Genomic DNA, 144,179 nt, shown 5'->3' with positions numbered 1-144,179 from the left:
GTTTCTCTCTAAAGCCTCACACCCCTGAGGTTGTATTAAATCCACGATCAAACAATAGAGGTCGGAATAATGGAATTGTGATCAACCATAGGGTCTCATTTGGGTTAAGTTCTGAAGCATTTGTAAGATGTGTGGAAAAGAAGACTCTGGCATTAGCTGAAGCTGCATCAACATCTATAGAAGAAGCAGAAAAGGCCCAGAGCGAAGAGGATCCTAGCAAAGCAGCGAGCAGTTCTGAGTGCCCTGCTCCTGAGACATCCAGTGAGGCACCAGAGACAGCAGTGGCCGACGAGGAGGCACAACTGCATCAGAAGCAGCGATCCATCACACTTGGTTCTAATAAGGAATTTAATTTTGACAATGCCGAAGGAGGAGATTCAGGCAGCTCTAATACTATTGGTTCCGACTGGTGGGCAAATGAGAAGGTTAGTCCGAAGGAAAATGGGCCACCAAAGAATTGGTCTTTCTTCCCTATGATGCAGCCGGGTGTTAGTTAACTAGTATACATCTTGCTCAATGCCTCCCTATCCATGGAGCATTGGAGGTAAGGCATGGATTTTGGTTTTCAAAACCGGTTGACGCTTAGTGCCACAGCGCCTCAAATTACCGACAAATTTTGGGTTATAGATTGGGAAATCTGTAGATGATGACTGAGCCAGGTCTAAAGCTGTTCTTTTTGTACATGGTGACCTGGAATTCAAGCTCTAAAGACAGGTATGGATAGTATAAAACCACAGATTAGTGTCAGCTTTTGGATAGGTTCATGTGTTTTATGCATTATAAATTACAATACAAGTAGATAAGGATGATGCTCCCATTAAATGAACGATAGTAGACTGCTAGTTGATGAAAGTTGTATCTTTGACTCATTTTCCTTATCGCATTTCTTACAACTCTAGTTTTGAGTCTTTTTAACGTCGGTTCACTTGATGAGTGAGATACTAACATGATTTTACTGGTGCATTCCTTCGGAATTAATTCGAGGGGAATTTAGTAGCAGCAATGTTCGGAATTAGTTTCCTCGAGAGAGTATATGGCTTTATGCGAATTAATCTGCATATCAATAGATTGATCCATACAGAAAACGTGTTCATTTGACACTCACAATTTGTATTTGCTGGAGAAATTGGTCGTTCGATTTCATTACGCTAATTTTGTTATATAATAATTCGTTGGCCAAACAAATCCAAATGGGACCGTTGACCACCTCGAGCAAATATTAAACATATGTATGGGGCCGAAGACCACTTAAACGTTAAAGGGCCCGTTTGGTAATAATTTGGTTCTTTCCATTTTTTGATAGTCTGTTTTTGCTCAACCCCTTTAACCCTGGTGGTAGTATTAGGCCATCTCTAACTGAAAGAAGGTTAGAGGGTTCTCTTTGGCCTTATAGCCCTCTAAGAAATTAATATTTTAATGAACAGTGCATGATCATATTTCTTACTATCTCTAACCGAGGGGTCAGAGGGTCATAGGCCAAACATAGTTATGTGAAAAAAAAAAACCATCTCCAGTCGAAGGCCAAACATAATTTATTATTTAAATTTAAAAACTACAACAACTTAAATTTAAAATATTGTGAAGCATAGTTTTCCAAGATACGTTTTTAGAAGTTGAGCCTATGAATATGAACGTAAAACGTTAAATACATTTTTCCACCAGAGGCTTAAGCAAATTTAGATACATATTGAGATCTCTATAATTGACAAAGGCTTGGAGCTTGGGAAATCACATTTTCCCTTTGGCCTGACCCTCGGTTAGAGACAGTTTTCGTGTCATTTCAAGCTATTTTTCGGCTCTTTGGTCCTCTGGCCGGATTGGTTGGAGATGGCCTTACCCACTTGATCTCTTGGGAAAGTGCAAAAACTCAAAACAAACAACCAAATGGATATAAGACAGACAACTCCCTATGCAGTAATAAGGATGCCTTCATTTTTCAAGTATGTCATCCTAAAACGTACTTTGATAATTTGATAGACTAATGACCTTGAAGCACGTTAATATGTTTTCCTTGAAGTGACATTTGCCCTCACTGTAATTTGAGTTTGCTAAAGGGTCTAAGTAAAATATTCAGAATACAACGAAGTTTGGAATTTTAGTTTGGCAATAATTTAAATTCCCTTAGACTCTTCTAATAAGAAACTATATGATTTTGTTGGAGGAAGGAAAGGAGAAATGAAAGAAATGAAAGATTGAATTGGATGTTGATGATGGATTGTGAGGTGGTGTCACTACTAAAAATCTTTGCAAAACATACTGCTTTTGAAGTGTTCCCATATGGTTCATGTAATCATTAGTTTACTTGCAGGACGAAAAAACAAAAGAAAAGAAAACAAAGTGATCATTTATCATTTTGATGAATTATTCTACGAAATCATCAATTGTGTTATCTATGTACATGTTCTCTAAGGGCATATTTACACGTATGGCTAAATGATCTGTTTATTGGAAGTGAAGTAGATCTTGTGCGAGATGTGTTGACGAGATATGTTTTTGACATGAAGACTAAATCATTGAGATTATCTATGCCCGTAGAACCTAAGCCAGATGCATTTTTAATTAATGCATATGGAAAGATGTAACGTTTATTCGTTCTATTTTTCTCGATATGTTGTTTCCAGCATATGGTTTATTCGTTCTAAGTTTTGGCTTCAAACTATAAGTTTTTTCCATATTTGTTTTTCTCTCCTCTAAGGGCATATTTACTTACATGGTATGGGTACGAGAAATAATGAGTATGAGAAGAATTGAAGAATAAGAATATAAGGAAAACTAATGAAAATGACTTGAAAACTTTGAGTTTTACCGATAAGAACAAAATAAAGGGTAAAGTGAATTGTACCATGATTTGACTTTTTAGTGTAAAAATATGATTTTTTGTTCAAGTGAACAGTATCGGAAGCTTTTCGTTAAAAGTTCCCAAGAATACATGGGTATGAGATAAACAACTCCTTCTATGGTGATGAGATATCTTCATTTTTCAGGTATGGCATGACTAAAATTTGAGTTTCCTAACGGGTCTAAAGTAAATCATTTTTAGTATATAACAAAGTTTGGAATTTTAGTTAGGCAAGAACTGAAATTTTCAGACTTTTCTAAAAAAGAAACTGTATAATTTTGTTGGAGGAGGGAAAGGAGAAATAAGAGATTGAATTGGATGTTGATGATATTTGGGTATTTATAGAAGAGAATGACTGACTACCATGTTGCGAAGCATTATGGTGCAGAGATAAGTGACTCTGTCTGGGTCGAAAGACCCCCCATCTTCGTTTGTTGGTATTCTGAACAAGGACGGACTACCATGTCCTCCTTGCTAGCTTTTGTTAGGAGTTTGTAAGACTATCTCCAACTGAAGGAGGGCCAGATGACTCGTTTTAACCCTTTGGCCCTCCAAGAAATTAATATTTTAATGAACATTGTAGGGCCATATTTCTTACTGTCTTCAACCGAGGGCCAGGCCAAACATAGCCCTGTCACAAAAAACCATCTCTAATCGAAGGCCAAAGGGCCATAGGGCCAAACATAATTTATTATTTTAATTGAATTGCTATGGTTACTTAAATTAAATTACCTCAATAATTTTATGTTATGAATTTTCAATAATTTTCATGTTGTTAAATGTTTTTAAAAATGTTGTTTAAGTTTCATGTTGTTAATTTTTTTATGTTGTTTAATGTTGTTTAATATTGTTTAATATTGTTTAATGTTGTTTCATGTTACTTAATATAAAAAAAAAATTGTTAAAAAAAAAAATCAAATATGACGTCAGCATGTGGCCCAGCCTGGGCCCGACATGTTGGCCCTTTGGCCCTTTTTTGTCTAGTGAGGTCCACGAGCTCTTTGGCTTGGCCCTCGGTTCGAGATGATCCAAGGGGAGGACCCTGGCCCTTCGTGTTGGGTCTCTATCCTTTCCCTTTATTTTCTCTTGTTCCTGTTGTTTCCAGTTAGCCTGCTATGGGCTCTCACATGTTCCTTTTGGCTGTGGCCCTAGTAACGAAGTTTCCAGTTCATTAAAAAAAAAAAAAAAAAAAAAAAAAGAGAATGACAGCCATTCAGAAGGTTGAGATCCAATCAATTTGGGTGAAAGTGTGCATCCAAAAGCCATATTCGTTCATTAGATAGAAATTGACATAGCTTATTAAACGATATCTTTCTTCCAACATCTATTAAAGAAAATCACGTCTTTCTTCATGTGACTGTTAAGTGAAGAGTTATATCTCTTCCTATTTTGGCACGAAGAGTTATACCTCTTCCTTGCAGATGAAGATTTATATTGTTTTACTAGTTGACACATACAATTAGGGGTGGACTCAAAAAATCGAAAACCGAAAAAAAGGGATTGAACACCAAACCGAAATAAAAAAACTGAAAATAAAAAAAACCCGAACCGAACCGAACCTTACTAGTTCGGTTTCGGTTTTGGAGGTTTGGAAACTGACATGCCTTAACCTCGATATCCCCAAATACCAGGATGAACATGTGCTGACCGACACCCGAGGATGACAAAGCCATTTTAACATGCATGCAAGTGATAATGGTAAACGAAAGTAAATAAAATATGTAAATATAAAGAAATACGCAAATGCGGAAACATGTTTAGAACATATAACTAATCAATAATATTGTGAAAGAATTATTATAAAAAGGTACGAACAAAGGAATGAGTCCTACACTGAGAAGACTCGAAGATACCTATATGGGAGTGCCCTGATGCCGGGATCGTACGCCTCGATTCTAAGTCCTTAAGGGGGCTCAAAACAAAACATGAGTTGACCATTGTTGATACACAAAATCAGTGAGGACTTTGGTATAACAGAGAGTGTTAAGTTTGTGACCTTCGCTAGATTGCTCCGGTCACTAATGTGGATAAGTATGTAAATGGATAGGGACAGGGAAATGGTTCACCGAGATTGTCTACGTCCACGGAGTAGAGGAGTTCTCATTAATTGTGAAGAGTTTATACAAGTACATAGGTTCAAGCTCTCTTTTAGTGAGTACTAGTGAATGATTTAGTACAAATGACATTAGGAAATATTGTGGGAGAATGATCTCCTTTTATAGAAGAGAGTTTCTAGCTTTGTTTTGACATTGACACGTGTCGTGTTGTGATTGGCTTCTGATTTTGACATGTTTTGCCTTATGATTAGCTTCTGATGTCGACACGTGTAGCGCTATGATTGGCCTCCTGGTTGGAGGGAAACTCTTCTAGGTCCTTGACGGTATAACGTTGACTGGTGCTCGATAGTTTCGAGATTGGTCAAGTATGGTACAAACAGTGCTCCCTTAAGTTCCTGAGTGAGGGAAGCTCATTGGTTGAGGACTTGCAAGATCCAAGCCGCTGAGTAATCACGAAACTTCTAAGTACCGAAGTGTGATATCGTTTTCACTTGCCTTATCTGTCTTACAGGTAGATGTGACATCTTCTCTGGAAGTACTTTTCCTCCAACCATGGGTGGTATCTTTAACCTGTGGAGATGCACAAGATAATGTTTCAATTTCACTTGAAGCTTACTTGTAGTTTCAGGCTTGGTCAAGCGCGATACAAACCATGTAGTAGGAGTCCCCCAAGTTGCCGAGCTAGGAGATCTGCCGAAAAAGGTGACATGCAAGATAAGCAATTAGAGCTCCTAGCAATCAGTCCCATATCAAAAGTTTGATTTCGAGTTCAGGCTGATTGTTCTCATTCTCCCTATCTTACAGGCAGCATGAAGGATAAAGAGAAGAAAAATGAGAAGAGATGATATGAGATACTTTTGCTTTTGAAAAAGTAACTTTCCACAGGCTTATTCTTGAACTAGGCTGGAGGGTTTTCTGGTTTCTTCCAGAGTATAAGGCCGACTCAAGAATTTGAGGGTCAAAACAAGTCTATCAAATCAAGAGTGCATTCGACCTTGATGATATGGGATACTTTTGCTATTGACAAAGTAATAGATGAAATGGCACGTGTTCTGTTGCGCTTGTCTCCACATGCTTCCTTGTATCCTTCTCACTTACCCTATCTGTTCCTCGGGCAGATGTGATATCTTTTCTGGAAGCATAAGATGTTGAAGATGAGTACTTGAGAGCAATGCCAGGTAAGTAATCAGGCAAGGGGTTCCAGGCAGTCAGTTCCTGACTGGAAGCTTGATTCCAAGTGCTGACTGATTGCTCTCTTTCTCCTTGTCTTGTAGGTAAAAACAAGGCCAAAGGAAAAGATAGGGAAAAAACATGATATGGGATACTCTTGCTTTTAACCCTGATGATATGAGATACTCTTGCTCTGGTGTGGCTTGTTTGCAGAGGTATTATTGGGGGGAAAAGAAGCTGAGTATTTCAAGAGACACTGCTGAGAGTGCCCTCTCGGATGTGAAGAAAAGTTGAGCATTTTTTTTATTTGCAGGTCTGCCTGGCTGTGGAGGATGAATGTCGACATATATAGGAATTGTCCCAACAACGAGTGGTAACGCTGTTCCTTTACCCTTCTCGGTTATAGCAATGTAGTGGGAGCTGCAAGATTTATGTGTTTTAACTTTGTCAGAGCACTTTGAAAAAGTGGTCTGTGGTATCTGGAAAGCTGATGCTGCGTGTGAAGATTGTAGACAAGCTTTATCCAAGGAAATCTAGCTCTCGAAGTTCGGAGAGCGGTGCCTCTTCGGTTTTTGAACAAGCAATCCTGTCAGGGATTTGGCTCTCGAGATTCGGAGAATGATGCCTCTTCGATTTTTGAGAAAGCAATCCTATTGGGAGTCTGGCTCTTGAGATTCGGAGAGCGGTGCCTCTCTGATTTTTGTACAAGTAATCCTGTTGGGAGTCTGGCTCTCGAGATTCGGAGAGATGTGCCTCTTAAATTTTTGAGCAAGTAATCATGTTGGGAGTCTGGCTCTCGAGATTCGGAGAGCTGTGCCTCTTCGATTTTTTAGCAAGCAATCTTGTTGGGAGTGTTTTCTCGAATGTGAGTAAAGGTTGGGCATTTTTGCCAGTTTGCCTTGCCACGGAGCATGGAGGTTGACACACATAGAGACTTTCCAATTATCAAGTAGTGGTGCTGTTCCTTTACCCTTGTGGGTAATAGTAGGGTAGCTGGACCTTCAAAATTTATGTGTCTAAACTTTGTCAGAGATCTTTGGCAAAGTTATGTGTGGTACCTGAGGAGCTGATGTTGCGTGTGGGGATTGTTGACATATTACTCAGGAAAATCTGCTTCTCGAAATCCGGAGAGTGGTGCCTTTTCGATTTTTGAACCAACAGCCCTGTTGCCCTTTCTTTTATAGGCGCACCAATTGTGTGCAAGAAATACGTTCAAATAGTTATTGCTTGTAGGAATTTTCCCCTTATTTTTGTACTTCAGAGATTTATTGCACCTCATTTCTCTTTCATCATTTCTGAGAATGTCTGGCCCATTCGATCGTCATTTTGACTTGAACTTTGGTAAAGAGGCAGCCATGCCCTCTCAAGACAACATATGGCGCCCATCTTTCTTATCCCTTACTGGTCCTCTTACCATTAGGGACTCTGTGATGAAGAATGATATGACAGCTGCGGTGGTGGCCAAGAACCTTCTTACTCCCAAAGATAATAGACTACTTTCCAAACGGTCTGATGAGTTGACTGTTAAGGATTCTCTGGCTCTCATTGTTCAGTGTGCAGGTTTTGTGTCTAATATGTCTCAAACAAGAGATCAGAGGGCACAAGCATGAGAATAAACAGTTGCACATGCTCGCACATGATCAACCTTTGGTGCCTCCTCCTTCTGGGGTTCTGCCTAATGATGAGGCTTCGAATAATCACCCTCCAGTACCTTCTCTTTCTGGGGCTCTGCAGATTGCTGATACTTCTTCAGGGCAACCTTTGTGAAGGCTCCCTCTTGTTTGTTTATTTTGATTCATGTATATGTACATATTTGTAACTTAGCGGAGATATCAATAAACAAGTTTTGCTTCATTTCAACGTATTGTGTTAAACACACCAAGACATTCTTCACTAAGTTCTTTGAGTTTTTTCTTTTGTTGAAGCTTGTATGTTGAAGCTTTGTGAGTGAAGCATGTATGTTGAGGTAGTGCTCCCTTAATTTCCCGAGTAAGGAAAACTTCTCGGTTGGAGACTTGAAAAATCCAAGTCACTGAGTGGTCGTGAGACTTTCGAGTATCATGGTGCAGTAGCATATGGTAGGAGTCCCCCAAGTCTTCGGTTGAGGGAGTTGACGAATGAGGCATTTCCTTTCTAAGTGCTAGCCCAAAACTCTTCCTTCATATATATTTGTTATGAAAGTTGTTAGACCCAAAGAAGATGAGGCCTATACAATTTTTTTTTTCGATTTTTTTTTTTGAATTTTTTTTTCGAATTTTCGAATTTTCGAATTTTTGAATTTTTGAATTTCCGAATATATATATATATATATATATATATATATTTTTTTTTTTAAAGCTTTGTAGGTGAAGCTTTGGTGTTGAAACTTTGTAGGTGAAGCCTTGAGGTTGAAGCTTTGTTGGGTACCATGAATTGATTTTGCTTGACACTATCTTGATCAAGATAGTGTGAAGCTTTTGTGTTGAAGCTTTGTAGGTGAACCTTTTGTACGTGAAGCTTTTGTGGTTGGTGAAGCTTTTGTTGGTGAAGCTTTTATGGGTGAAGCTTTTGTAGGTGAAGCTATTGTGGGTGAAGCTATTGTGGGTGAAGCTTTTGTGTTAAAGCTTTGTAGGTGAAGCTTTGGAGTTGAAGCTTTGTAGGTGAAGCTTTTGTGTTGAAGCTTTTGTAGGTGAAGCTTTGGAGTTGAAGATTTGTAGGTGAAGCTTTGGAGTTGAAGCTTTTGTTGGGTACCATGAATTAATTTTGCTTCACACTATCTTGATCAAGATAGTGTGAAGCTTTTGAGAATTTGTAGTTATCCTCCATTGATGAAGCTTTTGTTGGTGAAGCTTTTGTGGTGAAGCTTTGTTGGGTACAATGAATTGATTTTGCTTCACACTATGTTGATCAAGATAGTGTGAAGCTTTTGAGAATTTGTAGTTATCCTCCATTGATGAAGCTTTGTTGAATTTCCCAATTTATTATTACTATTATTATTATTATTTTTTTTTTTTGGAAAACTAGAAATTTGAAAATGTGGGAGAGACAACATAAACAAATTTTGCTTCCACACTGTCGAGCAAGAGATTGTGATGCAAGCCACACCTTGTAGTAGTAAAAGGTTTAGACAAACCATATAAATTGAATTTGCTTCGAACAGTCTTGATTAAGAGTGTGTGCAGCTTTCTACAAGTTGTAGTTGCCCTTCATTGATGAAGCTTTTGTTGGCACCATAAATTGGTTTTACTTCACACTGTCTTGATCAAGAGTGTGTAAAGCTTTTAAGAATTGTGGTTGCCCTCATTTGATGAAGCTCTTGTTGGCACCATAAATTGTGGTTGCCCTCCTTTGATGAAGCTTTTGTTGGCACCATAAATTGGTTTTACTTCACACTGTCTTGATCAAGAGTGTCTGAAGCTTTTGAGAATTGTGGTTGCCCTCCATTGATGAAGCTCTTGTTGGCACTATAAATTGGTTTTGCTTCACACAGTCTTGATCAAGAATGTGTGAAGCTTTTGAGAATTGTGGTTGCCCTCCATTGATGAAGCTCTTGTTGGCACCATAAATTGGTTTTGCTTCGCACTGTCTTGATCAAGACTGTGTGAAGCTTTTGAGAATTGTGGTTGAACTCCTTTGATGAAGCTCTTGTTGGCACCATAAATTGGTTTTGCTTCACACTGTCTTGATCAAGAGTGTGTGAAGCTTTTGAGAATTGTGGTTGCCCTCCATTGATGAAGCTCTTGTTGGCACCATAAATTGGTTTTGCTTCACACTATCTTGATCAAGAGTGTGTGAAGCTTTTGAGAATTGTGGTTGAACTTATTTGATAAAGCTCTTGTTAGCACCATAAATTGGTTTTGCTTCACACTGTCTTGATCAAGAGTGTGTGAAGCTTTTGAGAATTGTGGTTGAACTCCTTTGATGAAGCAATTGTTGGCACCATAAATTGGTTTTGCTTTACACTGTCTTGATCAAAAGTGTGTGAAACTTTCTACGAGTTGTAGTGTTTGCATTGTTACAGAGGGGAAATGTCTGAAGCAGATGGAATAGGGTTGAATAGCTTGATCTTCGTATGCCATGCACTGAAGTTGTTGTTGGCTTGCAATAAGACTTTATTGGTGACTATAATTCTTGTTGGGCATAAGTGCTCCCCTAGTTGAGTTATTAAGCTTGAGGGTTTTTGATTATTTGTGAATGCTAGGAGTTCACATGTACAAGTTGTACCACTTGTCTTCTGGTAGGTGGAATGAATGGTGAGTTGTTTTCATCACTTGGTTGGTGGTATGAAGGTAAGTTCCTTCATCACCTTTCATCACCTGGTTGGTGGCACGAGGATGAGTTCATTCTTCACCTGGTTGGTGGCATGAATGGCAATTTGCCAAATGATATTAGAGTACGAGTTGTACATTTCATCACTTGGTTGGTGGCATGAAGGAGAGTACGAGTTGTACATTTCATCACCTGGTTAGTGGCATGAAGATGAGTTCCTTCTTTACCTGGTTGGTGGCATGAGTGGTAAGTTGTCAAATGATATTAGAGTATGGGTTGTACATTTCATCACCTGGTTAGTGGCATGAATGACAAGTTGCCAAATGATATTAGAGTACGGGTTGTACATTTTGTCACCTGGTTGGTGGCATGAAGATAAGTTCCTTCTTCACCTAGTTGGTGGCATGAGTGGCAAGTTGCCAAATGATATTAGAGTACGGGTTGTACATTTCATCACCTGGTTGGTGGCATGAAGGAGAGTACGGGTTGTACATTTCATCACCTGGTTGGTGGCATGAAGGAGAGTACATGTTGTACATTTCATCACTTGGTTGGTGGCATGAAGATAAGTTCCTTCTTCACATTTCATCACCTGGTGGTGAGAATAAGGGCAAGGTGTCGAGGCACATTGTAGCAAGTGTCGAATGACACAAAGTATGTTGAACCCTTTCGAAGCACAGTTGGCTTATGTATGAATGTGTTGGAATATATGATTGAACGAATATATTGTGAAGCTGTTCGTTTATTTGTATAGTCTTATTAACATAGACTTTGTTTCATGTTGGAAGCATTCATGTTGAAGCTTTGAACCTGAGTGTTTCATTGCTAGGAATGTAAGAGGATTAGGATCGAGTTGTCTAAATCACCTCTTTATTGAATTCATTCCAAATAGTCTTCATTACATAGGATGCCGAACGGCTGAAGCTTAACACTTGTACAATGTGAGTTTACTCGTAATAGTACTTCAAGTGATCAGCGTTCCATGGATGGCCAATGGTCTTGCCATCAGAGGTTCTAAGCTTGTAGGAGCTAGGGCGACTGATGCCAACAACTTCAAACGGTCCATCCCAGTTTGGACTAAGTGTTTCTTCACTTGAGGCTCTGTCATAGAGTAATCTTTTCTTCAATACCCAATCCCCTACTTTGATAGAACGAGGTTTGACCCTTGAGTCATAGTAGTTGGAGATGCGTTGCTTGTAGGTGACATTCCTCAAGTGAGCTTGGTTTCTATGTTCCTTGACTAGATCTAAGTTGAGGGTAAGTTGTTTGTCATTTTCGTTTTGCACGTAGTTCTGGACTCAGAACGTTGCTTGCTCAAGCTTAACTGAGACAACTGCCTCTGTACCAAATGCAAGTGAGAATGGGGTTTCTCCTGTTGATGTTCGATACGAAGTGCGGTATGACCAAAGAACTTGGGGTACGAATTCTGGCCAACAACCCTTAGCCTTGTCCAAGCTGGTTTTCAAAGTTCGCTTGATTATTTTGTTGATGGCTTCAACTTGTCCATTAGACTTGGGATGAGCTGGGGAGGCAAAACATAAGTTGATGTTGAACTTAGAGCAGAACATCCTGAACTTATTGTTGTCAAACTGTCGCCCGTTGTCAGTGACTATCGCATTAGGAATGCCGAATCTGCAAAGGATGTTCTTCCATACGAAGTCTTCTATTTTTGCCTCAGTAATGGTTACCAAGGGTTATACTTCGGCCCACTTTGTGAAGTAGTTAACTGTAACGATTGCATAGCGAACCTTGCCCTTCCTCGTAGGCATTAGGCCGATCAAATCAAGTCCCCATTGGGGGAAGGGCCAAGGGTTGATCATAGGAGTGAGCGGCTCGGGATGGGAGTGAGGAATAATTGCGTAGCGTTGACACTTATCACATGAGCGGGATATTCTGATGGCATCTTGGTGGAGTGTTGGCCAGTAATATCCTTGGCGAAAAGCCTTGTGTGCTAGGGATCGAGATCCAGCATGATCTCTGCAGACTCCTTCATGTATTTCCCGAATGATAGTTTCCGCCTCTGCGGGCGTAAGGCATATTAGGTATGGTTGGTTAAAACCCCACTTGTAGAGTTGGTCATTAATGATCAAGTAATGGGTAGCCTGGTATCGAATCTGCTTAGCTTGGACTTTGTCATTTGGAAGGGTGCCATGAGCAAGGAATCTATAAATCGGGGTAATCCAACTCTCCTCCTGTTGTAAGTTGCACACTTCCGTAGCCATGGTGCTTGGTGCTGCCAACAATTCAACCTGAATTTTTTTCCCAATCTTGTCTTTCACTGCTGAGGCGAGGCGAGCCAAAGAATTTGCATGACTGTTTGCCGCTCGAGGAATTTGGGTGATCTGGTAGTGGAAGTGCTTGAGCAACAATTGTGTTTGTGCCAGATATGCTACCATGGAGCTATCCTTAGCGTCAAAGTTGTTGGTGACCTAGTTAACCACCAATTGGGAGTCACTGAAGATATCAATTCGTTTAACCCCAAGGTGTTTGGCCAAATGTAAGCCTGCTAGGAGGGCTTCATATTCGGCCTCATTGTTCGACGTCTTGAATTTGAAACGAAGAGCATACTCTATCGCCACTTTGTCAGGGGTCATAAAGACTAGTCCTGCTCCACAACCCTGTTGGTTGGACGAGCCATCAACATATAGACTCCATGCTGGGGCTGTTGGTTCTATTTTTTGAGCTTTTGAGGGTAATGAAACCACTTCTTTAGGCGTAGAAACAATGTCAACATGATATGTGAAGTCGGCCACTGCTTGGCCCTTCTCAGCTGGCTTTGGTTGGTAGGAGATGTCAAACTCACCCAATGCTATCGTCCATTTGATCATTCGCCCCGAAGTGTCAGGACTTTGGAGTATCTGTCGAAGATGATGATTGGTAAGCACGATGATTGGTAAGCAAGAGGAAAGCTATCTTTCGGGCATCCTTTGTTTAGGTCGATGTAGTCGACATACATTCTCCACAAGGCCTTTTAGAGCAAGAGACTTTCTTTGGTCGGATTTTTCTTAACAATGACCATATTTGCTACCCATGTTAGGTAATTGACTTTGCGGACGAAGCCTATGCCTTTGAGTTTTTTAACTTCTGCCTTCATTGCTTCGTATCGTTTAACGTTATAAGATCTTCGCTTCTATCTCACCGGCTTGGTCTTGGGGTCGATACTCAAGCGATGACATATGATATCGGGAGAGATGCCTAGCATGTCCTCGTATGACCAGGAAAAGACCTCAGTGTTTTATTGCAAAAAGGAGATTAATGCCAACCGAATGAGTGGTGACAAGGTGGTGCCAATCTTCACCTCGCGATCTGGATAATTTTTTGAGATAGAAACCTTCTCAAACTCTTCAGCGGGTTATGCTTGCTAGCTGAAAGAGTCATCTCGAGGATCGTCGGGTTGACTGTTGCCACTATGAAGATCCAAGTTGGCTTAATCTGGGCTGGTCTTTATAACTTGGTCATGTATAGACTGGGAACGGGCATTATCGTGGCGATACCCTTGGTTATCACGACAGTGTCCCTTACTCTTTTTACTAAAATGAGACTGGTGAGGATGAAAATCTTTCCTTTTTCCCTGAGATTGATATGTCTGTTGACTTAGCAAAGTATTAAGTAAGGTAAGGGGAGGCACCGCTGTCGTTTGGAAGGTTGAGGTATTCTCATTTGGGTGGGTCTGGCTTCCACTCCCCACTTGCTGATAGGGGATGGTTGTTGGGGGTTTCTCTTGGTATGTCCTTGTCTCGGTGGAGATATAGTTATATACCTGCGCCATCACCTCAGAGTAAGTCTTCCAAGTGTTGGCATTGATCATGTACTTAAAGAAACAATCACGTAGGCCTGCCGTGAAGGCTTTGAGGGCGGTCTTGTCATCTGCCTCGGCACAACGAGAATACTCATGGCTGAAGCGACCAGCATACATACGTAATGACTCGTCTGGCTTCTGGCGAATAGTGTATAAGTTATCCGCAAAGTGCAAGCGATTGGTCTGGAAAATGTGTTGAAAAACAAACAGTTTTCTCAATTCCTCAAATGAGTCTACCGTCTCAGGTGGAAGACGGCAATACCAGTTTAGAGCTTCGCCAGAGAGGGTAAAAGGGAAGAGAAGACATCGCTCTTCGTCGGTGTGCATCCGGTATGCCATGGTGGACTCAAAGAGGTTAAGGTGTTCAATCAGGTCATTCTTTCCAGTATAGAGTTGCAAGCCAAGCTTCTGCTTTGTCTTTGCTTGGAGGGGGTGTCGAGGATCCTCCTTGTAAAAGGGCCAGGCCTAGGTTGGTCCAATCTGGTATCTCAGCTTGTCGTTCGGCCTTCAACTTGTTTACTTCCTTAAGGAGTTGTAGGACAAGAGGGTCCTGAGTGGAGTTATGTACCACTGGAGCTTTCTTTCGTAAATCTCTATCTTCTCTTGGAAGTTGGAAGGTTTGATCAAGAGCATGTGATTTTTCCCTAGACTCGTCGTAGTGACTTCTAAGGTATGTCTGTCAGAACATCTCTGAGTCCTCTATACCTTCGTGTTTCTCTAGGACTTGTTGCCCCTTCCCCAAATTGGTAGCTAGCCTGAGACATGGGAGGGGACCGAGTCTTTCAGAGACCCTTGGGTCATTGATCTTCGAGCTTACCTAGATGGGATTGTCTCGACATTGCTTTAGGAAGTCTCGACAGTCGCGAAAGACGGCTTTCGATCCTTGCACTCATTTTGTAAGGAGGTGCCTTCCTCCACTCCTCCTGCTTCGGGTCAAAGCAGCTGGGTTGAGAGAAGTCTTATGTTGGTCACCATTTCGATGAGTAGCTCGCTCCTCAATAGGAATACCCATGTCAAGGGCAAATGACCCTCCGTGTTGGGGGCACCCAGTTGATGGTTAACTTCCATAGGGGTGATAAGTTCTTGTGTTTTAGTATATTTAGCCTCGTGGAGCATCTCGAAGACCTTCTCATACTGCTATTGGAGGATCTCATTCTTCATCACTATCTTGTTGTTCTGAGCGTCCAGCTCATCGACTTTAGCCTGAAGAACAACCTTCTTTTATTCCTTCTTTCGTTGCTTTGCACCAGGTGTAAGAGGGCTGTCATTCTGTGTGCTGTGGCTTCTTTCGCTCCCCGTGTTGGAAAGGGATACTTGGTCAAAAGAGAGTGTACAAATGGTGGAAACCAACTTAACAAAGTTGAAGAGAGTGGAATAAGTGTCGTTCCCACAGACGGCGCCAAATGTTGATGAACAAAATCAGTGAGGACTTTGGTACAATAGAAAATGTTAAGTTTGTGACCTTCGCTAGATTGCTCCGGTCATTAGTGTAGATAAGAATGTAAATGGATAGAGATAGGGAAGCAAACACAAGATGTACGTGGTTCACCCAGATTGGCTACGTCCACGGAGTAGAGGAGTTCTCATTAATTGTGAAGGGTTACACAAGTACATAGGTTCAAGCTCTCCTTTTGTGAGTACTAGTGAATGATTTAGTACAAATGACATTAGGAAATATTGTGGGAGAATGATCTCATTTTATAGAAGAGTTTCTAGCTTTGTTCTGACATTGACACGTGTCGTGTTGTGATTGGCTTCTGATGTTGACACGTGTCGCGCTGTGATTGGCTTTTAATGTCGACACATGTCGCACTGTGATTGGCCTCCTGGTTGGAGGGAAAGTTTTTTGGGTCCTTGACGATATAACGTTGACCGGTGCTCAGTAGTTTCGGGATTGGTCAAATATGATACAAACAACAGAGAAACAAAGCAATGGTGACTACAACCAGAAAGCCAATGCTTGAAAGTCAGCCAAGAAAAAGTAAACACACGGGTCTATATAAATATTGTCATTTGCTAATGCTCGAGAATAAGAAGGACTCGACTTTGTATACCTCAGTCACCATGTCGTTTTTAGTTCTCAATTTTAAATATGTGAAAACAAAAATTGAAAATTAAAAACGAAATAATTATCGAACAATCCCTTAGCTTTTTCTTAGTCTTTGGGCTTTTGGTTTTTGCTAACAAAATTGTGATCATTACATTTACAGGGGGGTAAGGGGAAAAAGAAAGGTGAGCCAAAACCAAGATTCTTCTAAACGAAGAAAATCTAGTTCAAGAAATGGACTAATGAGACCTTTAGATGGCTGTAATGGTGGCGACAATAAAGATCCATGCCCTAAGTTTTTGGTTTTAGGGGTGAATTCGAAAATTCATATTGTGCCAAGTGTTCTAGAATTCAGAAACCATGACAATTGTAGTAGTCAACAATGGTGGCCTATTGAAATTGTTTGTTTCTTAGTTGACTATTACTAAGTATCTCACTCTATTCTTCCTTTCAGGAAACGGAGCAAGTAATATGGAGTATAAATAACATTTCTTTTGTATTTTTACGAATTAAGTTCGTCGTGCATAAAAGTCAACCTAAATTTATTTTTGAACTTTTTGCTTGTAAAATATATTCCAAGAACACTTCGAAATTTGATACAATTTCCTATTATCCAAAAAGAAAAAACACTACCGCATGACAATTGTTGCTCTAAAACATTATCGCTTACACTCAATGCCCGCTCGATTACCTAATTCTCTCTCACGGATTTATTGGCACTACACTTTTTTTTTTTGGCAAGAACGAGTTATGATAGAATATGTCTTGTTTATCTCAACGAAATTGGCAGAATGGTTATTACAATTCCAAAAATATTCACGACTTTCAGTATCTTGTTAATGACTTCTCTTGCATTACCGAGCATGAGCGGTTTTGTTGCCAAATTGTTAGTTTTTTATTAGAATACTTATTAGTAAAAAATATCTTGAAATTTAACACCGTTTTATGTTACCCCAAAAGAAAAAAACATTCACTTTTCCACTCAATGCCCGCTTGATTACCTAAATCTCCGATATCACTTGTCCTAAACGAACAATGTAATTGAAGGAATTTTTCTTTCTGTTTCAGTTACAATTAAAATAAACATGGCATAATAAATTATTTATAATATTTACTAATTAATAAAACACTCATTGTCAACCAAAACCCTATAAAATTACCAATTTAACCTTCTAATTAAAATAGAACATGAATAAGAAATATGGGACATAAATGTAATTTCACACAACCAAATTTTATTGTTTTTTTTTCAAAGCCTCACTTACATGTAATCCTAACATATCTCTAATTAAAAAACAAAAAAACAAAAAAATACAACTTCCCACTCCCAAATTCTCCATCATTCTCTTCCTCTCTCATTCTATTTCAAAAACAAAAATAAAAAATTTTCTCACACACTTTGCATTTGCTCATATGCTAGTAATAATAAAAAAAACATGGCATAATAAATTATTATTAATAATGTTCTAGAAACCAAGTTAGAGAGGAGCATATGCTTTTCCTCTTTCCAGAGCAAAGCCGCTACTTTACACCACATACTTACATGTACTTACATGACGATCTCACAAAATTCATTACTCTGAACAAAAAGGGTAATGTTGAGGAGATCAAATTTGTAAGCTAAACGACGTGAAAGTTGACGATTAAATTATTACTTAAGAAGTGATAAATGTATTCATTTTCAATTGGTAACACATAATTTAGTTTTATAAATTTAGTTTTCAAATTTAATCTTCTAGCATTACCTGACAAAAAACTAGCTATCATTACAGCATATATATATTATATTTATTTTTCTTTGAAATACAGCTTATATATAATTAATTTATCACTTATATACCAAACTTCCAACCAAACAAGATATTAGTTATTACTACATGGTCCAAGTTGGACGGCTTCAACAACCGTTTTCGTTTGTTACAACAATAACAACTTTAAATTACCAATTTACCCCCATATAGGACGCCTGCCGCAGAGATTCCCTGTCTTCATTGACCCTTGACTTTCAAATCGTCGATACCCCCAGCAGGAAACTTCTTAAAAATGACACAAAGAAAACGTGAAAAATTATAAAATATGAAATAAAAAAAAAAAAAGAATTTAGGATTTTTTTTATTTTTTATTTTTTGAAGTTTTACTACCACCCATGGTTGACCACAAAACACAGAGAGAAAGAAGTTGGACCCCTTAAATACCAAACCCCCTCCCCATAACTTCTTCACCAACCAAACTCCACCTCCTTCATAACCTCCACCGCCGCCGCCCTTTTCCACTTTCAGAACCTACCCTTTATTCCTCAGCCCATTTCCGCTTCTGGGTCGTTGAGAAACTAGGTTTTCGAGGCGCAATTCGGGAAGAAAACATGCTCAAGTTCATGCCGCCTGCCGCCGATTCTGTGCTTCCAAGAAACGGGTTTAAGCATACCAAGTTGGAGTCCAACATCGCCACCATAGACGTCGGCGGCCAGCTCTTCCAGACCACCAAGCAAACCCTAAACCTCGCCGGGCCGGACTCGCTCTTCTCCCGGATTGCGGAGTCGGCCTCGGCTCATCTCGCTCCGCCGTTCATTGATCGCGACCCGGAGCTCTTCTCCATCCTCCTCTCGCTTCTTCGAACAGGTAATTTGCCCTCGAAGGCCAAATCCCTAGACATCCAGGACCTAATTTTCGAATCCCAATTTTATGGCATCGAAACGTTTCTGATGAATTCGCTGTCGAACCCATCGCATTTCGATGCTTTTAACCTGGAAAAGTCGTTGATTTTGCCCTTGAACGGCCGAGACTCGCCGTCGGCGATTGCCACGACGCCGTTTGGCTCGGTTCATGTAGCTCACGGCAGCAAAATCACGTCTTTTGATTGGTCGCTGAGGAAAAAGTCGACGATTTTGACCCAATTCACCGCCGTCGATTCTATGCTGGCGATATCGCCGAGGACGGCCGCGGTGGGGGCCACCGACTTCTCTGGGCTCCAGATTCTCGACCTTGAGAATGGGTTTGTTAAGGAGACTCTGAATTGGGAGAATGTGACTCGGTCCGGGTCAACAGTACAAGCAATCGGGTCGTCGCCTGAGTTTCTCTTCACTAGTTTCGAATCCGCTCGGAGGAACTCGAATTCAATAATGATATATGATCTGAATAGCTTGAGCCCTGTTAATGAGATTGGTCATTACGAAATTTATGGTGCAGAGATTAACTCAGCAATACCGGCCACGAAACTGAATTGGGTTTCGGGCTACGGTCTGTTGATGGCGTCCGGGTCTCACAGTGGACCTTCAGGAGTTTTGGGTAACATTAAATTTTGGGATACAAGGTCTGGCAATGTAGTTTGGGAAATACAAGAGAAAGTTGATTGCTTTTCGGATGTCACAGTTTCGGATAACTTGTCATCAATATTCAAGATTGGTGTGAATACAGGCGGGATGTTCTTTGCGGATTTGAGAAGTATGGGTGCGGAGAATCCATGGGTTTCTCTTGGGGAAGCGAAGAAAGTAGTTAACGGGAAGAAGGAAGGTTCCGGGTGCAAGATTGAAAGCCATGGAAGCCAAGTATTTTGTAGCACGGGAGGGAATGTAGAGCTATGGTCAGAGGTTGTGGTGGGTTCTAAGAAGAGCAGTAAAAATGGGACGGAGGAGGAAAGGCTCTTTAGGAAGAATTTAATGGGGAGAATGAAGGATATGGGAGGTTCGAGGATAACGAACATGGCTTTCGGGGGGAACAAGATGTTCATGACCAGGAAGGATCAGCAAACTGTTGAGGTCTGGCAGAATTCAGCTAGAGGTTTTTGATCCCAATTGAATTAGGGGATGATATTATTGATAAAAAAAAAACATCCAGAATGAGTCACATTTTGTTGTAACATTATTTTGTAGCTCGATTTGTCTGTAAATGGTCTTGTAGCTTGTGAAGTATGTCATTCTTTTGCTGTGCTAATTAGCAAGTTTACCAATTCTTTTATAAATCATTTTATTCAAGGAATTTAATGAGTTCAAATTATATCATTGATGTTTGCAACAGTTGTTTAGTATTTACCCCTTTCTTTGTTTCCTTGCACTGAACCTTCATTGACAAGTTTCAGTTTCTTTCTACATTTTTTATGATCATGACCTGCAGCCGGAGGGAATACAGTCCGCGGAGATTATGATATTATCGGATTCTGATGTGCTTAGCTTGTGACTCTGTTTTCATGTCTGTAATATTTTGTATAAAGGTTTAAGTAGAGAATGTCCTTGTTCCTTCTGATTGGGCTATTCACAGATGTTTAAACATTTATCTGACCATTATTTGTGTCCTCTTAGCTGTTTCCTTCGTATCCTTGTTCCTTCTGATTGGGCTATTCACAGATGTTTAAACATTTATCTGACCATTATGTGTGTCCTCTTAGCTGTTTCCTTCTTATTGAAATACTTCTTATGTCTACAAATGTAGTCCTCACCAGGCTGATCGGCGTGTTATTTTTCTGATACTGAAGCGTCGATTCTATAATACGCATGTCAGCTTCTGACTATGCCTATCTGCAAACATGTGGTATTTTAAACAGAAAGACACTGTTTACAGGAATTTTGGAAAGGTTTAGGATGAAAATATGGTTTTGGTTTCCAGTGTTGTGGTTTGACCTTTTAATTTCTCAACGGTTTTGTTCTCTAGCTCTATTCTTTGTCTTATAATTCAAACTAGCTTGTTTAATTGCTTGGTAAAGGATGTGTTACAAGGTGTCAAAAACGAAGAAGGTAAGTTGCTTAAAGGAAAAATAAGGTCTCTTCCACCAACCTTACAAGCTTCAAATTTGGAGCCTCGATGCAAGGGAACTGGTTGAAGGGAGAAAGGGCGATGCAGGAGGCACCACAGTTGCAGCATATCAGGTAGATTTTCTCGTAGTATTGTTTTTGCATTTTGCTTTGGGCGTGCCACTTCCCGATTAAGAGGCACCTGGAGCAGTTGCTCACATTATAAACACTCTTGATGTTGTGCAACACGGCAAAACGGCAAAACGGCAAGACGTGATGGTTTGGATGAAACCCAATGAGAAAATTGAATGTATTTAGATAGTACACATTCTGGTTGAACATTGCTGTCAAAATTCAGGGAAACTAGAGAATTCAAACATCTCCCCTGCTAATTGCTGCTTGTGTACCAGCGTAGCAATATCAGCATGATGTGATTCTGCGGCACTAATTAAGGGTTTTGATGCATGAGGTATGCCGTAATTATTTGCTTCATAACAACGTTCCTATGCAGATTTCGTTTTTCTCCATGCTGCTTCTTTCTTTAACTGAGTTCCTAATCTTCAAGTCATTCTGGTTTATCAAACTACTGTTTCAAGACCGAAAGCCCAATCCTTAAACACAAAACAATTGTACTGTGGTTGTTCATAGCCAGATTTGCTGTCGCGGAGCTGAAGGTTCTAGAGGTGACTGGGTTAGAAGGAAAACACAAACATAAGTAGTTATTGAAGAAAGTTGAGGTTCCACCATAAAACCAATTGACAATATGAGGAGCAGCCCAACATCTTATAAGCCCATGCAAAGTCTCTCTTCCTATCAATCTGAGACTCATTCTCGCCAAAGGTCCTGCTTCTAGTTGTTTGTAGAGGGCCTGCATATGTGTGCTGCTCACTTCGTGTTATTATCTTGAACTCTTGATTCTTGCATCTCATTATATAATCTTGAGTGAATCTACTGGGTGACGCACATACGTGTCACCTCACTCTTAGGAATCTATACTCTTTGGGATACAATCAACGTCGATGACCTTGTTTTGTGATTTAAATTATTGGTTTGTCATGTGTGTGCAAAAAACAGCAGAATTTGCTTGATGCATAAGAATATTGGAAGCGTCCTTAGACACCGGTTAGCAGTTACGATATATGCGATGCTGATCATTTTATCCAAGGATCACTCAAGTAAATTAGAGACCTTTGGCCATCCAGAACATGTGCAAGGATCCCACATCGGTTAACTCCGAAGATTTTGGTTCAGGTAAGAATATGTGCAAGACACTTTGTTGTATTCAGAATTCGAGAGCTCGATTTTTATCAGAATTCCAGCTTTGTGGATTCAAGTGTCAATACCTTCTTTCTTGTATTCAGAACTTAAGCTGTGATCTTCTTCCTGCTCTTTCGCCACCCGATTTGCCGGCCTTTAATATTCCGGCTTTGGTGAAACGGACTTTCATCATCGTTGTTATGCAGTTCCGCATGCTTTTTTGCAGACCAGATTTTTATGAGCTCAAACATGATGGGGTACTCAACAGCTATAGACTATAAACCGCACATGCCAACATGCTGTGAGTCTTTATTAAACCTTATATTCTCCGAAGGTAAATTTCTGGTTGCGTCCCTGATTGTGACTCGACTCGTAATAATTCTATTTCCGGTTGTTTATTTGAGCGATACAAATTTTTTCTTGTTATAGCTTTTTCACGAGAAGAGGTCGCACTTGGTGCGATGGCAAGTGCATTCGCCCATGAGCGGTAGGTCTCGGGTTCGAGACTTGGGAGCAGCCTCTCCATAAATGGGGGTAAGGCTAGCCGACATTCACCTCTCCCAAACCCTGCGTAAAGCGGGAGCCTTGTGCACTGGGTACGACCTTTTATAGCTTTTTCACGAGAGAATGAAAAAGAATGCTGATTGCCTTGCTCACTTTGTGCATCTCCCGTCTATTAGGAATATATGATACACACATGGTTAATCGAGATGGTACAAAATAACATTATTTTCAAATTTAGAGAGATGATATCGTAGATGGTAAATTGAGATGGTACAAATAGTAGCACAAATAAAAATATTCTAGTATTGAATATGGAGTGAGAGCTCTAATATTGGAGTTACAAACCCTCAATTCTGAGAGAGCAATTTAATTTACATAAAACAAGTTTACTGATAATGATTTCCCCGTCCTGCCCTGTGGATAATGGTTAGATGGCATTGCGCATTGGCTCCACATCGTAGCTGCCAGCTCGCCAGACCCCACGTTCAATATTGCATGTGGTTAAATAAAAGACCCAATGCAAGGTTATACTATGGAATTGGAGGGGGATGTTAAATTAATTCAGAGATTTTCTGATAAATTTTTCAAATTTTTTTTTCTCCATGTGCAAGACTAGAATATTCGAAATTTGACAGTGCTGCTATTTGTACTATCTCAACTGACTATTTAGTGTACCACCTCTTTGTTTTTTTTTGTTATGAAAGTTTTCCATGTAGTGGAGCCATTTAGTTTTGTTCACAGGTTCACACATGATTGATTGCTGCTATGAGAGAAAATAAAGAGGGCTGCTATTTACATACTTTTTTTTATTTTCTATACACACACTGTTAATTTCTGTCTTTTAATTATTTTCAATTTATTCGATCCGAAATCAATTGAGAAATGTGTGTAAAAGGTCAAAAAGGGTGTGTGGCATCACCCAAAATAAAAAGAGAAATCTTTAATTTCTTGGATGATTTATTTATTAAGGTAAAACTAAAATAACTATCTCATTAGAGAATTTTTAATACTACAACTTAAACATGAACAAACATCGAAAGCACGTGCCATTGGTGCCAAAGGGGCAACAAAGTCAACATGCTTTGGCAATTTTTTTTTAATTAAATGATAAATTTTGTTAGATCAGATGTTAGATTAGCCATTAACGGAGTTTGAATCCACACCGTCATACAAAGACTCAACACATTTTCACCACTGTGGTAGTGATGCAGCAAGAAGATAAACAAAGGGATCCTCACGTTCACCCTTAATCATTCATTTGGAATCCACCAGAAAAGTGAGAGAATTATCAAAGACTATATTGATTAATCTGGAATACAAAAGATGAAACTTAGAGCAACACTAACATTGCCTATTTATTCTACTTGTAACAGCATATAGTTGGAACTTTTGTGATTCTGTGGGACTGGGAGTCCCACATCGCCCATTTCCTAAAATTAAGACATCTTTATAAGTGTGTTCTCACACTTTTGGTTTGAAAAGAATTGGGCTAAGTTCATGGACCTTGGGCTTTAGCCTTGGAGGGTTTGGGTGTATATGTTAAATGTCAAAGATGGGCTTTGGGCCTTGAGGCTTGGATGGACGAAAACAAAAGTTATGTTTTTGATTTTTTGGATTCAGTTTTTTTCTGAAAAGATAAAACTGATTGAACAGTTATGTCAGTTTTATAACTAATAAGAATGAACAGTTATGTCTGTTCAAGTTATGCCATTGTATATATGGCAATAAGATCAAAAACAAAACACAGAATTTCCAACGTTTCCTTTTTCTTCTTACACAGAGAAACATTCAATCAATTTGCCAAGAATCCAAGTTCGAGTGCAAGAACTTGGATTAGATAGTTGTATCCTGCAAGATAGACGTCCACTAAACTACTACACGGGTGTAGGGGTGAATTTCTGTCTTAGGAGATTGCATTAGTAAGCCTTTATCTTCAAGAACAAGTCAGTGATTTGTGATTTTATATGCAATTTACTTAAGTGTTTATACTTTGATATTTGTTATTGAATTTTTCATTAGAAATAAACTGTGCAAATTATATATATTGTATCCGTGACATTTGATTGGTTTCTAACACATATTAATTATACATATTGAATGCTATTTAAATCATAGCATGTAATTCATGACCTATTGGTCTTCTCCTTACGCCTATCAAGCTGTGCTTCAAATTCCTTCACTAAATGTTCTACGTCAGACTCCTCCACTTCAGAAGAACTCGGCCCCGAGTTATCTTTAGGATAGAGCGCTTCATCTTCATGGTATTCAAACAAATCTGCAACATTAAAAGTGCTCGAAATTCCCATAGATACGGGCAGGTCAACAACATAAGCATTGTCATTGGTCTTCTTCAAAATTTTATACAGTCCGTACTTGCGCTGTTTCAAAAGAAGTGTAGGAAATTTTGAGAAAGTTTGAAGATTTGATTTCTAAAGATTTACAATAATAACTTCCTCCTATGCGAGGTATTAAGCATCAGATTGATTTAGTCCCTGGAGCAAGCCTTCCAAATCTACCCCATTATTTGATGAGTCCGAAAGAAAATGTGATCTTAAAGGAGAAGATTGAAGAGCTGCTGAAAAAAGGATTTATTCGTGAAAGTATGAGTCCTCGTGCAGTTCCTGTTTTGTTAGTGCCAAAAAAGGATAACACATGGCGTATGTGTGTTGATAGTAGAGCCATTAATAAGATCACCATCAAGTATAGATTTTCCACGGTTGGAGGATATGCTGATGTTCTTGAGGGTTCTAAGGTGTTTTTGATTTGCGCAGTGGCTATCATCATATTCGAATTAAACTAGGAGACGAATGAAAGACAACATTTAAGAGTAAGGATGGTTTGTATGAATGGTTGGTAATGCCATTTGGATTATCAAATGCACCAAGTACTTTCATGCGACTTATGAACTAGGTTTGCGTCCTTTTACTGGGCCATTTGTTGTTGTGTATTTTGATGACATCCTGATTTATAGTAAAACTTAAAAAAAGCATTAAGTGCACTTGAGACAAGTTCTGGATGTTCTGGAAGAGAATAAACTTAATATTAATTTGAACAAGTGCACATTCTTTACAAATAAGTTGCTGTTTTTGGGGTATATTGTTAGCGAAGATGGAATTCATGTGGATCAAGACAAGGTACGTGCAATCAGAGAACGGCCTACTCCAAAGATCGTAAATGAGTTGCGTAGTTTCCATAGCCTTACTACTTTTTACAGATGCTTTGTACGAAACTTTAGTACCATCACAGCTCCTATTATTGAGTGTCTCAAGCAAGGGAAGTTTCAATAGGGTGAAGCACTAGACAAAAGCTTTGCGTTGATTAAAGAAAAGTTTAGCACTGCACCGGTTTTAGCCCTTCCCAGATTCGAGAAGATATTCGAGGTCGAATGTGATGCACGTGGATTGGGTGTGGTAGTTGTGAGAATTTTGTGTCACAAAAGCTGGTTGATTATTTAAAACTTTCGACAGAGAAGCGTATAGATCCTTATATGTTGGGTTGGGTGAAGAAAGGACTGTCGGTGAAAATGATAGAAGTATGCAAGATTCCTCTTTCTATCGGTAAGCCTTACAAACATGAGATTTGGTGTGATGTAATTGACATGGATGCCAGCCATATATTACTGGGAAGGCCATGGCAGTTTGATGTTGATGCTACCCGTAAAGGGTGTGATAATGTGTTTATCTTTGAGTGGGGTTCTCGCAAAATTGCTCTTGCTTCTGTTGATCAATCTGGAAAATTAGAAAAACCACAAGTTGGGAGTTCAAATTTTCTAGCTATCTCGAGGAATAGCCACGAGTTTGAAGACACTATCAAAGAAGTTGGATTCATGTATCCAATTGTACTCAAGGGGCTCATGGTGACAAATGTTGCTATAAGTCACATTCCCAAAAAAAAAAAAAAAGTGAGAGAATTCTCAAAGACTATATCGATTAATCTGGAATACAAAAGATGAAACTTAGAGCAACACTTACATTGCCTATTGATTCTACTGTAACACCAGATTAATTATACATATTGAATGCTATTTAAATCATAGCATGTAACTCATGACCTATTGGTCTTCACCCTGCGCCTATCAAGTTGTGCTTCAAATTCCTCCGCTAAACGTTCTACGTCAGGTAGAGGGCCACTTGCGCTTTGGCAAAATTTAACGTAGTTAAAATGCGCATAAACAATTAAATAAAACTATTGCCAACACCTGCCAGTACTACGGTCCAATGATATTCCTCTTCACTTATTAGTGAGCTTAAGAAGTGTTGTTCGTCCAACCTGCCACCTCTAACCTTTAAATAAATGCAAAACATGTTGCAAATTTAGGTAGAATTTGATTTTCGATGATCTAATTGCGCACAATAGAGAACGAAGATGACAACAAAAATAACTGAGCAAATTGCACCAAATTTGTTCAAATTAGTAACTAAGATTTTGAAAAAATAAATATAGATTTAAGAAGTATCTATACACTGGCGACAAGGAACTTGGATTATAGCACAACTCTAAACAAATCACCACAAACGGTGTTACCAGAAATGAATCCTAGAATGATGTATTTATAGTAGTTGAGATAGAGACATTTTTGGATATGGAATTCGTATTAAACCAAGAGAATCCCAAAGGGTATCTAGGAGTAGATGTTGCATCATTTTAGGAGTATGATTACTTGTGGTGCACGTCAATCCTTAGATTGTAAGGATTCCATGAATATAGGAAAATTGGTTGATTCCTTACTGGATCAGATTTTCGTACCTTGTGGAATAAGCATGGTCAATCTCAGCGAAGCTATTAGACTTCACACACTACTCCAGAATAAGATGATGGTGGCATCATTGCTCCGTTTGTGTAGCTTTGTTGCAGAATCTGTTGAGTTCATGACCGAACTTCTAAGGTATTCGTATTCCAATCTACCTTAATTATTTTGCCCTGAAAAATCATGGTCCTACATTTTAGTTCTTCCAATTATAAGTAAATTTAAATGAGAAAACATTAGTGACACATGAAAAATATGAAATACATAAGTGTACAAAAATGAATGTACCAAAATATATTAAATTGACTTGTTTATACCGAAATGTTTGTATTTAAATATTTGTACCAAAATATGTTATAATGAATTAGCGTACCTAAATGTTTGTACTGAACTGTATTATAGTGAATTTATGTACCTAAACATTTATACCGAAATTTATTTGTGATAAGTTAATGTACCTAAATATGTGTACTGTAATATTTTATAATGAATTAGAGTAGACTTAGAAAAAAAAAAATCATGAAATTACCAAAAAAAATGACATGGAATAACAATGCTAACATTAAATAAAACCAAGGGACTAAACTCAATTTTGAATTTTGTAACCTACATTAATCTAAACTTCATCGTATTTAAAAGATTAATATATAATTTTCTATAAATTAAAGGAATCTCTTTTCTATAAATTTATTATGTTTTCTTACCATAGGATTGAACAAGGTCGGTGTAACGAAGAATAATGCTCATAACTACAACACGAGTTACATTTTGGTGCCTAAACTTAAATAATAATTACTCCCGTCCTGAAATTCAACTTAAATTACACCATTGGTCCTTTCCAATTTTGTTAACCTTTTTCAGTTCGTCTAGATTGGGAAGGCAATGGAGTTGTGAACGAACGACCAAACCGACATTGACATAGCCAAAGTGGTCTTATGATCACTAGTAGAAAAACATGTTTGCGCGACAGAAATTTGCGCGATGTAGGAAATTTCGTAGCGCAAAGTATGTTTGCGCGACGCTAAACATAAAACGTTGCGCAAAGTATGTTTTGCGCGACGAAGGTGCACTTACGTCGCACAAATCAGCTTTGCGTGACGCATTCCTTCGTCGTGCAAAGTGCCGTCGCACAAAGCTAATTTGCGCGACATTGACTACGTCGCGCAAATTGTTTTTTTTTTTTTTTCCTTTTGCTTTTCTTTTGGGGTTCTTGCATTGCCTTTTTCTTTTGTGGTATCCACTTATGTAAATGTTTTAAATTGACGATCAAATTAGTTCATTGTATTCATATAGGGTTAATGAGTGTAGCTCTAAAAAATCATCAAAATCGGAGTTAAAACTACCATTAAATCGTGTTTTTTCATTTATAACCGTCGAAAAGTTTTGTCCCGTTACTTGATCTCTGAATGTTTGTTTTTTGCGATTTTTGGTGTACACGATCTCGAAGCATGTACAAATAAGTTTGACGGTTGGATCGTTGAAACTAGTTTCGTACAATGCATTTCCCATCAAAACAATGCATTTACTATCACTTAGAGTTTACTTATACTTTCATCAAGTATAACATAAGATTTTGTGGTATCCACTAGTGTAAATATTTTAAATTGAAGATCGAATTAGTTCATTGTATTCATATAGGGTCAAGGAGTGTCGCTCTAAAAAATCATCAAAATCAGAGTTAAAACTACCGTTAAATCGTGCTTTTTCGTTTATAACCGTCGAAAAGGTTTGTCCCGTTACTTGATCTCTGAATGTATATATATACGAACAAGTTTGAATCGTGCTTTTTGGCGTACGTGATCTCGAAGCATATACGAACAAGTTTAACGGTTGGCTCGTTGAAACTAATTTCGTATAATGCGTTTCCCATCAAGTTCAATGGTATATATATTTAGTAAGTACATTTTAATTTATTTATTTTGTACTCATAAGCAAAAGGGCAAAAGAAAAGCAAAAGGAAAAAAAAAAAAAAACACTTTGCGCGACGTATATACACATGCGTCGCGCAAAACAGCTTTGCGCAACGCAGGTGGACCTACGTCGCGCAAAGTGGTTTTTTTTTTCTTTTGCTTTTCTTTTGGGGTTCTTGTAATGCCTTTTTCTTTTGTGGTATCCACTTGTGTAAATGTTTTAAATTGACGATCAAATTACTTCATTGTATTCATATAGGATTAAGGAGTGTAGCTCTAAAAAATCATCAAAATCGGAGTTAAAACTACCGTTAAATCGTGCTTTTTCATTTATAACCGTCTAAAAGTTTTGTCCCGTTACTTGATCTCTGAATGTTTGTTTTTTGCGATTTTTGGCGTACGCAATCTCGAAGCATGTACATATACGTTTGACGGTTGGATTGTTGAAACTAGTTTCATACAATACATTTCCCATCAAAACATTACATTCACTATCACTTAGAGTTTATTTATACTTTCATCAAGTATAACATAATATTTTGTGGTATCCACTAGTGTAAATATTTTAAAATTGAAGATCGAATTAGTTCATTGTATTCATATAGGGTCAAGGAGTGTAGCTGTAAAAAATCATCAAAATCGGAGTTAAAACTACCGTTAAATCGTGCGTTTTTGTTTATAACCGTCGAAAAGGTTTGTTCCGTTACTTGGTATCTGAATGTTTGTTTTTCTCAATTTTTGGCGTATGCGATCTCGGAATATATACAAACAAGTTTGACGGTTGGATCGTTGAAATTAGTTTCGTACAATGCGTATCCCATCAAAACGATAGATTCCCTAACACTTAGAGTTTATTTATACTATCATTAAGTTTAACATAACACTTTGTGGTATCCGCTTATGTAAATATTTTAAATTGAGAATCAAATCGGTTCGTTGTATTCATATAGGCTCAAGGAGTGTAGTTGTAAAAAATCATCAAAATCGGAGTTAAAATAACCGTTAAATCGTGATTTTTCGTTTATAACTGTCGAAAGGTTTTGTCTCGTTACTTGATCTTTGGATGTTTGTTTTTTTCCAATTTTTGGCGTATGCGATCTCGGAATATATACAAACAAGTTTGATGGTTGGATCGTTGAAATTAGTTTCGTAGAATGCGTATTTCATCAAAACGATAGATTTCCTAACACTTGGAGTTTATTTATACTATCATTAAGTTTAACGTAACATTTTGTGGTATCCGCTTGTGTAAATATTTTAAATTGACAATCGAATTGGTTCGTTGTATTCATATAGGCTCAATGAGTGTAGTTGTAAAAAGTCATCAAATTGGAGTTAAAATAACCGTTAAATCGTGATTTTTCGTTTATAACCGTCGAAAGGTTTTGTCCTGTTACTTGATATTTGGATGTTTGTTTTTTCCAATTTTTGGCGTATGTGATCTCGGAATATATACAAACAATTTTAACGGTTGGATCGTTGAAATTAATTTCGTACAATGCGTATTCCATCAAGTTCAAAGGTATATATATTTATTAAGTAAATTTTCAGTAAAATTTATATTTAAAAAAAAAAAAATAAATAAAAAAACCTTGTGCGACGTCGAAATGTATACCTGTGTTGCGCATTTGTCATTATTTTGGCGGGGCAATTGTAAAAAATAGGCGTTTTTTTAAAAAAATTTCCCAAATTTTCCAAACCAAAAGCCTTCCGCTCTCTCATCTCTCTCACTCGGTCTCTCTTCCCAAACCAAACCCAAATCTTTCTCCTAACTCCAGCCGACTATCCTCCTCAGCCAATTCCACCCGAGTACCAGAATCACTCTCAGACTCTTAGTCCCTCGACTCCCTTCCCTCGACTCTCCAACTCTCAATCGTCCTCCTCCTCGTAGTGCTCACCAGCCATCACCGCCGTCGACCAACACAACGGCACCATCCATCATCCTTCTCGACGACATCCCAGAGAACCCAGGCCATCACCCCATCACCCCCGCCGTCGATTCTCTCCTCTTCGACAACACCCCCCGCCGTCATCCCTCTAAAATTTAGGTAATTTTGATTTAAGGTTTTGTTATTAATGTGAATTTCTGGTGTAGGGATTTTAGGGTTTTTAAATTAGAATTTGTAGATTGATGATTGTTCTGTTGCCACCATTTAGGGTTTTCCTAAAATTTGAATTGCATTTGTAGATTGATGATTGATGGCTGGTGTTATGTATGTTTATAGATGATTGGTTGAAATATCATGCGATCATTTTTCCATTTGTCGTTTGGCCCAATTTCATTTGTCAACATCATGATTTCAATTCCACAATTTCCATCCGAGCCTTTTCTTTTCTTTGCTACTATATTAAATGAAATGATACGGTTGATACCGTCCAACCACCGTTTCATTTTTCTGCATTTGAGTTATGAGTTGTATGAATCTAAGAATTATTTAAAGTCAAAACTAATGAACTTGACTTAGTAGCCGTAAATCATAGTTAACTACATCCTATGACTTTTGAACCGAGTTGAGATTTCCATAACCAAAGGCATTTTAGACTGGTTGTTACCTACTGTTGTCAAATAGTAAAGGTAGTTATAATGCTACTGGGAATTTCAGGACCTCAGCAAGTTCTATATTGTTTTTCCATGTTAGTGAATGCTCTTGATTCTTCATCTCCTAGGCTGTTGTATTCATATGACTATGTAGGTCGTGTAGCGGATAATTGATTGAATTGGATGATTGTTAGTTCTGAATCTGCTTTATATGCTGCAACTGAGAGTGATATCATTGTTGGTGTGAAAGTCAGTCGAAATGCCACAACTGAAAGTGATTTCATTGTTGGTATGATGGACACTGGAATTTGGCCTGAAGGTGAGAGCTTTAAAGATGAAGGTTTTGGTCCTCCTCCTAAGAAGTGGAAAGGTGTTTGTGAAGGCGGCAAAAATTTCACCTGCAACAAGTATGTCTCTCAATATTTACATGCATAAAGTTATCAATTATACGAATTAAAACTTTTGGTTGAGTTTATTCATTTCAAAATTTCATAATTAAACTACTTTTGTAATGGTTTTGCCTTTGTACTTTGCAACATCTAGTCAACATCAAGAAATGTTTGTTTTGCAGAAAGATCGTTGGTGCTCGATATTACTTAACAGACTCTGCAAGGGATTTCTGGGGTCATGGAACTCACTGTGCATCAATTGTAGCCAGGAGTCCTGTAAAGGATGTAAGCTTTTACGGACTAGCAAATGGTACTACAAGAGGAGGTGTACCTGTTGCGAGAATCACAGCATATAAAGTCTGTGATCTTGATTTCGGGTGTAGTTCAGACAGTATCATGGCTGCTTTTGACGATGCAATTGCTGATGAAGTTGACATCATTTCAATTTCACTTAATGGATTTTTTCGTTCTGAGCCTCATTTTTATATTGACCCGATTGCAATTGGTGCCTTTCATGCCATGAAGAAAGGGATACTAACTTCACAGTCTGCCGGAACCATATTTAATAGTTATAAGGTTGGTCCTGTGTCAAGTGTAGCACCATGGATATTCACAGTTGCAGCTAGTACCACAGATCGCCGGATTATTGACAGCACTGTTCTTGCAATTGGAAAGAAACTAGTCGTATGTCTCATCCACTTCCTTTTTCAACAAAATAAAAACATTTTATGAATACTTGTATATACTGTGGCTCAGATTGTTTTCATTTCAATACTTTTTAATGTTCTTATCACAAACAGGGGCACTTTACGAACACGTTCACATTAAATGGAACAAATTTTCCTCTCATATATGGAAAAGATGCTTCAAGAACAAAATGCTCTCAAAGCTAGCTTGGTAATTCTTGTCCCTGTTTCACTTTTACTGCATACAATATAAAGGAATAAAAATGAAACTATAGTACTGACTTCTTGTTGCATTTTAGTATATGTTGGGAAGGTTGCCTGGACCCTGATTTAGTTAAGGGAAAGATAGTTGTATGTGAGAAGAACACTAGATTTCCTGGGGCTTACAGATCTGGGGCAGTTGGGATAATTTTTGTTAATTTTATGAACAAAACTTTTTCTCAAGTTCTCCCATTTCCTGGGGTGAATTTAATCACAGAAGAGCTAAATGTGGTCAAGTCCTACATGAACTCCACCAGGTATAGATTCATTTGAATACTGTTAAGGTTGGCGATTTTCGATCACGTTGCTTTTTAAATTCTTGAAAGCCTCTCTTATTTTACAGGGTCCCTCAAGCGACGATATTACAAAGTGAAGTCATAAAAGATGTTGATGCGCCTCTTGTTTCTATCACGTCTGCGACTGGACCAAATTTAGTTGACTATGTTCTGAATTTGATGATTCTTCATCTCCTAGACTGTTGTATTCATTTGACTATGTAGGTCCAGGACGAGGAGATGAGGACCTATACCGGGACGGTGAGAGACTTTGTACGAGCTATGTCTAGCCTCCAAATCTCACTACTAGCACTTAATTTTGCTCCACCTTCGACCTCAGAGCTACCTCGCCTTGTCGATACCCAGTAGCTTGACATATCAAACCTAGAAGACTACTTGTAGTTTTTTCTTTTTTGTTCGAACATCTTGTACGTACATTTTCATATATTTTATAATTAAATACTTTTGCTTGGTTAATTCATTATTGTTTAGAATTTAATTACAATATTTATTAAAAATTAAAAAAAAAATATTTTTGATGAAAACAAAAAAAAGGGATTTGCGCTACGTCGTGCAAAGCCACGAAGTCACTTTGCACGACGCATGACTACGTCGCGCAAAGACACCTATGCCACTTTGCGCGACGCATGTAACCCCTTCGTCGTGCAAAGCCTTATGTCACTGCCTTGCCGCGACGGTTTGCGCGCGACGAAGGTTCGTTGAGCAAAGTTTTGCGCGACGTTTTTTGACTTTGTGCGACGAAGAACCTGCGTCGCGCAAAGTGTTTTTTTTACTAGTGGATGAAGACTAAGCTGGCATGCTGCTACCTTCCCTACGCCATGGCAGGCCAAAAACAGGTTAATCCCAAATTTCTAACCCCCAACCCACCATCGTATCGTGTCAACGTGGCTTGACCCCACCTGGTTGACTGAATAAATCCTAGTAAGTTTCTTCTACCAATGTTAAACACCGCAATCTTTTTGCAGCAATGGAAACACCACCATGCTCCAAGGAACCAATCCCCTCCCACCTGCCAGCTATTGGATATGTAAGACACCTAAGCAATTGCCACATCAGCAAGTGCTTAGTGTGAGGGTTGATTTTAACAGAGTGTAGTATAAAAGACTTTTTCCTCTCTCATTGCAACCGACTTTGTAAAAACAATTTCTGAGAAATATAAAAGCTTGGGTTTCCGTCTTCATCAAGTTTCTTCATCTTTAGCTTTGATTTTGATTCTTTGGTGTTAATATGGTATCAGAGCCAATTTTTGCTTGCGCAATAGGTTCTGGACTTCCGCTGCTCCGGTTTGTCGATATGTTGTTCTTGTTCGCAGTTCATTTCACAAGTTAATCGAAATTCTGATTTGGGTATTTTCTTGATTTCTTGCCTCTTGTTTCTACTTGGATTGTGCTATAATCTTGATATAGGTATTTTCTGTTCTACTGAAGGCCGATGCCAAGAACAGTATTTTGTTGTTAATCTGTGATAATTTTTTAGTCGAATCTTGATATGCTCATGTGAAAGGCTGATGCCATTATTCTTGACTTCTTGATGAACCAAGGTCAATAACCATATTGTTCATCTTGATTTGTTCTTGTTGAGTGTTGATTCTGAATTTTTCATCTGGGTTATTTCATCCTTGTGTTCATGGTATTTTTCTCATTTGGGTTGTATTGTTGGAGATATCTTGGTGTAATCATGTTGGATTCGATTAAGCTTGAGAATCTTTTGGGCATGTTGACTATTAAATTGAATGATGACAACTTCATCAAATGGAATTTCCAGTTTTGTTCCGTTCTTCGTGGGTATGATTTGTTTGATCATTTCACTGGTGATTCTGTGTGTCCTCCAAAGTATGTGATTAAGGCTGAGTCTGGTGTTACTAAAGAAGTTAATGCTGCTTACAAATCTTGGATAGATATGGCATTGTTAAGTCTTCTTCTTGCTACTCTTAATGATGATGCAATAGAACATGTTGTGGGTTGTAAGACCTCTTATGAGGCATGGACTGCTCTGTAAGACAGGTATATGTCTGTGTCTAGTGCACGTGTTAATCATCTTAAAGCAAAATTACATACCATTCAAAAGGGTAGTGATAATGTTGACAAGTATCTGTTGAGACTTAAAGTCATTAAAGATAAGTTGCATGCTGTTGGTGAAAATATTTCTGATAATGACATTATTATAGCAACTTTGACAAGTCTTCCAGTTGATTTTGATATGATTAGGACATTTATACTTGCTAGGGATTCACCTATGACATTATTATAGCAGCTTTGACAGGTCTTCCAGCTTGTCAAACATATTGGCATTGGCACATTACATAATAATTCTCATACTCTGTATCTTAAAAATATTTTTCATGTTCCGATGTTACAAGTTAATCTACTCTCTGTGAAGCAACTATGCAAGGACAATAATAGTTGGTTCATCTATGATGATCTTCAATTCTTTGTGCAGGACAAGGCAACAGGGGTGGTTCTTTATCAAGGAAAGAGTAGCAATGATGAGCTGTTTCGAATACATATACACGTGTTTCCAAAGTTGCTGAATCAAGGTGTTTTTTCTACCACTGCTCTATTGGGAAAGGTTGTTAAATCCTCATTGTGGCATCTCAGATTGGGGCATCCATCTAATTAGATTTTAGAAGCTATGCTTAGAAATTCTAATATTCCTACTACTAGTGATGTACATACTCACACTTGCAGACATTGTCTTAGTGGGAAGATGAGTAGACTTTCATTTCCTGAAAAGATAGATAGGGTTGAAGTACCTTTTCACAAAATTCATAGTGATGTTTGGGGTCCTTCAATGATTGTAGCACTTGAGGGATTCAGATACTATGTGTCTTTTGTTGATGAAGCTACCAAATTTGTATGGATTTTCCCTTTAATGAATAAATCAGAAGTTTTTGCTGCATTTTTCAGGTTTTCTGCCTATGTTGTCAATCAGTTTAATACACAAATTAAAGTTTTGCAGTCTGATGGTGGTGGTGAATTTTTGAACAATAAATTTAAGGATTATCTTGCAACCAATTGTATAGTACATTATGTTTCTTGTCCTTACACACCACAGCAAAATGGATTAGTGGAAGGAAACATAGACATGTCGTGGAGACTGCATTAACTATGTTGTCAGCTGCCTCTTTACCACATAAGTTTTGGTACCATGCTGTTGCACATGCATTATTTTTAATCAATAGGATGCCTACCAAGATTCTTGGGATGGATTCACCTTTTGAGAGGCTTTTTCATACGAAACCTGATATATCTTCTTTGAAAGTCTTTGGTTTAGCCATATATCCCTATCTTAGGCCCTACAATGATCACAAACTTCAATCAAGAACTAGCCAATGTGTGTTTTTGGGGTTTACTTTTGGATACAAAGTTGCTATTTGTTACAATATTGCCATAGAAAAATTGTTAATGTCCAGGCATGTGATACATGATGAAAAATGTTTTCCTTTTGCTGCTTTGAGGTCTACTTCTATGTCTCAATGTTCAAAAGTTGTTTCATCTCCTAGTTATTCTACACGACCAGTTGTGGTTCATTTGCCTGCAGCTTCTGCACCAATAGTCTCATCTCACTTTGGTATTTAGTCTCAAGATGACTCGCTTAATCATGTTTCCCAAGTTTCTTCATCCATGAGCAGTTCATCACATTCTCCTAGTTCACATAATTTTGTACATGATTCTATTATAGTGGCTCCATCTTCCAGTTCAAATGCTACTCTTTCCCACCCCTCTTCAGTGTTGCTTGTCCCATCCCCTCAACAATTACATGTTGTATTGCCTCTAATTAAGTCATCTTGATCTCATGATTTCTTGTCCACTGATGTTCCACATGGTATTCTGTTGATGCACAAAATCAGGGAGGACTTTGGTACAACAGAAAGTGTCAGGTTTTGTGACATTCGCTTGGTTGCTTCGGTCACTAGTGAGGATAAGTACGTAAATGAATAGAGACATGGAAGCAAACACAAGATGTACGTGGTTCACCCAGATTGGCTACGTCCACGGAGTAGAGGAGTTCTCATTAATTGTGAAGGGTTACACAAGTACATAGGTTCAAGCTCTCCTTTTGTGAGTACTAGTGAATGATTTAGTACAAATGACATTAGGAAATATTGTGGGAGAATGATCTCATTTTATAGAAGAGTTTCTAGCTTTGTTCTGACATTGACACGTGTCGTGTTGTGATTGGCTTCTGATGTTGACACGTGTTGCGCTGTGATTGGCTTCTGATGTCGACACGTGTCGCATTGTGATTGGCCTCCTGGTTGAAGGGAAGCTCTTCTGGGTCCTTGACGGTATAACGTTGACCGGTGCTTAGTAGTTTCGGGATTGGTCAAGTATAGTACAAACAGTGCTCCCCTAAGTTCCCGAGTGAGGGAAGCTCCTCGGTTGGGGACTTGCAAGATCCAAGCCATTGAGTAATCACGAAACTTCTAAGTACTGAAGTGTGGTATCATTTTCACGTGCCTTATCTGTCTCATATGTAGATGTGGCATCTTCTCTGGAAGTACTTTTCCTCCATCCATGGGTGGTATCTTTAACCGATGAAGATGCACAAGGTAATGTATCAATTTCACTTGAAGCTTACTTGTAGTTTCGGGCTTGGTCAAGTGCGATACAAACCCTATAGTAGGAGTCCCCCAAGTCGCCGAGCTAGGAGATCTGCCGAAAGAGGTGACAGACAAGGTAAGCAGTCAAACTTCCAAGCAAGCAACCCAGGATCGGAGGTTCGACTTCGGCTTCCGGTTGATTGTTCTCCTTCTCCTTGTCTCTCATTCAGCTGCCAGGATAAGGAGAAGCAAATGGAGAAAAGATGATATGAGATACTTTTACTTTTGAAGAAGTAACTTTCCACAGGCTTATTCTTGAACTGTGCTAGATGGTTTTCTGGTTCCCTTCAGAGTATAAGGCCGACTCAAGAATTTGAGGGTCAAAACAAGTCCATCAAATCTAGAGTACGTTCGACCTTGATGATATAGGATACTTTTGTTGTTGACGAAATAGTGAATGTGGTATGGAAAGGTGTCGTGCTGTAGTGATCTATTTCAGCTCACCGTTGAACCTTCTGCTTCAATCTTTTGCATGGCAGAAGTGGTGTGCAACCTTTGCATTTAAATGGTCTTTCAGAACATTCCTTCATAGTGACTCATCCACGCTTGGCAGCTTCAGTGTAAAGAGCCAATATCTGATCAACTGTCATGAGGTATGTGCCGGTGGAATTCATGACCTTGACAGCAGTTGAGGATGAGTTCTCGAGAGCAATGCTAAGTAAGCAACCAGGCAAAGGTCTCAGGCAGTCAGTTCCAGATTGGAGGTTTGATTTCAGGTTCCGACTGACTGCTCTCTTTCTCTTTGTCCTGCAGGTGTGGACAAGGACGAAGACAAGGACAGAGAGAAAGCATGATATGAGATACTCTTGCTTTCGACCCTGATGATATGAGATACTCTTGTTCTTGGTGTGGCTTATTTGCTGAGGTATTATCGGGGGAAAATAAAGCTGAGTATTTCGAGAGGTTATGTTGAGGGTGCATTCTCGAATGCGAGAAAGGGTTGAGCATTTTTGCAGGTTTGCCTGTCCGTTGAGGAGGGAGGTCGATGTATATAGGGATTTCCCAATAACAAGTAGTAATGCTATTCCTTTACCCTTCTTGGTCACAGCAATGTAGTGGGAGCTGCCAGGTTCACGTGTTTTAACTTTGTCAGAGCACTTTGAAAAAGTGGTATGTGGTATCTGGAAAGCTGATGTTGCGTGTGAAGATTACAGACAAGCTTTATCTAAGGAAATCTGGCTCTCGAAGTTCTGAGAGTTGTGCCTCTTCGGTTTTCGAACAAGCAATCCCGTCGGGGATATGGCTCTCGAGATTCGGAAAGCGGTGCCGCTTCGGTTTTTGAGAAAGTAATTATGTTGAGAGTCTTTTCTCGAATGTGAGTAAAGGTTGGACGTTCTTGCTAGCCTGTCTTGCCACGGAACATGAAGGTCGACACATATAGGGACTTTCCAGTTGTCAAGCAGTGGTGCTGTTCCTTTACCCTTGTGGGTAATAGTAGGGTAGCTGGAACTTCGAAATTCTCGTGCCTAAACTTTGTCAGAGATCTTTGGCAAAGTTATATGTGGTACCCGAGGAGTTGATGATGCGTGTGGAGAGTGGTGATTGAACAGTAAGATTCACGTGCTTTCTACTTCACCAGAAATCTTCGACAGATTGCCCGTAATTTTCGCAAAGCTGAGTGTGCATGTGACAGGTGCTGACGAGGCTGAAAAAGCAGGTGCTTCTTCGATTTTTGAGATCGGCCCTCGTGGTCTCTGAGCAGCTCAGCTTTCGAGAAAGCAAACGTCTCTTTGATTTCTGAAGCTCCGTCAAGTGCAGATTTTTATAGAGGTTGGCATTAAGTTCCACAGCACACTTGAATCTCCACCAGTAGAAGCTCCCTTCTTGCACTTCTAAGATCTTGATTTGTCTGACCTCTTCCCTTTCCAACACCTTTGAAAATGTCTGGCCCCTCTGACCGTCGTTTTGACTTGAACCTTGGAGAAGAGACAGCCACGCCTTCTCCAGACAACATATGGCGCCCATCCTTCATATCCCCTACCGGTCCTCTTACCGTTAGGGATTCTGTGATGAAGAATGATATGACCGCTGCGGTGGTGGCCAGGAACCTTCTCACTCCCAAAGATAACAGACTACTTTCCAAACGGTCTGATGAGTTGGCTGTTAAGGATTCTCTGACTCTTAGTGTTCAGTATGCAGGTTCTGTGTCTAATATGGCCCAACGCCTATTTGCTAGAACCCGCCAAGTTGAATCATTGGCTGCTGAAGTGATGAGTCTCAAACAGGAGATTAGAGGGCTCAAGCATGAGAATAAACAGTTGCATCGGCTCGCACATGACTATGCTACAAACATGAAGATGAAGCTTGACCAGATGAAGGAATCTGATGGTCAGGTTTTACTTGATCATCAGCGGTTTGTGGGTTTGTTCCAAAGGCATTTATTACCGTCGTCTTCTGGGGCTGTACCGCGTAATGAAGCTCGAAATGATCAACCTCCGATGCCTTCTCCTTCTGGGGTTCTGTCCAGTACTGAGGCTCCAGATAACCACTCTCCGGTGCTTTCTCTTTCTAGGGCTCTACCGACTGCTGAGACTTCCCCTGAGCAACCTTTGTGAAGACTCCCTCTTGTTTGTTTATTTTGATTCATGTATATATATACATATTTGTAACTTATCGGAAATATCAATAAACAAGATTTGCTTCATTTCAACGTATTGTGTTAAATACACTAAGGCCTTCTTCACTAAGTTCTTTGAATTTTTCCTTTTGTTGAAGCTTGTATGTTGAAACTTTGTGAGTGAAGCATGTAGGTTGAGGTAGTGCTCCCTTAATTTCCCGAGTGAGGAAAACTTCTCGTTTGGAGACTTGAAAAATCCAAGTTACTGAGTGGTCGTGAGACTTCCGAGTATCAAGGTGCAGTAACATATGGTAGGAGTCCCCCAAGTCTCTGGTCGAGGGAGTTGACGAATGAGGCATTTCCTTTCTAAGTGGTAGCCCAAAACTCCTTCATATATATTTGTTATGAAAGTTGTTAGGCCCAAAGAAGAGGAGGCCTAGGCATTTTTTTTTTTGATTTTTCAAATTTCCGGATTTTTGAATTTTCGAATTTCTGAAAAAAAAAAATAAAAAAAAAAAATATATATATATATATATATATATATATATATATATATATTTATAAGCTTTGTAGGTGAAGCTTCGGTGTTGAAGCTTTGTAGGTGAAGTTTTGAGGTTGAAGCTTTGTTGGGCACCATGAATTGATTTTGCTTCACACTATCTTGATGAAGAGTGTGTGAAGCTTTTATATGTTTTGGTGTTGAAATTTTGTATTGTAGGTGAAGCTTTGGGATTGAAGCTTGATAGGTGAAGCTTTGGTGTTGAAGCTTTATAGGTGAAGCTTTTGTTGGCACCATAAATTAATTTTGCTTCACACTATCTTGATGAAGATAGTGCAAAGCTTTTGAGATTGATATTTGTCCTCCATTGATGAATCTTTTGTTGGCACCATAAATTGATCTTGCTTCACACTATCTTGATGAAGATAGTGCGAAGCTTTTGAGATTGATATTTGTCCTCCATTGATGAAGCTTTTGTTGGCACCATAAATTGATTTTGCTTCACACTATCTTGATGAAGATAGTGCAAAGCTTTTGAGATTGATATTTGTCCTCCATTGATGAAGCTTTTGTTGGCACCATAAATTGATTTTGCTTCACACTATCTTGATGAAGATAGTGCAAAGCTTGTGAGATTGATATTTGTCCTCCATTGATGAAGCTTTTGTTGGCACCATAAATTGATTTTGCTTCACACTATCTTGATGAAGATAGTGCAAAGCTTTTGAGATTGATATTTGTCATCCATTGATGAAGCTTTTGTTGGCACCATAAATTGATTTTACTTCACACTATCTTGATGAAGATAGTGCGAAGCTTTTGAGGATTGTAGTTGTGTTCCATTGATGAAGCTTTGTTGAATTTCCCAATTTCCAATTTCCTCTTTTTTTTTTTTTTTTTTTTTTTGGGAAAACTAGAAATTTGAAAATGTGGGAGAGGCAACGTATACAAATTTTGCTTCCATACTGTTAAGCGAGAGATTGTGATGCAAGCCACATCTTGTAGTAGTCGAAGGTTTGGATGAACCATATAAATTGAATTTGCTTCGAACAGTCCTAATCAAGAGCGTGTGAAGCTTTCTATGAGTTGTAGTGTTTGCATTGTTACAGAGGAGAAATGTCTGAAGCAGATGCAAGAGGGCTGAAGAGCTTGATCTTCGTATACCATGCACTGAAGCCATTGTTGGCTTGCAATAAGACTTTGTTGGTGACTATAGCTCTTGTTAGGCATAAGTGCTCCCCTAGTTGAGTTGTAAAGCTTGATGGTTTTTGATTATTTGTGAATGCTAGGAGTTCACATGTACAAGTTGTACCACTCGTTTTCTGGTTAGTGGAATGAATGGTGGGTTGCTTTCATCACTTGGTTGGTGGTACGAATGTGAATTCCTTAATCACATTTCATCACATTTCATCACCTGGTTGGTGACATGAAGGAGAGTACGCGTTGTACATTTCATCACCTGGTTGGTGGCATGAAGGAGAGTACGCGTTGTACATTTCATCACCTGGTTGGTGGCATGAAGATGAGTTCCTTCTTCACCTGATTGGTGATAAGGGTGGCAAGTTTCCAAATAATATTAGAGTACGGGTTGTACATTTCATCACCTAGTTGGTGGTACGAAGGTGAGTTCCTTCATCACCTAGTTGGTGAGAATAAGGGCAAGGTGTCGAGGCACATTGTGGCAAATGTCGAATGACACAAAGTGTGTTGAACCCTTTCGAAGCACAGTTGGCTTATGTATGGATGTGTTGGAATGTATGATGTTTATGTATGAATGTGTTGGAATGTATGATGTTTATGTATGAATGTATTAGAATGTATGATGTTTATGTATGAATGTGTTGGAATGTATGATGTAGATCCTTTGTATAGTCTTGTTGACACATATTTAGATTTTGTTTTGTATTGGAAACATTTGCGTTGAAGCTTCAACACTTGAGTGTTTCATTGCTCAGAATGTAAAAGAGTTTAGGGCCGAGTTGGCTAAATCACCTCTTTATTGAATTCATACCAAATGGTCTTTGTTACATAGGATGCCGAACGGCTGTAGCTTAACACTTGTACAATGTGAGTCTATTTGTATTAGTACTTCAAGTGGTCAGCATTCCATGGATGGCCAAGGGTCTTGCCGTCGGAGCTTCTGAGCTTATAGGAGCCAGGGCGGCTGATGCCGACGACCTCGAACGGTCAATCCCAGTTAGGACTGAGTGTTCATTCACTCGGGACTCTATCACAGAGTAATCTTTTCTTCAGTACCCAGTCTCCCACTTTGAAGGAGCGAGGTTTGACCCTTGAGTCGTAGTAGTTGGAGATGCGCTGCTTGTAGGCGACATTCCTCAGGTGAGCCTGATTTCTGTGTTCCTCGACTAGATCCAGGTTGAGGGTGAGTTGGTTGTCGTTTTCACTCTGCATGTAGTTCTGGATTCGGTATGTTGCTTGCTCAAGCTCAACCGGGACAACTGCTTCTGTACCAAAAGCAAGTGAGAATGAAGTTTCTCCTGTGGAAGTCCAATATGAAGTGCGGTATGACCAAAGAACTTGGGGTACGGATTCTGGCCAACAACCTTTAGCTTTGTCCAAGCTAGTTTTCAGAGTGCGCTTGATTATTTTGTTAACGGCCTCGACTTGTCCATTAGATTGGGGATGGGCTGGAGAGGCAAAACATAAGTTGATGTTGAACTTAGAGCAGAACATCCTGAAGTTCTTATTATCGAACTGCCGCCCATTTGTCCGTGACTATCGCATTAGGAATGCCGAATCTGCAGAGGATGTTCTTCTATACGAAGTCTTCTATTTTTGCCTCAGTAATGGTTGCCAAGGGTTATACTTCAACCCACTTTGTGAAGTAGTCAACTGCAACGATTGCATAGCGGACCTTGTCCTTCCCTGCAGGCATTGGGCCGATCAAATCAAGTCCCCATTGGGCAAATGGCCAAGGGCTGATCATAGGAGTGAGCGGCTCAGGAGGGGAGTGAGGGATAATTGCATAGCGTTGACACTTATCACATGAGCGAGATATTCTAATGGCATCTTGGTGGAGTGTTGGCCAATAGTATCATTGGCGAAAAGTCTTGTGTGCTAGGGATCGAGACCCAGCATGATCTCCGCAGACTTCTTCATGTATTTCCCGAAGGACAATTTCCGCCTCCGCAGGTGTAAGGCATCTAAGGTATGGTAGGGTAAAACCGCGCTTGTAGAGTTGGTCGTTAATGATCAGGTAGCGGGCAGACTTGTATCGAATCCGCTTAGCTTGGACTTTGTCAATTGAGAGGGTGCCATGAGCAAGGAATTTATAAATTGGGGTGATCCAACTATCTCCTTGTTGTAAATTGCACACTTCCGCAACCATGGTGCTTGGTACTGCCAACAATTCGACATGAATTTTTCTCCCAATCTTGTCTTCCACTACCGAGGCGAGGCGAGCCAAAGCGTCTGTATGATTGTTTGCCGCTCGAGGAACTTGGGTGATCTGGTAGTGGAAGTGCTTGAGCAAAAGTCGCGTTTGCGCAAGATATGCTGCCATGGAGCTATCCTTAGCATTAAAGTTGTTTGTGACTTGGTTGACCACTAATTGGGAGTCACTGAAGATATCAATTCGTTTAACCCCAAGATGCTTGGCCAAACGTAAGCCTGCTAGAAGGGCTTCGTATTCGGCCTCGTTGTTCGATGCCTTGAATTTGAAACGAAGAGCGTATTCTATCGCCACTTTGTCGGGGGTAGTGAGGACTAATCCTGCTCCGCAGCCCTGTTGGTTGGATGAGCCATCAACATACAGACTCCATGCTGGGGTTGTTGGTTCTATCTTTTGAGCTTCCAATGGTAATGAAGCTACTGCTTCAGGTGTAGAAGCAATGTCAATAGGATATGTGAAGTCGGCGATGAAATCTGCTACTGCTTGACCTTTTTCGGTTGGTTTTGGTTGGTAGGAGATGTCAAACTCACCCAATGCTATCGCCAATTTGATCATTCGGCCAGACGTGTCAGGACTCTGGAGTATCTGTCGAAGAGGGTGATTAGTAAGCACAATGATGACGTGTGCTTGGAAATAAAGGCGAAGTTTTCGAGCAGACATGACCAATGCTAGAGCTAATTTCTCAATGTTGGAGTATCGTGTCTCCGCATCTTGTAGGGCCTTGCTAGCATAGTAGACGGGCCGTTCGACACCACTGTCGTTTCGAATAAGAACAGAACTGACTGCTGAAGCCGAAACCGATAGATAGATAATGAGAGTGTCACCAACTTCTGGTTTGGAGAGCAGAGGGGCTTTACTCATGTACTCTTTGAGGTTCTTGAATGCCTTGGCACATTCCTCCGTCCATGTAATATACTTCTTATTTCCCTTGAGTGCTTTGAAGAAAGGAGCACATCTGTCTGTGGCCTTAGAGATGAATCTGGTTAAGGCTGCCACCTTGCCAGTAAGGCTTTGGATGTCTTTTGAAGTTACTGGCTCTTTCATGTCAAGGATTGCTTTGATCTTTTCGGGGTTAGCTTCAATGCCTTGTTGGCTAATCATGAAGCCTAAAAATTTACCAGAGCCCATGCCGAAAGCACATTTGTTGGGGTTCAACCTCAGTCGATACCTCTTTAGAATGGTGAAAGTTTCAGATAGGTTGGTGATGTGTTGATTAGTATGTTTGCTCTTGACTAACATATCATCAACGTAAACTTCCATGCTCTTCCCAATCTGTTCGGCGAACATTGAATTGACCAGTCTCTGATAAGTTGCTCCTGCATTCTTTAGACCAAATAGCATGACTTTGTAGCAATATAGTCCCCTGTCAGTAGTGAAGGCTGTGTGTTCTTGGTCTGAGGGGTTCATGAGGATTTGGTTGTATCCTGAATAAGCTTCCATGAAGCTCAAGAGCTCACACCCTGCCGTAGAGTCTATAAGTCTATCAATGAGAGGAAGGGGGAAACTATCCTTTGGGCATCCTTTGTTTAGGTCAGTGTAGTCGACACACATTCTCCACAAGACCTTTTGAAGCAGGAGACTTTCCTTGGTCGGATTTTTCTTAACAAGGATAACATTTGCTACCCATGTTGGGTAATTGACTTCACGGACGAAGCCTATGTCCTTAAGTTTTTCAACTTCTGCTTTCATCGCCTCGTATCGTTCAACATCATAAGATCTTCGCTTCTGTTTTACTGGTTTGGTTTTGGGATCAATACTCAAGTGGTGACAGATGATATCGGGAGAGATGCCCGGCATATCTTTATATGACCAAGCGAAGACCTCGGCGTTTTCTTGCAAAAATGAGATCAGTGACAACCGAATGGGTGGTGACAAAGTGGTGCCAATCTTCACCATGCGATCTGGATGGTCTTTGGAGATAGAGACATTCTCTAACTCTTCAGCGGGTTGTGCTTGCTGGGTGAAGGAGTCATCTCGAGGGTCGTCGGGTTGACTGTTGCCATCATGAAGATCCGAGTTGGCTTCATCTGGACTGGTCTTTACTACCTGGTTATGTATAGAGAGGGTCTCCTTGGGGACATGCAGGTGTTGTTACTTAACTGAAGTGTTGTAACATGATCGAGCACTAAGTTGATCTCCCCTGATGTATCCATTGTCGAAAGGGGTTGGAAACTTCATCAACAACATATGTGTGGATACCATGGCCTTGAGATCATTGATGCCTGTGCGCCCAAAGATGACATTGTATGCCGTCGGGCAATTGACCACTAGGAAGTTAGTGGTAATAGTAGCTGTGTAGGGGCCTGTACCAATGGTGAGGGGTAAGTGTATACTCCCTAAAGGTTGCACGATATCGCCAGAGAAGCTTATCAGAGGAGAAATCGAGCGATCGAGCAAGTGTTCAGCTACATTAAGTGCCTTGAAAGCTTCAGCAAACATGATATTGACTGAAGCACATGTGTCTATCAGGATTTGTTTCACATCAAAATTTGCTATGTGAGCCTCCACGATCAGCGGGTCGTTGTGAGGGTAGATGATACCTCTTTCTTCCTCAGGGTAGAAACATATTGGATCCCAGTTAGGCTTTTGATATTTGCCTCCCCTGATGTCTTCCACGTGAAACACTTGATGGCCAGGTCTTAAAGTTCGTTCACTGTTTTTCATGGCCCTATTGGAAGATTCAGACATAGGTGTGCCGCCGCTTATAGAATATATCACATTCACTTGGCGTTGGTTACGGTTATCCCTTGGAGGGTGAAGGAGGAACTGATCAATTTTTCCTTCACGTGCCAAAGCTTCAATATGATCATGGAGGATGACGCACTTCTCACCATCATGGCCATTATACTCGTGGTAGCAGCAAAACATGCCCGTGTTTTTCGTGGACTTGTAATCTGGCTGTCTTGGCTTTGGCTTTGGTATCAGATGAGCTATACTGGGGTAGATGGCCGCGCATGTAGCGTTCAAAGGTGTGTATGTCTCATACCTCGGGGTAGGGCCTGTCTTGACATGTGATTGGCCCACTGCATTGACTGCCTGGGGACGGGCGTTATTGTGACGATATCCTGAGTTATCCCGATAGTGCCCCTTATTCTTTTTATCAAAATGAGATTGGTGAGGATGGAAATCTTTCCTTTTGCCTTGGGATTGATATGTCTGCTGACTTGGCGAAGCATTAAATGAGGCTGGGGGGTGTGCTGCTATCGTTTGGAAGGTTGAGGTCTTTTCATTCGGTTGGATCTGGCCTCCACTCCCTACTTGCTGATAAAGGGTGACTGTAGGGGGTTTCCCTTGATATGTCCTTGCCTCGGCAGAGGCATGGTTGTAAGCTTGTGCCATCACCTCAGAGTAAGTCTTCCAAGTGTTGACATTGATCATGTACTTGAAGAAACAGTCACGTAAGCCTGCCGTGAAGGCCTTGAGGGCGGTCTTGTCATCTGCCTTAGCGCAGCGGGAATATTCATGGCTGAAGCGGCCAGCATACTTTCGTAATGACTCGTCCGGCTTCTGGCGAATAGTGTACAAGTCATCTGCGGAATGCAAGCGATCGGTCTGGAAGATGTGTTGAGAGACAAACAACTTCCTCAACTCTTCAAATGAGTCTACCGTCTCGGGTGGAAGACGGCAATACCAGTTTAAAGCTCCGCCAAAGAGGGTGGAGGGGAAGAGATGGCACCGTTCTTCATCGGTGTGTCTCCGGTATACCATGGTGGACTCAAAGAGGTTAAGGTGTTCAATCGGGTCTTCCTTTCCAGTATAGAGTTGTAAGTCAAGCTTCTGCTTTGTCTTCGCTTGGAGGGGGGTGTTGAGGATCCTTCTTGTGAGGGGCCCAGGCCTGGGTTGGTTCCAGTCAGGTATCTCGGCTTGACGTTCAGCCTTCAACTTGTTTACTTCCTCCAGGAGCTGTAGGACGAGGGGGTCCTGAGTGGAGTCGTGCATCACTGAAGTTTTCTTCCGTAAGTCCCCATCGCCTCTTGGAAGTAGGAAAGTTTGATCAAGATAGCATGATTTTTCCTTGGACTCGTCACACTGACTCCTAGAGTGAGTATGTCGGAACATTTCCGAGTCCCCTGTACCTTCATGTTCTTCTGGGACTTGTTGCCCATTCCCTAAATTAACTGCTGGCCTGGGTCGTGGGAGAGGACCGAGTCTTTCAGAAACTCTTGGGTCATTGATTTTCGAGCTTATGTGGATGAGATTCTCTCGACGTTGCTTTAAGAAGTCTCGACAATCGCGATAGACGGCTTTTGATCCTTCCACTCCCTCTATGAAGAGATGCTTTCCTATACTTCTTCTGCTTCGGGTTGAAGCAGCTGGGTTGAGAGAAGTCTCATGTTGATTATCACATTGATGTGTAGCTCGATCCCTATCAGGGATATCCGTGTTGGATATCGGTGACCCTCCGTGTTGGGGGGCATTCAGATGATTGTTGACCTCAATAGGGGCGACGAGCTTGTGTGTTTGAGCATGCCTAGCCTCGTGAAGCATTTCGAAAAGTTTTTCATATTGTTCATAGAGGACCTCATTCTTCATCGCTATCTTGTTGTTCTGAACCTCTAACTCATCGACTTTAGCTTGAAGAGTAACTCTATTTCCCTCGTGCTTTTGTTGCTTCATACTAGGTCCAAGGAGGGTGTCATTCTGTGTGCTATGGCTTCTTTCGCTCCCCATGTCGGAGAGAGATGCTTGGCCAAAAGAGAGTGTACGAGCAGTGGAAACCAGCTTGATAAAGCTGAAGAGAGTGGGAATAAGTGTCGTTTCCCACAGATGGCGCCAAATGTTGATGCACAAAATCAGCGAGGACTTTGGTACAACAGAAAGTGTCAGGTTTTGTGACCTTCGCTTGGTTGTTTCGGTCACTAGTGAGGATAAGTATGTAAATGAATAGAGACAGGGAAGCAAACACAAGATGTACGTGGTTCACCCAGATTGGTTACGTCCACGGAGTAGAGGAGTTCTCATTAATTGTGAAGGGTTTACACAAATACATAGGTTCAAGCTCTCCTTTTATGAGTTCTAGTGAATAGTTTAGTACAAAATGACATTAGAGATTATTGTGGGAGAATGATCCCTATTTATAGAAGAGAGTTTCTAGTTTTGTTCTAACATTGACACGTGTCGTGTTGTGATTGGCTGCTGACGTTGACACGTGTCGCGCTGTGATTGGCTTCTGATGTCGACACGTGTCGCATTGTGATTGGCCTCCTGGTTGAAGGGAAGCTCTTTTGGGTCCTTGACGGTATAATGTTGACCGGTGCTTAGTAGTTTCGGGATTGGTCAAGTATGGTACAAACATATTCAAACCAGGCTTAGAATTGGTGCTATTACGACGAAAGATTATGTTGCCTTTACAACCATTTTTCCTGAAGTTCAATCTTTAATAACACATGATAGTGACCAATTCTCTAGAGGGTTCACTTTTCTTGCAGATATTAAGGATTCTTCAGAGCCTTCTACATATAAAGTAGCTTCTCAGCTCCCTCAATGGCAGAAGGCTATGCAAGAAGAGTACGATGCTCTTCAAACCCAAGGTACATGGATCCTTGTACAGTCACCTCCAAATAAAAATGTCATAGGATGTAAGTGGGAATATAAATTGAAAAGAAACCCTGATGGTACTATTTCTAGACATAAAGCTAGATTAGTAGCCTAAGGGTTTAGTCAAGAAAAAGGTATGGATTACACAGAGACATTTAGTCCTGTAGTTAGACACAATACTGTGGGAATGATTTTGGCTTTGGCTGCAACACCCAAGTGGTCTCTTAGACAACTTGATGTTAAAAATGCATTTTTACATGGTGAGTTACATGAGGAGGTCTATATGAAACAACCTCAAGGCTTCATTGATTCCACTTATCCTAGACATGTTTGTAAACTTGTTAAGTCACTATATGGCCTTAAGCAAGCACCAAGAGCTTGGAATGCCAAATTCACAAGCTATCTGTCAGTTATTGGTTTCAAGGCTTCTCTCTTAGATTCTAGTCTTTTTGTGAAAGAAGTGGATCAAGATGTGATTATTTTACTCCTTTATGTAGACGATATTATCATCACAAGATCTAGTACAACCCTTGTTCAATCTGTGATTAATAATCTTGGTGAAGTGTTTTATCTCAAGGACATGGGCCAACTCACATACTTCTTGGGTCTGCAAATTCAATACAAGTCTAATGGGCATATATTTGTGAATCAAGAGAAGTATGTCAAAGATTTACTTCATAAAGTAGCCATGGATAATTGCAAACCTTGTAAACCTCATCATTTTGTTCTTGTTGATGAAGGAGAGTTGTTACCAGAACCAACTCTGTACAGGAGCCTTGTTGGGGCCTTACAATACCTGACTTTCACATGTCCAGATATTGCTTTTGTTGTCAACAATGTCTGTCAATTCATGAACACACCCACTGATGTTCATCTTAGTTTGGTAAAGCGGATCTTCAGATTTTTGCAGGGTACTATAAAGTGTGGTTTAACTTTTACTTCTGGTTCTGGATTACATCTCAGAGGTTACAGTGACTCAGACTGGGCTGCCGATGTCAATACAAGGAGGTCTATCACAGGGCATGTAGTGTATTTGGGAGATAACCCTATTTCCTGGCAATCCAAGAAGCAAACTTCCATCTCCCGAAGCTCAACAGAAGCTGAGTACAAGGCTCTTGCACGTGCTGCTGCAGATATGGCTTGGATAAGGCTTATATTGAAGGATGTTAGTGCAATCTTGCCAAGTCCACCTCAGTTGTTTTGTGATAATCAATCAGTCATTGCCTTGAGTTTGAATCCTATACATCATTCCAGGATTAAACATTTGGAAATTGATTTCCATTTTGTTCGAGAGGGAGTGCAGAAAGGAGACCTGGAAGTGTTATATGTCCCTACTCAAGACCAAGTGGCTGATGTTCTTACAAAAGGTTTTCATGGACCTGATTTTCTCAAGCATTGTCACAATCTTAAACTAGGATTTCCCAGTAAAGATTGAAGGGGGGGTATTGGATATGTAAGACACCTAAGCAATTGCTACATTAGCAAATGCTTAGTGTGAGGGTTGATTTTAACAGAGTGTAGTATAAAAGACTTTTCCCTCTCTCGTTGCAACCGACTTTGTAAAAACAATTTCTGAGAAATATAAAAGCTTGGGTTTTCGTCTTCATCAAGTTTCTTCATCTTTAGCTTTGATTTTGATTCTTTGGTGTTAATACCAGTTGCCCCACCTTTCATTTTCTTATAATAATATTTATTTTTTTAAGTTTCGAGTCAACACTCGTAATTTACTCTTAATTTAATAGACAACGATGTTAGTGGAAAACTTCAATGGTGTAACACATGGTAGACTTAGAGGACGAGAGCATGTTAGCGTAGGAAAATTCGGTTAGCATTCTATTGGGTTTGGTTATGTAAATCCCTGTGGGCTTAAATTTACTTGTACACCAAGTCACTTGACTTGTAAATACAGTTATAATTCTACATGGTATCACTCATAATTCTACATGTATCACTCATAGGTTTTTCTTTCTTGACAAAAACCCTAGTCTTATTCTCTGTTAGTTGTTCCCCTCCTAAACACTTATCTCAAACTTCTTTTTCCTTAAATTTCTTTTTGCCGTGCCTATTCTTACCCATGGCCACTCAGGCCTCTTCTTCTTCTACCACCACTGGACTCCCTCTCTCTGGTCCTAATGTTGCACACTTTCTTAAACTCACCAATTCCAAGTATCTTCTTTGGTTTAGCCAAAAGAAGCCATTTCTTTCAAGTCACAATTTATTTGGTTAATTATGTGGATAGCCCAATTCTACATAGTAACTATTACCTCAGTTTAGGGACAAAATTTTGCATTAAACTTTCTAAGAATTATCTGGTCTCATATATTATGATAACGTGAGGATGAAGCCACTGAAACGTAGTGTGGCCCCGAAAGTGGACGATAAAACATATTGGGCGACTTTTCTTGCCAAAGTTTATGGACTGATGGCAACAACTGTCTTGGGGATAAAAGCGACGCCGAAAAAGCTGGTTTGCTCAAAATAAATGTGGTGGTTAGCTCGCCCAAAAGTATTCCCACGTCAGCGATCCACTCTAAATTTCTAATTATAGGAAAAAAAATTTGTCAGGAATATTACAATCTAGTAATACAAGCTTATGTACGTAGATGGTGAGTTTGATGTCTGCATATGATTGACTTAAGATGATTTTTAAAAGAGATGCAAAATTATACATGTCACTAATAAAATTTGAAGGCAAATAGAAGTTTCAACCGATATCTCTCTCCTATGTTGATTGACATATTTATTGTGTGGTGCAAATTTTGACATATGAGAAAATGATATGTAAAATTATTTTTTAAATGTTTTGTTGTGTGGGTCGTAGTACTGCGTCAATTATAAATCATGAAACTTAGATTTTATTTATTTGTTTTGAAGAGTGGATCCTCAAATATTGATTGAATAAGAAAAACATATGGGTTGGAGCAAAAGAAATTTTGATACTGCCACATAAGCCTTCAAATTTACATTTGACATATTTTTTTTGACATTTCCATTGAAGATGCTTTTAAGTGGCTTAACTAAATCTCCACCCTCTCAGTCTAAATATCGTATTCTCACCAAATAGATAAATGAAAGTTTTATATGAATTTCCATACTCACGATAATATTAATATTGTACCCGAAATATTTTTTATTACAATAGAAGCAACCGAATCATTTTATGCCTAAGCCTAACCCCGTTTCAAATTTTCTCATCAACCCTCACTAGTTATTTGAGCTAAACTCAAGGGCTTATTGTATCATGATCTTTACTTATCTGTTTTTCCACCATGATATTGCACTTATGTCGAAAACTATGTAGTTGTATAATTTTATCTAGGTTTTATTTGTATCCAGACAAAATACGTGTAGCTCAAGTATTTATCAGCATAAGTTATATATGAAAGTTACATATAAGCACAAAGAATCGTATTATTCATTCATCATTCCACTTCACACATGCATACAGTACACACATTATTAGACAAAATATGCAGCTGACTCAACTACTCTCAGTAACTCCCACACTCCTTCATTGAATGCCAAAATTTAAGATGAAGGATCACTTTCCTCCAAATTAGGTGAGAAACCCATGGCTGCCATTGTCCTCTAAAGAGAAAGAGAGACCGACAGAAAGTTGATAATGTAGGGTTCTGTTCATCTGCATTTCCATTGGAATATAAGGGATATTACACACTTGTAACTTATAAAACTTCCACGTAGGGAGGGATGGCCAACGACCTCTACTAGCATTAATTATATATTTTGTCTGAGTTTCTGGTTTATATATAAATATATGTACGTATATGTACATGAATGATAAGAGAGAATTGAGAAAGTGAAGGAAAATTAATAGACTGAAACGAAAGAAGAAGAAAAACCAACAGCTTTTTCAGCCTCCCATTTATTTCCCCCTCTTTTTTCTCTTCCTCTCTCGTATTATAAGTCTCATTTCCCTTTTCCTTTCCTTTTATTCATTGCCTCACTCTCCTTCTTCTTGTTCTTGTACGTTCTTCTTCTTCATCATGCACATTGTTGCCAAACCCTAGCCAGCAACATATTGATTTCCCTTCATAATTCTGATCCGGGTTTTCCTTCGTGTTTCGGTTTCGATCCGGGTTTCATGTTCTTGCTTCTCCGTACATTTTTTCTTGATCAGTTGAATTACTTGGGTTAGGGTTAATTATTGTATTAGTGGGAAGTGAAGTGGTTTAGATGGAGGCATCGACGGCTCTAATGATCTTATCAGCCATAGCGGCGTATTTAGTTTGGTTCAAGATGATCTCACGGTCAATGTACGGTCCACGTGTCTGGCCGCTGTTGGGTAGCCTCCCGGGTCTCATACAGAACGTGAACCGGATGCACGACTGGATCGCCGACAATCTCCGCCAGTGCGGCGGCACGTACCAGACCTGCACCTGCGCCATTCCATTCCTGGCGCGCAAGCAAGGGCTCGTGACTGTCACCTGCGACCCCAAGAACTTGGAGCACATTTTGAAGACTCGGTTTGATAATTACCCCAAGGGTCCAACCTGGCAAGCTGTGTTCCATGATCTGCTTGGCGATGGGATCTTCAACAGTGATGGTGACACGTGGCTGTTCCAGCGTAAGACGGCGGCACTGGAATTCACCACCCGAACGCTCCGCCAAGCCATGGCTCGGTGGGTGAGCCGAGCCATCGAGCTTAGGTTTTGCCCAGTTCTTGAGGCGGCTCAAAACGAAGCCAAGCCGGTGGATCTTCAAGACCTCTTGCTTCGGCTCACTTTCGATAACATATGCGGATTGGCATTCGGGAAGGATCCACAAACGCTAGCTCTGGGCCTTCCCGAAAACGACTTCGCGAATGCTTTCGATCGAGCCACCGAAGCCACGTTGCAACGCTTCATCTTGCCCGAAATCATATGGAAAATCAAAAAATGGCTTGGGCTCGGAATGGAAGTCAGCTTGAACCATAGCCTCCATCACATTGATAAATACCTATCCGGTATCATCAACGCGCGTAAGCTCGAGTTGGCAAGCCAACAACAAGGTCGTGGCAATGGGACCCCACATGATGACTTGCTGTCTCGGTTCATGAAGAAAAAGTCCTACTCGGACAAATTCCTTCAAGAGGTAGCACTCAATTTCATCCTAGCTGGACGTGACACGTCATCGGTTGCGCTGAGTTGGTTCTTTTGGTTGGTGATTCAAAACCCACAAGTGGAGGAGAAAATCCTTTCTGAAATTTGCACCGTTCTGATGGAGACACGTGGCAGTGATACTTCCAAATGGGTGAAAGAGCCCCTATTCTTTGAAGAAGTTGATCGATTGACATACCTTAAGGCAACATTGTCTGAGACCCTAAGGCTTTACCCTTCTGTGCCACAAGACTCCAAGCACACAATCAATGACGACGTTTTGCCGAGTGGGACATTTGTTCCGGCAGGCTCTTCAGTCACATATTCGATTTACGGGATCGGTCGCATGAAGTTCATTTGGGGTGAAGATTGCCTAGAATTTAAGCCGGAGAGGTGGTTGTCTTTGGATGGCAAAAAAATGGAGGTACAAGATTCTTACAAGTTTGTTTCTTTCAATGCCGGTCCAAGAATTTGTTTGGGCAAGGATTTAGCTTACTTGCAAATGAAGTCGATTGCGGCGGCCGTGTTGCTAAGGCACCGGCTCGTGGTGGTGCCGGGCCACCGGGTGGAGCAGAAGATGTCGTTGACTTTGTTCATGAAGTATGGCCTCAGGGTTAACGTGCACCCTAGGGATTTGATGCCTATTTTGGCAAAAATAGGCAACGGGGACCAATGGGGAAAAGATGTTGAGATTGTGGTTTGAGAGGGCTGGCATATGAATATGGTGGACCTTATATTTAATTAAGGTCACTGTCACATATAGCTCTTATAGTTTATAATATTAATTATATCTTATAGTATTAGTATATAAAGGAGAAAAAAAAAGTGAAGAAATTAAGGCAGTTAATTGTGGACCTTATATTTTGAGTGATTCTATATTTATTGGAGAGTGACTTGAATCAAAATAATGTTTGTAGTGGTATTGTTAGCAAATAAATCACAATTTACTTTTTTGGTCAATTTGTATATAACCATTACATTATTATATATGTGTAGTTAATTAGATAAGTGTGATTTAATCTACTAAGTACTCATATTGTAGACGAATGTGATGATAATGCTATCACGTGACCAAGTAGTGATATATTTTCACTTTTTATGTGTCGTTTACATTTAAGTGGCCAAACTATTCTTGAAAATTTTAATTTTTGTGCTTAATTGCTCTGGTAGGTAATATTAACATGATGACTGAAATTTTTCTGGTAGGACATATTAACATGATGATTTAGACAGAACCTCCTCAGTTGTGCTTCATGGAAATTTTATACAAAGTCATGAAATGGCAAAAATGGGTATTTTACAGAGAGTCTGACAAAGTTAATTAACATAATGTTGGGGCTTAAAAAGACTTCACTACTTTGGAGATGTTTACCTCACAAAGAATAATGTAATGCAGCATAATTGATAGGCAAGAAAAAGAAAGAACACTCAATGTATTACACAAGATTTTTATTCACTCACAAACATAGTACAAGAGGAAACACTCAAACACTCTTAGAAGCTTTGTTGCTTTTTCTCACTTCTCACTACTTGCTCTCTTGGTTATTACAAATGGTGTGGATGCCTTCTCCTTTTATAGGCATGGATGGAACCTTGGAGAAGCATGGAAACATCATGCTAGATATATCTAGATAATTCCACTACCTTCCTATGCTAGAATTATCTACACTAATCTTGTATGTTGGTGGAATCCTCACCATTCTTCTAGACTCTTCCACCAACTTGGACTTTGCTAGAATTCTCTAGCATGTGCATGGATCTTTCTTTGTGCATGGGCTAGATCCATTATCTTTGGGCCAAGACAAGATTACAATTCAACATCCCCCCTTAATCTTGTCTTGTGACGCTGATTGATTTCCTCAATCTAACAAAGTCTTCTTGTTTGAGTGGCTTGGTGAATATGTCGGTGACTTGATCTTGAGACTTCACGTATTCCACTTGCACATCCTTTCTTACAATACACTCTCTTATGTAATGATAGCGGGTATCTATGTGTTTGCTCCTGTCATGGAATACTGGATTCTTTGCTAGAGCTATTGCAGACTTGTTGTCGACATAGATCTCTGTTGGCTCTTCTCGTGGCATGCTTAATTCTTTTAGCAAGTTTCTCAGCCAGATTGCATGATAGACACATGAGGTAGCAGCTACGTATTCAGCTTCGCAGGTAGAGAGAGTGACAATCGGTTGCTTCTTCGACATCCATGTGAATGCAGTGTCTCCCATGAAGAACACAAATTCAGTAGTGGCTTTTCTATCGTCGGAATCTCCTGCCCAATCACTGTCGCTATACCCAACAAGTTTGTAGTTATCAGAACTTGAATAGAACAAGCCAAAGTTAACAGTACCTTTAAGGTATCGAAGAATTCTTTTGGCTGTCTTCAAATGTGTAGTTGTGGGATTCTCCATGTAGTGATTGACTAATCCGACGGCATAGAGAATGTTTGGTCTTGTGCATGTCAAGTAATGCAAGCTTCCAACTAAACTCTTGAAAAATGTTGGATCTACGTTTTCTCCTTTGTCATGATTAGTTAGTTTGACTCCGCACTCCACTAGCGTGCTTATGGGCTTGCAGTTGTCCATTTTGAACTTTTTCAGTATCTCATTTGTGTAGCTTTCTTGGGAGATGAAAATGCCTTCTTCGTTCTGCTTGACTTCAATGCCTAGGTAGTATGCCATCAGCCCGATGTCGGTCATCTCGAATTCTTTGGTCATCACTCTCTTGAACTCTTCATACATGCTTGGATTACTTCCGGTGAAGATTAGATCATCTACATATAAGCACACAATTAGAATATCTCCATCTTTGACTTTGACGTAAAGAGCATGTTCATGAGGGCACTTGATGAAGTTGTTTTCTTGGAAGTACTTGTCGATGCAACTATTCCATGCCCGTGGCGCTTGTTTTAACCCATAGAGGGCTTTCTTCAGCTTCAGAACTTTGTCTTCATACCCTTTGATTTCATAGCCTGACGGTTGCTGAATGTAGACTTCTTCTTCAAGGACTCCATTTAGGAAAGCGGACTTCACATCCATTTGTTGAATCTTCCATTTGTTTTAAGCTGCCAAAGAAATTAGTAATCGTATAGTTTCCAACTGAACAACGGGTGCAAATACCTCATCATAGTCGATTCCGGCACTTTGACTATAGCCTTTCGCCACTAATCTCGCCTTGTATCTTTCGACCTCTCCGTTGGCATTCTTCTTTGTCTTATACACCCACTTGACTCCGATGGCTTTGTGTCCTTTCAGAAGAATAGCGAGTTCCCATGTATCGTTCTTCTGGATTGCTTCAATTTCTTCATCCATTGCTTTCCTCCACTTAGTATCTTGCACTGCTTCTTGGAAGTCAATTGGTTCACAATCAGCAAAGAAACAGAAAAGTGTAGGATTATCAAGTCTTTTAGCTACCTCATAGAGATCTCGTAGACTTCTTGTGCGTGGTACTTCTCTTTCATTTAGACTCCCACTTGATGATGCTAGTGAATTACCATGATTGGTTGATGTTGGTGAAGCAGGTGGAGTAGTGGATTCTTGTTGAACCTCTCTTGCTTGCTCCATCATCCCTTGTTCATTCTCTTCTTCAAACTGAGGAAAGAAGTGAAGATCACCTGCATGAGAGCCAAAATCCCATTCTCCTTCTTCATCAAACGTCACGTCTCGACTGATCACCGTCTTCCCATTGTTTGGTTTATACAGTTTATAACCTTTTGAATTTGAGTCATAGCTGAAGGATTTATTTTGAAAAACATGTTCATTTGAGCAACATCATATAGCATGCAATTAACAATTAAAAGGCGGAATCATGCTTGTATGCACTCAAAAACAAAACATTACCATGAAATTCAAAGCCTAGTAGATTGTTGAACCAATAATCAACTCAAAACAAAGTGAGTTGAAATTAATACCTTTGTAGATTCCTCTTTGCATAAGCAAAGGCTAATCACCCAAAGAGATAGGGCCTTCATTCCTTGCTTCTTAGATCCATGGATTTGGATGGAAGAATAGGTTCTCCAAGTTCCCAAAATTGAGAACCTCTAAGTCTCTTCACCAAGGTTAGATTGTAGAAGAAATGAGTGACCTTGGAGTAGTAGGATTGCTAGATGTACCCTCCAAGGTGTTGGCCTCTTTAGAGAGAAAATGGAGAGACAATTCTCACCCATTTTCACCCAAAATAAACCCTTAATCACATTTTTTTTTTTTGAATATTTTGTTATAAAGTCATTTATATAGTCACTTCTTTAAGTGACCTAAATAACCAAACAACCCTAATTCATCTTCATGGCCGGCCTACCTTGGGAATTTTGGGCTTTTGGGCCTTTGTGAATCTTTATTCATTAAGTTGTCATACAACTTAAGTCAATGGGCTTGACGTTCGAAGCCCATTGGGCCTTAAGGTCCAAAACTATCCCGAGGTCTTTAACGAACTTATTCGTTTGATTAATTAACATATTAATTAATCCTTGCCATAAATTAAATGATTAAACCATTTAATCATTCTTACTCATTTCCGTTTAATCTCCAATCTCTACCTTTTACGGTGTGCGATCCATTAGGTTCCTTTTAGCGAGGCAGTGGGCGATTAAAACAATTTTACATCGATTGTGAATTGAAACAATTTTCAATTCTCCCTTTAGTGGTTATACACGTATAGGGCTTCCACAAACCATGGTTGACGCCTAGCAGCATGTCATGGTTACCCAAGCTAATCAGAAGAGGTTAGAGAACCTATTCAGTTCGGGATTACAAATGCAATACGGTCCTTCTCTAATCTAATACTCTTGACCACATTGTTTGGTATGATAGTTTATTTATTCATGTCTACTATCCAATGTGATTCATTTGCTTATATGATTTCCTTGAATGTGATTTGGAACGCATTCCCCAATCTCATTCATACTCTGGCTAGAGATTCCAAATCATATCATAAAGTATTCTCCCTCAACTGTTTGAAGGTTAGAGATCCCTTGTTGCGCATTTACTTGTCTCCATAGCTAAGTGGCTTAACCCCAACGATGCCGTGACACCCCTAGGGGGTGAATTAGACATAATCAAAGATTAAGGACTTAACCACAAGACAACTGTGATGCCTCAGGTCAAAGGACTACTTTGCATTATCCCAACCATGAGTTCTCATGTGACATGGAATATAAGAACTCTTCGTTGATCACGTTCAGTGAACTCATTCTCTTATTGAGCACCTACGTACTTGTCTTGATGTCACACACACCAATGACTCGAGACTAGTCACTCTCCCTGAGAGAAGACACAGTACGTACTGATCTTAACGGACTGTCAATGCCCAATTGGTAATCCTATGATCAGGAACATTTAGGATGTGTCTACGAAAGAATGGTCTCATTAATCTAACTTCATTAGATTGCATTCTCCCAATCACATATTCCTTGGACTTTATCGTTTAAGCATATAACATTTATATGAGACGGCTCAAACAATAATCTTTGCCCTTTATATGTTAAACTAGATTAGTTTAACATTTGAAATGTCCGTAAAGTATCATCATATGATTGGTTTTAGGGCACATTTCCAACAATCTCCCACTTGCACTAGAGCCAATCAGCTAGGTCATCTTGATGATACCTCTTCTGTAGTCATTTCATAAATGGCTGAATAGTAGGCCTTAGACAGTGGATATCTATATGTGTTATCCACAGAAGTAACCTTGAGAATAACGACGTCACCATTATACATGATTCTCAATCATGTGGTTCAGTCTCTCATTTGTGTTCGGATCTTGATGAGACCTTGATTCCCAGGCTTGAGCTATCGCCCCATTAGTGTCATACACTTTCTGGTTGGAATCGAATAGAGAGTTCATAAATGAACTTTCCCATCCAAACAACATTGTTGTAAACTTCTATATGGCAATATATCTTGCATTCATAATGGAACACACTAAAGTCATTACTTTAATGTTTCCATCCAAATATCTCTTTAGTCATAATAAAGAGATATTTGTTTATCTCTTCATTCATAATGAAGAAACATCCAATGATGAATTAGATTCATAATCTAATACATTTACGCTTCCATTACGTTACTCTAATTCTTCCTCATTCTTTGAGGAATCTATCCTTAAGTATTTCTTAAATACTTAAGGACTCACTTGACAGTTGCCACGGTTCTGATCCTGGGCTTGCACTGATATCGTCTTGTACCGTTCTAGGTACAACTCATATCAATGTTTTTCATACAATATGAAATACATAAATCACCTTTCTGCTTATGCATAAAGGATTCAATTTACGCATTATTTCTATGGGAGTCAAAATGGTACGTTCCCTTTGAGAAGGGCAACTTGCTAGTCTCACTAGAATCGTCCTTCTTATTGAAGTTTATCATCATATGAGAAACTTCCTAGCATCCATTGTCTATTATTAGGGATTGATATAATCCAATTATATCATGAAATATATCATTATAGATTTCCATCCCATGTATATAGACTATATCTCCCATATACATTCTATCTTCATATAATGTATTAAAGTCATAACTTTAACGAAGAAGAATTCATTTCATTTCCAAAATTAATATATCATATATATTTTAAATTTTAGGAACATGATTAACTCCCACTAATCTTTTGTAAAACTCGTAAACAAAAGATTCATTTACATCTTGATGAGAAATCAAACGATTTGATCATTTTTCCTCATAAAATGCAAATAGCTCCCACTAACTTGCTATGATCCATGATGGATGGATCTCTACAACTTACATGTCTTGTGATTTATAGTTTTGGACATATATTATCAAGACTATCTTAATAATGGTTTCGGAAACCCATATTATGTCAAAACATTGAATCACCATTTTAGTTGTAGCTAGCAATCTTCGAATTAATTGAAACCAAGCCTACCTCAAAGATGGTTTCTTCAAAGTCAACCATTCTCTTTGATTGTAGTTACCTTAAGCTACCAATTAGCTATGAAGGTTTCATTATTTCGAGTCAAATGGTACTTTACCATTTCCTTGAGTATATATCGTATATGCACTCAATGTAGTCATAAGGATTTTCATTCTTATCGACTACCTTGGAGCTTGTGGTATAGGAACTAGGTTGTTATATTTGTTGATTACTATCTTGTCTCTCAAAGAACCCATTCTTTGAGTTCTATCTCTCGTTCATTTGCTTTTAGGCAAATCACATTGTAGGATTACAATGAACTTCCCAACAAAACAACATTTGTTAGTTGGTTTATAGAAGCGATATCCAAAAGTTATTTTAAGGATATCCTACAAGATTGTTATCAAACGAATATTGCTTATTAGCACACAACCCCAAATCTTTAACATGCTTAAGATTTGTCTTTCTTTTCCAACTACATCTTATGGAGTCATGAAAATATTGGAAGATCTTCTCATTGACAATCATATTGTTTTAGAAGTATATATCCTATATATGGGTAATAGATAACATTTAACGAACTAAATCTTATTCGAGTTCGTTCTTCTCCTAATGGAGAAATACATTATCTTATGATGCTATTTTCCTTGATATCTTTCAAGGAAACTCATCTAAAGTGTTACCTTTCCTTGGATCAAATCTAAGGAGGTAAATACTTTAGATATCTTACTCATCTATTTACATTTCTTGAATTCTTTGAAACCTTTTGCAAAGTATTCGGACTTGTGTTTATTCAAAATAAACTATAGTCCAACCGAGAGTGATCTTCGGTGAATGTCATATAACATGAGTAGTATTATGTTGTGGACAAGTGCCACTAACATCTAAGTGAATTAACCTCAACAACTTTGTGATTCTTTCTTCTTTCCAAAAGAATAAAGATTCGAACATTTCGCCTCCATACAATTTTAACAAGAAGGTATTGGATCCGGATCTAACGATCCAAAGCGTCCATCTATGACCAACTCGTAATTTATGTTTTTAGAGGTATCACAACTTTAGTTGGGATTAGTCACTACCTTGCAACCTTTTGGGTTTTAAGCATCATTATTTTCTAAACAGTTAACACTACCATATTATCTCTACTATAGAGACAATCAATTAGATTACTATAATCCAATTTCTTTGGTAGTTCATATGAGGAAGTAAGTACTATCTGCTTTCGCAGAGATCTATATCTTATTCACGTTCCGTATGTGAAGCACCTTTTCTTCTCTCATATATCTTCTACTTCTTATTAGTCACACTTTTACAACGATTTGTAAAACATAGTTACTAATACGAAATCATGCATTCAAGTAGAAGAACCAACTGTTTTGAACTTTTCAAGAACATTTTACAACACCTTCGAAAGGTGTGTTCTTGACACTTGCAAGACATTTCTTGCAAATACCCCTTCCAATGTCCATCCTTTCATAAAGAAAGTTTGTTCCCTTGGAGTTATTTATCTTCTTTATTTGACTTTCACCTTTGACTACATTAGTCATGGTCCCTAAACTCCCACTATCTCTCTTGAAACCTTTTTCAATTGTGTTATACACATCAAACAATTTGGAGAGTATGTGGTTATTGTTCACTACATAGTTTACCATAAACTTAGTGAACCATTAGGATAGGGGAAACAAAGGTGAAGTCCTTGCCTAGTTTCCGTCTCGTTAAGTGGTTTAACACTTCAACACTCAATGATTCAAAATCATCATAAGTCCATGTTAATGGACTATTTTTGTCAACCAACCATTATGTTCTAAACATAATTACAAACTTTCAAGAGTTGTACAAGGCAACTCTCATTTCTTCATACAACATTTGGAAGTGAAGAATCATGGCACATTAAGTGTCCAAGCCTTTGTGCTTTCTTCTCAAGTTCCTTGTTCATGTAACAAAGAAACAAGCACTAAGTGTTTGCATTGATTAAGGGTTGTTCAAAGCAACTCTTATTTCTTCATACAACAATTTGTAATTGAAGAATTATGACATTAAAAGTGTTGTCCTCTTTATGATAGACCTATTCTAACATATTCTTCTAATGATACATTATCAATAGGAAGATTGTGAGGATGAGGCTACTTAGGTACATTTACAAGCCATTAAAGACAATCTATGGTTTTGTAGTACCAAGTCCGTAAACTAAACGTTCGGCTTTTATTTGTCAAGTGTTGGATAGCGTTTGCAAATATATTGGTAAACAAATACATAACGTATATAAATTGATTGATTTTAAGCCATTTGATTCGGGTCTTTAAATCAAATAGCATCACCCACTATTTTTGGCAAATTCCATATCCCTCATTGGAATTCGAGAGTTTTGGATGAAACTCTTAGTAGGTTATGGGAGGCTCACTATTACCAAGCCCACCTCACGATGATACGATATATGGCTAGCAACAATAATAATGAGAGAGTACGCTTACTCATTTGCAACTAATGCAAGTACCCATCTTATTTGGCCTCTAGAGAATATAACCTCACAATGATATGATATTGGTTCTATTGCACTTAGTTAAGTTCTTCCCACCATGCTTAGTGCGTGAAGGGGTTCAAGAATAGCCTCACGATGATACGATATATAGCTATCCTCGTTGCCTACACTCACCTCATCATATGTATATAGACTCCTCCTGAGTATAAGCATGCACTTTGTACTTCCCCATGATAGGGTGAAGCCGGTGTACAAGTCATAAACGATTGGAACTACCATGGTGGAAGGCCACGAAAGAATGTTCTAAGCACTCTCACGCTTTCAACTTAATATTGGTTTGGTTGAGGGTTTTAGGTCTCATCACATATCAATATACATTTTAATCTCTATTAAAACAATTTTGGTCCTATTACAACTATTGGTCCATATGATTGTTTTAGTTGTACATAATACTCCCACTATGCTTTTAAAACGGTTTTTAAAGCAAGAGTATATGTTACTACTAACATAAGGTTTGCATTCATTTGATGGACTATATAGTTGCCTTAGGGCCTTAGGATGACTATGAACCTTTGTTTAGATTCAACACGAGCCTTGTGTTGAATCTCGGTCTAGGGATGGAGATTGATTTTAGTTACGCGTTTAATCACATTAAGGCGTGTTGTCTTAGGGGCGTTGGACCCAATTACTTCATTTTCATGCATATCATATAAAGCAAGAAAGAAATACTTCAAAGTAAAGGATGAGCTTATGCTCATTACAACATTTGCATAAAACAAATTACCTTAAAGTAAAGAAGGACTTATGCCCTTTTACAACATTTGATCAAATCAAATTACAACCAAAATCAAATCTACACATTCCCATGGTTCAAACAAATTTGAAACGCCTTTCACATAGCTCAATTATATTAGGCTTAGGTTCATAATCATCCTTTAATTAATTAACGCTTTAACTAATTAATTGAATGCAACATTTTCATTTGGTTTTTGTATCCATAAAATTGATTTAAGTGGAGCTAAACAAAATGAAAATCCAATTCTCATTTAAAGAGACAAAACAATTTTGTTCTCATCCTATTTGGGCCATCATGCAATAACCACAACTTTTTGGGCCATATTGCGAAAACATAAACTTTTGGGGTCACTTTGTAAAAACACAAAAGTCACTACTTCATGTAAATACAACTAGAACCCAAAATTTAAATAAATTCAAAAACTTCATTAAAGGAGCAAAACAATTTGTCCTTTAGCGTTTTTAGGCCTTAACGTCAAAACGTAAACTTTCGGGTCAAAGTACAAATACACAAAAGTATCAAAACTTTATGTAATTGCATAAAAGCCCCAAAATTACCCTATTTTATTAGGGTGGCCGGTTTTTAGGGATAAAAAGGAGTGGTGAGTGTTTTGATTTATTAGTTTTGTCAAAAACAATCAAGTAGTGCTTTCACCTTTCATAAAAATAATATATGTTTTGATGATTGATGTTTCCATCATCATTTATACAAATATTTAACACTTTAAATACATGATAAATCATTTGAAAAACATATATCATAAACTTTATGAAATAAATCAAAACTTTGAATCAAAACACAAACCTTTGTGTTCTTGGCAAGAACATCAAGAACATATGAAGAACATCCATGAAAACCCATAAGAGCTCCATGAATGTTTTCATGCAATAAAACTCAAATTTTTATCATTCAAAATGAGGCTAACATCCTAGGGTACTTAGGGGTTCCAAAAGTCACCTTAAAACCATTTTAACAAGACAAACATGAACCCAAAAAATCACCCTTTGGATTTGGCCGAAAATCCCCAAAATCATGACACCAAATTTTAGCTCCAATATTCATGCTCATATGAACTACATCTACAACATTTGAGATGGCAAATTTTCAAACAAAATTTACATTCAAAGAAGCAAGAATAAAGCTTGTAACAATTACAACTTTTAAATCATAAACTTATGAACTACAAAACCCAAAAGGATTCACCAACTACTAGACCTAGGCTCTGATACCACTTGAAGGATTTATTTTGAAAAACATGTTCATTTGAGCAACATCATATAACATGCAATTAACAATTAAAAGGCGGAATCATGCTTGTATGCACTCAAAAACAAAACATTACCATGAAATTCAAAGCCTAGTAGATTGTTGAACCAATAATCAACTCAAAACAAAGTGAGTTGAAATTAATACCTTTGTAGATTCCTCTTTGCATAAGCAAAGGCTAATCACCCAAAGAGATAGGGCCTTCATTCCTTGCTTCTTAGATCCATGGATTTGGATGGAAGAATAGGTTCTCCAAGTTCCCAAAATTGAGAACCTCTAAGTCTCTTCACCAAGGTTAGATTGTAGAAGAAATGAGTGACCTTGGAGTAGTAGGATTGCTAGATGTATCCTTGATCGGATCATATTTATATATATTTTTACTTCAAATTTACCCGTCTTTTCTTAGTTAGTTCTTTATATTTTTGAGCTATTTACGTTATTTTTGTGTTTATAGGATTTGTTATGCAAAGAAAATAAAAATAGAACAAGTTAAATTTTATGTAATAAATTCGTCAAAAGCAAATTTAAATTACAATATTGCTAATCCATTGTGACGCTAAATGATAAACCAATATTTAAACTTTATATTTCATCCTTTTATATGTCTTCTCTTGTCTAATTTAGTTGGAAGCTTTAAGTATTTATGATACTTTTGATATTTTGTGTTTGTAGGAGTAACATGATTAAAAGAACTTATTTTTCTGCTACGTGAGGCTGCTAGAAACTAAATGAAAATAAAGGTGCGTGGCTTTGCCAGAAAAGTGGGGATTCCACTTAATTTGCAGAAAATAGCAAAGAAATTAGAGAAGAAAGTGGAGAGCACGGGGGACATCAATGATGGGGTTTCCACTGGTGGCCTTGGGGGCTTTGAAAAGAAATCATTGCCTTTTGTTTAAGGCAACAGACGGAACAGCTGGTTTACATCGTGGGAGGGTGAAGAAAGGAATAAAAAAAGAACCAAAAGCTGCCTTTGCAGCTGGAGAGAACACGAGAGGGCAGCGAGGTCAGAGAGAAGCAGCAAAGCTTCAGTGCCAGCGCGGGGAGACTGTCAGAAGCAGGAGATATAAGGGGGCGGTCTTGGGGGAGAAACGAGAAGAAAAAGGGGGAGCTGCCTTTGGGCAGCTCGCAGAGACGCAAGGGACAGGGTGAGCACAGGGAGCTGCCCTTTTGGGCAGCGTGAGAGTGGAGAGAACAAAGGAGAGAGGGCTGCCTTGGCAGCGTGTGAAGAAAAGCACACGGAACAGGAATTGGAGAGCAGAAAGCTGCCTTTGGGCAGCGTGAGGGACAGAAAATAGAAAGAAAATAGAGGGAGGTCAGAGAGGTTAGAAGAGAGAGTAGCGCGGATGGGAGGAGGACAGAGACAACGTCAGGTGGACAGAAGCTGCAAGCCTTCTCTCTCTCGGTTAAATCTTTCTAAAACTTCTATTTTATTTCTATTTTTAATAATGTGTAAATAAATTGATTTTGGCTAGAGGTTAATTCAAAGCCATGATTATATCTGTAATATGAATTGATTACCTTCGGTTGTGATTTCATAAGTTGTGATTTCAATTTACTTATCCGTTCGTATAAAAACTGATTTGTGTATGTTGGTTGAGAGTGCACGCTTAATTTACATGCATGAATTTGATGCTAGAATATAAGTGAATTTCACCTAATCGTTATGAACTTATTTTCACAAGTAGTAAAGGTTGCTAGTCACAATCACGTTAAGTAAATTCTTGGCAAGAGTATCATGCTTTTCATAGTTACGAATGCCTCGTCAATGCTTATAGTTTTCACAAAGTTTAATGATCTTTGATTGTATCGCTATTGTGCTTTTCACGTAGGGGACTTTTGAAGAATGTTTTGAATTGTTGTATGCGTTTTTCCGTCCAATTCAATAACTTAAGGAAAACTTGAAGATTAAAAAAGTGCTGTTCACGGTTAATCTGGAGTATTGAGATTCACAATTTATTGAAAGAACAACTGAAAATCAATTTAGGTTGCATATGTGTCATGTGTGGAGAAGAACCCTCTAGCTAGTCCGTCATTTATCATTTCACCTTAATTTCATGTTTTTGTCAATTCTGTAATTTAATTAAGTTTAATTTATTTTTCATCAAAACCAAACACCCATCCATTATTAAATTATATTATTTATTTAGTTTTCTTTATTGTTAGTCTTTTAATTTAATTTCCGTCCATTTCAGTTCCTAGTGTTTAATTTAATTGTTTTCATTATTTTGAGTCATTTTAAGTGTGTTTCGAGTTATTAGAGTTTTTAGCCTAGTTTTGTGTCCTTGAGTCTTGTTTAATATTTTTAAATTAATTTAGAATAGATTAGCAATCCCTCCTAATCCCCGGCCTAGAACGATACCCTACTTACATCTATACTACAATTGTCAAAAAGAGGGTTTAATTTGTGTGTCAAGAAATTCTCGCATCAATCCTCCAAGGTGTTGGCCTCTTTAGAGAGAAAATGGAGAGACAATTCTCACCCATTTTCACCCAAAATAAACCCTTAATCACATTTTTTTTTTTGAATATTTTGTTATAAAGTCATTTATATAGTCACTTCTTTAAGTGACCTAAATAACCAAACAACCCTAATTCATCTTCATGGCCGGCCTACCTTGGGAATTTTGGGCTTTTGGGCCTTTGTGAATCTTTATTCATTAAGTTGTCATACAACTTAAGTCAATGGGCTTGACGTTCGAAGCCCATTGGGCCTTAAGGTCCAAAACTATCCCGAGGTCTTTAACGAACTTATTCGTTTGATTAATTAACATATTAATTAATCCTTGCCATAAATTAAATGATTAAACCATTTAATCATTCTTACTCATTTCCGTTTAATCTCCAATCTCTACCTTTTACGGTGTGCGATCCATTAGGTTCCTTTTAGCGAGGCAGTGGGCGATTAAAACAATTTTACATCGATTGTGAATTGAAACAATTTTCAATTCTCCCTTTAGTGGTTATACACGTATAGGGCTTCCACAAACCATGGTTGACGCCTAGCAGCATGTCATGGTTACCCAAGCTAATCAGAAGAGGTTAGAGAACCTATTCAGTTCGGGATTACAAATGCAATACGGTCCTTCTCTAATCTAATACTCTTGACCACATTGTTTGGTATGATAGTTTATTTATTCATGTCTACTATCCAATGTGATTCATTTGCTTATATGATTTCCTTGAATGTGATTTGGAACGCATTCCCCAATCTCATTCATACTCTGGCCAGAGATTCCAAATCATATCATAAAGTATTCTCCCTCAACTGTTTGAAGGTTAGAGATCCCTTGTTGCGCATTTACTTGTCTCCATAGCTAAGTGGCTTAACCCCAACGATGCCGTGACACCCCTAGGGGGTGAATTAGACATAATCAAAGATTAAGGACTTAACCACAAGACAACTGTGATGCCTCAGGTCAAAGGACTACTTTGCATTATCCCAACCATGAGTTCTCATGTGACATGGAATATAAGAACTCTTCGTTGATCACGTTCAGTGAACTCATTCTCTTATTGAGCACCTACGTACTTGTCTTGATGTCACACACACCAATGACTCGAGACTAGTCACTCTCCCTGAGAGAAGACACAGTACGTACTGATCTTAACGGACTGTCAATGCCCAATTGGTAATCCTATGATCAGGAACATTTAGGATGTGTCTACGAAAGAATGGTCTCATTAATCTAACTTCATTAGATTGCATTCTCCCAATCACATATTCCTTGGACTTTATCGTTTAAGCATATAACATTTATATGAGACGGCTCAAACAATAATCTTTGCCCTTTATATGTTAAACTAGATTAGTTTAACATTTGAAATGTCCGTAAAGTATCATCATATGATTGGTTTTAGGGCACATTTCCAACAATAGCCGATGAAGATGAACTTTTCACTTTTATCGTCGAGTTTGGTTCTCCTCTCGTCTGGTACATGTACATGGGCTATGCTTCAAAAAACTCTTAGATGAGAGATACCTGGTTTTCTTCCACTCCATGCTTCTTGCGGAGTCTTTCCCCACACACTTCTTGTTGGAGACTGATTGGATAGGTAGACAGCACATGCTACAGCTTCTGCCTATAACTCCTTAGGCAATCTCTTACTTTTGAGCATGCTTCGAGCCATGTCGAGGATGGTTCGATTTTTTCTTTCCACCACACCATTTTGTTGAGGGGATCTTGGAACTGTCAAAGGTCGGCGAATTCCATTGGCTTCACAAAATTCTTGAAATTCCTTCGAAGTGAATTCTCTTCCTCAATCAGATCTCATGGCTTTGATCTTGCAACCACTTTCTTTCTCTACAATAGCTTTGAACTTCTTGAATGCTCCAATTACCTCTGATTTATGCTTCAAGAAATATACCCAGGTTTTCCTTGAAAAATCATCAATGAAGAGAAAGAAATAATTATTTTTACCCAAAGAGCTTGGTTTTATTGGACCGCACACATCGGTGTGAATGAGCTCGAGTGGCTTCTGGGCTCTTATGGTCGACTCATTTGGAAAGCTTTTCCTGAACTGTTTCCCAAGTAAACATCATTCGCAAGCTTGATCAGGGCGACTGATGCATGGTAAGCCTCTCACCATCTCCTTCTTGGACAATAACTCTAGTCCCCCAAAGTTAAGATGCCCAAAACGAAGATGCCAAAGCCATGATGTGTCTTTGTAACATGTTTTGTTAACATGTTTTGAGGCACTTTGCAACATCATTTTGAATATTCAAGGGAAACATCCTATTCTTTGACATTTTCACCTTGGCAATTAATCTTCCTTTGTCATCTCTAAGAAAAAGGCTATAATTTTTCTTGTGAATATCATAACCTTTTTCTAAGAGTTGTCCTAAGCTTAAAATGTTGCTTTTCATATTGGGCACTTAGTAGACATTTGAAATTAATTGGTGACCGCCATTTTTCAGGGGAATTAGGATGTTACCTTTTCCTTTGACGGGTATTTTGGATTCGTCTCCAAAAGAAACGTTGCCACTCACTGATTCATTGAGCTTTACGAACATGCTTCTTTTTCCGCACATGTGGTTGCTGGCGCCGGTGTCAAGGTACCATGTATAGTCTTGGTCTCCATCATTGTTCTTGCATGCTAGTAGCACAACACCATTATCTTCTTTCTCTTCTTTCACATAATTGACCTTCTCATCAAGCTTGTTGCTAGAAGCTCTACATTCCCAAGCATAATGCCCAAACTTTTGACAATTGTAGCATTGAACTTGAGATTTTTCATACCTCAAGTTTGAGCGTCCTCTTCCACGACCTTTTGTTGAGCTTCCTCCTCCTTCGTAGTTGCTATGGTTGTTGAAGTTCAAACCACGTCCACATCCATGTCCACGACCACGACTTCTTTTGTACTTGCTTCTCTTGTTGTCCAAGCTTTCTTCTTTCTTCTTTGGCTGGACATGTGTCTTGAGGAGCTGCTCATCATTCCTTTGCCTCTTCTTACGTTTCTCTTCATATGCTTGTAGCGAACCCATTAATTGCTCTATACTAATTTCTTCCAAGTTTTTAGTTTCTTCAATCGTCATGTGCTTGAACTTGGGGTCCAACGAGCGTAGTATTTTCTCCGTAATTCTAACATCTTCTAACTTTTCTCCGTTTCTTTTTAATTGATTGGAAGCGGCTAGGACTCTTGAGAAATAATCAGAGATTGATTTAGACCCTTTCATTTGTAGAGATTTGAACTCACCTCTTAATACTTGAAGACGAACCTTTTTCACTTGTTCGACTCCTTTGTAAGAGATTTGAAGCTTCTCCCATGCTTGCTTGGCAGAGGTTGCACTTGAGACCTTCTCAAAGCCATTGTCATCTAATGCTTGGTAGATGAGGTAGAGAGCCTTCTTGTCTCTCTTTCTTGAATCTTTCAAACTCTCATTCTAGGGTTGGGACATAGTAGCTTCATCTTCTGGCTCAGTGTAGCCTTTCTCCACGACTTCCCATACATCGTGTGCTCCCAAAAGGACCTTCATTTTGATACTCCAATTATCGAAGTTGTTGTTGTCGAGCACTGGAACTTGGAAGGCTGCCATAGCGTTGCTAGCCATAGCTCTGATACCACTTTGTTGGGGCTTAAAAAGACTTCACTACTTTGGAGATGTTTATCTCAAAGAGAAGAATGTAATGCAGCGGAATTGATAGGCAAGAGAAAGAAAGAACACTCAATGTAGCAGTCGTGAATCGTAACTCCAAAGCCTGTTTCGGTCTCAACCCTGTTGACAAACTTGTTGCCCAAGTAAGGCAGAACATGGCTTCTAACCAAATCTATTGGAATCGATAGCCTTGCGTAGTATTCCAGGTTGCTTGCCGCCAACTTCTTCTTGACTTTCCAACGTCCCAGAGGTTCTGATAACACTACTGATTGTGTTTTTTTTCGTCTTCTTAGCAGGCATTGTCTTAACATGTGGTGAATTTTGCGGATGAGCAGGGTCTGCCTCGACTTGTTTTCGCATGGTTGTGTCGTAATTCCCAGTCGCATCCCAAAGGTCGAGAGCAGTGGAAAGTTTAGTATCTTAAGCCTCGACTTGTTACCCAATGACATGTCATGAACTAATAACAATGCAGCATTAAGTAATAGACATTCAGCCGTAATTTATTTATTTATTTTTTTTGGATAAGCCGTAATTTATTTTTAATTAGTATCTTAATCCTTAAGGTAGTAGTTAAAGATACGTTAGGGTAATTGGGACGAAGAAAATATTTGCAATCAATCCAAACGTGCTCACTGTGTCTATTTTTCTAATACACTTGACTTGATTGCTAACAGCCAACTTTATAAATTGTGGAAGTTGAAATGAAAGGGGACAAAAGTGAAAATTATATCAAACTACGGAGGATCAGGATTAAGCTAAACTTACAGTTGAGTAGCCCCGGATATGACTAGATTTAGCTTTAGAAGATACAGTATTTTTTTTTTCTTTTTTGACAAACGATATTATCTATGTGAGGAGTTGGCTCAACCTCATTCTGGGCTAGCCATAATAATATGATTCAAATTTGCTTTTGTCGAGAATTAAATTTAAGACCTCTTACTTACAAGTGAAGAGGAATACTACTAGACCATAATACTAAATGACAACTTTAAAAGCTATAGTTAAATTTGCTTGTTTTGGTGCGTGACACTCTTTTTCTTTTCACCAGGTTGGAAGCCCGGACTTTTATTGAGACCGCAATAATAGTGAATAGTATACGAAGCAAGTATTATCATCATACAGAAAGAGTAACTATACGAAAAAAAAATTCAACTTATTTCGTGGAAGGCTCAAAAATATTATCATCATATCCCAAGGAAGTAATTATTGTAACAAATTATAACAAGAAAGCAAATCACTATGAAGAAAACAGAACCAGAAACTTAAAATGTAATCAAACTAGCTACTTACAATTTGAGAGATCATGATTGGGAAAACCACGAGTAGAATATGCATTAAGAAAACCTAACCTTCAAAGTTGCATGGGTAATTCATAAGTAATTAGTAAAATTGCATATGATGGTTAAAGGGATGGCGGAACCCTAGGTGACACATCCTGACTCGGATTGTCCACTGCTAGGACTCTAAATCGGGTTGTGCTGGCCGACACCTAGAAGGTGACGAAGCCATAAAATGTGATGATGTGGAATATGTGAATAAATTTAAACCTAAAAGTGCCTAACACGAGAGTGTGCTATGAGCGGGAATGAACCAATTTCACACGTGATGTTAGAGGATAAGTACAGTACAGTAGAGTGGATTGAAAATCATACGATCGAAGGTAATCTCCACTACCAAGACTTGCCACGAATCCTCGTCGATATGAAAACTATGCTACTAGAACCTGGAGGGATAAAAAAAAAAGAGTGAGTGGGCCTGAATATAAAGATTTAATAAAGACCTTTTAAACGATATAACCCCTCGCTATACTACCTATATAATTTCCAGGAAATCATACTACATATAAGTATGAAGTCAAATGTAAATCAATAATAAATCCAAGAATAATCCAAAATCACTACATATCGGCAACAACATAATAAAATCAGTTGCTCATCAATCTATGATAACCCACGAGTCCGAGTTGCCTAACACGACCTGTACGACTCATAAATCAATCTATAATAACACATGAGTCGGAGTTGCCTAATGCAACCTGTACGACTCATAGGCAACCTGTACGATAGTGTCGGAGTTGCCTATTGCAACCTATACGCCAATGTCGGAGTTGCCTATTGCAACCTGTACGACAATGTTGAAGTTGCCTATTATTGCAACCTGTACGATAATGTCGGAGTTGCCTATAACACAAATATAGTCATGTCATTACTCAATCATTTCAAATAACACCATAAACTTACCTGCGCATCCCGCGTTCACCTTAGCACTTCAAAGCATTCACAACAATTATATGTAGGTAATATGCATATGGATATGCCATAATACAATCTAAAACTCAACCATATCATATTATTTTAGATTATATAAATATATATATGACATGGCATAAAATGCATAAATCAATTTAACAGCGTTAGTGGAATCCACTCACTTGAGGTTCGCGCTACGACTCCCTAGCACGAATATCGAGACATCATGAACGATGCTCACCTAGAACAATTATTCAATCATGTCTTAGAGCTCTTATCAATAGAACACGTAACTTACATCAAACACATCCTAAGGACGTTCTAGAATGATTTGAGACCCATTGACCAAAAGTCAACCGTCGGTCAAAGATCAACGGTAGGGTCCACAACCCTATGTAACTTAATCCGGAAGATCTGCATCTCAGATTTCTGTTCTGTCCAAAGATCCACATTGTGCTTCTAAAACATCATACTAAAGTTTCATTACGATCCAACGGTTAGATCTCCACCAATTGCCAATTCAAGTGGCAATCAACGTTTATTTTACGAACTTACAAATCTGATTCAGGAAGATCCATACGTCAGATTTTCAATCCGTAAGTTTCTAATATCCTCAAATATTACATACTATATTATATTAAATTTTGGTGACAATCCAACGGTCGGATCGTCAATTCACATAATGTTCAAGTAGCGGTCTTTATCAAAACTATGTTCAAACGATGAGATTTCATCGATCTGAATTCACCTATGGAATTGGGGTGTCAAACTTAGCTTAGGAAGGTTAGGGGATGACTCGGCTTATGCGCCGCCGCACACGGCGGTCAGTTACCCCGATTTGCTTGAAAATTCAACTATCTCCAAAAATTCTTAAATTTTACAGAAATGAAGATCTCAAAGAGTAGAGTTAGTTTTATACCTGTGGACAAGTCCAATTTGGCCGGGAAAGGCTCCAATTTCACTCAAACCTGCTAGAACCCTAAAATGGGTGAACTTCGATTCTCCTACATCGGCGTTCCAATGTCTCTACCACTGGTTGGGTCATGTTCCTGGGTCCAAAGGGAGTTGATTGAGGGTAGTTTTAGGTGGTGGAACTCACCGGATTGGAGGAATCACCGTCGAGCACCTTCGGTGCTCTGGTGGAGTTCCTCGCGGTTTAGGCCTTAAAACCCTTGATCTTTGGTGGAGATGGAAGAAGAGAGGTTGAGGAAGAATTTTCAGTTGATGGATGTGTGAATTTCAACTGAAAAATGATGGAGATTGGTCGGAATTTGGCCGGGTCGAAATTGGGTTTGTGGTGGGTGTGGTTGACGGGAAGATGGAGATCCTCCCTCTTAATTGGCTACCCTCCTATTCTTCTAATTGGTCCCTTGCCCTTTCTCTAATTGGTTACTCCTTTCTTCCCTTAAAATTGATTGGTTACCACTCTCACATGGTGTGAGTTTGAATTAATTTAGGGAAATTTTAAATGTGAATGGTCTTTTTTATCTTATTGTATAATTACTATAAAGTACAAGATAAATAAACAATAAAACTAAAAACTATTAATAAACCTAGACCCAATAGTTAAATATTTGTCATCACGCAACCTTTTGTGAATTCAGGTTCATTAAGCATTATGAGAAGATTAAGAAGACAGTATGACCTTTTTTTGGGCGTCCAGGTATCCAATTTTCCTCTTCCACCTCCTCTGGATGGTGATGCCTTGGATAAAGAAGAGCGTTGCTTGAAGAGTGTTCAAGCACTTAACAAAGATGGAAGACTGACACCTCTAGGGAGGGCCATGGCTCATTACCCTATGAGTCCTTGTCACTCTAGGATGCTCACTGTTATTCAAGTCTTAATTAAGAAGAAGAGTTTCAGAGATAATTTAGTGCTAGCATGCGTAGTTGCAGCAGCTGCTGCTTTGAGTTTGTCAAATCCTTTCATTAGGCAGTTTGAAGATAGCCACAAAGAAAGCCACGACTTAAATGAGGACGGGAACATTACAGTTATACACAAGCTAGAGAAGTTGGGAAGGCATCAGCAAAAAGAACAATGAAAATATTCCGTGAATTTTTTTCTAATCCCAGCAGTGATACTCCATCTGTCGCTTTTCCTTTGTAATGCTATGAACTTGCAAGATCCTAGTGGAATTGGAATTTATCGAGAGCAACTTTGTAGGGAAAAGAACACATGCTTTGATTTTGGGTTTCTATTTTAAATGGGTGTATAAACAAATTTGCATATTGAATTGGGTCTGTTAGGGTAGTTTAGGTAGTAAATTTGGGTTTAAAGAGATATTGATAGTTTAATTACAAATAACTAGGGTGTAGAGATAAGTTGAGTGTGAAAAGATGTTATATGGGTTCAAATAAAATTTTCCATTAGTTTATAACTAAACTTTAAATAACCAATTTCAAACGTTTGTAACTATACCGTTATAATCCGGACTCGCAAACGGCTTTCGCCTATACATTCGTAGTGACGAGTACTACAAGGATATGCTAAAAAAAAGTTCCACGTCTCTCTAACCGATGGTAAACGAAGGTCAAAATCATTGCCTCAAGGGGGAATTTTCATAAATCACTAATTTAAAATTTATAAAACTTAAAATTAGGGACGGGTTGCTACACTATGCTTTTACAATTTGATTTTCAAAACGATTTTCTTTTGTATATTTACTTTCCCAATTTATTTAATTGTTTTTAATTAAATTCGTTTTTAATATTTTAGGTTATAAAATCAACCTCTTCCAACCCTTGTTTTCAAATAATTAATTAAGATTTGATATTTACATAAATTATTCATTCAATCCCTGTGGAAAACGACCTTGCTTGAGCCGTTTATACTACAACTACCTTATTGTCTTGCAAGTATTTTTAAGTGTTTTTATCCCTACTTTTGCAGGTGGTAAAAATACCTATCAAGAAATTGAAAATAAATTAACGCAAAATCAAATCTCATCTAAGTATTTAGAATAAAGTTTTGGAAAATGATGATTTAATGACCTAAATTAAGTAAAAACGAATTTAATTAAAAAGGTTAACTAAAATCTGCAATTTTTAAAGAAGGAAAAGGAAACAAATTTTAGAATTCAAAGTCAGAAGGTACTAGGGTTCCGCCATCCTCTTAACAATCCTACGTAGATTTACTAATTACTTATGAATTATCCATGCAACTTTGAAGGTTAGGTTTTCCTAATGTATATTCTACTCGTGGTATTCAAGCTAGAACGTATATCAAACATGCAATCCGTCCAAATTGCATCTGATTACTTATCTAAACATCCTAATGGTCGTGAATCATTAAGACACAAAGACAGTTTAAGCACACTGATTAATAATTCAAAGTATGTATGCATAATATCATAAGAAATTAAATAAAAACTACATATTCATGCTAAGGCTCAAGGCATCACCCTAGCAAAAGAAAATTACTTATGCATATTCATAATTAAAATCAACATAATTGTATTAAACTAGAAAAAGAATGAAAACACCTTGTAGAATAAAGTATGAAAATCTCTAAACTTTGTCCCAAATCTTCTCTCCAAAAAATTGCATGGGTTCTCTCTCCCCTTTTAATGTCTAAAAAGTCTTATTTATACTACTAGAAAATAAAACCCTACCTTGAAAAGGTTTTAGAATAAAACTAGGAAACATAATTAAATGATAAAATAAAAAATAAAAGGTTTCCTATTGGAACTAGAATTCGGAGTTCTCAGAGAATTAGTCTTTTCATCGACCAAATCAACTCTGATTTGGTCCCAAAAGGTCTATTTTAAAGCTGAAGACGTCCCCTACATGATCAGGATCCTTTCTTAAGCAAATGGAGAGGATCCTCCTGACCAGGCCCATTGGGCCGTTCAATTTTTATCCAACGGCTACAAATAGGGGTCCCTCTAAAAATTATAATAATTATAATCGTTGGATAACAATTGAATGGCCCGCTGGGCTTGGTCACGAGGATCCTCTCCATCTGCTCAGGAGGATCCTCCCCTACAAATCCTCATAAGGAATCTTCTTCAAAATATGCCATGTTTAACTCCAAAATGCCCAAAACGTCCAGAAACGTCAATCTGGGAAAGTTGCGCGCTAGGCCTTTATTTCATCCCCATGGTCAAACGACATGGTAGAAAAATCTAGAATTTTGATACAATCATCTTGAAAGACTCACGAACATCCTTCAATTGGAATAACTTCAAAATTCATTCGTTTGGTTATTTTTTGCTTAAGAGGAATTTGAATGTCCTACATTGAAAATACATAACAAAGTATCGAAATTTTACCAAAATAACCAATAAATTAATACTAAGATTAGGGTCAAATATATAGTATAAGAGTAATGCTATTCATACCATGTTTTTGTACCACATTTTCATAACACTTTAGGTAGCATTTGATGTGGACAGCCACAACATTTGAATTAATCAGATTTTTAAATTTAGTTCATTATTTAATAAACTAATAATTAAGAAAAACTAGTTAATTAAATAATAATTGTAGTATACAATGAATCTTTCTCTTTTATTTCCTTGAGTTTTGCAAATTTTTCAAATGATGTGGTTGTCCACATTAGATGCCACCTAAAATGGTATATAAATATGGTATGAATAACATTACTCATAATATAATATGAACTCATCACGTGACACTCTTTTTCTTTCCACCAGGTTGGAAGCCCGGAATTTTATTGAGACCGCAATAATAGTGAACGGTATACAAACCAAGTATTCTCATCATACCGAAAGAGTACCTAAACGAAAAACAAATTCAACTTATTTCGTGGAAGGCTCAAAAGTATTATCATCATATCCCAAGGAAGTAATTATTGTAACAAAATATAACAAGAAAGCAAATCGCTATGAAAAAAACAGAATCAGGAACTTAAAATGTAATCAAACTAGCTACTTACAATTTGAGAGATCATGATTGCGAATTAACAAAATTAACCATAATCTGATAAACAAAAATTTATCAATCCAAGTAGGGCCAATTGGCTGTTTGCCCGGGGAAGAAGGAAAATATGAACATGGTGTAGACATGTAAATTTTGGTAAAATAAATTATCACCAACATAGTAAAATTTTGACATATCAGAGCTTAAGTAATATACAGCGCTTCTCACAATTGTACATATATGGTATGTGACTTGTCAAAACTAGACAAGTCATTAAGAATGGCACACGTCAACATTGGCAAATAATAATTAAGGAATTATCTTTATTAATTCTTTAATTAATTTTAATTTAAATAAAAAATTAATTGATTTAAATTTAAAACAAATAGGCAGTGACAGACTTTGAATCTTCTAAAAGAATGAGGATTCTCTTCGGATTCTCTTTGTGAGGATCCCATGATCCTCAAATATTGCTTGTTCATCATAGATCGTGCGACCAGTTTTCATCAGATACTGTTCATGTTTAATTTTAAATAAAAGTATTAAAATGATTTCTGACCGCACGATATATGATAAACGAACACAATTTGATAATCTCTAGGATCCTCTCCGATCCTGACAAAGAGGATTCGTAGAGGATCCTCATTGCTTCTAAAACGCACCAAAGTGCATGCTTACTAACTGCCGATGGAGAAAACTAACCATCACCCCAAACGAATAACATTATGCCATGTGTTCCAAATTTCCCACACGGTAAAAATGTCTTTACCTATCAACACCCTTTAATCCAACGAATAGGAAACTGCTAAAAGTTTCTTAAGTCCCAAGTAAAAGGTGCCTATATACACATTGTATAGAAGGTACTTGCTTATTAATTGCTCTCTCTAGCTTCTATTTTTTCTTCCTTCCATCCATAGCAAACCCAAAAACCCAAACACAACAAACACATATCGTTCTCGAAACCCTCACAGAAAAACCCTTGTTTCTTTAGGTTCACCCGCGATTTTCAACCATGGTGATGGAGTGGATTCGAGGAAACAAAATCGGTAGGGGAGGCTTCGCCACCATCTACAAAGCGAAACCCAAAAACCCATCTTCTCAACTTCCAGCGTTGGTGGCCGTGAAGACTACTGAATCAGGCGATTCTGGTACGCTCAAGAACGAGAAGCAAGTCCTTGACCAAGTCGGTTCTTGTCCCCATATCATACGATGTTTCAGTGACAATCACACCATCGAAAACGGCGAGGGAGTTCTACAACTTGGTTTTGGAGTACGTGAATGGAGGTACACTGGCTGATGAGCTCAAGAAGAACGGTGGTCGTTTGCCGGAAGTCGAAGTTCGACAACACACAAAGTCGGTGCTCGAAGGCCTTCGCTTTGTCCATGGAAAAGGGTTTGTTCACTGCGACGTGAAGCCTTAGAACGTTCTGATTTTTGACAATGGTGTGACTAAAATCGCTGACTTTGGGCTGGCGAAGAAAGGAGGGGAAACGCAAAGTAAAGTCGAAGTACGAGGCACTCCACTGTACATGGCGCCGGAATCAGTAAACGTACGACAACATGTATGAGGCGTGTTCTGACGTTTGGTCTCTCGGGTGTTTGGTGGCGGAGATGGCGAAGGGAAAACCGGCGTGGGATCACAAACCTGGGGCGAATATGTTCAAGGTTTTGATGAGGATTGGAGGAGATGAGATGCTGCAGATTTGAGTGAAGAAGGAAAAAGATTTTCTGGGAAAATGTTTTGTGAAAGACCCAAGAAACCGATGGACGGCTGAAGATCTTTCAAGCCATCCGTTTGTTTTGCGGGAGGAGAAAGAGGAGGAGCTGTTGGGAGAAAACATGTCGAGATTGTCTGCTGTCAGCGATTCAAATTTGCATCAGACTATTTGTGTTGCATAGTACAACAACAACAACAACAAAGCCTTTTCCCACTAAGTGGGGTCGGCTATATGAATCCTAGAACGCCATTGCGCTCGGTTTTGTGTCATGTCCTCCGTTAGATCCAAGTACTCAAGTCTTTTCTTAGGGTCTCTTCCAAAGTTTTCCTAGGTCTTCCTCTACCCCTTCGGCCCTGAACCTCTGTCCCGTAGTCACATTTTCGAACCGGAGCGTTAGTAGGCCTTCTTTGCACATGTCCAAACCACCGGAACCGATTTGCTCTCATATTTCCTTCAATTTTGGCTACTCCTACTTTACCTCGGATAACCTCATTCCCAATCTTATCCTTTCTCGTGTGCCCATACATCCCACGAAGCATCCTCATCTTCGCTACACCCATGTTGTGTACGTTGATGCTTCACCGCCCAACATTCTATGCCATACAACATCGCTGGCCTTATTGCCGTCCTATAAAATTTTCCCTTGAGCTTCAGTGGCTTACGACGGTCACACAACATGCCGGATGCACTCTTACACTTCATCCATCCAGCTTGTATTCTATGGTTGAGATCTCCATCTAATTCTCCGTTCTCTTGCAAGATAGATCCTAGGTAGCGAAAACGGTCACTTTTTGTGATCTTCGCTAGATTGCTCCGGTCATTAGTGTGGATAAGTATATAAATGGATAGAGATAGGAAAGCAAACACAAGATGTACGTGGTTCACCCAGATTGGCTACGTCCACGGAATAGAGGAGTTCTCATTAATTGTGAAGGGTTTACACAAAAGCAAACACAAGATGTACGTGGTTCACCCAGATTGGCTACGTCCACGGAATAGAGGAGTTCTCATTAATTGTGAAGGGTTTACACAAGTACATAGGTTCAAGCTCTCCTTTAGTGAGTACAAGTGAATGATTTAGTACAAATGACATTAGGAAATATTGTGGGAGAATGATCTCGTAGCCACGAAACTTCTAAGTACCGGAGTGTGGTATCGTCTTGACTTGCCTTATCTGTCTCATAGGTAGATGTGGCATCTTCTCTGGAAGTACTCTTCCTCCATCCAGGGGTGGTATCTGTAACTGGTGGAGATGCACAAGGTAATGTATCAATTTCACTTGAAGCTTACTTGTAGTTTCATGCTTGGTCAAGCGCGATACAAACCATGTAGTAGGAGTCCCCCAAGTCGCCGAGCTAGGGGATCTGCTGAAAGATGTGACAGACAAGGTAAGCAATCAGAGCTCCGGCTGATTGTTCACATTCTCCCTATCTTGCAGGCAGCATGAAGGATAAAGAGAAGAAAAATGAGGAGAGATGATATGGGATACTTTTGCTTTTGAAGAAGTAACTTTCCACAGGCTTATTCTTGAACTGGGCTGAAGGGTTTTCTGGTTTCCTCCAGAGTATAAGGCCGACTGAAGAATTTGAGGGTCAAAACAAGTCCATCAAATCTAGAGTACGTTCGACCCTGCTGATATGGGATACTTTTGCTTTTGACAGAGTAGTGGATGTATCGGCACGTGTGCTGTTACGCTTGTCTCCACATGCTTCCTTGTATCCTTCTCACTTGCCCTATCTGTTCCTCAGGCAGATGCGGTATCTTCCCTGGAAGCATAAGATGTTGAAGATGAGTACTCGAGAGCAATGCCAGGTAAGTAATTAGGTAAGGGGTTCCACGCAGTCAGTTCCTGGCTGGAAGCTTGATTCCAAGTGCTGACTGATTGCTCTCTTTCTCCTTGTCTTGCAGGTAAGAATAAGGCCAAAGGAAAAGACAGGGATACTCTTGCTTTTAACCCTGATGATATGAGATATTCTTGCTCTAGTATAGCTTGTTTACAGAGGTATTATCGGGGGGAAAGAAAGCTGAATATTTCGAAAGGCTTCGTTGGGAGTGCCCTCTCAGATAAGAGAAAGGGTTGAGCATTTTTGCAGGTCTGCCTGTCCGTTAGGGATGGAGGTCGACATATATAGGAGTCTCCCTAACATCAAGTAATAATGCTATTCCTTTACCCTGCTTGGTTATAGCACGGTAGTGGGAGCTGCCAGCTTCACATGTTTTAACTCTGTCAGAGCACTTTGAAAAAGTGGTCTGTGGTATCTGGAAAGCTGATGTTGCGTGTGAAGATTACAGACAAGCTTTATCCAAGGAGATCCAGCTCTTGAAGTTGGGAAAGTGGTGCCTCTTCGATTTTCGAACAAGCAATCCTGTCGGAGATCTGGCTCTCGAGATTCGGAGAACGATGCCTCTTCGATTTTTGAGAAAGCAATCCTGCTGGGGGTCTGGCTCTCGAGATTCGGAGAGCGGTGTCTCTTCAATTTTTGAGAAAGTAATCATGTTGGGAGTCTGGCTCTCGAGATTCGGAGGGCGGTGCCTCTTCGATTTTGGAGCAAGCAATCTTGTTGGGGGTGTTTTCTCGAATGTGAGTAAAGGTTGGGCGTGTTTGCTAGTCTACCTTGCCACGAAGCAGAGGTTGACACACAGGGACTTTCCAATTATCCAGCAGTGGTACTATTCCTTTACCCTCTCTTCGATTTTTGAGAAAGTAATCATGTTGGGAGTCTAGCTCTCGAGATTCGGAGGGCGGTGCCTCTTCGATTTTGGAGCAAGCAATCTTGTTGGGAGTGTTTTCTCGAATGTGAGTAAAGGTTGGGCATGTTTGCTAGTCTACCTTACCACGAAGCACAAAGGTTGACACACAGGGACTTTCCAATTATCCAGCAGTGGTACTGTTCCTTTACCCTCTCTTCGATTTTTGAGAAAGTAATCATGTTGGGAGTCTGGCTCTCGAGATTCGGAGGGCGGTGCCTCTTCGATTTTGGAGCAAGCAATCTTGTTGGGAGTGTTTTCTCGAATGTGAGTACAGGTTGGGCATGTTTGCTAGTCTACCTTGCCACGAAGCACAGAGGTTGACACACCGGGACTTTCCAATTATCCAGCAGTGGTACTGTTCCTTTACCCTTGTGGGTAATAATATGGTAGCTAGACCTTCAAAATTTATGTGTTTAAACTTTGTTAGTGTTGTTTCTTTGCAATTCTTTTACCCTTCTTGGTTAGAGCGATGTAGTGGGAGCTGCAAGCTTCACGTGTCTCAACTTTGTCAGAGAACTTTGGCAAAGTTATCTGTGGTACCCATGAGCTACTGTTGCGTGTGGGAAGTGGGTGATTGAACAGTGCAATTCATGTGCTTTCTACTTCGTCAGAAATCTTCGACAGAATGCCCATAATTTCCGCAAAGCTAAGTGTGCGTGTGACAGGTGCTGACAAGGCTGGGAAAGTAGGTGCCTCTTCGATTTCTGAGATCGGCCCTCGTGGTCTCTGAGCAGCCCAGCTTTTGAGAAAGCAAGCCTCTTCGATTTCTGAGATCGGCCTTCGTGGTCTTTGAGCAGCCCAGCTTTTGAGAAAGCAAACGCCTCTTCGATTTCTGAGATCGACCCTCGTGGTCTCTGAGCAGCCCAGCTTTTGAGAAAGCAAACGCCTCTTCGATTTCTGAGCAAGCGCCTCTTCGATTTCTGAAGCTTCGTCGAGTGCAGATTTTTATAGGGGCTGACATTAAGTTCCAAAGCACACTTGAATATCCACCAGTAGAAGCTCCATTCTTGCACTTCTAAGATCTTGATTTGTCCGACCTCTTCTCTCTTCAACACCTTTGAAAATGTCTGGCCCCTCCGACCGTCGTTTTGACTTGAACCTTGTTGAAGAGGCAGCCCCGCCTTCTCCAGACAACATATGGCGCCCATCCTTCGTCTCCCCTACTGGTCCTCTTACCGTTGGGGATTCCGTGATGATGAATGATATGACCGCTGCGGTAGTGGCCAGGAACCTTCTCACTCCCAAAGATAACAGACTACTTTCCAAACGGTCTGATGAGTTGGCTGTTAAGGATTATCTGGCTCTCAGTGTTCAATGTGCAGGTTCTGTGTCTAATATGGCCCAACGCCTATTTGCTCGAACCCGCCAAGTTGAATCATTGGCGGCTGAAGTGATGAGTCTCAAACAGGAGATTAGAGGGCTCAAGCATGAGAATAAACAGTTGCACCGGCTCGCACATGACTATGCTACAAACATGAAGAGGAAGCTTGACCAGATGAAAGAATCTGATGGTCAGGTTTTACTTGATCATCAGAGATTTGTGGGTTTGTTCCAAAGGCATTTATTGCCTTCGTCTTCTGGGGCTGTACCGCGTAATGAAGCTCCAAATGATCAACTTCTGATGCCTCCTCCTTCTAGGGTTTTGTCCAGTACTGAGACTCCGAATGATCCCCCTCCGGTGCCTTCTCTTTCTGGGGCTCTACCGACTGCTGAGACTTCTCCTAAGCAACCTTTGTGAAGGCTCCCTCTTGTTTGTTTAATTTGACTCCAGTATATGTACATATTTGTAACTTATCGGGGATATCAATAAATAAGCTTTCCTTCATTTCAACGTATTGTGTTAAATACACCAAAGCTTTCTTCGCTAAGTTCTTTGAATTTTCTTTTGTTGAAGCTTGTATGTTGAAGCTTTGTGAGTGGAGCATATAGGTTGAGGTAGTGTTCCCTTAATTTCCCGAATGAGGAAAACTTCTCGGTTGGAGACTTGGAAAATCCAAGTCACTGAGTGGGATCGGCTATATGAATCTTAGAACGCCATTGTGTTCTGTCCTGTGTCATGTCCTCCGTTAGATCCAAGTACTCTAAGTCTTTTCTTAGGGTCTCTTCCAAAGTTTTCCTAGGTCTTCCTCTGCCCCTTCGGCCCTGAACCTCTGTCCCATAGTCGCATCTTCTAATCGGAGCGTCAGTAGGCCTTCTTTGCACATGTCCAAACCACCGTAACCGATTTTCTCTCATCTTTCCTTCAATTTCGGCTACTCCTACTTTACCCCGGATATCCTCATTCCTAATCTTATCCTTTCTCGTGTGCCCACACATCCAACGAAGCATCCTCATCTCCGCTACACCCATTTTGTGTACGTGTTGATGCTTCACCGCCCAACATTCTGTGCCATACAGCATCGCCGGCCTTATTGCCGTCCTATAAAATTTTCCCTTGAGCTTCAGTGGCATACGACGGTCACACAACACGCCGGATGCACTCTTCCACTTCATCCATCCAGCTTGAATTCTATGGTTGAGATCTCCATCTAATTCTCCGTTCTTTTGCAAGATAGATCCTAGGTAACGAAAACGGTCGCTCTTTGGTATTTCTTGATCTCCGATCTTCACCCCTAACTCGTTTTGGCCTCCATTTGCACTGAACTTGCACTCCATATATTCTGTCTTTGATCGGCTTAGGCGAAGACCTTTAGATTCCAACACTTCTCTCCAAAGGTTAAGCTTTGCATTTACCCCTTCCTGAGTTTCATCTATCAACACTATATCGTCTGCGAAAAGCATACACCAAGGAATATCACCTTGAATATGTCCTGTTAACTCATCCATTACCAACGCAAAAAGGTAAGGACTTAAGGATGAGCCTTGATGTAATCCTACAGTTATGGGAAAGCTTTCGGTTTGTCCTTCATGAGTTCTTACGGCAGTCTTTGCTCCTTCATACATATCCTGTATAGCTTGGATATATGCTACTCGTACTCCTTTCTTCTCTAAAATCCTCCAAAGAATGTCTCTTGGGACCCTATCATACGCTTTTTCCAAATCTATAAAGACCATATGTAAATCCTTTTTCCCATCTTTATATCTTTCCATCAATCTTCGTAAGAGATAGATTGCCTCTATGGTTGAGCGCCCTGGCATGAACCCGAATTGGTTGTCCGAAACCCGTGTCTCTTGCCTCAATCTATGCTCAATGACTCTCTCCCAGAGCTTCATTGTATGACTCATTAGCTTAATACCCCTATAGTTCATGCAATTTTGTACATCGCCCTTATTCTTGTAGATAGGCACCAAAGTGCTCTTTCGCCACTCATTCGGCATCTTCTTCGTTTTCAAAATCCTATTGAAAAGGTTAGTGAGCCATGTTATACCTGTCTCTCCCAAAACTTTCCACACTTCGATTGGTATATCGTCTGGGCCTACTGCTTTTCTATGCTTCATCTTCTTCAAAGCTACACCCACTTCTTCCTTCCGGATTCAACGATAAAAAGAGTAGTTTCTACACTCTTCTGAGTTACTTAACTCCCCTAAAGAAGCACTCCTTTCATGTCCTTCATTGAAAAGATTACGAAAATAACCTTTCCATCTGTCTTTAACCGCGTTCTCTGTAGCAAGAACCTTTCCATCCTCATCCTTGATGCACCTCACTTGGTTTAGGTCCCTTGTCTTCTTGTCCCTTGCTCTAGCTAGTTTATAGATATCCAACTCTCCTTCTTTGGTATCTAGTCGCTTATACATATCGTCATAAGCCGCTAACTTAGCTTCTCTCACAGCTTTCTTCGCCTCTTGCTTCGCTTTTCTATACCTTTCACCATTTTCATCGGTCCTATCCTTGTATAAGGCTTTACAACATTCCTTCTTAGCCTTCACCTTTGCTTGTACCTCCTCATTCCACCACCAAGATTCCTTTTGGTGTGGGGCAAAGCCCTTGGACTCTCCTAATACCTCTTTTGCTACTTTTCGGATACAACTAGCCATGGAATCCCACATTTGGTTAGCTTCCCCCTCTCTATCCCACACACACTGGGTGATTACTTTCTCTTTGAAAATGGCTTGTTTTTCTTCTTTTAGATTCCACCATCTAGTCCTTGGGCACTTCCAAGTCTTGTTCTTTTTTCTCACTCTTTTGATATGTACATCCATCACCAACAAGCGATGTTGATTAGCCACGCTCTCTCCTGGTATAACTTTGCAATCCTTACAAGTTATACGATCCCCTTTCCTCATTAGAAGAAAATCTATTTGTGTTTTTGACGACCCACTCTTGTAGGTGATCACATGTTCTTCTCTCTTCTTAAAGAAGGTGTTGGCTAAGAAGAGATCATATGCCATTGCAAAATCCAAGATAGTTTCCCCATCCTCGTTTCTCTCCCCAAAACCATGGCCACCATGAAAACCTCCATAGTTGCCTGTCTCCCTGCCCACGTGTCCATTTAAATCTCCTCCTATAAATAACTTCTCCGTCTGAGCAATTCCTTGCACCAAGTCTCCAAGGTCTTCCCAAAATTTCTCCTTCGAACTCGTATCCAACCCTACTTGAGGTGCGTACGCACTAATCACATTGATAAGTTCTTGTCCTATTACAATCTTGATTGCCATGATTCTATCTCCTAATTTTTCATTGCATGAAAAATGTACGTGACCAAGACTTGTACCAAGAAAAGAAATCTGCATGAAGAAAATAGAATCAAGAATTGCGATCATAATTGTAAATTCACAAAACTAATCACGGTGATCTCAGCTTTAATTTAGTCAAAATACCTATTAGAAAAAATCAACTTCTCCTAGGGCTCAATTAAACATGTGAACACGACTAAATTGAATATTAGAGTACGCAGCGAATAAGACTACAAAATAATAGGAATATTATTAAACTAACGAGAATGCCGGAACGGCTACAAAACTCTAGAAGGCTACATTGTGACTAACTTAATTCTTTGAGCTACAAAGCGTCATATATATAGAGAACTAACCTAACCCTAATAAACAAGAAAATGAAACCCTAATACTAACGGGCTAAGCCCAAATTCAAACAATAAAATAATCCTAAATTCCAACACCCCCGTCAAACTCATGGCGGTACATGGCAAGAGTTTGCAACAAGAAGATGAGGATGCAAGCTCCGTTAGGCGGACAATACAAGACAAGATCTGTTAGGCGGACATGATAAGGCAAGTTCCGTTAGGCGAACACAATAAGGCAAGCGATTCAAGCGAACAAACGAACAATCCATTCAGATGGCAGATGTGCTAGGTTTCTGGTTGCAGTGGTAGTGTGCAGATGGGGTTGATGCGAGTGTAGTGATGATGGGATTTTGTTGCCGTGGTGGTTCAGTGGGTTCAAGACGGAAGTGGAGTACAGGGTCGAGCAACAACGATGGTGGGGCAGCAGATGTAGGCAACAAGCGGGTTGCATTGGACAGTTAAGCACTGGTGCAGCGAAGTGGGAAGGTTGGCATCAAACTAGTTTATGTTTGCAGTGGGTTGGTGGTGGTGCGGCAATGTTGATCAATGGCAGGCGGTGGTTCGAATTGGTGCAGATGCAAGAGCAAGTGCAAGCTGAGTAGTTTCTGGGCAATGACATTATATATATATATATATATATATATATACACACATATATATATTTTCAAACTAAACCAACGACAATCTAAACAACGAACAAGATGAACAAACAAACTGATACGAATCAAGGGCAGATTAAATCCCGAAGGATCAAACCTGCTTTGATACCAAGTTGAATATCAGAGTGCGCAACGAACAAGACTACAAAATAATAGGAATATTATTAAACTAATGAGAATGCCGGAACAGTTACAAAACCCTAGAAGGCTACATTGTGACTAACTTAATTCTTCGAGCTACAAAGCATCATATATATAGAGAACTAACCTAACCATAATAAGCAAGAAAATGAAACTCTAATAGTAACGGGCTAAGCCCAAATTCAAACAATAAAATAATCCTAAATTCCAACACTATTGACGCATGCTCTAATTACTCTTGGTGGTGTGCCGAGCCATTGCTTGACATTGTTCAGGCGAGAGTGAACAATGTGGTGTTAATCTTACTTTGTCTACTGCGCCTGCTGATCCAGAAAAACGCTTTGTCCAGCAAATGAGAATGGTGTCATGCTGGTTAGGAATTCCCAGAAAAGCGCTTTCCCCTTTTTCTCTCTATTCCGTAAAAAGGAACCAAAGTAGAGGGAGTGAGAAGAGTAATGCTAGGTAGACTAAATTAGGAAGCTAAATTATGTGTCACTAATAAAAAACAAGCACGTTAATCAACATTTAAGTAATAATCCAATCATCAACTTTCATGTAATTTAATTTACAAAATTTAGTCTACACATTTAGTCTCCCTAACATTATCGAGTGAGAAATATGATGTTGACCCTCACACCAACAAAAATAATTCTGTTTTGTTGAACTCTTTAAATTGGTATTATTTCTTAATTGAATTCTTATTTAAAACATATAACTGTACGTCTTGATCGTTTACAATATCGTTATATCATAAATTAAAGGATCAAAAGACAGAATGGAAATCGAAGCACAGATGGGAGATGAAGTAAAACATCATAATGAACAACGAGCCGGGGATGTAGAATACTTATAAAAGCTTTGGGAGCTTGATACATATATACCTGCCAAATTTAACAACTAATACCATTTCAACATATTTTCAGTATACTTGGAATCCATTAACCTAATTGATTAATTACATCACTGTCGCTATATAATTAAACTCAGACATCACGCCTTAAGAAGGGAAATTAACTCCGAAATTAATTGCAAGGTAAGATTTGTTAGAATTTGATGGTTGTATGTATATGTGTGTATTTGTATATATTGAAGGCAAAGAAAATGAATCAGAAATAAAGAATGAGAGAGACTGCAATGCTGAGAATCTTACTTTACAAAATCATTCATTCATTGTGTAGAGAGAGAGTCTAAGCTTATGAAATCCTAGCCATCCATCTTACAACCTGTGAGTTTAAGACACATGACATTTCTTAGACCTATAAGTCGTAACAAACTAATTAAGTTCAAATTCAATCTCGCAATATGAGCACAAACCTTTTTATCATACTAAGGGCTCGTTTGTTTGACCTCCTTAGCTAGGATTGGACTAGCTAAGACTAATAACCCACGTTTGGCATGGCTATGGACTAAGTTAAATGGGACTAGCCCGGACTCCACTACATGCCTCGTTAAGTCATCCTAATTAGTCCGACCCAAAAGCATGGGATTGCTAAGAACCTCAATACGCTGCTTCCCTCGCCGTCTCATTCGCGTGAATTGGTGGGAGCGAACCGTTGTTCTTCGTCAAAGCTATTGATCCTCCGGTGAGCTTCTAGAACAATTCTCCTCTCTCTCTCTCGGATTGATATAGGAATTGGGGGATGAATTTGGTGATTAGAGCTGCTCATGAACTTGGTCAATTTGCCTTAAAAATTGATAATTATTTCTCTTGAATTGAAGAGGAACCATTGATGAGTAGATTTTATATTATACATTTTACCCTATTCTTAGTATATTTTGGTTAATATTTTGGAAGAATTTTGATGCTTTGAATTGTATTTTCAATATAGGACTTTTGATTTCCTCTGGAGCAAAACAAGACCAAATGGACGAATTTTGGTGTAATTCTAGCTGAAGTACGTTTGTGAGTCACTTAGCTTGATTGTATCAAAATTTGAGATTTTTCTACCAAGCAGTTATTTTCTGGCTATAAAATAAAGGAGCGATGCGCGGTGCTGGAAAATGACGTTTCTGGGTTTAAATTACGTTTTTGGAGCCCAAGATGATCTCGGATGGTTTCGTGGCCTTCTGAAGATGTGTTCGGAATGTCCTGATCTTTAAAACAAGCTATCTTGGGCCGATTTGGAGGAGATCTGAGGCTAAAACGTGGCTGGACAAGTACTTGGCAGATTCTCCTAGTTTAATTAGGGTTTTATTTTCTAAGATATTTTATTATTTTTCTTAGTTTCCTAATTGGAATAAGAGACCTATGTTTTAGGGTTTGTGCGATGGCTTAGCAAATATATTGCTTTGCCCTTCTTAGTTTTTTTTTTTTCTACGCTTTCTTTTATACAACTTTGGAGACAAAGAGAATTGCTAGGGTTCTTGGAGATTTTCTACTTTAAGGTGTTTTCATTCCTTTTATTCTTAATAATATTTTCTATGATTTCAATTATGAATATGCGTAACTAATTTCTTTTGCTAGGGTGAATCCTTGAGCCTTAGTATGAATATGTAATTTTTATTTAATTGCTTATGATTGATTGCATGCGTACTTTGAATTATTAATCACTTGGATTAAAACTATCTAATTGTCTTAATGCCTGATCACCATTAGGATCTTTAGAAAAGTAATTTGATGCAATTTTGGTCAAAAGGTTCCCTGAAATTGACGCTGGCTTCTTGTGATTAATAATTGTAATTTCACTTAAAATGAACACCACGTCTTAGGGGTTGCATTGTTTTTCAAAGGGTTTTCATAAAGCATAATGAGTCTCTCATGTTCAGATTTGATCCGAACATCCGGACGGGTTGCATGTTAGAAATATGTTCTATGTTGGAGGTTCCAAGTAGAATATAAATTAGGAAAACCTAACCTTTAAAGTGGCATGTGTAGATCATAAGTAATTGGTAAAAGCTCATAGGATTGTTAGGTGATGGTGGAACCCTAGTGCTTTCTTAATTTGATTTCTCCAAAACTGTTTCCTTTTCTTTCATCTTTAATATTGCAGATTAGTTTACTTTTATTAATTAAATTCGTTTTTAATTTAAATAGGTTATAAAATCAATCATCTCAATTTCTACTTTACAATAATTAATTGGAATTTGGTTGGTTTCGAATTATTTAATAATCCCTGTGGAGAACAACCTTGCGAGATCCGTTTATACTACAATAACCTTGTAATTCTTGCAAGTATTATAAGAATTTTTAGCCCTTTCATGTGTGTAGTAAAATCCCTATCAAGAAAATGGCGCTGTTGCCGGGGATTATTTAAAATAATTCACTCTAATCAGATTCTTCATTAATTATTGCTGTACACATAAAATAAAATATAAAAAAAAGAAAAAAAATTAATTAAATTAAATTTTTTACTGATCACAGCAGGGCAGTGCATATTACAATCTGTGCATGGTCAACACACGTTCAACAGATCAGAAATTGATTCCATTTGATCCAGAACCTGAGCAGACGTTGAGAAGAAGACGTATGGAACAAAATTTGCAGTGGGTTCTTTCTTTGCAGGGGACTTTTCTGCAGTCTTTATTTTCTGGAGATCTGCATAGCAAAGAAAAAATGGTGTTTGTTATTCTAGAGGCTGGTCAGCCCTATGGTGATTCACGGACAACTCACAACACTAATATACCCAGTTGCATTACTTATCCAGAAGTGGAGGAAGGGTTTACATTCGAAATAAAGCACACATGTTGATATTGTACCTACATTTCATGGGTTATCAACCGACGATCCTAACATGCATATCGCAGAATTTTTAATGGGTTGTAAGAATATTTTGGTTAGAGGATTTTCAGCCGAATCCATTAAACTCCGTTTATTTCCATACACTCTGAAAGATCAAGCAAGGCGATGGCTCCTCACACTTCCATCTGCAAGCATTAGTACTTGGGCCCAACTCAGTGAAATTTTTTTAAGCAAATATTACCCAGCTTCAAAGACTCTTGACATGAGAACTCAAATTTTATCTTTTGCCCAAAAACCAAATGAAGAGTTTCATGTGGTGTGGGAACAGTTCAAGGAGTTGATTAGAAAATGTCCACATTCCGGTATTAATAATACTGATCAAATGCATATATTTTTCATAGGGTTAAATATGACTACAAAAACTCTTGTCAATGCTTCATACGGTGGTTCATACAAAGATAAAAATGCATAAGAAGCTTGTTTGTTATCTGAAAAAATGGCAGCAGATACACAATAGTGGGCAGTTAAGCAGCTGCAATCTAGGTTTGTTTTTGAGATGTCTAACTGCTCTCCTTATGTTACAGCACAAATTGAAAAAATGGAGAAAAGACTTGATGCAAAATTTGACATGTTATTACAAAGAATTCCAGGTTCACAGATTGCTATACAACAACCTTTACAAGCTTGTAGATTCTGAAAAAGTGATTCTAACGGAACAGTGCAGCACAGTTTTATTGCATAAATTGCCTCCAAATAAGAAAGATCCAAGGAGTTTTACTATCTCTTGCACCATTGGAAATTGTGATTTTAGTAATGCTTTAATTGATTTAGGTGCTAGTGTAAACTTAATGCCTTATTCTATTTTTAAACGTTTTGGTGAAGGTGAGCTAAATCTAACCTCCAACATTATTCAATTGGCTGACCGTTCAATTACCTACCCTAGAGGAATCATTGAAGATGTTATTGTGAAGGTTGACAAATTATATTTACTAACTGATTTTATGGTGTTAGACATGGATGAGGATTTGACAACACCCATCATTTTGGGCCGCCCATTCTTGGCAACAGCCCGAACTTTTATTGATGTTGAAGCCAAAACACTAAAATTTCAGGTTGAAGATGAAACGGTTGCTTGAAGCCACCACACATCCAGGTGATAAGCAAGAATGCATGCGTGTTGATGCATTAGATGGTTTACCTCGGGCCAAATTTATGAGCAGATCATCAATTGACCATCTGTCCATAAAGCCTCCGAATTTGACTCGTGATTGCATAAGTCCTAAACCACAACAACAAATGGTGCTACATGATGACCAACTGATTAACATTAAGAAAAAACATGAAAGTTTGCCAAGCAGCCCAAATTTTAAGAAAATACAGCTTGGTAGGAAGGTGTGGTTATTAAATTCGAATTTCAAGTTAATTCCAGGAAGACAAGAGTCTCGGTGGATAGGCCCTTATATGGTTAAGCAAGTTTTTCAAAACAGTAACGTGGACATTGAACCAGAGGGCAGAGGTTGTGTGCTCAAGGTCAAGAAGTATCTACTAAAGCCATTCCTAAGGAAGTTTAGCGGACGCGAGTCACTAACACTAAAGGAACTAATGATTTGACGACCAAGCTTCTGCGACGTCTAGCTACAGACTTAAAATAAAGTGCTTATTGGAAGGCAACCCAATTTTCCAACTTTCCCTACTTTAACGTTTGTTTCATTATTTTCAGTTCCAGATGCATTTAATTTCCCATGTGGTCATTTAGTGTAAAAAAAAAAAAGAAAAAAAAAATTATTATTTGCTTTTACTTAGTTTGCCGATAGTATTTTCTACAATTTATCTCTTATTTCACTACTTGAATTTTTTTTTTTTTTTTTGTGCAGATAGCAAACAAGACAAACAAGAATTTATGCACAGAGAGATTGTTTTAGACTGCATCATGCACCCAGTGAGCATATCTACATCAACATCAACCACATTTGTGCTTCACATAGCAGAGATGGGTGTTTATACCTTTCAGATCCAAGGTCGCGGCGACTTAGAGATTTGCTTTGCCATTTTGTTGACTACATTTGTAGCTTGAGACCCTGCGTAAAGCGGGAGCCTTGTGCACTGGGTACGACCTTTTTTTTATTTGTAGCTTGAGCACTCTTTTTCTTGGATTTCCACTTGATCCGAGTCACTTACAGGCACAGAGAGACAAATATTTGAGCTATGCAATGACATTGAACTATTCTTGGCCATACGGAGCTCAACATTTCACGACAGGAGTTTTACCTTTCTTCTGCTCGATCGGATCTGTGGGACTGAGATGATTTGTTTCCTTTTTTGTACTTTGTAGACAGCAAATCTGTGAGTAGTCTACACACATTTTAACTCACAAAATGAATGGATGTTCGATTCATTCGCTTTTTGGTCCCAAACACAAATGACATAAATGGAACTTAGAAACTACCATCAGAACCGAAGTTTGGGGATGCCGGTGCTTTATCTGCAGCATGGAGGAGTCTCGGACGATCAGCCATGGATCTAAAAAACTTTGGTGTATTGTTGCTTCTCTCTTTTGTTGTGGATCCGAGTACTCTCGCAGAAACAAAGGCATGCATGCGTTAGTTTTTCCATAAAAATAAGCTCAATGGAACTAAATGACCACATGGACATATTTTTTTACCTTTGGGATTTCGGGATTCAAGACCGAGATCTAGTGCAGATAATGACTCCCATTTATGGGACCAATAGCAATGGAGGCCTGCATGTATGGTTTGCGAGAGAGGGATGAGAGAAATAACGAGCCTCTTTTGATTTCTAGAGAGAGGAAGTCCTAGGGTTGTGTTGGTGTGTGTGAGTGGGCTAAGGGAAATGAATGAATTCTTTCAGTTTCTAGAGAAATGCGAGAGACCTGCGGTTTACAAAGCATTCAGAAAGGTGAGAGTGATCTGGCCGTTCATTTGGAATCCTAAGGAGCTCAATGCATTGATGCTTGCTAAGTGTACAAAGCTGGAGCTTCCCATGTCTGTTCAAAAGACTCGGTTTCAATTAAAGAGGGAGAGAGCAGTAAGGCTTTGGGCTCAAGGTGCAGGGAATCCAATGCTTTTCACAAGCTGCTGGTAGGGTTTGGTGCGCGTGTGACGTGCTTGTGGGTTGTCTATATGGTTTGCTGTTTTTGCATTCTTCCTGGACCTTTGTTTTGCAGGCTAGGCTCCACTCCAAATGATTGTGAGTTGTCCTCGTGTGTCATCCTTCCCAGGCCCACGTTTTGTCATGCATAATGGATTCCAATTCTAACCAGGTGCCTTCTTTTCTCATCTTCTTTTATTTTATTTATTTTGTTCCCTTTCATGTCGTTTTTGTCGTTTTTCTTTCCTATTTTTTTATAATTATTGTTAGGTTTAGTTAGTGTTTGATTTAATATTTAATTTTCTTTGTAAAGTTGTTTCTTTATTTTCTTTTATTTTTCCACACCTTGAGGACAAAGTTTGATTTAAGTTTGGGGGTGGGAAAGTAAATTTTAGGACGAGAGGTAAGGGTTTTAATCAAGTCTCTTTAGCTATGTTGGTTCACTTTACACTAAAGGAAGTTTGTGAATTCTTTTCTAATTAATTCTAAATGGTTTAGACTCTGTGGTGGGATTGGTTGAAACTTTTGAAAAGATGTTCTAGTTTTTAAAATTTGGTATGGATTGCAACTTGAAGGTGGAAGTTTTGTCTTGGTTGAGTTTTAGCTAGTTGTCTAGTTTGTTAAGTTTTTATTTTTGTTTGAGTCTTGTTTTGCTTGAGGACAAGCAAAAAGCTAAGTTTGGGGGTATTTTGATGAGTAGATTTTATATTATATATTTTACCCTATTCTTAGTATATTTTGGTTAATATTTTGGAAGAATTTTGATACTTTGAATTTTATTTTCAATATAGGACTTTCGACTTCCTCTGGAGCAAAATAGGAACAAATGGATGAATTTTGGAGTAATTCTAGTGGGAGGACGTTCGTGAGTCACTTAGCTTGATTGTAGCAAAATTTTGGATTTTTCCACCAAGCAGTTATTTTCTAGCGATAAAATAAAGGAATGATGCGTGGTGTTGGATAATGACGTTTCTGGGATTCAATTGCATTTTTGGAGCCTAAGATGACCTCGGATGGTTTTTTGGCCCTCTTGAGATGTGTTCAGAACGTCTTGATCTTTAAAACAGGCTATCTTCAGCTAGATTTGGAGGAGATCTGAGGCTAAAACGTGACTGGACAAGTACTTGGCAGATTCTTCTAGTTTAATTAGGGTTTTATTTTCTAAGATATTTTATTATTTTGCTTAGTTTCCTAATTGGAATAAGAGACCTATGTTTTAGGGTTTGTACGATGGCTTAGCAAATATATTACTTTGCCGTTCTTAGTTTTTTTTTTTTCTACGCTTTCTTTTATGCAACTTTGGAGATAGAGAGAATTGCTAGGGTTCTTGGAGATTTTCTACTTTAAAGTGTTTTCATTCCTTTTATTCTTAATAATATTTTCTTAATAATATTCTTAATAATACTTTGAGTCCTAAAATATTTTAGTGTATAGTTTAGTCTGGTACTGTACCAAACACTTCACTATTCTTATCCTGCTTAGTCCAAGCCAAGCCAGTCCAGCTTAGTCCCTAAGGCTAGTCCAGTCCGAGATAGTCCGGTGCAACAAACACAAATGACTTAACAACCAAGCTATCAAATCACCAATTTATAATTCAACACTCCTTTTAAATTGTGAACTGATTTTACTCCAAGAAGCTCCTTGAGATATTTGAATTGATCCTTTACCAATGTCTTTGTGAATATATCTGCAATCTGTTGCCTTGTTGGACAGTAAACAAAGTCAATCACTCATTTTTGCAGTGCTTCCTTGATGAAATGATATCTTCTGTTGATGTGCTTGGTTTTCTAGTGAAATATAGGATTCTTGGTGATGGAAATTGTTAAAGTGTTATCACAGTTCAAAGGATTGCCACAGTTTAAAGTTCACTAAAATCTTCCAGAACAAACATAAGCCCAATTGTTTGAGCACTTGCCTTTGATGCACTGATATACTTTGGTTCAGCGGTTGATAGAGCTATACAATGTTGCTTAACAGAAGGCCATGAGAACATCCCACTTCTAAATGTGAAAGTATAGCCAAAAGTACTTCTTATGTCATTGTCATAACCACTTCAATCATTATCATAGAATCCAATCAACATTGTTCATTTTCCTTTCTCATACCCCAAACCTTAATCCAATGTTCCTTAGATATATTTTAGAATCCTCTTTGCAGTTCCAAAATGTTGTTTGAAGGACAATGCAAGAATGTAGCCAACATACAAGCCACATACATTATATTTGGTCTTGTTGCAGTGAGATACTATAAGCTACCAACAATTTTCTTGTATTGAGCCTCATCTGCATCACTATTTCTTTCTTTCTTTTTCAACTTATCATTAGAAACAAGTGGTATGTTCATAGCTTTATAGTCTTGCAGACCAAATTTCTTAAGCAGAGATGCAATATATTTCTTCTGATGAATGAAAATGTTTGTTTATGTTTGCATAACCCCCATTCCAAGGAAATGATGCAAAGGACCAAGATAAGTCATTTCATATTTGTTCATCATTTTAGCCTTGAATTTTTCAAATCAACTTTTGACTACTTCAAATGTAAATTATATGATCAACAAGATAGATAGATACAATGAGAATTCCTACTCTTTTGTTGCTCTTAGTGTATACAACTCATGCGTCAAAGCTTCATTAGTCATGTTAATATCATTCTTAATGAATTTTTTTTAAATTTTAATTTCAGTTTTGTTTGCAAACCAAAACCGATGCATTAAAGAGGTTATAATGTTGGAGCTATGAATTATATTTTCTCTTTGAAAATGCCATTTTGATTAACCCATTAGTTAGTAAATTATAAAGTCTAACATTTTCACCTTTCAATTAGCTTATTCCTTATTGCATAGTAAAAAAGTGGAAATCAATTTTATGACCATTTATTCATTTACATTCATCTATTAAGAGATTGTTAATGCAATGCTCTTAATATCTTAACGTTATATTTGAGTCTTTATATATCTTCCATGGATCTAGTCTTGGAAAAAAAAAATCTTTCTTTCATTTGAGTCCTTATATATCTTCAATGGATCTAGCCTTGGGGAAAAAAAAATCTTTCTTTCTTGGAAATCCTTCGAGTCTTTGACCTTAGAAAAGAAAGAACTTAATCTTCCTCTCCTCTCCTAATTCCTTGTGTTTTTCCAAATGCTATTATAATTTTCACTTCTATAACAAAGGAAAGAATCGAGTTGTTTACTCAATCCAAGTATTACAAGTGTACGCTTACAAGGATTATAGGTTGTTGTATCTTAGAGGGTAGGGCGCTATAACTTGCTACACCTAGACATTGTCTTATAGGGGCGAAATATACTCTTAAGAACAGTGATTACACGCCTCTACCTAAAATATTGTTTTAATCAAGTATCAACGTAAAACGGTTTCTAGCCTACAAAAGATAAGTATTTTATCGTATTTGGTTTATTTTATTTGATAGATTGTGGTACTAATATTGTGATAATACCAATATTAATTTTATATGATTTGTTGTAGGAGAAGTAGCATCCACATCGCCAATATTTTCCAACACAGAGACTTATCATCCTGTACATCAACTCTATAATCTCCAAATAGTAGAAAATAACTATGTTCAGTCATTTGCCCAACACCCAACTAATTTTCTGCAAGTCCTAGCACCAACATCACCTCCTTTATGTATCATTTGCCTTTGATGGTATCAATCACAAGTATCATTTTCCCACTACGTCCCCTAATACTTCAGTTCCCACCACGCACCTTTGATTTGAAATTTCTATTGATATCCATAAGTAAATCTTCCCTTGAAGTCATTTGATTGCTACAACCACTGTCTATATACAACGCATCACTATTCTTGTCCACAATAGTTGAGTGACTTGCAGAGAACAAGTTCCTTGTCTCCTATACTTCAGTAGCATAACTCACTTGTTGCAAAGTCTTATTGAGATTACAATCCTTAGCAATATGGCCAAATTTACTGCACTTGTAACATTTTGACTTCCCTTTATTCCAAGACTGGTGAAGATTCTTATTTCGACTGATTATATAGTTGCATTATATTAAGAAATCATTTCTCTTCATTAATGATTATTTTAACCAATTTCCCAGTCTATTTTATATTAGGGTGTGTAATTTATTAAACAAATTAATTTAGAAAAATGATTGAGCCTTTGTGTCATAACTGTTCATTTTTTATACTACAAATTGAAATCATAATAAAAATTGGGGTAAATTATACAAAACTACATAAGTTATGGGTCGCACCACAATCTCATACCTCACAAAACATTACAATGTCATACCTTAATTTACGAATCATTGCAATGGCAAGCCTCCGTTAAAAATTCCATCAGTTTATCTGTTAATTGCTGACGTTGCAAAAGCAGGGCCATATGTTTAATCATATATCATCAAATTTGTGCCACGTGGCAAATTTTTTGTTTTTTAAAAGTTTAATCATTTAATAATGCCAAAAAAAAATCTATTTAAAATATAATTAGATTAGTTAATTAAATATGTTTTTTTGCAACAACGAAAAGGATTAAAAAAAACCATCTTCATCTTCGACGAAATTCAGATGCAGTGATACAGACACAGTGATCATCACCATCATGAGAGAGCAAAAGCAAACCAAAATTCCGCTCTGTCTTCAAATTATCCTCCCATTAGTCATCTTAATTCTCTCTATAGACCCAGCAAACATAATAGAGAGAGCTCCATAATTAAACATCATAAAAAAAAACCCATAACAACTGTTTCCTAATATTATATTTTGAACCGCTATGAAACCAGACAAAGTTGGACAATGGGATATCAAATCATTTCCAAAAATTGAGATGGCTACTCATACGAACATAGCAGAGACCACCTATCTCTCTACCACCCTCTTCGATGTTGAGTGCATAAAGTTATACTTTTATGGCAAATCATTTCCTAATATTGTTGTTTGTATTGTATTTCAGGATGAAAGTAAGGGCTTGAAGAAATCATCTTATTTTGAATAATTTAAGAGCCTAGAATGGATAGTTTGAAGCCCAACTCGCCCAAGACCAAACCATAGCCCACAAGTGGCCAATGATCCGCCAGAAAAGGCCTTTGCAGAACAGTGAACTTGCGAGCTTTGCCCTGAAGTGCTCAGAATGAATTAGAAAATGGGCCATATGTGGCTGGAAAGCCCTAGAAGTATTCTTTTTTATGGTCTTTACAGCTTGTGATTTGGAGGTTTCGACTAGAAATTATGATAGAATAAAGAGGAGCTGTTCAGTTACAAATTTTGAAAACAGCTAGTTTTCAGTTACTCCTATACTAAAACCTGATTGTAATGAGCTATAAATGAGAGTCAATTTAAGGATGTAAATGCTCAGATGTTAGAAAACTTCTAAGCTTTTTAATAGGAGGAAAATACACAGAATCTGAAGGAGGAAAAAAAAGGAGATACACAACATCAAAGAGGAGGATAAGTCTTCCACCTTGAGACATTTCTAGGTTCTAACTTTCCTAACTTTTTGTGTATTTTGTTATGTTTTTAATTTAGGTTATGGATACTTAGGGCTACTTTGAAGCCCTAGACATGATTGAATTAATGTTATGGTGCAGTTTTAGTTTATCAATTTCATTTGCAAGCTAGAATCAGTTTTCTGTCTCAATTGTTTCAAGCACATATTTTCAATCTTAGCTACCTTGTTTAAGTTTACTTTTTGTTGCGAATGATAAGGATGATTGTCATATCTTCTTTCATTCCTTAGCAACATGTGGTTAGGTTCAAAACTAATCATGTAAGTTGATTCCATGAAAATCTAGGATAAAGGCCATGTTCTAGGGTTCATGTGATGTTCATAATCATCTTCATTCTTAATGATTTTATAGGTGCTAAATATGAGTATATGCCATGCTAGGTTGCACCTACAAATATAAGTTTGATGTATAAGTTTTATAGGTGCTAAATATGAGTTATATGCCATGCTAGATATGTGAACATCTTAGTTGTGCATTTGAAATGGATAAGTTAAAAGATTGTCTCATTGATTCATGAATGTTTAGGGGAAGGCCTTAGCTCATTTTAAGTCAGATTTATGTCCTAAAAACATTTCTAACTTATTCCATGTCTTAGGTTTATTTTTAGATAGTTCTAATATTTCACTTTTCTTTTTGTCTTTATTTCTTTTCCAAAATTACTCAACCCCCCATTTTAAGTCATAGGAGTCTTTAACTAATGCTAATTTCTAAGAGTCAAATGTTTTACTAAGTTGTTTCTCAATCCTTGTGGTTTGACACCTTTACTTGTGCTGCAATACTATCCTTATATTTGCACTCAAAAGGAACTTCAACATTCGACTCCATTTACCGTTCCATTGACGAACCCATAGTCGAGAAGTCCATAACTATTCGATGAAATTCCATGGCAAGTTTCAAAATGAAAAATTCAAGGTACAATCACCAGAACTGAGTTTCTGATGAATTCAATTTCCAGCTCTTTGGATTCGAGTGATGGGTTTCCTTCGTCGAAGTTGGATATTATGTATGTGATAAGATCCAAACTCAAGACCTTAACTCAAACCTGCAAGTATGTAACAATGTTGGATGGAGTATAGAGAGAAGGGCTAGAGAGAGAATGATATGTTTTGTAATATATTTCTTTTCCAAAATGACCGTGTTTTTTTACACCCACAATTGACTACATATATTCTTTCTCAATCTCTCACTTCCAGCTGGCATAACAAACCAACTAAACAAAGTTATATAAAACACATTAAAAACTTACTAACTAATAAAATGTGATTAAGATAATCACGAGCCAAACATTTACCCTCTCCTTCAAATAAGACCTTGTCCTCAAGATTGTACTTCAAAGCTTAAAGGTTAGGAACCTAGCTACAAAATCTTCAAAATCCTCCCATGTAGCTTCATCAGCCCTCTTGTCCTTCCATTTAATTAGCAGTTGGACCTCAGCAACATTATTCTTCTTGTAAATTTTCCTCTGCAACACTACTTCTAGTTCCTGAGCTTGTAACCCTTCATCAGTCACCAATGGTAGTAGTGGTACGAGACTCACATTGGGACCAATATGTTTCTTCAAGCAACTGACATGAAAGACTGGATGAATATTTGAAGTTTCAAGTAGTTTAATTTTGTAAGCCACATTGCCAATTTTCTCCAATACTTCAAAATGACCATAGACCTTAGGGTGTAGTTTATGGCAAGCATGTGTAGCCAGTGATTGCAGCTGGTAAGGAACTAATTTCATATAAACTAGATCCCCATTTCAAAAGTCCTCTCACTCTTGTTTATCAGCTTATACCTTAATCCAGTTCTGAGCAATAATTATATTGGTCTTGAGCATGGCTAATATCTTGTCTCTAGCCAACAACCCTTATTCCACACTATCCAGTTTAGCTGATCTAAGTTCATAGGTAGCAATATGGAAAAGAGGCATACCATACATAATCTCAAATGGAATGAACTTGGTGGAAGAGTGAAATAAAGTGTTGTAACTCCATTCTACCCATGCTAACCACTGTAACCATTTCTTGGGTTGGAAACTATTGAAACACCTAAGGTAAGTCTCCAAACATCGATTGACCACTTATGTTTGGCCATCACTTTAAGGGTGATAGCCTAAACTCATGCAAAGTTTGGACCTTTAGAGTTTGAAAAACTCTTTCCAGAAAGCATTGAGAAATAATGTGTCTCGGTCACTCACTATAGTTAAAGGCATACCATGTAATTTGAAAACATGATCCACAAACTTCTTAGCAACTATTGCAGCAGTGTAAGGGTGCCCTAATGCTATGAAGTGTGCATACTTGGAGAGTTTGTCTACCACCACCAATATCACAGATTTCCCTTTGCAATTTGGTAACCCACAAATAAAATCCATATTGATATCTGTCCAGACTTGTTGTGGTAATGAGAGAGGTTGTAATAAACTAGGAAGTGAGATAGTTTCATATTTGTTTTGCTAACAAGTTCTACATTCAGCCACCCACTCCTTGATGTTTCTTTTCATCCCAATCCAATAAAATCCTCTCTTCAACCTTTGGTAATTTTTTAAAACTCCCTCATGGCCAAAAATAAGAGTAGAATGGTATTCCTCAAACACTTTCCTTTGCCAAGTAGATTCAGCACCAATGACAATTCGATGTTTGTACTTGAGGAAACCATTGTCAAGATGGTACTTTGATAGCTTGGTACTGTATAACACAGCAGTGGCATTATCCTTGACTTCATTCTTTTTCTGTAACACCCAATAGTCTTGCTCCATATCCCTTCTTAATTCATCTAACTAACCAAAGTAAGGATAAGTAATAGAGCAAATGTCTAATTTTTGTCCACAAAAGTCTTATGTAGCAAAGTAGAACCTGAAACTCATGAGAGTGCATCAGCTACAATGTTATCCTTGCTCTGTCTATATTGCACTTCATAATCAAAACCAAGTAGTTTTGACACCCACTTTTGTTGAAATGGGGTGTTCATTCTTTGACTTAGAAAATACTTCAAACTACTGTGATCTGTATTGATAATAAAGTGGCGCCCTTGCAAGTAGTTTTGCCACTTCTTCACTGCATATACAATTGCGATTAACTCCTTTTCATAGGTGGACATATATTGATTTCTAGGACCCAATCTTGGATGGAGAAAGCTATAGGTCTCCCTTGTTGTTGAAGAACTATCCCAATGCCATTACCTGAGGCATCATATTCAATGACAAATGGTATTGAAAAATCGGGCAAAGCTAGTAGTTGAAGAGAAACCATGGCTTGTTTCAAAGCCTGGAAAGCTTGTTCAGTGCACGGGGACCAATTAAAACCTTATTTGCTAGTAGGTTTGTACAATGGTTGGCAAATCTTACCCTAACCAGGTATAAATTTTCTATAATAGCATGTCAATCCTAAGAAACCTCGTAGTTCCTTCACAGTTTTAGGAGTAGGCTAATCCACAATGGCTTGGATCTTCATAAGGTCAGTTGATACCTCATCACTAGACATGATGTGCCCCAAATACTTGACTTGGCACTGCCCAAAGGAACATTGTTTTTTTTTTTTTTGACAAAGAGTTGATGCTGTTGAAGAACTGCAAATGCTTGTTTCAGATGAGATAAGTGTGTTTCCTAAGAATTACTATAAACCAAGATATCATCAAAGAAAACAAGTATGAACTGTTTCAAATATGGCTTGATGATATCATTCATGAGGCTTTGGAAAGAGGGTGGCACATTAGTCAAGCCAAATGGCATTACCAGAAATTCATAATGCCCGTCATGAGTCCGGAATGTAGTTTTTTCAATATCAGCCTCATGCATCCAAATTTGGTGGTAGTCGGACTTAAGGTCTAATTTGGAGAAGTATTTAGCCCTACATAGTTCATCTAATAAGTCATCAATCAAGAGGATATGATACTTATCCTTGATTGTGATCTTATTCAATTCCCTGTAATCCATGCATAATCTCCAAGTCCCCTCATCCTTCTTAACCAATAAGACAGGATAAGAGAAAAGGTTGTGGCTAGGGCGAATGAACTTGAAGCTGAGAAGTTCCTTCATTGCCTTCTCAATTTCGTATTTCTGCACATGACCATAATGATATGGTCGAATGCTAGGTGGTCAGGCGCCAGCAATAAGTGGAATCTTATGATCATGTTCTCTCGCAGGAGGTAGGTGAGTAGGAATGAGAAATACAATCTCAGGTTCATCTAAAATAGCTCGTAACTTTTCTTGTTGGCTTGTAGTTAGAGTGGTGTTGTCTATAGGATAAACATCGTCCATAGAATACAAAAGAAACCCCAGGTTTGAACCAGATAATTCTTTCTCCAAATTTTGAACTACCATGTCATCAACAAGAGGGTAAGGTGGTGCATTATGGTACAGTTTGTAATAGTCAGTTCCCATGTGGAATTCCATGGTAAGAAGCTGGAAATCCCATAAGACAAGGCTCATAGAAGAGAGCCATTGAACCCCTAGAACCACATCATAGCCCCTAGTGGAAGGGTAAAAAGGTTTATATTACAGTGATAGCCACCCAATTTGAGAGACAGGTTCTTGCAACAACCCTGGCTTCTTACTTTGTCTCAGTCTTCAATCATGACATTAAAGGGCTTTGTAGCTTGGAGAGGCCACCCAAGCTTCCTCACTATTCTGCAATCAAAACAATTATGGGTAATACTCGAGTCTAGCAAGATGCAAACTGGTTGGTTGTGGATTGTCCCATCCACCTTTATAGTCTGTAAAGTTTGTTTAGTAGAGGTCCCATAGAATGCACAGGAACTAAGTTCCATGACCTGCAGCGCACCTTGGTCATCAGTGCTAACTATCTCACCTAAATATTCCTCATCACAAACATCTAACATAAGAAGTTGTTTTTTAAGGTACTTATGGCCTGGAACCCACTTCTCAGAACATAACCAGCATTTTCCCTTTTCTTTTTTATACTGTATTTCATCCGGTGTAAGCCGACGAACGTGCATGTTGGGTGGTCTTGGCGGCCATTGGTAAAGGTGGAGGGTGAACTGTGTGGCTTACTCGAAGGGCTAAAGCTCGCATCTCGGATAATTTGGCATCAAGTTGAAAGGCAACAAAAATGGCATCATGCACAGTATGTGGTTTTAGCAACTTTACATTGTAAATTAAATCACGTTTTAATCCGCCAATAAAACAACTCTTTAATAATATAAAACCAACATTAACAGTGCGATTAGCCAATCAACGGAATTCTAGGACATAGTCTTTGAGAGTACATGTTTGTTTCAATTTGAATAGAGCCTCAATGCAGTCCTCAAATTCAAAGGGGCCAAACTCTTGGCACAGAGCAGTAATGAAGGCATGCCAGGTATGAGTAGTATGGATGCAATTGTGCTTACTTAAACCATTGCAGTGCCTCATTTTCCAGGTAAAAAGAAGCTGTGACGACTTGCTGGGGCTCATGAATGTTGTAGTAAGCAAAATATTGCTCAGCCTTATAGATCCAAGGAATTGGATCATCCCCGTCAGTAAAGCGAGGAAAATCTAACTGTTGCTACCATGGAGGTCGGGGCGAGGATCTACCGCCACCGAACGGATCTTGACGAAGAAGTCGAGGTGTCTCTAAGAAGCGGAGATTAGCGTCACCGGATAAGATGGCGGAATGAGGAACGAGATCTAGCACGATGAGAGATGGATGTGCAGAAGAACCCGCATCACATTGAAAAGACTGTTCACGACACAATTGCTCAAAGGAAAAGGCAAATTTGGCATTCAGATTGGCTGATATCTCAGCTTTCAAGGAAGTGTTGGCTGCGGTGATGGAAGATTGGTGCAATTGAGGTAGATTTTCCAGTGTAGCTTCGACGGCGGAAACTCGAGCATCCATGGTGCTTAAACAAGTAGTGGGAGCACGACGGGGCATACACGAGGGAATCTGGGATCGAGAGGATGATACCAATTGATAAGATCCAAAGTCAGGACCTTAACTCAAACTTGCAACTATGTAACAATGGTGGATGGAGTATAGAGAGAAGGGCTAGAGAGAAAAGAATATTTTTTGTAATATATTTCTTTTCTAAAATGACCGTGTTTCTTTACACCCACAGTTGGCTACATATATTCTTTCTCAATTTCTCACTTCTAGCTGGCATAACAAACCAACTAAACAAAACTTATATAAAACTCAATAAAAACATACTAACTAATAAACTGTGACTAAGATAATCACGAGCCTAACACTATGGATCACAATCGAGGTCCTCATCGTCATGCTACAACATGCACAGGCTAAGGTCCACCACTAGGCCCCCGTGAGAAGAAAGAGATTGTGGGTTTGGCCGGAAGACCCACAAACTTTCTGTGACCTAGATCTGAAATTCAACCAACGAACTTGTTTGTGTCATTTGCAGTTCAATCGCGTGGGGAGTCGCCGCTCTCCCTGAAGTTCGAGTTGGTTGAGTTGGGATGGTGGGTTGGGACCCTGTGACTGCGATGTGAATTGAGGAATAAGGTTAACAGAGTTGTGATGGTGGATCGAAATTTATAGCTGAGGGGTTGGGGAAATTAGGGCTTATTTAGTTTTCATTATTTTTAATTTTGTTAATTTTTTAATTAACTAATGTAATTATATTTTAAATAGGTTTTCTTGTTTTTGTCATTATTAAATTATTAAATTATTAAATTATTTTAAATTATTTTTTTTGCCACATGGCACAAATATGATGATATGTCATTAAACATTTATCGTTGTTTTTGCCACATCATCAATTAACAGATAAATTGACGAAATGTTTAACAGAGGTTTGACATTGCAACAGGTTCATAAATTGAGGTATAACATTGTAATGTTTAAAACATAAGGTATGAGATTGTGGTGCGACCCATAGTTTATGTGGTTTTGTGTAATATACCCTAAAAACTGTGAGACCACCAAGCAATTTCAAAAGCTAAATTGCTCATTTTCTTCCCTATTTTATTGTTTGCTTGATCAATTAGTTTAGCTCCCATCAACCAATAACATTAAACATCATAGCAAGGTTCAGTGCTCTATCTATAATATTAGTCATGGTTCTAGCCAACTACATTTCCAATCCGAGCCAGTCAGCCCTTCTATTTTCAACAAATCTTTGATGATTTGAAAGCCACATAATCTGCATTTGTAGGTATTTTCGGCATGATTTGGTCATTCACTCAATTTGCCACAATCTATGTTGTTGATGATCCGATAACAGAAGGTTAGACCCAAGCTCACCCTCTGTTGGCCGGTTCCAAGGCTTTTCTGTGATATCCAGTTTGGATGGATGTAATACCCATTACTTGTTTTAACTTCTGCTTACAAGTACAACTATAGCACTCTAGACATACATGGAACCGAAAAGCAATACGAGCCAGTTGGAGAATTTCCGGTGGTTTCAGTTACCAACAAGTGTCGAAATGTTTGGGGATACACTACATTTGAGACGACTTTCGTGGACATACCAAGTTCATACGTAATTACACAATGCAATGTCACAGTGAAACATTACTAATCTACTATTAGCTTAATATCATGTTTTTTGGTTAAAGATATAATACTATACTACTATGTGTATGAACCTTTAGACCATCTCCAACGGAACGGTCCAGAGGGCCAGAGGGTCGAAAATATCCCGAAAATCGTCTCCAACCGAGGGCTAGGCTAAATGACTCGTGGACCCCACGGGACAAAAATAGGCCAGACGGCCAATTTAGGTTTAGGGTTTAGGAACTTTTTTGGTCCCAACCCACTTTTTTTTTTTTTTCTTTGGACCTTTTTTTTTATTTCTAATTTTTTCCTACACCATTTCTCACATATTTTTCCCCATTCCATTACCTTATTTTATTTCAATTCTTCACATTTCATACTATAGCCTTTTGGCCTTCGGTTGGAGATGGTTTTTTGTGACAGGGCTAAAACGAGCCTTCTAACCCTTTGGCCCTCGGTTGGAGATGGAGGCAAATATGACCTTGTACTGTTCATTAAAATATTAATATCTTGGAGGGCCATATGGCTAGAACGAGCCCTCTAGTCCTCATTCGGTTGGAGATGGTCTTAGTTCATATTTGATTGTGCTGTTATGGTGGTGTGTTTTTAATTTTAAAAAGTCAGTTCCTTGGAGATTTTTTTTATAATATGGAGATTTCTAGCTCTATTGTTGCGGATCTAATATCAGTAATTAAAGCTATTGAATTGGCTTCAGTTCGGGATTAAACTTTTATTTTGTTGGAAGTTGATTCTATTTTGGTTCTCGACTTCTTGCGCTCTCCTCCATTGTTGCTTTGGCAATTGAGAGTGGAGGGGAGGAATTGCTTGTGTAGAATTTCCTAAATGCATTTTCTTCTTCTCACATTCATGGGGACGGTAATCAAGTTGCTAATACTCTGGCAAATCATGGTTCTTCTACTGGTATTGTTTGGTGGGAACCTCCTCCTGATTTTCATTTTGCCTTATTATCATGATTATGTAGTTGAAAATTAGAGACGAACAAACCAAATATAAAACTAAGGAGAATATTTTATTGCTCCAAAACTGAGAAACATTGCCGCAATGGCTACATAACTCAAATAGACTACATCTTGACAAACTTGATGAAAATAAATGAATACAAGACTCGTATATATAGCGCAAACTAGCAAACCTTAAACCTAAATGGGCTTGGCCAAAAAACCAAATATTAGAAAAAAATAAATACTATTAATTTTTTTAAAAAGTCCAGTCAAACTCATGGTAGTAAAGGACACAAGTTTGCAAACAAGCAGATGGGGATGCGGGCTCCATGAGTTAAACAAGCAGATAGGCAGACATGTTCTTCTACAAATGTACAGATAAGCAGGTAGGCTCCGGTACGCTTACAGGCAGGTAGGCAAACAGGCTTCGACAAATAGACAGGCACACATACAGGTAGATTCAAACATATGGAAGATATATAGATTCAGATAGCAGATGAAAGATAGATTTAGATAGGCAGATTCTATTAGGTGAGATTTCCATATCCAAAATGCAAAATACAAGCAGATGAAACTTAGACAACAATCACTCGAGTGGTCACTAATCCAATCATTCGAGTGATTGCCAAACAAACAACAACATACTCAATGCACACTATATCAAACAACCCAATAAAATTTAGAAGTAGCCAAAAAAGTCTATTCAACATAAAGACAAAAATTAAAAATAAAAAAACCCTATCTTTGGACTAAATTACAGAACACTTGACCTTGATATTCCGACATATCAATCAGGTGAGGAGACAAGATTTTATCGCGATTGGGAGGTTATACGCGTGGGAGTGTGAATGTGTTTTTTACTAGGTTGATTTAGTCAATGAGGTTTGTTTTAATTTCAGATTAATTTGGTTCCCGTTAAACTAATTGGATGTTAGAAGAGTGGATGGTGTTTGAAAAGGGTTGGTTTTTATTCTTTTTTTAATTTCCCTTTTAGTTGTTTGAATGAACTTTTTATAATATAAATCAAACTAAATCGAATAGCCGTGTTTGTATATTGTATTTGGTTTCTTATATTGGTTTTTTTTTTCTTTTTTGCTGAAAAATGTAATTTAATTTTGTGGATCAAAGTTTTTGAGCAAGAAAATTACCTTGGAGATAGAATTTAAATATGAGCACTTACATTTATTTAGAGTTTTGAATTCATCTTTAATTAGGGCACTGTGGTTGTGAGTTTGATTTAATGCATTGTAATCTTTATAAACATATTTATTTATGTTGCTGCGGGCATAATTTCTAGTTCCATCCAAATCATCAAGCGGGCTCAAATGACGCAAGCCCATGGTGCAAAAACTGGTACAAAAATAACCTCCCAATCGTGATAAAATCTTGTCTCCTCCACCAGCGCTAAAATATGTTCTTGAGATGATATGTATCACAGGGAATTGACAAAGTAATCAAACCAGCTCGATAAGAATTAAAACTCTGGCTTATAAATTTAGAAAATTAATCCTCAACCAATTCAAAAATCCATAACATGCACGTCAGAATACTAGTTCTCCAAAACATGCCAAAGTTAATCCATAATATAACATTAGAAACTAATAAGAGAAAGGAACTTATTCTTCTCAGCTTCTTCAAGCAGAAGGATACTGGGATCCAGCACGCATGATGACAGAAAAGACCAGCATCAGCTTGTGAGCATCCCAGCAAAAACCAATCAGATCACCTTCTTTCAGTTGCCGCCTCCACACAAATTCACGGCTCCATGCGCTCATCAAAACATAAGTTCCGGAGCCCTTCCAACGCTTGAAAATCAATTGATGCTCGGAGCACGTATTAAGATCATAGATTGTAATCCCTGCTCCCTGATTTTCGACACAGTTAATAATTTGATAGCTCAAGTAGGGCAAGATATGTTTCTTAACCAACTTTCTCCTCAGCACTAGCCTTCTGGCCCTGTGCATGTTCCGTCCAACGTCGGTCATCGTCAGAGTTTTCTTGATCGGCCAAGGCTCCATGTACCGGCTCGAGTTGGTTGGCCCTTTCCAAATCTGCTGCACGGCCTCATTGAAGCTATATTTGATCAGCAGGCGGGAAATCTTTGCAGCCACTTCATTTCTTCGCTTCATGAATTTTTGCATAGCATTCCCAGTAGCAGATAGTGTTTCATGCTCTGGGTTCGAAGCAAATGCAGTGTCGTCCTCTGCTGTTCTCTTCAATTTGGTCCAAGTTGGATCGAATAAATTCAGTTCAGTTGACAGTTTGTCTTGAACTTGGTTTTCTGACTGTGCGCAGCAGGGAGTGGCGAGCGATAGATCTGTGCAGACTTCCATTGCTGAAAAGGAGAGAAATTAGCAAGTCTTTTACAATGATGAAAACTTAGATTGACTACGGGTGGTAGATGCTACCTTTTAGAAGCTCAAAAAGTCTTTAGCCTCTCAGTTTTATAATGTTTTACATGTAACAACACTTGATTGGCTTTATAGTTTTAATTAGATTCAAACACTTTGTTTACCTAACTCCCATGGCTCCACACACCCTCAAGAACAACTTGAGCCCATTTCAACACTTGTTGAGTATATGGCAGCATTCAAATGTAATACTTGAGACATGAATATGGCTCAAGATGGGTTCAAGTTATTCTCGAGGGCTATCAAGCAATGTGAACTAGGCAAAGGGTTTGAATGCAATTAAAACTATAAGGTCAACTAAGTCTTTTTATTATACATAAACATGGACAAAAATCTAAGAAAAGAGGGGCAAAAGCCTTTTAGGACCTAAAAAAATGGGTCATTTTTCTAAATTTTCGATTGATATAAGAGAGGCGATCACAACTCATGAATCGACTCTGGTTATTGGGCGGCTTGACAGGGTAGATCCAAAGGTATGCCAGAAAGAGAGAAAATTGTGGATAGTTCATGTGTAATACATAGCATAACAATTTTAGAGTGAATGGATAAGAGGTTGATACATGATTGTTCAAACTGGTTTTAGCACGTCCAACTTCATTTTCAGCTTTAAATTTGAACAACAAAACCGAATCAGTGCAAACAATTATTTAATTTGTTATAGTCTCTCTATGTTTAAAAGTCAAATGTGGATAGGATAATTATAGGAAAGGTGAAGTGGAAGTCAAAACCAATAATACTCTCTATGAATGGTAAAGAAATTTCATAGGTATGCTAGTGACACAACAACCACATTAAATAATGTGATAGTTCTATCTATTAATGCGATTTGGTTATATTTATGAGAAATTGTAGATCTAATTGTTTTTATTTGAATACCTGGTTTGCCTAAACTTTAGAAAGCACAAAAGAGTGAGATGCGGTCCCTAACTACTAATATTCTTTAATTGAAACCCTTGTGGTTTTCAATTTTTTTATCGAAGTCCCTAACATTAATATAATATTGCATTTCTATGTAAGTTATTATATTTTTAAATTAAAAATGAAATTTGTAGTTATTTATATTAATGAAATTTTAAATTAAACACATAATTCATGAGACTAAAAATATCAAAAATAAATTATACTCCAATATTGTGTGTGTATATATATATATACATGGTCAAAACTAACCAAAAAATTATTGTACCAAAACATGGGTACATTTTTCAAAAACATAAAAAAAAAAAAAAATTAGGTTTAATAACAGTATTAAATTTCTTTTATTAAACTTGACAAGGATACATTATCAAATCAACAAAATATAATGTACCCATATAAGTTTAAAAAAATGGATTAGAATAAAAATTGAATGAATTTTATATAAAAAATAGGTACATTTTATATTAAAAAGAGGTATATTTTACATATAACAAATTGATATATTTAAGAATGGATCCCTACTGAACAAGAGAGGTATGGCTTGAGAGCAACGAAACAAGCAGAGTTCCCAAAAAGAACTTGAAGAAGTAAATAGGCAGCACAACAGTTAGAAGGACTTGGATTGTCTGCTCTCCAATTTCTGTGCCCTCCTCGTGCCCTCCTGTTTTTGTGGTCACGGTTAAGCCACGTCAACATTTTATATTAATATTTCTTTTTGTTTTATTATTTTTATAAAAAAATAATATAAAATATTGACGTGGCTTAACCGTGACCACACAAAACAGGAGGGCACGGGGAGGGCACCTAAATGGGAGGGCAGACAATCCAAGTCCCAGTTAGAAAGCACAAAAGAGAGATTTTTCAAAATAAAACAAAACTCAGAGAGGACACGTAATAGACATGCAAATATGGTAAGACAATGCCGTTGATGTGGAGAGATTTTTCCTTGTGACCAGTACACAGGATGGTACATCACGTGTCATTATACAAATTGTTGGATATATGTGCTAAAAAATTAATAACTTGAAAAATAAAATTTCTCACCACTCCTATTAAAACATGTGGTGTATTATTTGTGTTCCTATCACAACTCAAAATTTCTCATTGATGTGAGATAAGAGAGACGACCTCCTTTCTCATTATTATTCCTGTGAAAATGGGCATTTTTCTAAATTTCCCATTGACAAGAAAGGGCCGATCACAAGTTCTCAATCGGCTATGGTTGCTAGGGCGGGTTGGAATTGTAGATCTAAATATATGCGGGAAAGAGAGACTAGGATGAAAAATTGTGGGTTGTTCATATGCAATACAAACCTTAATAATTTTGGAATGAAGGAATAGGAAGGTGATACATGACTGTTCAAATTGGTTTATCCGATCCAATGTGATTTTCAAATTAATAAATTTATATATTTAATTTTTATCTGAATACCTGGTTCGCCGAGAGTTTAGATATATTCAGCCGCCAGGCAGAAGAAAAGTTGGTTGTGTCGCCGAAAAAGAGAGATGTGTCTTGAGAGCAACAAAAAAGGTGGAGTTTCCTAAAAGAAATTAAGAAATAATTAGACAACACAAGAGCTACAAAGCATAAAAATAGCTGGATTTTCAAAATAATACAAAATCAGAGAGGACACGTAATAGACATGCAAATATGGTAAAATAGTGCCGTTGATGTGGAAGTTACTACAGGTGCGTAAATTGAAAAACTTACCTATGGAAAAAATTTGGAAATCGTTACATGGAAAGCTGGCTTAATTTGCATCTGTTAAAGTTAATAGATTTATGCGGTTAGTTTTTATTAAGAAATTAAACTTGAAATTTAAACAACAAATAGAAGTTATAAAGTGAGCATAGTGGATGTAAATTTCGGCCGTCTTTTCCTTTTACGAAAATGCACCTGCAAAATAATAACACTTAAGATTAAGGTCAAAAGCCTCACGCGCCCACGATGAATGGCGGGGCGGGGGGAGGTGGCTTTGGCCGAAGAATCTCCGATGCTAAAGTTAGAATTTGAGAGAGAAAGTGTTTATGAATTTTTTAGGAGAGAACTAATGGCCTAGCATTTTAGTGAGAAAACATGGCTATTTATAGGGGAGTGACCGACCCTATTTAGAGAATAGAGGCCAGCCACATATGGTCAAATTGTGAATGTAATTGCAAGATATTATGTGAAATAATATATTGCAATTAATTTGGCAATTAATCCCAAATTGAATAGGAAAATTGGGAGTTACCTTTTAAGCGAGAATTTGATGAGGAGTGATGAGAGGGGTTTGAATAAATATCATTTTGATCATCTTTGACTCTTCCTTGATTGAGTCGTTATTGTCTGTTGCATGCGTGTGAGATTCCCGGTGTGTCTCGAGGGTAATTTTGTCATTTTTTCCCAAAAATACACGTGTCGCCTCCATAATTTTCTTGATTATTTTTTGCTCGACAAATGCCCCCATACTTGCTGAATTGCTTGCAAGAAAGGGCAGCAGGTGTAGAGATGTCCAATTTTGATGCAAATTCCCATTTGGACTTGGAATTAGATTCTTCTAGGAAAGGTAAATAAATTGCCTCCAAAGCCTATTTAAGTCTACCTTAAGTAGGGGATTAAATCAACCTCGGAGGGTAATTATTTATCCCTACAAGAAAGAGAGAAAGCTAGAGGATATTTGTTCCTTCTTCCTTAGCACTCTTCTTTGCTTGCCTATGCAAATAATCGTCTTTCATTGATTTCTTTGTCTTTTCTGCGCCGCACTAATGTAAGAAAAGCTTAATTTTCTTTGTTTTTTCTTGGGTGGTGTTGTTATGGGGCAGCCGTCGGGATGGTGCGGCACATCGGCCGGCAGAGGTCAGGAGTCGGCTTGCCATAGGCTGAGGAAGTGGTGTGGCAGGGGCCACAACTTGTGCTGCTCAGCTTGACTGAAGCTAAGGGCTGGCTCAGCATGGGCGAGGAAATGGCATGGAATGGGCCACAGTTTAAGTTGCCACGTCTGGGCTGGTTGCCAAGAATGAGGAAACTGCTTGAGTTTGATTTCTCAGCTACCGTAGATGGAGCAATCAAAGGCAGAGCTGCTAAGATCGGAGCTGCTAAAGATGAAGTGTCAGATGAGCGAACTGTTGAGTGTGAAGTGGCTGCTGCTCCCTGACCATATGCTACTTAGCTACTATTTGAGTATTTGATCTTTTGAGCTGTGTGGCATTCTCGCACTGCACAACATTTAGTTTATTCTCTCACACTAGAAAGCAAACCCAGATGGTGTCGGGGAATTAGTTTACCCTATCACACTGGAGGGCAGACCGAAATGGTTGTCGAGGAATTAGTTTACCCTCTTGCACTAGAAAACGATTATTTTATCCTCTCATATTGGAGAGTAGACCTAGATGGGTGTCGGAGAATTAGGTAACCCTCTCGCACCAGAGAGTAATTAGTTTATCCTCTCTTATTGCAGAGCAAACCCAGATGGGTGTCAGGGAATAAGTTTACCCTTTGCACTGGAGAGTAAACCCAGATGGGTGTCGGGAAATTAGTTTACCCTCTTGCATTGGAGAACAATTAGTTTATCATATCGCACCGGAGAGTAGACCCAGATGGGTGTCAGGGAATTAGTTTACCCTCTCGCACTGAAGAGCAATTAGTTTATCCTCTCACACTGGAGAGCATACCCAGATGAGTGTTGGGGAATTAGTTTACCCTCTCGCACTGGAGATGATGGAAGTCATTGTTGTGAGTGCAGTTGAGGAAAACTGAACTGCTAAACAACTGAAAGAATCATTAGTTGTGAAGTCTTGTTCGGCGATCTACTTGAGACTTCAAATTGCTTGTGGAACCCACGCAAAGGTGTAAGTGGGAAGTGCAGCGAGCTCATCCCAGACTTTCTTCAAGTATTGCGCCATTGTTAGATGTTTTGTCATGTGCTATTCAGAGGCTTGTTTGGTGATCAGCTGAGAATAGATTGCAAGCTTCTTCATCGCTAAGTATTTAGCTAGCAGAGGCTACTAATAAAGTCTTCTCTTTTGCTCCGTCATTTGATGCTTGGAAGTTTGGAGTGCTATGGTCTTGGTCGGCGCGATTAGGAACCACAAGGCAAGATCGGTAAGGTTGGGAGCCGTGGTACAAGATAGGCACGATTATGAGCCATGGTGACAGATCAAGGGTTGTCGGGAGCCATGGAGCAAGTAGGCATGATTGTAAGTGCGAAGCTGGGGCCGACACGGACTAGGTTGTGAACAGTAGGAAGAATTGGGCTACTAGGTCCTGGATGCTCACCTACTAGTGATATGTTGCTCTAGTATTCTGGAGTAATGAGAACAAGACATGCTACCGGTTTGGGCTAGTGTGTTCTTCTGGTACTCGTCTGTCCCTATATGAGCTATTAGGCTGGGTTGCTGCGTTTGTCGGAACAGAAGAAATCATTGTATCCTTCAGTGTATATGAGATGGTTTTGTTTGCTCGATCTTGTTAATGAAATGTTACCTATTTATGTTGGTCATGTCTAATCGGAAAGCTTTGTCAGTAGTTTTGATGCGTTGGAAATCGCGTAATCGCTCGGTCAGAAACCTCTTTACATGAATTTTCCTTTGTTGGGGTAACGGAGCTCTTGGCTGCCCCTGGTTGTGACCTGCTAGTCTAGGCTGTTCTTCCATGTGTTCGACTCGTTTATTTCGCAGTTGCGGTGCATGTGGTATACTCCTAACAGGCAAGCAAATTTCTCGCAGACTGTTAGTTTAACTTAAGTCGGATTACGCGACTGCTTATCACCGTCCTTTGTGCTGCCTATTCTAATGTAAGGTGAATGATGCTTCTTGCGGGCCTAGTCGCGAATGAACACTTCACTTGTAAAAGGTTGCTCATGTTGATTATCAGAGTGTGGCCTCAACTGTGAATGTATGCTCATCCATGGGCCTAACCAAAAGTGCATGCTCCTCAGCGCGCTAAGACGAGAGTGTACACTATCTCGGGGGCCCAGTCAGGAGTGTACACTGCCAAAACACTTGGTTCGTGACTGGTCAAATGGCTGTTTACCGGAACGCTGCTGGAAAGGTTCGTCGTCTGCCATTGTCCTACTTCGGCACATCTCGTCTAGGGCACGCTACAAGAGCTAATTTACCAAGGTAATCTATTACGCGAAGGCGTTTGTCAAGTTTATGACTTGTTGAGGTAAGTGTTGTTCGCCATTTTGGGTGGAAAGAGCTTGGACGGTATATGTCTCCTTGAGTAGTGGAAGTGTAATGGATTCTGGGTTCAAGGTTTGAGATGGGATTTGTCAAATCTGCAGAGAAATAAGGTGAAAATACCCTCGGTTCATTGGTCGATCTAGAAATCTGAAGCCGGGACGGACAGTTGAACCAGTTTTGGACCGGTTAGGATTGTATAGACCGGGAATGGGCTGGGCAACTTGCGTGAACTGCCCCGCATGCCGGGCACGTGGGCATAGTGCAGCCTGGTCTGCTTGGCGTTAGGCCGATGGTGAATTGGGATTGCGATGGGCTTGCATTAAGTCACAGCTCTAGCTGATTCTTGCGTGGCTTAGGCCAGCTCGCCTTGGGTTTGGGCCCATATAGGCTGGAGTAGTGCTGGGCGCTGTTACCTTGGTCCTGCAGCTGCCTTGGGTTTGGGCTTACATCTCTTAGACTTACTAGGATCAGCATTTTGGGTTGCTTCACGCTAGGTTTGCGGTCTTGTAGAGCCTGGGTCTGCTGTTGTGAGGTGGCGCGGGCATGGGCTTGCTACTACATGGCTACCTGTTCACTGTAGGTAGAGGGCTCGCCTACAGCTACCACGGTGGTGCCCTTTGGGGTTGGTGCCGCTCCACTAGCCCTTATGTTAAGCCTTGCGGATCTTCGTGGTGGGGCTATGCCTTAATCTCTATTGCTTGGTCCAAATCCTTAAACGTAGGAAGTTATGTTCGCTATGGTTGTCAAATTTCTAGTCATTGTACTTTTCTTCTACGGTTTATTCAAAGAACTTTATAAAAAATTCTAGGAATAAGAATGTACGAAAAATCTACAAATGAATGAGAAATGGAAAACTTTGAATGCAAGAGTCTTCTTTGAGCGTGTGAATCAAGCTCTCAATGAAAGCACCAATTTGTGGATGCAAATTTCCGTAGTGTTCACCTTTGACGAAAATGCACCTGCAAAATAATAACACCTAAGATTAAGGCTAAAAGCCTCATGCGGCCACAATGAATGGGGGAAAGTGTTTAGGAATTTGAGAGAGAAAGTGCTTAGGAATTTTTGGGGAGAGAATGGCCTAGCATTTTAGTGAGAAAACATGGATATTTATAGGGGAATGATCGGCCCTATTTGGAGAATAGGGGTCAGCCACATAGGGGAATGTGAAATAATATCTTGCAATTAACTTGGCAATTAATTCCAAATTGAATAAGAAAATTGGGAGTTACCTTTTGAGTGAGGATTTGATGAGTAGTGATGAAAGGGTTTTGAATAATACCATTTTGATCACGTTTGACTCTTTCTTGATTGAGCCGTTATTGTCCGTTGCATGCGTGTTAGAATCCCAGTGTGCCTCGAGGGTAATTTTGTCTTTTTCACCAAAAAGTACATGTGTCGCCTCCATAATTTTCTTGATTATTTTTGGCTTCACAAGCATATACTAACTTATTGTTAGGTTGATAATTAAAGAGATTTTATAAATTGTGTTGTGTAATTTTTTTTAATATTATTATTGGAGGAAATACGAACTTGAGATCTATTTCAACATTGAAAAAAGACTTTTGTTGGTGCACATATTTCACTTAATTTAAATTTGAGGCAACGTCAGTCTAATCTTATAACTTGGTTTAAATTTAAGGCAATATTATGTTTTTAGTTTACTTGAAGTACTTTGAACGTCTTTTTGTTCTCCAACTCCAAGTGATTGAGTTGGGCCTTTTCATGCTTAATATTAAATTGTCAACCAATAGGTTTAAAGGGCGTTTCTAAGGTGGTGCGGATCAGAATTCAACGGTCGTGATTTGCTGAATTCACGGTAGAACCAGGCTGCTATGACCTAGTGTAAATAAAAACTTTTAATTTTTTTATTTATTGGGTAGTTTTTGTCGAAAAGAAAGGGGGATGCAGGGAACTGAGGGATTATTCATGTGTTGGAAGACGGAAAGAGAGGCAAAGAAATGGAGCTTGGGTGAAGATTCGATTTCAGGTGGATTGAAGCTCCACTGCGACTGTGACTCGGTAATCTTGTACATTTAATTTTTTTTGTCCACTAGGTGTGGTTTTTTGTTTTTTTTTTCCAGTGCGAGATGGAGAGATTAGGGTTGTCTTCGTGGGGAAAAAGATACAGAGATAGGGATCTAGTGAAGGGTGAGAGTGTTCGATTTTAGGTGAATTGATTGCAACCCAATAAATCCTATATATACCTTTAAAAAAAAATTGTTCGATGAGTGTGTGTATTTGTAGGGAAAGAGAGACAGAAAGATGGAGTTGGTGAAGGGTGTGAACGCTCAATTTCATGTTAATTGAAGTTGCGCTTGGATTGGAGTTAACAAGGGTGGTTCATCCAGAACCTTAGAAGAAACTCAAGTTGTGAAGGTCAGTCTATGAAGAAATCTAGATGCTCTGTTATAATCCATTTGCATTTTATTTTGGTATCACTTTCAAAATAAATGGGCTAATTGGGTCACCTATTAAACCTACACATTTTCTAAGGTGAGAATTGAATGTGGTCCATTAGATCAAATCTGACAGGCTAAAAATCAATCCATCAAAATGAGTTTGCGATGAAACCGGGTCATAAATGACTCGTCATTAAATGAAAACAGGTCCGACAACAATTTAAATTTTTTTGGATTTAAACTCTCCCCATCCCTAACAACAACAGTAACCTTCTTAAATTTGTGTTCTCCTCCCAAACTCTCCGTCTCCAATAAGCGCTCAAATTTCCTTCCCGTTCAAAAAACTTGCATCCCATTCAAAAATTTGTTTCCTGTTCCAAACCTAGTGGTACTTATGATATGCTTGTCTTCTCCAGCCTCATTGCACTTACATACAACAGTTAAAAAAATCAGGGGAGTTTTGTTCAAGGGTGTCAAGTTGGTTCCACATAAAAGACGTGTTTTTCGCTTCATTCAAGTTGGGTTCAGAGTCATAATCGACATCATATTTGATTCTCCACAGTTGATTTCAAATTCGATGAGTGGTGCTTTGTTCATAGTAGATGTATAGCTATGAAACTTTGTTTATAGGTTGTTGTAAGGGTATATATGGTTCAATTTGTTTATTTTAAGGATATGCTAACCCATAGTATTCAACTAGTAACCAAAGAAGAAAATTCTTATAAGAGAAAGGTTAACAACCTATTCCAAGCCCCATGCGTTGGGATTGATAAGGAGAAGTTTGATGAGGCACAACTTTGTGCCTATAGGGCAACCTGCTTTGGCAACCTTGAGTAACTGACCTATTTAATAGGCTGTCAAATGACCAAGTTCACAAAGTAGGGTTTCTGCCTCATTACTGGGCTAGGATGTAACGAACTCCAAGACGTAGAGGTTGAGCCAGAAAAGGTTAGGCTATTGAAGGAGTTTTTCCTAGGAAATTAGGGTTGGTAGGTGAAAGTAGGAAGGGGAGGAAAGAATAGGACATAGGTAAAACAAAGGTCACCCCTAAGAAAGTCACCAAAAAAATATATTTGACTTGCTGGGAGCTTGAAATGGTCTTTATGGAGTGCAAGAACAAAAATGATGCCTTCAAGCTAGGTTTGGTCTACTTTGCTTAGGTTGTGTTGATTGAGACAAAATCCAATGTAGCTGTGAATCTAGATTACCTCCACCTCGTGGAAAATATGTATAGGTTCAACAGTTTTTCATGGGGTTCTAACTTTTTTGAACAACTTCATGACAGCCTCTCCTACATTACTTTTAGGAGATATAGAGGTACAGTTGACGATGATGGTTAAGAAGATGAGGAGGAAGAAGAAGAAGAAGAAGTTAGGGAACTAAGAGAAGGTAGCGGTTCGGATAGGGCTGCAAAGGATGTTCATAAGTTTTTAAGGTATTATGTGCTGCTTTCGTTGGTAATATTGACTTTATTACTATGATTGAATAATAATTAATTATGAAAGTGTAGGCATACGAAAAAAAATCCCCAAATTAAGATGTCCTTACATTACTGTAAGATGATGGATCCAGGAGCTACACCGAGAAATATATGGTGGAAGACAGCAAAGAAGCAGCCTATCCACGAACAACTGAAGTTATACATAACTGAGAGCATAGTAGTATCACTGTATTTCAAAACTTTTGAAATTTATGAACGAAAGTGAATGTCTATGAATAATGTGTGAAAATGTAAATCTGATGAGTGACTTTAAATAGAAGGCCGTGGAGATATGAAAGATTGTCCCTGTTGAAGCGGAGAGGAACAAAGCATATTGGATGTGGGTCGATGAAGTCGATGTTGTGATGCCTGACAACCTCACTCCTGACACAAATGATATAGGTGAGTTGAAACTGTAGATTAAGGATTTGAAGGTGTCATTGGCGCGATTGACCCAAGAGAAAGAGATTTCAGACAAGAAAGTGCTGACAAAAGTGGAAGAGTTGTCCAAGGTGGTGGAAAGAAGATTTTGGCAACAAAACAGACTAGTTTCTAGTAGTGTATCCCACTTAATTTCTCCTAATATTAAAAATTATGGAAATTATGATGTTAAGTGTCTTTTCGTATTGATAAAGTGTTGTACATGTTTTTTTCTAATTATTTTACACTTGTGGATAGAGCTACTATGAACGCTACCATGATGCGAGGACAACTCAAAGATCAACTAGAGACCGGAAATGCATTGTGTTTAAAGGATTTGGGTTGGTGCTATTGAAAACAGTGATGGGGTAAGGGTGGAGTTTAGTAGATCATGGTTGGACGTTGTGACAAGGGTCTACATGCCCTTGAACCTTGATCACCATTGGGTTGCCATCAAGATGAATCTTAAAGCTGAGAAAATAATTATGTATGACTCATTAAATATGGCAACCCACTAGCGCCAAGCAGCTATAAAATTGGCATTGCTCACCTGTTACCGGATGTCCTCAAAAGCTAGTTCTGGGAAGGGAAGCAAGAACCTTGGCCAATCATGGTAAGTCCAAGGTCCTCACAACAAGACAAAGAGTGAGTTGAAATGTTAGTGAATTTAGTCAAATTATTGAATTATTATTGAAAGTTGTTGAATTGTTGTATGGCACATGGGGGATTGTCGTATTTTCACTTTAAATGTAGTAACGCCGTCCAACGTCCCTGCATTTCAATTCATGATGACAATTGACATGTTGCATGGGGTATACAATCTGTAGAATGATTGGTGATTAACAAGTTTAGTGTTAGTGTAGAATGACCGTAATGAACAATGTTAGTGTAGGGGAAGAAATACTATATTGTTGATATGTGGTGTTAGACAACTTTTTAATTTGTTAACACATTTTGTAGTTGTTTTAGATGTATGTAATGTGTTGGACAACTGGTTGATTGGGAATGTTCTAAATATTTATCTATATTTGTAGTTGTTTTAGATGAATTCGTAAACATGTTGAACCAATGTTTCTCCATATTTCTACATATTAATTAGCAAATATGTTTAACCAATGAGGATTAGCAAAGGCTCATTCACAAACAACATGATGAGCAAACAAGGACATATAGCGATCACCAAAGAAAATATATTAAGTAAAGATAATTGTTCAAATACTAAAGGTTACATTGCCCACAAATAAACGAAATTTCACAAAAAAAAAAAATTAAAGTATAAAACCATCCAACCGTCTAAGCTAGCTAGAAACTCAAACAAGAAACATAAAGTACTACTACTAGAACATCAAGAAACATTAATTAAAACTATTGGAACCAAATCTATGCACCTCCGTAAACGATGGTTGAGCACAAATCATTGTAATTCTAAGTAACCTACAATACAATAAAACAACCGCAAGATAACCTTAGGCCCGCCAGCGTAGGGAGAGGGGGATGTGGTTGGCCGAAGGCTCTCCGACGGTCAAATTAGTGAATAATTTGAGACTCAAGCAGTGGGCAAGAGAATTCAAATGTATGGATTGTGTTACCATAGATGAACCCTATATGGGTGTATTTGTAATGTTGGAGAGATTTGTTAGGATAGAATCCTCGTTCTAAGCAGGAGAATCCTACAGGATATCTAGCGTGTAGATATTACATCTTCTTAGGAGTTGTGATTATTTATGGAGCACATCTATCCCTAGATTGTAGGGACTTCAAAACATATAGGATATGATTGTGTCCATATTCAGGTCAAATCGAGTGTCTTGCGGAACAAGCATGGTCATCCAGTGGAGTCGCTAGGACTCCACCTAGTACCCTAGAGTTGAGTGATGGTGGCACCCTACACCGTCTGATATAGCTCCGCTTAGAGTTGGTGAGTCCATGACCAGGCTTCTGGGATAATAGTATTCGGATGCGCTTTACTCCAGCCTTGAAAATCATGGTCCCACAAAAGTGTCTAAAATTTAAAATTAAACAACCATCCAAATTCTGAAACTTCTCAACTCCATCATCATTTATTGTCACCCATACAGTGACTGTTACATGAACATTTAGCCAACACATTTGTTTTTATTTTTTTGGGAGGACCTGGAAACACCCCAATGACTGTCCTCTCCTTGTGGTCCAGACCAAGTCTTGACTCATCCCCTACACCATCTTCCTTTCTATTATTTGGTTGAGGGAAGCAAATGATTAGATCATCTTCTAGACTTGGTGTCATTAGACAATCATCCTTAACACCCCCTACAACACGTTTGGCTCATCCTCAAGCATCTTATTAACTAGAACCAATAATCTAGCTGTTTCAGATGGCATCCATATCCCTTAACTGTTCATCTCCCACAATAGAAGCATACCTTAAAAAAAAATTCATAATTGAAGAAAGTAGGTAGACAAACATCCCTCAATATGTTGTTTGTCTGCCACTAAAGCAGGTGCTAATGGTGAATGATTGATTGGGGATTTTTTAGAAATATTTGTCCATATTTGTAGTTGTTTTTCATAACTCCTCGTCCCCATTCACCACTAGCACCAGCTTTAGCAGTAGACAAACATCAATTTTTATTCAGACTCTAATAGTTATTGCATTAAAGGAATTAATAAAGCCATCATCAACCTTTACAAGCCTACCATTGGGTAGAGTGATGTTCTTGATGATCTCCGGGTCCGTAAACTGGATAAGTATCTGAGGGATTTGGACCCATATAGTCAACAAAGTTATAGGGTTAGATTCCCTAAACTCCACCTTCCATCTTTCAAAATGAAAAATTTGTCCTCTCACATACCAGTGATGGTTGTGCATTACAGACTCAACTTCATCTTTGGCAGTGAACACTAGGGTAAACCACTTATGGTCGAAATAGTATGCGAAAAATGTGTTTTTAAAACAACATTTCCAACTCAGAGCGAGCTCCCTGTAGATGAACTCATCCTCGAAAGGTTTCCCAAACATTTTTCCATTAAGACCCTAGCCTTTATATGCTCTATGTTAATGGTGAAAACCTGGTTGGTGCCCACCTTTGTCACACCCCTTTCCAAAACTTACAATTGTAAGTTTCAAAAGTAATCAAAGCTTCCCTAGGGTTAGAAATTGGAATGAGTTTGCCCAGAAATGAAGCATGGGGTTGGAGAATGATCTTCTAAGGTGGGATGAGTAGCAACAACTAGGAAGTTGTAAGCAATTTTGGGGGAGGTGGGTGAGAGAGTAAGTGACGATTTAAAGTTTCGAGTTTGAATGAAAAAAGAGCAGGGAGATTATGTCATGCACAAATAACACCACCAACAAATAAAGGATAAAAGTGGCAGAACAATATGAACAAGCAAATAATGATTTCAAATATTGCAATTATTTGTGCATGGAAACAAAGAGGCCACACCACGCGCCTAAAGGAAATGAAAGGACTTCATAATTGAGATTGGACGACCAATCGTGGCACAACGAAGGTTTAACCTCTTTACAAAATGTTCCATGCGAAGAGGTGGTTCCATTCAGTTATTCCTACCACTTAATTTCAAAACGAGGGTATTTAAGATGAAGTCGTTAGTTTATTACGTATGGGATGATGAGTCAAAGGTTATGACACTAAACCCTAAATAAGTAAACAGCCCTACAAAAAACCACCTGGTTTCGCCATGTGGGAGGCTATGACTAGGTCTGTATTATAAAACTAAAATTCCACCCCCTATAGTGCTATTTGATGAAGTTAGCATCCTTATAGGTTGGGAACTCGATTAGTGCACCATTAGTCGTGCAAATGTCTGAATATTGGTTTAGGGTTTGTTTTCTGCAATTTGCACAGACAGAGAGATAGGAGGATTTTCTGTTAGGGTTGAAGGGAACAGGTAAGGGAGGTATGGGTTTGGGTTTTTTATGATGAGGTTTAGTAATTTTCAATATTCTTCAACTCTTTTTAATCTGCAAAATCAAATTACCTATGCAATTTATAACATGCAATTAGTTTCTTTTTAGGTGAGTTCAAATAATGTTGATTACGTTGTTATAAAGCTCTTTTTCTTAGTTAGGTTGAAAATCATATCGATATATTCTTTATTTAGTTGGTTCAATCTGTAATAGATAAGATTGTTTTGTTTGATGTTTCAATCAAAATTTGATGTGTGAAATTATAATGGAATTGCAAGTCAAGTATATCTTAGATTCTTGGTTGCATACTCACATTCCCACAACTATTATATTGTCTCTTGACTAGATGGATTTTTATAATTTCCTGGAACTACGGTTACAATGCGTTTAATAATTTCCTAGATCTATCATTTTTGTTCGTTCATGATTATGTTGAATGTTTTTCAGGTTAAATGCGTTGCGAGTTATATATTACTTAAAGTGTAAATAGTAGTTTATTGTCTCACATTGGTGAAGTACATATGTAATATCAATTGTAACTTCTATATATACTCCACTTTGGAGTTAATGAATATATAAAAAATTCCCAAATATTGTTATATATATTTTTGGTATTTACCAGTTTAGTTTAATATTGGTATTTACCATGTTTAGTTTAATATGGTATTAGAGCAGTTCGCTCTTGTTGACCTGTGTGCTTTAATTTTGTGCCCACATTTTCCGTGATTTCCTTCGTGAAAAAAAAAATGAATAGTGTCGCGCTACAGTACAAATAGTGCATGAACAGTGATCCTCTACAATGCCGTAAATAGTGATTGCTACAGTGCCGTGAACAGTATTTTGCTACAGTGTTCTGGTAAATTGTTTTCATTCTGCTTCGTATCTTTTGTGCCTTTATTGTTCGTGATTTTGTTCAATGGCTCAATATAATCATAGCGTTGTTATGCATCTTGGTGGAACAAATAAATAGATAATTGATACTGGGGCCACTGATCATGTGACTAGTAACCCTAAAGTCTTTGATGAGTTATGTGACTATGTTCGTGATCCGTATATTACTAGTGCAAATGGAGCACTTTCCCTTGTGAAGGGTGAAGGCACTATCTCTCTGACTTCAACCTTATCACTGGTCCGTGCTTTACTTGTTCTTGATGTTAAGTGCAATCTTTTGTCGGTTGGAAAACTTCTTGATACCTTATATTGTTCTGCTTACTACTACCCTACGTATTGTTATTTTCAAGACATTCAAACTCAGAAGATAATTGGTCATGGTAAAAGAATAGGAGGTTTGTACATCTTGACTATGGAGGACATTGTTGTTTCCGGTTCAAATAATCATTAAGTTTTAAGTGCTAAAGTGGATGACAGACATCAAATTTGGTTATTGCATCGATGATTAGGACATCCATCATTTAGTTATATGAAGCATCTATTTCATTCTTTGTTTCGCACTTGTAGTGATTCAGAGTTCAAGTGTGAAACATGTGTCATGGCTAAGAGTCATCGTGCTTCCTTTCCTGTAAGTGATTCTAAAGCTACTTTGCCATTTGATTTGATACATTCTGATGTGTGGGGTCCGGCGAAAGTTACTTCTAATGGATTACGTTGGTTTGTTACTTTTATTGATGATTGTACTCAGTTAACTTAGGTGTTCTTAATGAAGAATAAGAGTGATGTTCCGTTACTTCTTCAAGAATTTTTTACAATGGTGTCTACTCAGTTTCAGACCAAAGTTAAGGTCTTCAGGTCTGATAACGGAGGAGAATATGTGAATCACACTTTGGCATTTTTTTTGTGTGATCATGGTATTATTCACTAGACGACTACTCCGTTTACACCCCAACAAAATGGTGTGTCCGAACGAAAAAATCGTCAAATAATGGAGGTTGCTCGCTCCTTGATGTTGGATAAATGTGTTCCTAATCATTTGTGGGGTCATGCTATTTTGGCTGTTGTGTATTTGATTAATCGTGCTCCAAGTATAGTTCTTGATTTTCAGACACCGTTTGATGTGCTACAAAAACATGTTTCTCTTGTTTCTGTATGAAAGCTTCATCCGAAAGTATTTGGGTGTATTGCGTATATGCATGTCTACTCCCATCAGCGGAGTAAACTTGATGCATGTGCTTTCCGGTGTGTCTTTATTGGGTATGCTAACAATAAAAAGGCTATAAGTGTTATCATCCTCTGACTCAAGAAACTTATATTACCATGGATGTCACCTTCCATGAGGAAGTTTCGTATTTTGTGAAGCCATCTTCCGACTCTCCACTTCAGGGGGAGAAGGGGAGTGAAGTGCAGATTTGAAGAGATGGTATGGATGATGTGTTATAGGCAGAGTTGGAAACATAACATATTATGTTGCGTGATACTAATCAATCGGCTACAGATAGTGATCGGTCACCTGTCATTCCCAGAACTATTTCTATTGACGACAGATCAGATGTGCCCAGTGAGTTGCTTATTAATATGTCTAACGAATTACCTTATGATGATCAGTTGCCTGCTGCTGATATGTCTAACGAGTTGCCTGATGATGGTTCGTCCAGTGATGATTCTTCTAACAGTTTGGTACAAGATGGTGGCATACATGAGGTAAATTCTGACGATTCTTCTACTTATCAATTAACTCCTCGAGCTAATCGTGGAAAACCTAAAGTACAATATGAGCCTGATATGCATGCCAAAGCCAAATATCCTATCAACAATTATGTGTCTACTCATCGTTTGTCCAAACCATATTCATCTTACATATGTCAGCTATCTAGTGTATCAATTCCAACAAAATTGCAAGATGCTTTGTCTGACCGTAAGTGGGTTAATGCCATGAAAGTTGAGATGAAAGCTTTGGAAAAGAATTCTATTTGGGATTTGGTTCCTTTACTAAATAGGAAGAAAACCATTGGATGTAGATGGGTGTTTACTATTAAGCACAAAGCAGATGGTTCTATTGATCGGTATAAAGCCAAATTAGTTGCTAAGGGTTATACTCAAACCTATGGGGTAGACTATCAGGAGACTTTTGCTCTTGTTGCCAAACTTAATACTGTGCATGTTCTTCTGTCTTTAGCAGCAAACCAGGATTGGCCTCTGTTTCAGTTTGATGTTAAGAATGCTTTCCTTCATGGTGATATTAAGAAGGAAGTTTATATGGATCTCCCACCTGGTATTGGAACATCTCCTGGAAAAGGTGTTGTATGTAGGTTACGAAAGGCCTTGTATAGTTTGAAACAATCTCCTAGAGCGTGGTTTGGGAGGTGTACAAGTTCAATGAAGAAGTTTGGGTATATCCAGAGTCATTCAGATCATATTTTGTTTCTAAAGCGACAAAATGGTAAGCTAACTGCATTGATTATTTATGTTGATGACATGATAGTGATTGGTGATGATCAGAAGGAGATACAACGCCTTCAAAAGTACCTAGCTACTGAATTTGAGATGAAAGAATTGGGTGAACTGAAGTATTTTCTTGGAATCGAGGTTGCACGATCCAAGCATGGTATTTTTCTATCTCAACCGAAGTATGTTCTTGATTTGTTAGCTGAAACATGTATGTTAGATTGCAAACCTATTGATACTCCGATTGAGCAGAATCATTATCTGGGCTTATTTCCAGATCAAGTTCCTACTCATAAGGAACGATATCAGAGGCTTGTGGGGAGATTAATTTATTTGTCTCACACTCGCCCTGACATTGCTTATGCAGTTATGTGGTAAGTCAGTTTATGCACTCACCTAGTGAAGCTCATATTGATGCAATAACCCGTATTTTGAGGTACTTGAAGATGGCTCCTAGTAGAGGCCTGGTTTTCTCCAAGAATGGTCATTTGATTGTCGAAGGGTATATAGATGCAGATTGGCGAGGTTCTATCACTAATCGGCAATCTACATCTGGATACTTTACATTTGTGGGTGGTAATTTAGTTACTTGGAGAAGCAAGAAACAAAAAGTGGTGGCTAGGTCAAGTGCAAAAGCTGAGTTTCGTGGTATGTCTCATGGTGTATGTGAGTTGTTATGGTTGAAAAAAATTGTTGAGAGATATTGGGTTTAAACCCAAAGGTGCTATGAAACTTCATTGTGATAACAAGGCTACTACTGAGATTGCTCATAATCCAGTGCAACATGATCGAACAAAACATATGGAGATTGATCGACATTTCATTAAGGAAAAATTGGATGTTGGAATTATTATGTTTCCGTTTGTGGGATCTGAAGATCAACTTGTTTATGTTCTTACTAAGGTTGTGTCTAACAGTGTGTTTTCCAACTCGCTTGACAAGTTGGGCATGTGTGACATCTTTGCACCAACTTAAGGGGGAGTGTTGCGAGTTATATATTAGTTAAAGTGTAAATAGTAGTTTATTGTCCCACATTAGTAAAGTACATATGTAATACCAAATGTAACTCCTATATATACTCCACTTTGGAGATTAATGAATATATAAGAAATTCCCAAATATTATCATATATATTTTTGGTATTTACCATGTTTAGTTTAATATTGGTATTTACCATGTTTAGTTTACTAATGTTTGTACCATACTTGACCAATCCCGAAACTACTGAGTACCGGTCAACGTTATACTGTCAAGGACCCAGAAGAGTTTCCCTACAACCAGGAGGCCAATCACAGCACGACACGTGTCGACATTAGAAGCCAATCATAGCGCGACACGTGTCAACATCAGAAGCCAATCACAACACGACACGTGTCAATGTCAGAATGAAACTAGAAAGTCTCTTCTATAAATAGAGATCATTCTCTCACAATATTTCCTAATGTCATTTGTACTAAATCATTCACTTGTACTCACTAAAAGAGAGCTTGAACCTATGTACTTGTGTAAACCCTTCACAATTAATGAGAACTCCTCTACTCCGTGGACGTAGCCAATCTGGGTGAACCACGTACATCTTGTGTTTTCTTCCCTATCTCTATCCATTTACATACTTATCCATACTAGTGACCGGAGCAATCTAGCGAAGGTCACAAACTTAACACTTTCTGTTGTACCAAAGTCCTCGCTAATTTTGTGCATCAACATTTGGCGCCGTCTGTGGGAACGACACTTATTCCCACTTTTTTCAGCTTTGTCAAGCTGGTTTCCACCATTCGTACACTCTCTTTTGACCAGGCATCGCTCTCCAACATGGGGAGCAAAGGAAGCCACAACACACAGAATGACACCCCTCTTCCACCTAGTGCGAAGCAACGAAAGAAGGAAGGAAAGAGGGTTGCCCTTCAAGCTAAAGTCGATGAGCTAGAAACTCAAAACAACAAGATAACAATGAAGAATGAGGTATTCCAGGAGCAGTATGAGAAGCTCTTTGAGACGCTCCACGAAACTATGCGTACTCAAACACGCGAGCTTATTGCCCCTGTGGACTTCAACCATTATCTGGGTGCCCCCCAACACGGAGGGTCACCTTTCTTCGACATGGGTATCCCTGATGAGGAGCGAGCTAATCATCAAAACATTGATCAACATGAGACTTCTCTCAACCCAGCTGCTTCGACCCGAAGCAGGAGAATTGGAGGAAGACACCTCCTTGCAGAAGGGTTGGAAGGATCAAAAGCTGTTTATCGTGACTACCGAGACTTCCTAAAGTAACGTCGAGAGAATCCCCTCCATATATGCTCGAAGATTAATAACCCAAGGGTTTCTGAAAGACTCAATCCTCTCCCACGACTCAGGCCAGCTGCCAATCTAGGGAAGGAACGACATGTCCTAGAGGAACATGAAGGTACATGGGACTCTGAGGTATTCCGACAGACTCGCCTTAGAAGTCAGTATGGCGAGTCCAAGGAAAAATCACAAGCCCTTGCTCAAACTTTCCTACTTCCAAGAGGTGATGGAGACTTACGAAAGAAAATCCCAGTGGTACATGACTCTACTCAAGACCCCATTGTCCTACAGCTCCTTGAGGAAGTAAACAAGTTAAAGGCCGAACGTCAGGCCGAGATACCTGACTGGAACCAACCCAGGCCTAGCCCTCTCACAAGGAGGATCATTGACACCCCTTTCAAGCGAAGACAAAACAAAAGCTTGGTTTACAACTCTATATTAGAAGGGAGGACCCAATTGAACACCTTAACCTCTTTGAGTCCACCATGGCATATCAGATGCACACCGACGAAGAGCGATGTCTTCTCTTCCCCTCCACCATATCTAGTGGAGCTCTAAACTCGTATTGCCGTCTTCCACCTGAGACAGTAGACTCATTTGAGGAACCGAGGAAACTATTTATCTCTCAACACATCTTCCAGACCAATCGCTTACTTCTGCAGATGACTTGTACATTATTCGCCAGAAGCCGGACGAGTTACTACGAGAGTATACTGGTCGTTTCAACCATGAGTATTCTCGCTGCGCTGAAGCAGATGACAAGACTGCTATCAAGGCTTTCACGGCAGGCCTACGTGATTGTTTCTTCAAGTACATGATCAATGCCAACACTTGGAAGACTTACTATGAGGTGATGGCACAGGCTTACAACCATTCATCTGCCAAGGCAAGGACATCTCAAGGGAAATCCCCCACAACCACCCCTTATCAGCAAGTAGGGAGTGGAAGCCATATCTAACCAAATGAGAAGACCTCGACCTTCCAAACGGCAGCGGTGCCTCCCCTTGCCTAACTTAATACTTTGCCAAGTCAACAGACATATCAATCTCAGGGCAAAAGGAAAGATTTCCATCCTCACCAGTCTCATTTTAGTAAAAGGAGTAAGGGACGCTACCGCGATAACTAAGGGTATCGCCATGATAATCCCCGACCCTAGGCAGTCAACACAGTGGGTCAAGCATGTGTCAGGACAGCCACTACCCCGAGGTATGAGGCATACATACCTTTGAACGCCATATGCGTGGCCATTTACCCCAACATAACACACTTGACACCGAAGCCAAAACCGAGGCACACAGATTACAAGCCCACGAAGAACACGGGCACGTTTTGCTGCTACCACGAGCATAACAGCCATGACGGCAAGAAGTGTATCACTCTTCGTGATCATATTGAAGCTTTGGCATGTGAAGGAAAAATTAATCAATTCCTCTTTCACCCTGCAAAGGGTAACTGTAACCAACGCCAGGTAAATGTGATATATTCCATAAGTGGTAGCACACCCATATCTAAATCTTCGAACAGGGCCATGAAAAATAGTGAACGAGCTTTAAGGTCTGGCCACTAAGTGTTTCACGTGGAAGACATCAGGGGAGGTAAGTATCAAAAGCTTAACTGGGATCCAATATGTTTCTACCTTGAGAAAGAAAAAGGTATCATCTACCCTCACAACGACCCACTAATCGTGGAAGCTCACATAGCCAACTATGAAGTACGATGAATCCTGGTAGACACGCGGCTTCGGTCAATATCATGTTTGTTGAAGCTTTCAGGGCACTTAATGTAGCTAAACACTTGCTCGATCGCTCGATTTCCCCTCTGATAAGCTTATCCGGTGATATCGTGTAACCTTTGGGGAGCATACACTTACCTTTCACCATTGGTACAGGCCCTTACACAGCTACCATTACCACTAACTTCCTGGTGGTTGATTGCCTAACGGCATACAATGTCATCTTCGGACGCACAAGCATTAATGATCTCAAGGTCATGGTATCCACACATATGTTGTTGATGAAATTTCCAACCCCCTATGGCAATGGTTACATCAGAGGAAATCAACTTAGTGCACGATCATGTTACAACACTTTAGCCAAGCAATAGCACCTGCATGTGCCCAAGGAAACCCTTTCTATACATGACCAAGTCATAAACACCAGCCCAGACGAAGCCAACTTGGATCTTCACGGTGGCAACAGTCAACCTGACGATCCTCGAGATGACTCTTTCACCCAGCAAACACAACCCACTTAACAGTTGAAGAAGGTCTCTATCTCAAAAGATTATCCGGATCACATGGTGAAGATTGCCACCACCTTGTCACCACCAATTTGGTTGGCATTGATCTCTTTTTTGCAAGAGAACACTAAGGTTTTCGCCTGGTCATACGAGGACATGCCAGGCATCTCTCCCGATATCATCTGTCATCGCTTAAGTATTGACCCCAAGACCAAGCCAGTGAGACAGAAGCGAAGATCTTATGACGCTGAACGGTACGAGGCAATGAAGATAGAAGTTGAAAAACTCAAAGGCATAGGCTTCGTCCGCGAAGTCAATTATCCAACGTGGGTAGCAAATGTTGTCTTTGTTAAGAAGAATCCGACCAAGGAAAGTATTTTGCTCCAAAAGGTCTTGTGAAGAATGTGTGTCGATTACACCGACTTAAACAAAGGATGCCCGAAGGATAGTTTTCCTCTTCCTCTCATAGACAGACTTATAGACTCTACGGCAGGGTGTGAACTTCTGAGCTTCATAGATGCTTACTCAGGATACAACCAAATCCTCATGAACCCTCCGGACCAAGAACACACAACCTTCACTACTGACAAAAGACTATATTGCTATAAAGTCATGCCTTTTGGCCTAAATAATGCAGGAGCGACTTATCAGAGACTGGTCAATTCAATGTTCGCCGAAAAAATTGGGAAGAGCATGGAAGTTTACGTTGATGATATGCTAGTCAAGAGCAAACATGCTGACCAACACATCACCCACCTATCTGAAACTTTCACCATTCTGAAGAGGTATCGAATGAGGTTGAAGCCCAACAAATGTGCCTTCTGTGTAGGCTCTGGCAAATTCTTAGGCTTCATGATAAGCCATCGACCTGAGGTTGGTGACACTCTCATTATCTATTTGTCGGTATCGGCTTCAGCAATAAGTTCTGTTCTCATTCGAAATGATGGTAATGTCGAACGGCCTGTTTACTACACTAGCAAGGCCTTACAAGATGCAGAGACACGATACTCCAACATTGAGAAATTGGCTCTAGCATTGGTCATGTCTGCTCGAAAACTTCACCCTTACTTCCAAGCACACTCCATCATCGTGCTTACCAATCATCATTTTCGACAGATACTCCAAAGTTCTGACACTTCTGGGCGAATGATCAAATGGGCGATAGCATTGGGTGAGTTTGACATCTCCTACCAACCAAAGACAGCTAAGAATGGCCAAACAGTGGCAGACTTCATTGCTGACTTCACATATCCTATTGACATTGTTTCTACACCTAAAGAAGTGGTTTTATTACCCTTAGAAACTTAAAAAAATAGAACCAACTGCCCCAACATGGAGTCTATATGTTGATGGCTCGTCCAACCAATAGGGTTATGGAGCAGGACTAGTCCTTACGACCCCTGACAAAGTGGCGATGAAGTATGCTCTTCATTTCAAATTCAAGGCGTCGAACAATGAGGCCGAATATGAAGCCCTCCTAGCAGGCTTACGTTTGGCCAAACACCTTGGGGTTAAACGAATTGATATCTTCAGTGACTCCCAATTGGTGGTTAACGAGGTCACCAACAACTTTGACGCTAAGGATAGCTCCACGGCTGCATATCTGGCACAAACGTAATTGTTGCTTAAGCACTTCCACTACCAGATCACCCAAATTCCTCGAGCGGCAAACAGTCATGCAGATGCTTTGGCTCACCTCGCCTCAGCAATGGAAGACAAGATTGAGAGAAAATTCAGGTCGAATTGTTGGCAGCACCAAGCACCATGTCTGCGGAAGTGTGCAACTTACAACAGGGGATAGTTGGATTACCCCGATTTATAGATTCCTTGCTCATGGCACCCTTCCAAATGACAAAGTCCAAGCTAAGAAGATTCGATACAAGGCTACCCGTTACTTGATCATTAATGACCAACTCTACAAGCAGGGTTTTAACCTACCATACCTAAGATGCCTTACACCCGCAGAGGCAGAAACTGTCATTCGGGAAATACATGAAGGAGTCTGCGGAGATCATGCTGGATCTCGATCCCTAGCACACAAGGCTTTTCACCAAGGATATTACTGGCCAACACTCCACCAAGATGCCATCAAAATATCCCGCTCATGTGATAAGTGTCAACGCTACGCAACTATTCCTCACTCCCCTCCTGAGCTGCTCATTCCTATGATCAGCCCTTGGCCCTTCGCCCAATGGGGACTTTATTTGATCGGCCCAATGCCTGCAGGCAAGGGCAAGGTTCGCTATGCAATCATTGCAGTTGACTACTTCATAAAGTGGGCCGAAGTAGAACCCTTGCCAACCATTACTGAGGCAAAATAGAAGACTTCGTATGGAAGAACATCCTTTACATATTCGGCATTCCCAATGCGATAGTCACTGACAACGGGCGACAGTTCGACAACAATAAGTTCAGGATGTTCTGCTCTAAGTTCAACATCAACTTATGTTTTGCCTACCCAGCTCATCCCCAGTCTAATGGACAAGTTAAAGCCATCAACAAAATAATCAAGCGAACTTTGAAAACCAGCTTGGACAAGGCTAAAGGTTGTTGGCCAGAATTTATACCCCAAGTTCTTTGGTCATACCGTACTTCGTATCGGACATCAACAGGAGAAACCCCATTCTCACTTGCCTTTGGTACAGAGGCAGTTGTCCAAATGAAGAAACACTTAATCCAAACTGAGATGGACCGTTTTAAGTTATTGGCATCAATCGCCCTGGCTCCTACAAGCTTAGAAACTCCAATGGCAAGACCTTTGGCCATTCATGGAACGCTGATCACTTGAAGTACTATTACAAGTAAACTCACATTGTACAAGTGTTAAGCTTCAGCCTTTCAGCATCCTATGTAACGAAGACTATTTGGCATGAATTCAATAAATAGGTGATTTAGACAACTCGATCATAATTCTCTTACATTCCTAGCAATGAAACACTCGGGTTCAAAGCTTCAACATGAATGCTTCCAACATGAAACAAAGTCTAAGTATATGTCAACAAGACTATACAAATAAACGAACAGCTTCACAGTATATTCGTTGAATCATACATTCCAAAACATTCATACATAAGCCAACTGTGCTTTGAAAGGGTTCAACATATTTTGTGTCATTCGACACTTGCTACAATGTGCCTAGACACCTTGCCCTTATTCTCACCAACCAGGTGATGAAATGTAAAGAAGGAACTCATCTTCATGCCACCAACCAAGTAATGAAATGTACAACCCGTACTTTCCTTCATGCCACCAACCAGGTGATGATATGTACAACCCGTACTCTAATATCATTTGGCAACTTGCCACTCATGCCACCAATCAGGTGAAGAAGGAACTCATCTTTATGTCACCAACCAGGGGATGAAATGTACAACCCGTACTCTCCTTCATTCTACCAACCAGGTGATGAAATGTACAACTCGTACTCTAATATCATTTGGTAACTTGCCATTCATGCCACCAACCAGTTGATGAAATGTACAACTCGTACTCTCCTTCATGCCACCAACCAGGTGATGAAATGTACAACCCGTACTCTAATATCATTTGGCAACTTGCCACTCATGCCACCAACCAGGTGATGAAATGTACAACTCGTACTCTCCTTCATGCCACCAACCAGGTGATGAAATGTACAACCCGTACTCTCCTTCATGCCACCAACCAGGTGATGAAATGTACAACTCGTACTCTAATATCATTTCGCAACTTGCCATTCATGCCACCAACCAGGTGATGAAATGTACAACCTGTACTCTCCTTCATGCCACCAACCAGGTGATGAAATGTACAACCCATCCTCTAATATCATTTGGCAACTTGCCATTCATGCCACCAACCCGGTGAAGAAGGAACTCATCTTCATGCCACCAACCAGGTGATGAAATGTACAACCCATACTCTAATATCATTTGGCAATTTGCCATTCATGCCACCAACCAGGGGAAGAAGGAACTCACCTTTGTACCACCAACCAAGTGATGAAAGCAACTCACCATTCATTCCACCTACCAGAAGACGAGTGGTACAACTTGTACATGTGAACTCCTAGCATTCACAAATAATCAAAAACCCTCAAGCTTGATAACTCAACTAGGGGAGCACTTATGCCCAACAAGAGTTATAGTCACCAAAAAACTCTTATTGCAAGCCAACAACAACTTCAGTGCATGGCATACAAAGATCAAGCTATTCAACCCTCTTGCATCTGCTTCAAACATTTCCCCTCTGTAACAATGCAAACACTACAACTCGTAGAAAGCTTCACACACTCGTGATCAAGACAGTGTGAAGCAAAACCAATTTATGGTGCCAACAAGAGCTTCATCAATAGAGGGCAACCATAATTCTCAAAAGCTTCATACACTCTTGATCAAGACAGTGTAAAGCAAAACTAATTGATGGTACCAACAAGAGCTTCATCAAAGGAGTTCAACCATAATTCTCAAAAGCTTCACACACTTTTGATCAAGACAGTGTGAAGCAAAACCAATTTATGGTGCCAACAAGAGCTTCATCAATGGAGGGCAACCACAATTCTCAAAAGCTTCACACTCTTGATCAAGACAATGTAAAGCAAAACCAATTTATGGTGCCAACAAGAGCTTCACCAAAGCAGTTCAACCACAATTCTCAAAAGCTTCACACACTCTTTATCAAGACAATGTGAAGCAAAACCAATTTATGGTGCCAACAAGAGCTTCATCAATGGAGGGCAACCACAATTCTCAAAAGTTTCACACACTCTTGATCAAGACAGTGTGAAGCAAAACCAATTTATGGTGCCAACAAGAGCTTCATCAAAGGAGTTCAACCACAATTCTCAAAAGCCTTACTCACTCTTGATCAATACAGTGTGAAGCAAAACCAATTTATGGTGCCAACAAGAGCTTCATCAAAGGAGTTCAACCACAATTCTCAAAAGCCTTACTCACTCTTGATCAATACAGTGTGAAGCAAAACCAATTTATGGTGCTAACAAGAGCTTCATCAAATGAGTTCAACCACAATTCTCAAAAGCTTCACACACTCTTGATCAAGACAGTGTGAAGCAAAACCAATTCATGGTGCCAACAAGAGCTTCATCAATAGAGGGCAACCACAATTCTCAAAAGCTTCACACACTCTTGATCAAGACAGTGTAAAGCAAAACCAATTGATGGTGCCAACAAGAGCTTCATCAAAGGAGTTCAACCATAATTCTCAAAAGCTTCACACACTATTGATCAAGACAGTGTGAAGCAAAACCAATTTATGGTGCCAACAAGAGCTTCATCAATGGAGGGCAACCACAATTCTCAAAAGCTTCACACTCTTGATCAAGACAATGTAAAGCAAAACCAATTTATGGTGCCAACAAGAGCTTCACCAAAGCAGTTTAACCACAATTCTCAAAAGCTTCACACACTCTTTATCAAGACAGTGTGAAGCAAAACCAATTTATGGTGCCAACAAGAGCTTCATCAATGGAGGGCAACCACAATTCTCAAAAGTTTCACACACTCTTGATCAAGACAGTGTGAAGCAAAACCAATTTATGGTGCCAACAAGAGCTTCATCAAAGGAGTTCAACCACAATTCTCAAAAGCCTTACTCACTCTTGATCAATACAGTGTGAAGCAAAACCAATTTATGGTGCCAACAAGAGCTTCATCAAAGGAGTTCAACCACAATTCTCAAAAGCCTTACTCACTCTTGATCAATACAGTGTGAAGCAAAACCAATTTATGGTGCTAACAAGAGCTTCATCAAATGAGTTCAACCACAATTCTCAAAAGCTTCACACACTCTTGATCAAGACAGTGTGAAGCAAAACCAATTTATGGTGCCAACAAGAGCTTCATCAATGGAGGGCATCCATAATTCTCAAAAGCTTCACACACTCTTGATCAAGACAGTGTAAAGCAAAACCAATTGATGGTGCCAACAAGAGCTTCATCAAAGGAGTTCAACCATAATTCTCAAAAGCTTCACACACTTTTGATCAAGACAGTGTGAAGCAAAACCAATTTATGGTGCCAACAAGAGCTTCATCAATGGAGGGCAACCACAATTCTCAAAAGCTTCACACTCTTGATCAAGACAATGTAAAGCAAAACCAATTTATGGTGCCAACAAGAGCTTCACCAAAGCAGTTCAACCACAATTCTCAAAACCTTCACACACTCTTTATCAAGACAGTGTGAAGCAAAACCAATTTATGGTGCCAACAAGAGCTTTATCAATGGAGGGCAACCACAATTCTCAAAAGTTTCACACACTCTTGATCAAGACAGTGTGAAGCAAAACCAATTTATGGTGCCAACAAGAGCTTCATCAAAGGCGTTCAACTCCAATTCTCAAAAGTTTCACGCACTCTTGATCAAGACAATGTGAAGCAAAACCAATTTATGGTGCCAACAAGAGCTTCATCAATAGAGGGCAACCATAATTCTCAAAAGCTTCACACACTCTTGATCAAGACAGTGTGAAGCAAAACCAATTTATGGTGCCAACAACAACACCTTCATCAATGGAGGGCAACCATAATTCTCAAAAGCTTCACACACTCTTGATCAAGACAGTGTGAAGCAAAACCAATTTATGGTGCCAACAACAAGAGCTTCATCAATTGAGGGCAACCACAATTCTCAAAAGCTTCACACACTCTTGATCAAGGCAGTGTAAAGCAAAACCAATTTATGGTGCCAATAAGAGCTTCATCAAAGGCGGTCAACCACAATTCTCAAAAGCTTCACACACTCTTGATCAAGACAGTGTAAAGCAAAACCAATTGATGGTGCCAACAAGAGCTTCATCAAAGGAGTTCAACCATAATTCTCAAAAGCTTCACGCACTTTTGATCAAGACAGTGTGAAGCAAAACCAATTTATGGTGCCAACAAGAGCTTCATCAATGGAGGGCAACCACAATTCTCAAAAGCTTCACACTCTTGATCAAGACAATGTAAAGCAAAACCAATTTATGGTGCCAACAAGAGCTTCACCAAAGCAGTTCAACCACAATTCTCAAAACCTTCACACACTCTTTATCAAGACAGTGTGAAGCAAAACCAATTTATGGTGCCAACAAGAGCTTTATCAATGGAGGGCAACCACAATTCTCAAAAGTTTCACACACTCTTGATCAAGACAGTGTGAAGCAAAACCAATTTATGGTGCCAACAAGAGCTTCATCAAAGGCGTTCAACTCCAATTCTCAAAAGTTTCACGCACTCTTGATCAAGACAATGTGAAGCAAAACCAATTTATGGTGCCAACAAGAGCTTCATCAATAGAGGGCAACCATAATTCTCAAAAGCTTCACACACTTTTGATCAAGACAGTGTGCAGCAAAACCAATTTATGGTGCCAACAAAAGATTCATCAATGGAGGAGGGCACCTATAATTCTCAGACCTTCGAAGCAAATTCAATTTATATGGTTCATCCAAACCTTTGACTACTACAAGGTGTGGCTTGCATCAGAATCTCTTGCTCAACAGTGTGGAAGCAAAATTTGTATATGTTGTCTCTCCCACATTTTCAAATTTCTAGTTTCCCAAGAAAAAAAAAGAAAAGAAAAAGGGAAATTTAACAAAGCTTCATCAATGGAGGACAACTACAAATTCTCAAAAGCTACACACTATCTTGATCAAGATAGTGTGAAGCAAAACCAATTCATGATACCCAACAAAAGCTTCAACTCCAAAGCTTCACCTACAAAGCTTCAACTCCAAAGCTTCACCTACAAAACTTCAACTTCAAAACTTCACCAACAAAAGCTTCATCAATAGAGGACAACTACAAATTCTCAAAAGCTTCACACTATCTTGATCAAGATAGTGTGAAGCAAAATCAATTCATGGTACCCAACAAAAGCTTCAACTCCAAAGCTTCACCTACAAAGCTTCAACACAAAAGCTTCACACACAAAAGCTTTAACACAAAAGCTTCACCTACACTGAAGCAAAATTAATTCATGGTACCCAACAAAAGCTTCAACTCCAAAGCTTCACCTACAAAACTTCAACTCCAAAGCTTCACCTACAAAAACTTCAACACAAAAGCTTCATCCACAAAAGCTTCAACACAAAAGCTTCACCTACAAAAGCTTGACCCACAAAAGCTTGACCTACAAAAGCTTCACCCACAAAAGCTTCACCTACAAAAGCTTCACCCACAAAAGCTTGACCCACAAAAGCTTGACCCACAAAAGCTTCACCCACAAAAGCTTCACCTACAAAAGTTTCACCCACAAGCTTCACCCATAAAAGCTTGACCCACAAAAGCTTGACCCACAAAGCTTGACCTACAAAAGCTTGACCCACAAAAGTTTCACCCACAAAAGCTTCACCCACAAAAGCTTCACCCACAAAAGCTTCACCCACAAAAGCTTCACCTACAAAGCTTCACCCACAAAAGCTTCACCTACAAAGCTTCGCCTACAAAGCTTCAACACAAAAGCTTCACCTACAAAAGCTTCACACTATCTTGATCAAGATAGTGTGAAGCAAAATCAATTCATGGTGCCCAACAAAGCTTCAACCTCAAAGCTTCACTTACAAAGCTTTAAAACAAAAAAAAAAATATATATATATATATATATATTTATTTATTTTTTCGGAAATTCAAAAATTCAAAAAAAATCAAAAATTCAAAAATTCGGAAATTCAAAAATTCGAAAATTCAAAAAAAAAAAAATTGCCTAGGCCTCATCTTCTTTGGGCCTAACAACTTTCATAACAAATATATATAAAGAAGGAGTTTTAGGCTACCACTTAGAATACCTCATTCGTCAACTCCATCGACCAGAGACTTGGGGGACTCCTATCATATGCTACTGCACCTTGATACTCGGAAATCTCACGACCACTCAGTGACTTGGATTTTTCAAGTCTCCAAACGAGAAGCTTTCATCACT

The 144,179-nt window shown here is 38.9% G+C and overlaps 6 protein-coding genes, 1 long non-coding RNA gene and 1 other non-coding gene across 10 annotated transcripts in view; 5 read left to right on the top strand and 3 right to left on the bottom strand.

Moving 5' to 3' along the window:
* The window catches only part of LOC103454767 (uncharacterized), a 2,988-nt gene extending 2,090 nt beyond the window's left edge, over positions 1-898 (top strand). Inside the window, exon 2 of the mRNA XM_029092607.2 lies at positions 1-898. This exon is cut by the window's left edge and continues 751 nt beyond it. Within this exon, the coding sequence (XP_028948440.1) occupies positions 1-497 (497 nt within the window). The 3' untranslated portion in view covers positions 498-898.
* Positions 899-18,330: 17,432 nt separating this feature from the next.
* LOC114820988 (BTB/POZ domain-containing protein At5g41330-like) lies at positions 18,331-20,134 on the top strand. The gene has a single exon (XM_029092483.2). The coding sequence runs from the start codon at positions 18,523-18,525 to the stop codon at positions 19,942-19,944; it is 1,422 nt and encodes a 473-aa protein (XP_028948316.1). The 5' UTR covers positions 18,331-18,522; the 3' UTR covers positions 19,945-20,134.
* A 10,900-nt stretch (positions 20,135-31,034) lies between these two features.
* On the top strand, positions 31,035-33,928 carry LOC103431071 (subtilisin-like protease SBT4.12). Of its 3 annotated transcripts, none has more exons than XR_011575699.1 (4): positions 31,035-31,349; positions 32,095-32,247; positions 32,412-33,433; positions 33,520-33,928. XR_011575699.1 is itself a non-coding variant. In XM_070812546.1 (3 exons), exons 2-3 carry the CDS (start codon positions 32,132-32,134, stop codon positions 32,959-32,961), a joined length of 666 nt encoding a protein of 221 aa, XP_070668647.1. In that variant the 5' UTR covers positions 31,035-31,349; positions 32,095-32,131; the 3' UTR covers positions 32,962-33,928. The 3 variants fall into 3 exon arrangements, 1 of the variants encoding a protein (XP_070668647.1); XR_011575698.1 differs by having other exon boundaries at positions 31,052-31,349; positions 32,091-32,247; XM_070812546.1 differs by having other exon boundaries at positions 32,412-33,928.
* A 495-nt stretch (positions 33,929-34,423) lies between these two features.
* LOC139191558 (uncharacterized) lies at positions 34,424-36,370 on the top strand. Its single transcript, XR_011575613.1, has 2 exons — positions 34,424-34,818; positions 35,912-36,370. It is a non-coding gene; the product is annotated as an uncharacterized lncRNA (long non-coding RNA).
* A 17,401-nt stretch (positions 36,371-53,771) lies between these two features.
* LOC114821007 (cytochrome P450 86A22-like) lies at positions 53,772-56,137 on the top strand. Its single transcript, XM_029092575.2, has one exon. It carries the CDS (start codon positions 54,276-54,278, stop codon positions 55,878-55,880), a length of 1,605 nt encoding a protein of 534 aa, XP_028948408.1. The 5' UTR covers positions 53,772-54,275; the 3' UTR covers positions 55,881-56,137.
* A 2,094-nt stretch (positions 56,138-58,231) lies between these two features.
* LOC139191191 (uncharacterized) lies at positions 58,232-72,260 on the bottom strand. The gene is made up of 3 exons (XM_070811762.1): positions 71,519-72,260; positions 70,567-70,627; positions 58,232-58,901 (listed from the first exon to the last, which is right to left on the bottom strand). Exons 1-3 carry the CDS (start codon positions 72,258-72,260, stop codon positions 58,232-58,234), a joined length of 1,473 nt encoding a protein of 490 aa, XP_070667863.1.
* Positions 72,261-93,977: 21,717 nt separating this feature from the next.
* On the bottom strand, positions 93,978-94,082 carry LOC114821259 (small nucleolar RNA R71). The gene has a single exon (XR_003768705.1). It is a non-coding gene; the product is annotated as a small nucleolar RNA R71 (small nucleolar RNA).
* Positions 94,083-112,346: 18,264 nt separating this feature from the next.
* On the bottom strand, positions 112,347-113,045 carry LOC103415112 (B3 domain-containing protein At2g33720-like). Its single transcript, XM_029093011.2, has one exon. It carries the CDS (start codon positions 113,043-113,045, stop codon positions 112,347-112,349), a length of 699 nt encoding a protein of 232 aa, XP_028948844.2.
* Between the last annotated feature and the right edge of the window lie 31,134 nt (positions 113,046-144,179).

Source organism: Malus domestica, chromosome 14 (assembly GCF_042453785.1).
Source record: "Malus domestica chromosome 14, GDT2T_hap1".
NCBI classification, from domain to species: domain Eukaryota; kingdom Viridiplantae; phylum Streptophyta; class Magnoliopsida; order Rosales; family Rosaceae; genus Malus; species Malus domestica.
Note: the sequence above shows the minus strand (reverse complement) of the source record. Positions and strands in the feature narration are given on the sequence as shown.

Excerpts from the sequence above, each read along its gene's own strand:
- LOC114820988 (XM_029092483.2), top strand. The coding sequence starts at position 18,523 with ATGCTCAAGTTCATGCCGCCTGCCGCCGATTCTGTGCTTCCAAGAAAC.
- LOC103431071 (XM_070812546.1), top strand. The coding sequence starts at position 32,132 with ATGATGGACACTGGAATTTGGCCTGAAGGTGAGAGCTTTAAAGATGAA. Across the intron at positions 32,248-32,411 it reads AAAAATTTCACCTGCAACAA|AAAGATCGTTGGTGCTCGAT; the intron begins GTATGTCTCTCA and ends TTTGTTTTGCAG.
- LOC114821007 (XM_029092575.2), top strand. The coding sequence starts at position 54,276 with ATGGAGGCATCGACGGCTCTAATGATCTTATCAGCCATAGCGGCGTAT.
- LOC139191191 (XM_070811762.1), bottom strand. The coding sequence starts at position 72,260 with ATGAAAGGGTCTAAATCAATCTCTGATTATTTCTCAAGAGTCCTAGCC. Across the intron at positions 70,628-71,518 it reads AATACCCGTCAAAGGAAAAG|TCTCCAACAAGAAGTGTGTG; the intron begins GTAACATCCTAA and ends CTATCCAATCAG. Across the intron at positions 58,902-70,566 it reads ATGGAGTGGAAGAAAACCAG|CTATGACTCAAATTCAAAAG; the intron begins GTATCTCTCATC and ends TAAATCCTTCAG.
- LOC103415112 (XM_029093011.2), bottom strand. The coding sequence starts at position 113,045 with ATGGAAGTCTGCACAGATCTATCGCTCGCCACTCCCTGCTGCGCACAG.